Genomic DNA, 144,179 nt, shown 5'->3' on the forward strand with positions numbered 1-144,179 from the left:
GTGCTGGGGGGTGGGGGGGCAGGGGAACATGAGTTGGACATGAGTGGGGGCCTGGTGGAGGCTGCCCCTGCACTGCTGGGTGGTGGGGGTGGTGGGAGACATGAGTGGGGGCCTGGTGGAGGCTGCCCCTTACTGCTGGGGGGTGGGGGTGGGGGTGGTGGGAGACATGAGTGGGGGCCTGGTGGAGGCTGCCCCTTACTGCTGGGGGGTGGGGGTGGGGGTGGTGGGAGACATGAGTGGGGGCCTGGTGGAGGGTGCCCCTGGTGGCTGGGGGGTGGGGGTGATAGGGGACATGAGTGGGGGCCTGCTGGCAGGTGCCCCACGGTGCTGGGGGGTGGGGGTGCAGGGGAACATGAGTTGGACATGAGTGGGGGCCTGCTGGCAGGTGCCCCACGGTGCTGGGAGGTGGGGGTGCAGAGGAACATGAGTTGGACATGAGTGGGGGCCTGGTGGAGGCTGCCCCTGCACTGCTGGGGGGTGGGGTTGCAGGGGGACATGAGTGGGGGCCTGGTGGAATCTGCCCCTGGTGGCTGGGGGGTGGGGGTGGTGGTAGACATGGTGTAACACTCACCTGATTCCCACGGAGGCGCGGGTCTTGGCAGGAAGGTGTCTGTAACACGAAACGTGATGTGCAGGATTCGGTTGGCTTCTGGGGTCGAACCTCTCCGCACTGTGTGTCGGACTCGAAGGGTGAGGTTTCTGCAGGTGAAATAATATGGGGGTTAAAGGTCTGGGTTGTGAATGTCCCTATCTCTCTCCTCTCAGCCTGACTGTTGAGCCCCCCTCCCAGGTCATCGTGCTCACCTTAGATAGGTGAATGCTGGGCTCTCCATCTGCGTCTAGTGCAGGGTGCCGTTGCCAGTTCCTTCACTGGTGAAACGTTGGCCTCTTGACTTCAGAGGATGGGTACCGTCGTTGTCTGCACGACCGGTAAGTTTCTGGACACCTTTACTCTTTATAGTCTTTTTATGCGTGGCGGAGAAGCGCCTGGAATTGCGTAGGTAAGGCAAGCGCTCTTACTGTCTCTTTCTTTGTCTTTGCAGCCGACGATGCAGAATGAAGAAATCCGGAATTCGCCGCGTGCCGGTAAGTGTAACACTGCTGTTTATCTTTGCAGGTGAAGATGCAGGGTGAAGAATCCGGAATGCACAGCGTGCCGGTAAGTAGAATAATGCTGTTTATCTTTGCAGATGAAGATGCAGCGTGAAGAAGCCGGAATGCACAGCGTGCCAGTAAGTATGATAATGCTGTTTATCTTTGCAGGTGAAGATGCAGCGTGAGACACGGCCGCTGCCGATGGATCAGGTAAGTAAACACTGCGTGTTAAAGTTCGTTCTGCTAACCTGTTGTTTCTGGTCTTTTGCAGGTGCTGATGTTGATCGGGTACAGGAATGGTAAGTATAATTCTTGCAGGTTCAGGATCCAAAGAAGGAAGGCTGGAACAGACTCGGTGAGCGTTCTGCTGCAGATGCAGAATAACGCGAAGCACATTTCATCAATCGGGTGTGGTTTAAATAGCCTAGGAGTGATGAGGCGTCTCCTTCCACGGCCCCGCCTAGGTAAGAAAAGAGTTCCTGCTTCCAGAAGACTTCCAGTGCTGTATCCAGGGAGTGGAGCTGCCCCACCCAGGTAAGAAAGTAGTCCCAGTTCACCGAGGACTTCTAAGAGTCTGGTAAGTAAGCAGCATGGTCTGCCACAGGTAAGTCCACCCAAGCACCTTCACACCAATGATGAGCCCGGCGCTTCCAGTGCCGGGACCGATGCTTCTGATGAGCCTGGTGCCACCGGCGCCAGGACAGGGTCCAAAAGGTCCCTGTGGGGACCGGCTGGTGCCTAGGATCAGGGTTAGGGGCCTGCTTCCAAGGACGTTGGGCTGGTCCTGACTCCTTGGAAGCAGTGATCATGACACATGGGTGGGGGCCTGGTGGAGGCTGCCCTTGGTGGCTGGGGGGTGGGGGTGGTGGGAGACATGAGTGGGGGCCTGGTGGTATCTGCCCCTGGTGGCTGGGGGGTGGGGGTGGTGATAGACATGAGTGGGGGCCTGGTGGAGGCTGCCCCTGCACTGCTGGGGGGTGGGGTTGCAGGGGGACATGAGTGGGGGCCTGGTGGAATCTGCCCCTGGTGGCTGGGGGGTGGGGGTGGTGGTAGACATGGGTGGGGCCTGGTGGAGGCTGCCCCTGGTGGCTGGGGGGTGGGGGTGGTGGTAGACATGGGTGGGGGCCTGGTGGTGGCTGCCCCTGCACTGCTGGGGGGGTGGGGGTGGTGGGAGACATGAGTGGGGGCCTGGTGGAGGGTGCCCCTGCACTGCAGGGGGTGGGGGTAATAGGGGACATGGGTGGAGGCTGCCCCTGACTGCTGGGGGGGTGGGGGTGGTGGGAGACATGAGTGGGGGCCTGTTGGAGGCTGCCCCTGACTGCTGGGGGGTGGGGGTAATAGGGGACATGGGTGGAGGCTGCCCCTGACTGCTGGGGGGTGGGGGTGGTGGGAGACATGAGTGGGGGCCTGGTGGAAGCTGCCCCTGACTGCTGGGGGGTGGGGGTGGTGGGAGACATGAGTGGGGGCCTGGTGGAGGGTGCCCCTGCACTGCAGGGGGTGGGGGTAATAGGGGACATGAGTGGGGGCCTGGTGGAGGCTGCCCCTGGTGGCTGGGGGGTGGGGGTGGTGGGAGACATGAGTAGGGGCCTGGTGGAGGCTGCCCCTGACTGCTGGGGGGTAGGGGGTGGTGGGAGACATGGGTGGGGGCCTGGTGGAGGCTGCGCCTGACTGCTGGGGGGTAGGGGGTGGTGGGAGACATGGGTGGGGGCCTGGTGGAGGCTGCCCCTGACTGCTGGGGGGTAGGGGGTGGTGGGAGACATGGGTGGGGGCCTGGTGGAGGCTGCCCCTGACTGCGGGGGGGTAGGGGGTGGCGGGAGACATGGGTGGGGGCCTGGTGGAGGCTGCCCCTGCACTGCGGGGGGTGGGGGTAATAGGGGACATGAGTGGGGGCCCGGTGGAGGCTGCCCCTGGTGGCTGGGGGGTGGGGGTGGTGGGAGACATGAGTGGGGGCCTGGTGGAGGCTGCCTCTGACTGCTGGGGGTAGGGGGTGGTGGGAGACATGGGTGGGGGCCTGGTGGAGGGTGCCCCTGGTGGCCGGGGGTGGGGGGTGGTGGGAGACATAAGTGGGGGCCTGGTGGAGGCTGCCCCTGAATGCTGGGGGGTGGGGGTGGTGGGAGACATGAGTGGGGGCCTGGTGGAGGGTGCCCCTGCACTGCGGGGGGGTGGGGGTAATAGGGGACATGAGTGGGGGCCTGGTGGAGGCTGCCCCTGGTGGCTGGGGGGTGGGGGTGTTGGGAGACATGAGTGGGGGCCTGGTGGAGGCTGCCCCTGCACTGCTGGCGGGACATGAGTGGGGGCCTGGTGGAATCTGCCCCTGGTGGCTGGGGGGTGGGGTGGTGGTAGACATGGGTGGGGGCCTGGTGGAGGCTGCCCCTGGTGGCTGGGGGGGTGGGGGTGGCGGTAGACATGGGTGGGGGCCTGGTGGTGGCTGCCCCTGCACTGCTGGGGGTGGGGGTGGTGGGAGACATGAGTGGGGGCCTGTTGGAGGCTGCCCCTGATTGCTGGGGGGTAGGGGGTGGTGGGAGACATGGGTGGGGGCCTGGTGGAGGCTGCCCCTGACTGCTGGGGGGTAGGGGGTGGTGGGAGACATGGGTGGGGGCCTGGTGGAGGCTGCCCCTGACTGCTGGGGGGTAGAGGGTGGTGGGAGACATGGGTGGGGGCCTGGTGGAGGCTGCCCCTGCACTGCGGGGGGGGGGGGTAATAGGGGACATGAGTGGGGGCCTGGTGGAGGCTGCCCCGGGTGGCTGGGGGGTCAGGGTGGTGGGAGACTGGTGGAGGCTGCCCCTGACTGCTGGGGGGTAGGGGGTGGTGGGAGACATGGGTGGGGGCCTGGTGGAGGCTGCCCCTGACTGCTGGGGGGTAGGGGGTGGTGGGAGACATGGGTGGGGGCCTGGTGGAGGCTGCCCCTGCACTGCGGGGGGGGGTAATAGGGGACATGAGTGGGGGCCTGGTGGAGGCTGCCCCGGGTGGCTGGGGGGTCAGGGTGGTGGGAGACATGAGCGGGGGCCTGGTGGAGGCTGCCCCTGACTGCTGGGGGGTAGGGGGTGGTGGGAGACATGGGTGGGGGCCTGGTGGAGGGTGCCCCTGGTGGCTGGGGGGTGGGTGGTGGTGGGAGACATGATTGGGGGCCTGGTGGAGGCTGCCCCTGACTGCTGGGGGTTGGGGGTGGTGGGAGACATGAGTGGGGGCCTGGTGGGGGGTGCCCCTGCACTGCGGGGGGTTGGGGGTAATAGGGGACATGAGTGGGGGCCTGGTGGAGGCTGCCCCTGGTGGCTGCGGGGTGGGGGTGGTGGGAGACATGAGTGGGGGCCTGGTGGAGGGTGCCCCTGGTGGCTGGGGGTGGGGGTGGTGGGAGACATGAGTGGGAGCCTGGTAGGGCTGCCCCTGACTGCTGGGGGGTAGGGGGTGGTGGGAGACATGGGTGGGGGCCTGGTGGAGGCTGCCCCTGACTGCTGGGGGGTAGGGGGTGGTGGGAGACATGGGTGGGGGCCTGGTGGAGGCTGCCCCTGACTGCTGGGGGGTAGGTGGTGGTGGGAGACATGGGTGGGGGCCTGGTGGAGGCTGCCTCTGACTGCTGGGGGGTAGGGGTTGGTGGGAGACATGGGTGGGGGCCTGGTGGAGGCTCCCCCTGCACTGCGGGGGGGTGGGGGTAATAGAGGACATGAGTGGGGGCCTGGTGGAGGCTGCCCCTGGTGGCTGGGGGGTGGGGGTGGTGGGAGACATGAGTGGGGGCCTGGTGGAGGCTGCCCCTGACTGCTGGGGGGTAGGGGGTGGTGGGAGACATGGGTGAGGGCCTGGTGGAGAGTGCCCCTGGTGGCTGGGGGGTGGTGGGAGACATGAGTGGGGGCCTGGTGGAGGCTGCCCCTGACTGCTGGGGGGTGGGGGTGGTGGGAGACATGAGTGGGGGCCTGGTGGAGGCTGCTCCTGGTGGCTGGGGGGTGGGGGTGGTGGGAGACATGAGTGGGGGCCTGGCGGAGGCTGCCCCTGGTGGCTGGGGGGTGGGGGTGGTGGGAGACATGAGTGGGGGCCTGGTGGAGGCTGCCCCTGACTGCTGGGGGGTAGGGGTGGTGGGAGACATGGGTGGGGGCCTGGTGGAGGCTGCCCCTGACTGCTGGGGGCTAGGGGGTGCTGGGAGACATGGGTGTGGGCCTGGTGGAGGCTGCCCCTGCACTGCGGGGGGTGGGGGTAATAGGGGACATGAGTGGGGGCCTGGTGGAGGCTGCCCCTGGTGGCTGGGGATGGGGGTGGTGGGAGACATGAGTGGGGGCCTGGTGGAGGCTGCCCCTGACTGCTGGGGGGTAGGGGGTGGTGGGAGACATGGGTGGGGGCCTGGTGGAGGGTGCCCCTGGTGGCTGGGGGGTGGGGGGTGGTGGGAGACATGAGTGGGGACCTGGTGGAGGCTGCCCCTGACTGCTGGGGGGGTGGTGGGAGACATGGGTGGGGGCATGGTGGAGGGTGCCCCTGGTGGCTGGGGGGTGGGGGTGGTGGGAGACATGAGTGGGGGCCTGGTGGAGGCTGCCCCTGACTGCTGGGGGGTGGGGGTGGTGGGAGACATGAGTGGGGGCCTGGTGGAGGGTGCCCCTGCACTGCGGGGGGTGGGGGTAATAGGGGACATGAGTGGGGGCCTGGTGGAGGCTGCCCCTGGTGGCTGGGGGGTGGGGGTGATGGGAGACATGTGTTGGTGATCAGTGGTGCAAGGTGACATGTGGGTTGGCTGGTGGACATGGCCATGGTGGATGGGTTGCCTGTGGGACATGAGCAGTGGTGCAGGGTAGTACCCTGTGGTGTGGGCTGCCTGCAGGGGCCGTGGAGGGTGTAGAGTGAACACCTGTGGGGACCCCCATGGCCATATCACGTGTAGCATTCCCCCGCTACACCGAAATACACTACCCAGCCAAATCGCGTGTGAAACTTACCGCGCACCCCTGGAATCCACGTAACCAGCCAAATCGTGTGTGAAACTTCGCACGCACCCCTGAAATCCACGTACCCAGCCAAATTGCATGTTGAACTTCACGCGCACCCCTGAAATCCACGTACCCGGCCAAATCGCGTGTGAAACTTCGCGCGCACCCCTGAAATCCACGTACCCAGCCAAATTGCGTGTTGAACTTCACACGCACCCCTGAAATCCACCCACCTGGCCAAATCGCGTGTGGAACTTCCCGCGCACCCCCGAAATCCATGTACCCGGCCAAATCACGTGTGGAACTTCCCGCGCACCGCTGAAATCCACGTACCCAGCCAAATCGCGTGTGGAACTTCCCGTGCACCCCTGGAATCCACGTACCCAGCCAATTCGCGTGTGAAACTTCCCGCGCACCCCGAAATACATGCACACGTTATTTTTCAGTCAGCGGGTGTCCGTGTTTGTGGGTACCCCTTTGCACGTCATTTGTCCTGGAGGGCCACAGTATAGGACATTCATCATAGCTGTATATAGGTGCTATTTGTTGGCGGACCTTTTGGCGCACATTTTTTACAGGCGCAGGGACGCTACCGCCTGCTTTCTTGTGGCGGTCGTGTTTGTGCCTATGCGCTGGTATGACCGTGTGCTGTTTTGCCCTATTCGATTCCATGAATACGTGTTGTAGGCGAGCGTGTGGGCGTTCCGCACACTTGCACCCTGTACTTCCCCGTGACGCCCACATTTTGGCAAGTTGTTCTCCATTCCGAGTGTTACGCCCCGTGTTCCGCCTACTTTTGTTGCGTGCGCCGCGCTATGTGCGATTTTCGCTGTGGCCTGTGCGATTTTTGCTGTGACCTGGCGCACGCCGTTAGATGGCCTGTGCGCCAACGTGCGCCGCACACTTTTTTAGCGCACATCAGATGGTTTTTTCGCGCATGCCCTTCCATGAATCGATGTGCGCTGCTTTTCGTGCGATTTTCGCACTTGCACTGTGATTTTCGCAATTCCACTGCGATTCGCATGTTTTTGCCCACTTGCGCCGCGCTAATTATTCCATGAATCGGCCTGATAGTCTATTCGTGACTCACTGTCGTGGACGTATGAATAGTAGGTGTATCGTCTAACATCCGGGTGTAATGTGCGCCATACATCTGTGCCATTTCTGAAAGAAGCTGCCTCAACGTTAGTGCCATTCTATCCCCACACTATCTCTATCTGTTGTGGGGTCCAGGGCCATGTTAAAGTCCCCCACCCCATATTATGGAAGAAGCATCAAGTTTGTTAAGGGTTTCATATATATTTAAGTAGAAGTCTGGGTCGTCTATGTTAGAGCCATATGTATTCACCAATGTAACATGTTTCCCAGCCATTTCCCCCATACCAGCACGTATCTGCCCTGCCTGTCCACTTTGGGCCCCGCTACCCGGAACCCCAGGGAGGGATGTATGAGAGTGATGTCCCCCCTGGACAAAGACGAGTTATTAGTATAATACCACGTCTTCCCCCATTTGGGCATCACATTTTCGTTCACTGCACACATTGCATGAGTTTCTTGCAGCATCACGACTTGAGGGTGATGTCTAGAAACATAATTGCCAACCTTCCTGGCCTTCATTGGGTTGTTCAATCCTCTTACATTCCAAGACAGAAATGATATTTTCAGCCCCCCTGTACCGTTATTTCCATATGTATTAGTACCCGCTATGTCATTTAACGTTCCCAATATACACATTACGGGAGCAGCAATCGTAACCTCGAGACCACATATTCTTCAACCCAAACTTAAGGACAGTGCAACTTTCCCCCTTCCCCCACTTTGCTGATAGCTCAGCACAGCGAACTGTTACCTGGTATCCTGGACCCCCACTCGCATCATCTCCCCCAACTTGATGATGCTGCCCATTAACACTCAAAACTTGCCCGATGGGCTTTTTAACTGAGCTTGTGGACCTTTCCATAGGGTTGGCTAATGTTGCCAACTGGACACCCACGGAGGAGGCTCCACAGCCCGACAACAACGGATCATGTTCCAGTTCAGTTGTGCTGACTTATGAAGACATAGAGTCACTGCAGGGAAGGCGCAGACTCATCTGCCCGCCAAATCAGTTCAGTCCTCGCCAGGATTAGGTCCCGTATTTTGATCCCTCATTCGGTCTCTAGGGGGCAGCAGAATGGAGGCCTCCACACACGCCATGGCCTCGGAAGTGTTTTCAAAGAAGTGGGCTCTCCCTCCGTGTTGAATTCTCATTTTCGCTGGGAAAATTAAAGCATAAGGGACACCACAGAGCCGTAGTTGTTTTTTAACCATTTCATAGGACCTGCGCTGCGCTTGTATGGTCGCGGAGAAGTCAGGATATATATGAATTCTGTTCTCCTAGAAATGTATTGTTCCTTTTTCTCTGGATAGACGGAGTATTGTGTCCCTATGCCTGTAGTTTAGAAGGCGCGCAATGATGGTGCGGGGTGGAGCTCCCGGATTCGGAGGGGGTGCAAGCGTGCGGTGAGCTCTCTCGACGAGAAAGTCGTTCGAAAGGGATTCCGCTCCCAGCACAGATTTCAGTAGTTCTTCCACCTGTCTTTCCATGGAGCCCTTGCCAAACGATTCCGAGACCCCAACAATGCAACTGTTATTTCTGCGGGACCTAGATTCAAGATCCTCGCATTTGCTCTGGGTTTTGCGCAGTTCGGTCTGAAGCAGGGCTATATCTCGGCCATGCTGAGAAATCACATCTTCATTTGGGCTTATTCTGTTCTCTGCCTCCGAAATGCGTGCGCTTTCCTTTTCCACCCAGGCCTTCAGGGACCCGATCGTTGCCACTATATCGTCCAACTTGAGGTTTACAGCCAGGAATTCATTTTGCACAATTGTTGCCAAGCGGTCCAAAGGGTCTGCGTTTCGATTTTCGGATGTTTGTGTCGCCCCTGCAGATGCCTCCTGTGGCTGGGAGCTGGTAAAGGAATCCATTGGGCCGGTCTTTCTACCCCCTACAGCTTTCTTCTCAGTGCGCACCATTAGGCGACATTGTCACTTTTGGGGTGGGCTGTGTTCTCCCATGTATGTGTGCTGCTGGCGACCAGTATCGGATTATGTTGTATGGTGGCAGCACAGCCTGTGCCCCGCATCCAAGCTCAGGCAAACCGCAATGCAGGTGTGGGGATAGGTTCAGTCTCACCACCGATGTACACTCTCACCCCCAGGGTTTTATTTGTTAGACTTCCGCAGTATTCGTCGACCGGGGCAGGGTGTACCGCTTCAACAAAAAAAAGATCATCGGCGTCAGGCTGCGCTCCCTCCCGCAGCATCTCCCCCACCTTCAATGGTGCTGTGGCGGCAAGCTTCTTCTATAACAATATTGTAACGTTCTCCCCCACCCTCGTGAGGACCCAGATGTATCGTGTACCGAGGCACTGGTCTCTGGCGTCCCCCTCCCCAGCGGCCCACTTACTTCACCAGCAACGTCCTAGCTGGACTTAGCAGTGGGGGGGATCCGGATCAGAGGGGGGAAACTTTGCCGTCGCAGCGCACTCTCGAGCACTTGGCAGGATTTTTTCGCCCATAGCCTGGTGCAGGGAGGTCCGAGTACTTGTCTTCATACAGGCAGGAAGAGAAAGCATAGCACCGCCGCCCTCAGGCAGCGCTTGTGTATTGGCGGACTGCCCCTCCCCCACCTGGCCGACCCGCCGTTGCGAGCGCCTGGCTCGAGTAAAAGTCTCCTGGAACTCACGGGCGGTCACTCCGCAGCACTACGGCTGCTGCAGTTGCACCTGCGGATATCTCCGTCGGCCCGGGGTCCATGCGCTTCGTTTTCACAGGGTGTCTTCTACGAACCTTCCCCAGTGATATTCTGCAATTGTATGTCTGCCAATTCAGAACTAGAAGGATTTATAGATGAAAGGATTTTGATCAAGCCGGAGCTCTCCACCTAGGCGGCCATCTTAGATGTGCGCAACAGCGCCCCCCTTCGGCTGAGAGCGCATTTTTAATGGAGTGCTTGGAGGCAGTGCCCATTCGTTCAGGCAGGTTTCAGCACTCATTTTGTCCAATACTGTAGAGCTCTTGCTCAATGTGGGCAAACCAAGTGTTACACTCAACAGGCTCCCACAGGGGCGTCGGTCGGACCCAGACAGCTGCGGTCTCCACCCACGTGATGCGTAGTGCAGCGATGACTGACTGGATCTGCCCTCCTAATCTTGTCTGCTTAACCCGTAGAAATATTCTCCTGCAAGTGGAGAGATGGATTTAGCCACTTGTGGATTCAAGTGATGGCACCCCCACAGTCCTCCCCAACTAATTACCTCCGAAATGCCCTCACAGCAATCTCACCTTATATTCTTGAAAGATGAGCTCTCCATCCTGCGTGGATTTGCAGGGGCGCGTTGATTCCAGTTACTTCACTGGTTTGAAGGCTCGGGAGAGTTCCAGAGAGTATTGACTCTGAGGTTCCTGGTGAGGACCAGTAAGTATTAAGTTCATAGAGTTCAATATGTCTGATGTTCACTCTTGTTCCCCCCCTTCCTTTCTTGTCTTGCAGCTGGCTCGTGAAAAGATGCTCTTGTGGCAGCTGGTGGCGCTCAGGTAAGAGTCTGTATTACCCGGCGCTGTCCGGTAAATGTTGCACGAGGAAAACGTGTTGTTTTGTCTCTCTTTACAGATGCGGCACGTGAAAATATGGAGAGTCACAAAAGGATGCCTCCGGTGGTAAATCAGGTAAGTCTATGGTGGTAAGAATTATATTTGTTGGTTCCCTCGGCTCACCTTGTGGTTTTCTTTTGTCTCCTAGGTGCCGAAGTTCGGCGATGAAATGATGGAGGCAGCGCCAACCCAAAGGATGCTGTGAAGACTGGTGAGTATGGCGTGGCGCTGCAGCTTGAGGTGCGGCGCGTGCAGAAATGATGTTCTTTACAGGTCCGGAGAAAAGATGGATCCAGAATCAGGTGTGGAATAGAAATAAGTTAGTTTTCTAACCTTTTCCCTTTCTTTCCTCTTTGTTTTAGGAGCTCCGGATTCGAGGCGGGCGTGGCAGAAGACTGGATGCAGGCTGCAGGCACGGTGAGTGTTACGCTGCTGGATGCAGAATAACGCGAAGCGTGAGTTGCTGGTCGGGTGTGGTTTAAATAGCCTCAAAAGTAGTCCCAGGTAAGAAGTCCCTAGAACCACACCAGAGTAAAAAATAGTCCCTGTAGAAAAATAGTCCCTTTCAGGCTTCATGTTGGATTGGAGTCATTTGCAGCATAGTCTGCCTGGGGTAAGTAATGACTATGAGCCTGGCGCCTTAGGCGCCAGGACTGAACCCAGATAGCCCCTAGCCGGGACTGCTGAGGTTTTACTAAATGTCTAGATGCCTGCTCCCGGGGCTGATGGACTTGGTCCGGATGCCTGGGGGTAGGCATCATGACACCAAGGCATTGAGGTGCCCCCTTCCTGAGACAGAACGTCTTTCATGGCTTCTCTATAGATGGATAACCGTGGTGCAGTCCATAGCCTAACCTAATAGTACACAGGTTTGTACTTACACAACGAGCCCACTTCATTCCCAAATAAACGGGAACATTAGGTGCACTAGTAGACATGTCTAATATGTTTTTAAAACATCTCTTCTCTATAATGGTTAAGCTACTACAATTAGCACAACCCGTCCGCTCAGCTCCATACAGAGCTGCCTCCCAGCTTGACGTTTATATGCTTCATTGTATACCTTTAGTGCCCCATTACCATACTCTTGTAAATCATGAGATAGCCCCACTATATCTAGCCAATGTCCACTCAGACTTTGCTGTTTGGACATTCCACCTAGAGTCCTCTTTTACACTTAGGCATAGGTAGTTGTAACTGTCAAGCTGCTCCATCAATGCTCCACTGATTTCCAGCCTAATCCTAGCCTGTGTTTTGGACCCGTTTCCTCCTGAAGGCTAATACTTTCGCGTTCTGGACTTTTATCGAGCCCATTAGTGTCGCACAATTCCACAAAAGCAGCAAATTGGGATGTTAGCCCCATCGGAGTAAGGGATAGAAGTTGCATCATCTGCAAACATGAGGATGGCGTACTTCTCCGCTGCCACATTCAGTGCATCAGATGGAAACCCCGACAGTTTTTCAATGATGCGATTTATAAAAAGACAGAACAGTTTGGGGGCCAGAACACAGCCCGGGCGTAGCCCCATTTGAATCTTCACAGTACTGGTTGTGCTACTGTCTCCTTTCCACCTGCTTTCCGCTTCATTAATAGTGTATTGGTTTGGAATTATATTGTATTTATCTATCCAGGTCTGCAAACATACCAGAAACGCTTTGGCTAATATTTTCCCCCGCATGTAATAACGAGATAGGGTGGTAATTAGATGGACTATCCATATCACCCTTCTTATACTTGGGGACAATCTTTGCTTTCGTCCAAGGGGGAGGCGTGGGGCGGGAATATTTGACTCTAATACTACATTGAATAACTGGGTAATATAAGGAACCCAAATACATGCATTGAATGTCCTTACATCCCCACACTGCTTCACTGACACTTCTCTACTTCAGAATAACACAGGGGGCATCCTGAGAAAACACACCCCAGGGTGCCTAACAGCCACAGTCCTCCAGCAACAATACCTAACTGTGGGCTCATTCAATGGAATGCAATGCATTCATCTGTTCTCCAGCAGCCCCCTCACCAAAACCTTGGGCATCACAATAGCCTGTGAGGCATTAATCATACTTCAACAGTTCCATCAACCCAATCGTAATAATGGGGAGAATGCCTCCAACCCCAAGCATCACAATAGCATGTCAGCGAGACCTCAGTCAATTTATCTGGTACAGACACTTCTGTCCAAGCATTGTGTTGAGCTCATTTTATCCATTTTAGCGGGCCAGGCTCTGTGGTGGTGCAAATATACAATGAATGGTTACGCCCAGTCAAGTCTGGTAAATAGTTACATATACCACAATGAACACAACCCATCAATATCAGACCTCTGTGGGAAGTGAGACGTGAACATTAATAGCACTTTCGTCTAGTAAGGGTCGCAGAGCGGAGCGTGCCAGGTTCAAACCAAGTTGAATACTCAGGGCAGTGACATTGCTTGGTGGTACAAGGTCAAGCACAACTGTACACCCTACTGATTACAATGCATACCAGATGGAGACACTGAAGCTCTGCTAGCCAATGTATCATCGTGATCACATCCCCTAATATGAATGAAATACCATAATTTGGGCCTGGATCCTTATTGGCTGGATCAAATGAAAAGGGTTACTTTTAGAAATCATGCTAAAACAGGTGTCTAAAGAGGAGAGGGCAGACAATTGATTGCAATATGATCAATTTTAAGAAAAGACAGGGATTCCAAGATGGCCACCGTGACCACAAGACCGTGAGGAACAAACTCCCACCTGCTGTTCCCAAATAAAGGTGCAAAAAGAGACAAGTACCTCCCGCTTCAGGGCATTAAGGCTGCGTGAACCCCTGGAGAAAGGTCAGCTACCCTGACAGCAAGCAGCGGCCAAAGTTAATTGCAAAAAAAAGGAGGAGCGCAGAACGGGAAGAGAATGTCCCGTGGGTGCCAGCGTGAGGGACGAGTATGCTCGGTGCCAGGCATCAGATGGAACCGCAGTGAGACCATACCCGACGTGGGCACAACTCTGGAGAAATCCAGGAACGGCCCACTCATCACCAGCTCCCTTGTTAGGGCGCAGGACCAAGGCAGCATGAGGGAGCTCCGGTCGGAGGCCAGCAGGGCCCGGGCACTGCTGGTAGACAGACCTGAGTTTCAAGCATAATGACACACCAGGCCTCCCACAACACACGGGCTGGCGAGCAGATGCATCCTCCAGGCACCAGATAGCCCTAGGCACCTGAAAAATACAAGTAAGGAGGGGAATAGGTTCCATCTGGGAAGGAAAGGGGCCAGGGACGTCACAGAGAATATCCCTGGTGGGAGACATGAGAGCTGAGCCCAACTGGAGACAGGATCCTTGCCACATTAATATACTCCCGACCTCTTCCGATATCAGCATCTAAGCAAACATAGAGCATGCACTGCGCCTGCCATAACAACCATCACCCTGCAGTGAGCATACTCTAGAGTGGTGACATTTCCCACGGGGGAGCTCCATTCTGTGGACGGCAGGGCCTGGGCCCTGGCAGTGGGCGGACCTGGGTCTCCAGCATGGTGACACTCTGGGCCTCACACAATATACGGGTTGGCGAGCGGATGCACCCTCCGGGCACCGTGTAGTCTAAGGCAGTAGAAGACAAGAGTAAGGAGGAGAGCAAGCTCCATCTAGGAGGCATAGTGTGCCCGGGACGATACAGAGAAGATCCTTAGCACAGAGTCCAACAGTAGACAGGATTCTTGTTATTTAAATATATTCCCGGCTTCTTCTGACAGCCGCGCCTAAGCAAACACAGAGCAAGCAATGCGCCTACCATAAGAATCACTACCCTGTATCAGGCAGTGGAGAGATTGCCTCACCCCCCATTCCCCCCCAGGGGACTGAAAGCAGATTGGGACCAGTGAATACAATCTCTAGGGACCCGAGAAAATGACAGCTTGCAGCCAAAAGACAGCTGAGAGTCAGCCAGTGAAAACCGTCAAAGTGTGCAACATCGCACTGATTATTGGGGTGTGGTCCCGGAAAAGTGGGGCCTGAGAGATAAGGGCCAAGAACATCAATGCCTCAGTAAAGAGCCCTCCGTCTGCAATCCACCAGAGGGGCGGATAGCCTTTATATTATAAGAACCCTAGAAAATCCTTTTGGCCTGGAAGGCAAAGGTGCACACCCCCTGCATACTGTAAACAAACCCCTCTTCTGGGCACTGTTAAGAGCCACATCGTGAATAGCAGACAGAACGCCCCAGGATCTACAGTCCAGGAGCAGGGAAGGAGTGCCCCACTCACCAGGAGCATAGCAAATTAGGGACTAGAGTGAGACATCGGCTTCCAGTGGCAGGAGGAGTGAATCAGACCCGCCTGGGAGACGGAAGGGACAATCTAAAGGCCCCCACGGGCTGTGGCAAGAAATTAATTGGTACTGGCAACACCCCGCTAATGTCGCAGAACAAACCCAAGGAATGTAACGGGCCCTCATGGCCAAGATGTCGAAGAAACAAAATGGAAGGCTCCAGAAATTGTGGCGGAAAGAAGGCGAGACGTCGACGGAGGATGATCAGACGCAGACCGATCAACCAGGGATGGAGGAGTCCCCAGTGCAATTAAAAGGGCAAGTGGTCACGAGTGAAGTGCTCCAAAAATGCTTTAAAGCATTTAGTAACCAAATGACGGAAACGCTGCAAACACAGTTGAGCCTAATACGAACGGAACTAGGCCAATCCCTGCAGGAAATTAAAGGGGACATTGCGGAACTAGGAGACAGAGTTAACACAAATGAGAATACCATCTAAGAATTAACCGAGGATACTCGCAAGATAGACGTACGGGCAGACCAGTTAGCAGTCGCCACAGACAATCTTGAGCTCCAAACTGAGGACCTTGAGAATAGCTTGAGAAGGGCGAACATTAGGGTCAAGGGATTACCTGAAAGCGTGAACGACTGTGACCTCTGAGAGACAGTGCAAGAAGTGTTCAAAGATCTACTGGACATAGAGGCAGGAGGGAGGATTCATGTTGACAGAATTCACTGGGTGCGCCCAATAAGAGGTGAACCAGGCACCAGATCGATAGAAGTGGTGATGGCGCTGCAAAGATATGATCAAAAGGAGGTGATCCTACAAGCGGCAGGGAAAGCGACCCCTATAAAAGTCAATGGGCCTCATTCCGGGTTTGGAGCTAACCATGGAGTAATTAGCTCCATGGTTGCCTCCGAAACCGTCCCAAATCCGGCATGGTGAATGGAGTAATTACCGGTCCATTCCAGGGTTGGAGGGACCGGTAATTCCCCAGTCACCTTTTGCCCTTCCCCATTCCCATTTCTGCCCCATAGGGCTCAATGGGAATGGGGAAGGAGGTAATTACGGCACCGTGAATCACGGTACCGTAATTACCTCCGAGGTACCTTTGCGGGTCCCATACTTAACTCCTGCTAAAAGCAGGAGGTAAGGAAGGACCAGCAAAGGGAACTCTGAATACAGAGGTAAGGGATTACCGGCATCGGCACCCTTACCGGTGCCAGTAATCCCTTACCTCCAACCTCATAATGACCCCCACTGGCATCGAAATTCAGCTTTTCCAGGATCTGGCCAAAACCATGTTTGCAAATAGGAGGCAAATGGGCCCAATGGCTAGGGCACTCTGCCAAGCGAGCCCAGATTCGATATAGATGGACCTTTCCATTCAGGATGGTCTTCATGTGGGAGGCCACCAACATCATATCATCTCGCCGGAGGAAGGGCTCAAGATCCTGAACATCGAGGAAGAAGGGGGTGAGGTACAGGGTGGGCGACCCAGGAGGCCTATCCATGAACAGCTCCAAGAGAAGCCTTGGGGATGGAGGAGAGTAGGAGAGTCTAAGACAAAAAGAAAACCCCTACTTGGGCCTGAAGGTCAACGTCCAGAGTCTCCAGTTTAAACGAAAGTCCAAGAATAAAGGCACACCCAGTGATCGCAATATGGAAGGGGGTGACCCAACGAGGTGATAAACATTTATCTTGGGGGGACTAGATAATGGGGGATTGAACAGGGCAGTGGGAGGGATGGTTCCGGTACTTGGAACCGGAGGAGGGAATGGGAACTGCTCAACCAGCACTTTTGTTCTCCGGGTGTAAAACGAGAATCAGCCTCATGGCCCCCCATGGCTGAGAACATGGGAGGAGGAAGGAGTGCCGAGTTTAGCCAGAGGGGAGTGGGGACAAACGAGGCTCTAGAGGGAAGGGCATTGCTGCAAGTCAGGAGCATACAGGGCAAAAAGGGGATGGGTAGCAAACAGGGGATTCAGTTGCTCTCACTGAACGTCAGGGGGTTGAATACACCTACTAAAAGGCAGAAGGTAGAGGGTCGCTTTCAAAATGTGAACCCCGAAATAGTGACTTTCCAGGAGACCCACATCCATTTGAAAGACAAGAAGAAATGAAGATAAGAGGTCACCCCCATGTGCTGCAGGCGCATGATAAGGGTAAGACGCGAGGGGTCCTTATAGCATTCAGACACATGGCAGACCTGAGAATAAAAGGGATGAAGGGAGACAAAGAAGGCAGATTCCTTTTTGTCCAGATTCAATGGGAAGGCAACTTGCTTACAATCGCCATGGTGTACGCCCCTAATACAGGACAGGGTGGGTTCTTGCGGGGGGTGTTGGAGAAGTTGGAGCAATATATCGTGGGACTGCTCATAGTAATAGGGGACTTTAAAATGGCATGGCAGCCAAAGGCGGATAGAAGCACTGGCATGACCCCCATAAACAACAAAGCATGTGTGCCAGCATGAACTGGTTAATTTTGGTCGACGCTTGGCATGAATCGCAATGAGGCGCCAAAGGGTATACTGTTTTCTCCCACCTGCACTGAACGTTCCCAAGGATCGATTATATCTGGGTCTCTGTCAAATTGCTTGGTCAGGCATGGAATATGGAACTGGGGTCCATAACCTTGTCGGATCATGTTCCCCTGCTGCTGGAATTCCAATGGGAGAGGGGGGTCAGGGATGTGGCCGTGGCAATTCCCCCAACTTCTGCTGAGGCACGTAGTGACTATAACGAACTACGGGATACCATCCGAGAATTCCTCGAAAGAAATAAGACCCCGGCATTGCAGGAACATATAGTATGGGGTGCTTTTAAAGTAACCATACTTGGGGAACTAATAGCAAAGAAAGCATTTGTGAGACAAACAGGAAAAGGCCTTACAAAAAGACTTAGAATGACGCTTAATGGAGCTGATGGTTAGAATGGAAACAGATAAAGGGGTATCACTCAGGAAGGAATATAGGCACCTAAAAGGTCAAACAGACAGAAAGATTGTTATTATTTTTGAGACAGCAATATTATCTACAGGCAAATAAGGCTGATCGACTCTTAGCGCAACAAGTTAGGAAAAAAGAGCCGGCTAGAACGATCCTCCTGAAAGAGATACCCTGGAGAGAGAGATCACAGGCGATGAGTTTCAGGCTGCGATCCGATCCCTACCGCCAAATTAAGCCCCCGGCCCAGATGGTTTCCCTGCAATGTTTTATAACGCATTTCAAGATACCCTGGCCCTGATGATGACTCTCTTTCTGTAACTCCTTTTCCACCTCGGGCATATCTCCCAGTCCATGGAAGAGGCGAAAGTGGTTCTTTTCCCTAAACATATTAAGGACAAAACCCAGTGTGGCTCTTATCGCCCTATTGCGTTAATAAATTTAGACGCAAAGATTTTTACTAAAATGTTAGCATCTAGGTTGGACAAAATAACCCAAGGGTTGATTCATCCAGATCAGGCAAGCTTTATCAGGGGGAGACAATCGTTCGATAACATAAGGCAAATATGCCACCTGATACAAAAAACAAATAAGACCAGCCTCTCTGTGGGGGTATTGGACTTGGACGCGGAGAAGGCCTTCGACCACGTAGAGTGGTCGTTCTTGTTTCTCACTATGCAGGCTATGAGCTTCGGTCTGGGTTTCCTACGCCTGGTTAAAGCCAGCTATGGGTCACCAGTTATAAAGCTAGCCACAAACGAGCACATTTCCCAGAAGATACGGGTATCCAGGAGTACCAAACAGGGCTGCTTGCTGTCCCCAGTGCTGTATACGGTATATCTAGAACCCTTGTTAGCTAAGATTAGACAGGAGATGGGGATAAAAGGGGTTACATTTGGGGGGAAGGGCATAAGGCGATGGCCTTCACGGACAACCTATTGGTGATGCTGATGGACGTGAACTCTTCACTCCAGAGGTTAACGTCACATCTGGGGGAATTTGGCAAAGTGGTGGGTCCGAACTAATGGTCCTACAGGGGGACGGGTCCACAACCTCTGATTCACTAGATACTGGGCAATCTGTGCAATCAGATGGAAGCCTCTGATACTTGGGGATCTCGATTACGGACTCCTTAGACAATATGTACCAAGCAAATCACTCTTACCTGTTAGAATCGATAAAGATATGGCTGGAGGAGCGTGGTCCCCTTAATATCTCATGGATGGACTGGATCAATGTTATTAAAATGATAGTCCTGGCCAGAGTACTGTACTACTTTCAAGCTCTCGCCCTAGCGGTCCCTCAGAAATTTTTAAGATCCAGAATAAATTGGTGGGAAATTTTATCTAGCAAGGGAAAAGGCCACGGATTCATGGAAAGTCACGATGACTCCAATAGGGGGAGAGGGATGAGGGTCCCGAATTTCCAGACATATTACCAAGCAGCCCAGTTAAGGGTTATACAAGAATGGTTTAGCGGGAACCCAGACAAGATTTGGCAAAGGATGGATAAGGCGGTGGAGGGCAAACCGCATGATGAAGTCTTGTGGTAGCCAAAAGCGGATAGACCCCCCCAATATGTATAGAGACCAGATAACGGCTATGGTAGGTGAACATGGGATGCCGTGGTAAACAGCTCTGGTATTACAATGTATCCGTCTGTGCAGGATGGACCCCAGCCATCCCATAGGACTGGGGGTTTCCAAACAGCACTTTAAGATGAGCAGCAGCGCCCTTGAGATGGATGGCGATGCAGATTCGTACTCTAGCATCAAATCAATAATGGTAACTCAATAGTTTGGCAAAGGGAATCTGTTTAATGACAAGTACAAAAAACGGGGAGTTCAAGGAATATCAGCAATTGCTCGATCTTCCTTCTCGCATCAACTCCAATTAATTTCAGAAAAGACATAACATTTAAACCAAAAAACTCATCATCACTGACGTGTAACTCTTGAAACTTAGCATGCAACTTGATTGGTTCTAGGAAGGTAACTTTAATATAGGTACTATATCTGTATATGGTAAGGGGAAATGTCACTAAAAGTACAACGTCTTATTGGTTCTACTAAGTATAGGACCCTAGATTACACGGTCCACTGTGATTGGGTTGGCATCAACCCCACTCATACATTTTCACTTGTGCTTAATAGCCGGCCAGGTGCAGGAGTCCGTCTGCACCCCAGCTTCCCTCCAATTATTGTTACAATCAATCATCCCCTCACTGGTCATGTGTCAATTATTTCTTTGTAGTTGGCCTCGAGTCTGCTTCTTGGTCTGGAAAAGTTAAGGCGTCTGGGTATGGCATAGGTGTGAAAGTTTCATCCCTTTCTGCTTGCCTGGTCACGTGATTACGACACCGGGAAATCGGCCTTTCCTTCATGCAATTTTGTGTATTTGATTTAATTCTGCCAGTCGTCTGCCATCTGTGGCTTATCTTAACCTTCCCTGAACAGAATAGTCTGTTCTTCTTTCTCCTTAATTTTATCCACTGTTGGCCTATTCCAGCTGATATGACCTTGGCTTCTTGGCATGGTTATCTTCGTCTGAGTTTCTCTCCGTCTTTAATTCTCGATTTGTTTGCTGTGAAACTCTCCTCTTGAGACCTTTAGCAAACTTTGGTTGATTATGCTCTTGTGCGTAGTGGAAGTATACTTATATAAAGTGCTCTTTTGATGTACATATATGTATAGGTGGCGCTTGCCGCGATCTATCTCATTACTAAACATAAGCAAGCCTCACAATTTCTTGGCTTCTTGCGGGTTCTTGTATCTGTACATATTTAAACTAACTGAATATCTTCATTGTGCCTATGGCATAAACTTCTGACATCTTGACATCAATTGTTTCACTTTAGGCTCAGGATGTCGCTTATCCATGGTATTTCGTCTCTTTTGTAATCATTTTCAGGTCATTATATATTCTATATGTGTGTCAGTCCGGGTTCTCATGACGTCACCATTCGTCTTCCTTCAGTATCTTCTTAGCTTCTTCAGGTATTACATTCTGACAATTGTCATGCTATCTCACTTATCGATATGGTTTACTCAATGGGTACCTTACTGTCCAGGTTTTCTTAGGTGTCGGTACTTCAATAGGTGCTGTTATTCTGATAGGTACTGGACAGAGCCCAACTGCGGCTCTGTGCTGGGTTATTTGCTCATCATATGTTACATATTTTGTCGTGAATGTTCCTAATACTTCAAAAGGGGTGGCTGGAGTGTGAATCATGCTTGGCATTTCCTCTTCACTCCCCACTCTGGGCGATTCATCGACCACTCTCACTTCTTCCTTTGTATCCACTTTTATTTCATCCTCTGGATCCAAACATAGAGGTCTGAAGAAATGTCTCTTTGGGGTTCATATCTTTATGACTCCCTTCAAGCATCCTGCTGTTCTTACGTGCTCATATTAGTTCCATGTCATTAATTGACATTCTCCACTTGGATTACAATAGATCAATCTTCCCACATAATTTCTATGTTTCCTTCGATACCAAAACTTTGTTCCTTCTGGTGCATAAATGCTCGCTTTCACAAAGTCTCTTATTTCTTCTTTCTTCATCAGTCAGGTCCTTGGGCTTTCAGCCTGACTCGACATCAATCTTGATCTTCATCCCTATGGCCGTTTTTTGCAGATTTCTGGCACTGAGATATTATTATCTTGATAACACAGAATCCAAGCAATAGCATCACTAGCAGGGCTCCTAGGAATTTGAATGTATCTGCCACCCATTGCAGAACACATGAGAACAGTGATCCAAACCAACTGTCGTCATCAACTTCGTCAACTTCATCTATCATGTGATTCTGTAGGTTTGTTAGCATACCTATGGCTTCTGTTAAAGTTCAATTTTCATCATCGTGCGAAGGTATGAAGGTGCAACATGATTCTCCAATTTTTGAACAAACACCTCCATCCATAGCTGTGATCATGTCAAGGACATATCTGTTCTGCAGAGTCATTAGTCGAATCGCCGTTAACTCGTCCAAGATTGCATTGAATCCTTTTATGGATATGCTGATGGTCTGCAGTAACTCCCATCTGGTTATCTGCAACCATTTAGTATTTGCTCCAATTTGAATCCTTGGCATCAGAATTGTCATGAACACTGATGAGGTCAGGCTGAACAACCTGTGTTCATACGGGATCGCATGAAAGGCTTCTTCTGATTTGGCAGAAAAGTAATTCTCTCTCTTCATTCGGCTCATCAGTTCCACAGATCTCTTCTTTCTCAGGTGAGCATCTGCTTTCGGTAAACTGTCAATATTCAGATCACTTTTTGGAATCACCAATGCTGGGACATGGACATTTACTAATGTACATATACCTCCCCAATTCTTCGGTAGTCTGATATATGCTTTGCATCCACACGCCCAATAATGATCCATGATCACTGCTGTTCCATGCATCATTCCTGCAGCATCAAAGATGCGGCCACAGTTCTGATTTTCTCCCATTTTCTTGTACCACAATTTGGAATTCTCCAATGGCACTATCTGTAAGGGTCCTTCTCTGTCTTCAACCCATGTCAGCAGTCTTGCAAGTCACTGCCATAATGGCTTGCATATCCTTTGTGCATTTTCAATTCTTTCTTTGTAGGAGCCAAGGACCATCCAAGCTCTACAGATCGCCACTCCCTTCTCCCATCCGTCTGGAGCAAGCACTGTTCCCCAAATTTGCATTTGGCCTCTTTCTTTCCATCTTCGAGCTCCTTCTGTAGTTTTCCCTTGGATGTTCAGTCTTTTGTTTGTCTCTCATCTGATCTCTGCTCCTTTAACTCTAGGCTTCTCATTTCTGATCACAATGTTCTTTGTTTTTCCATTTTTTTTCGTCTTTATGCATGTCCATATTGATTATGCTATTGTCTCAGCATGTGGCTGTATTGCAGTACTCAAGCTTGACCCTTCCATCGCTGGATCAGGTGTGCTTGTCAATGCTGCCTCTGTTCGATTATTCTCTAACTCCTTTTGTTTCTTTAAAAGTTCAGCTTCCTCCATTTTTCTTTTGGCTTCACTTGGTGTGGAGCTTCTTATCGTTGGCTGTCCAAACTTCCCCCATTCTTTGGAATGTGGTTTGGCAGTTATTGACACTAGACCAGTTATCTGCACTCATCATTTGCTTATGTGTATCTTTCATTAACCCCTTCTTATTTTACTTTGCCGACCCTGTCTCCGGCGGTTCAATTTATTTGTTACCAAAAGTATGTTATTGCTAATCATATCCATCTCAAGTTCACTCATTCCTCTATCAGACCTTCTAGGGACTGGAATTACTATGTAAGGTCTGGGCACCTTTGTGGGTTTCATGCGTACATCATTAGGTGGGTGCACTGGAATCTGAACGCTTTGTGCACCAATACAAAATGCAGTTCGAATCATCAGTGACAATGATACAATAATGAACACTATGCATAGGTAAATGATTCCTCTGTAGGTCAATTTACAACACTTATTTCTGGGCCAATATGAGCGTCTCGCCTCCTGAGGGAGGACAAAATTACTAGTTTGGTTGCCCATCTCGATCATCTAAGGAAATAAGACTAACTCTTTAATACATTCTAGGTAATGTCGATATATCCGGGTTCTGCTGTTTCTGCTTGTAAGTTGCAGATACTGGAACGATTATTCTCTTTGCCTGAATAATAGATTCTCTCTTGTCTCTGGAAACAGTTCTGTTTTCCATATACGAAAATGTCAAATAAGGTAATGAATTCAGCAAGTCTTTAATTTGCGTGTTCAAAATAAACAAGCTCTCAGTCGATGCCTCTTATTTTCTTCACTCCAGACGACATGTCATTTCTTTGTCAGCATAAGCAGGTGTGAAGTCCTCTGGCAACACTTTTGTGATCTGTCCCTCGGCGGAAAGTTTAAAATCTTCTCCGGTGAGTCTGATGATAATTAGAAAGTTCGACCACCATTATAATACCATGCAGGAGCATATTCATCTGTGTACAGTTTGCTGGGTCTCTGATGAAAGTGAGGACATTAACACTGGCAGGTCTCCCCACAAGCTCTGGAAAGTCCTCAATTAGGTAAAAAAAAACACATTGCTTGCTAGTCTGCTATCATCTAGTGACATTTGTCTTGTTTCCCCTGTACTCCGGAAGCAACAGGAACTGCTTGGCAATCATGATGAGCAGCCTCCTTATTGTCTTTTCATTTTCAGGATCTTGAAGAAATTCGGTAATGTTAGTGAGCCTTCCCACTGTGGGATAATTTGACACATTCCAATGTGCCCCAATGCATCACTTTACAAATGGTGAAAGAAACAGCCCAAAATGGATGCGCTGACTCCAGTGGGTGCCAAAATTTTGAAAACTGCGTTGGGTTACAACCAGAAAAAAGCTACACACCCTGCCACACACAGTCAAGGGGGGGGGTGAAAACAGAGTTATCACGGCAGGAGGATGCCAGTGGACTCTGCAACATTCAACATGGAGCAAAGCGGAAGAATTGTGCTGAAAACCGAAAATGCCTTTTAAAATGCTAGCTTTGTAACCTTTAAAAGTGCTGTTTTGGTGCTAGATCCATTAATTTCCATTGAATCATTGAGAGTAAAAGCAACCAATCCAAGCACTCAAAGGAAGAATTGGTGCTGAATCAAATGTGTATTGGCTGCATAGGAAAATCAGATTCAAAAGAACTCAGTTTAATGTGTTTTTCCATGAAAAAAGTGCAAAATTGCCTGTTTGAAAGCATGTTTTTGTTGAAAGGCCTAATTCTTTAAGGAATGTCAAAGGATTGCTAATGTAAGAATCCACCTATAAACTGTGTTCATTTTATATGTTTTAATGAAAGATGTAGGTAAAACTTAAAGTAACCCAGTTTGGAGTTGATTAACTATTAAAAAAAAAGATTGTGCTTGACAGTCCTCAGTCTGGGAAAGGTTGACACTTCACTTCCGGCAGGAAGGCCTAATTGCTGCTGGGAGGCCTTGCATACTCATAACAAAGGACCTCCTTAGACATTCGTCTTTGCCCCAGGCAAGGACAATAGAAGGCTTGGACACTCATCCTTCCAGGAGAGGGGCAGGATGCTGGGAGAGGATTCTCATTGAACTTCAAAGGACTGGCCATTTGCTCACACTTGGGAAGTAAGAAAATAAACACCTGACATGTGATTTTGAATTTAAATTGCTTATTTTACCACAGAACTTCATGACATTTAACTTGGCAGCAAAAATAAGTAAAGGAATGTAAAGTACATACATTATAATCTGAATGTATGACAGACATGTGAAGACTTGGTAGGATTTCTTACTGCGTAAGGAACTGAAGTTGTGGAAAAGGGCTAATTGTGCAGAAACTATTAAAGCTGGAAATCTAATATTGTGTACCCATGTTCTAAGGGTGATTTCACATATATGTACCGAATTAGTAATTGTTAGGCCAAACCTTTATGATTAAAATTGCCAAAATTCCATACAAAGACAAGGCCAGGTCCGACCGACTTGGGAGTTTGATGTAAATGTAACCCACAAAATATGTAACGTATGTGTCCAATTTTATTAGAGGGCATAGGTACATAAATATGTATTTGTGGGAAATTTAAATTTTGGTTCCAATAACTATGGGAGGTTTCCACTCACATCATAAAACATGACAACCCTTTCTGTCATCCAACCAGCAAAAAGCAAGGTGGGTTGTAAGTATGCCCCTACCATAAACTGAGTGATGTCATTTGGCAGGATAAATAAGGGAATCTCACAACATACACACACTGATTCCTGACTCCATCCTGATTTCTGTGTGGCGCCCTATTCCTGAATTCTACATCTTGTTCCTGATTCCAGATTCTTTACCAAGCCAAGGCCTCAGCATTGCTGAACTCTTCTTCAGCTAGGCCCAAATCCTGAAACCATCCCAAAACTTAAGTGAAATAATTCTGATCCAGTCTGGCTTGCTGCCATTCATGCTTGCCTGCTGAAACTCACCATCCCGCTGATCTACAGTGTCCAGCAACCAGAAGGGCCAATCCAGTCCAGTGTGCAGTTGACCAGAACCACCCAGCTGACCTATCCTGCCAGAAGTGCCCTGCTGTCCGTAGACCCAATCTGGATGACCAGAAACCTTAACGGTCCAAATCCTAAATTAAAGTGGACTGTAAGTATCAATAGGAATCATAGTGAACCATAGCATATATTGCCTTGTCCTAGCCCAACCTATAACATATCCCATCTTTAACTTAAGAACCATAATATTGTCAGAACCATTTTTGCGACTCTGTCTGTGATTCTTAGTGTTAGCGCGATGATCTCATTTTTGTTTAACCAGACCAGAAGCCATTAGTGATTTTGAGTAACTAAAGTAATTCCCATAAAGAACGGGGTATACACCACGTGACGGGTTACAACGGGCCATGCATAACTGTGGAGATTCACGGGTGTCATTCTCTTTTTCTTACTCATTAAACGAGTTCAAGTAAAGTTAACCTGTCATTTTAAAACCAATTTTCTGCTTTTCTCTGATCTATTTTTCTAAAAACGCCTCTCATTCAAACATGCACAACTTCCTCAATTTAATAGATAGAGACTTAATTTCAACTCAGACTTAAACCTAAGACCTTTAGTTACATCCCTATGCAAAGAGTGTATTTGACCCGTTTTTCTTAAAAATTGCATAGTGAAATTTAGGCGGGAATTCGCATTTTTGCAAAGGTTTTACACTTGTAAATTCCAATTCAAAGTATTTCCAAACTTCCATTCTGATTCTAAGTGTGTACTGTTGCTCATATTATAGCTTATGTTTGTTAGGACCTTGTCAGTGTTGCTCACATAGAGATTTATATCAATTTAAGGATTTTTGCACACTTTTCAGTGTTTTGCTCAGCCATATTGAAATGTCATTTTATTTTTTTTCAAACTTTGTTTATTTAGGGGAACAACTCACAGCAAGACAGTTCTCATAAACAGTAGAGTATAGCATATGTATAATATCGACAATGGCATACATCTGTGGCAATAAGACAGGTATTGTCACCTAAGGCGACGGGGTAGGTGTTACATCAGCATCGGACATCAAATCACATAAATACAAATGTAGTAGCGACCATATATCTTTAGGACGACACTGTGTCGGGACTGATAAAACAAAGAGTTCCTCGTCATCGTTCACCATACATAAGTCTTTCAGGAAATTGGATCGGTTAGGCCCTGCAGTGGATTTCCAACATGTAAGAATGTAGCATTTGGCAATAATACATGAGATGTTAAATAGTCTTCTCGTGGTCTCCTTCACCTTCCCAATGTCACCAAACAGGTATTTTAGGGGGGACAGGGCAGCTGGGATCACCGTTATCTCCTCAAGGAGCTCAGCCACTTTTTGCCAGAAGTTCGCGATAATAGGGCACGACCAGTACATATGATATGCCCTAGCATTAGGAGCGCCACATTTCAAACATGTCCCTGTGCAACCCTCCACAAACTTAGCCAGTCTGGCCGGGGAGTAATGTAGCTGGTTCAGTATTTTAAATTGGATCAGTCGGTGTCCAGAGTTCATGGAGACCGATTTGGTGAGTTGACAATATCGGGCCCATCTCAAGTCATCGATCTGAGTACCCACATCCCGCTCCCAGGTTTCTCTGATAGTGTTTTGTGAGGGGGAGTGAGATTGCACCAGGGTGTATAGCGACGAGATTCTCTTACCATGACCGTCCGTCGTCACCATGGCTCTGATACACTCATGTGCCTGGGGTTCTAAAGGAAGGCCATTTGGCAGCAAAAGCGGTTCTCATACGATAGTATTGAAGACCCTTAAACTGATCCCCTCCCACCGCCCCCGTGAAATCTGCAAGTTCACAAAACGTGCCATCAGGGAACATATCTCGTAACCTGAAGAGTTTATTCCAGGTTTGCTGAAGGGCCCTGTCGAAGGTTGGGGAAACACTGGAGAAGTTCCACAGGGCTATATCTGGGTCAGAGGGGACCTCCAGGCCAATCCTTTTATAGACCCTGGACCACGCCCATCTAGTGACGTATACCGGGTCGAAAGGGCAGTTGTTACTATAGGTGGGGTTCGAAAGGACTGAACGTATATCATTAGGGTGGACTCAGGGTTGGACTGGCGGCATCGGCCCATCGGCCACTGGCCGATGACCTTTGAGGCCCTGGGGGGCCGGTTTTCATGAGGCCACCCCAGGGCCGTTTTTTTTCCCGGTAAACATTTTTAGAAAAAAAGAAAGAAAAAATAAATCACGTCAAAACTGAACTCACATCTCTTGTGGGCCGCCTGGCGTGGCCCAAGCTTGACCATTTTTTTTTTTAATTACATTGTTGATGTTGACTTGTCGCTTGCTCATGTGTGAAAGATGCAGTGTGCGGCCGTCACTAGTACTGCCGTGGGCCATGGCGTCTATCCGGTCCCGCCCCGGACCCTGAAGTAAAATCACAGACATATCTCCCAGGCCATTACAATTTGCAGAAAGTAACTGGCACACACTCTGCAGGGGGTCAGCGGGCGGGCTGCGGCGGGGCTGAGTCTGCTGTCTGCTGAGCTGTTTGCAGCATAATTATTCATCATCAAAGCATGGTAACAACACTCACACGTTGTTACCTTGCTTTGATGATTTGATTAGCATGCATCATTCATATTATGAATGCATGCATATCAATGCATCAATGGCAAGAGGGCCGGGATGCCGACGCCCGTGACTAAGGCGTGGCAGGCAGCCTCAGGCTGCAGCCACTTGACACCGGGGCTGCCGTACTCGCCTCGGGCCGGCTGGCTGCCCCGCTCCAAGTGCTAAATATTTAACACCTACTGGCTTGGCTTGGCTTGGCTGCTTCCTGTGCCCGCTGCTGGGCTGGGAACTGCCCTGGGGGTGGGCTATCCCCTGCCCCCACCAAGAAGTTCATGCCATATAATAACAAGTTGCTTTCAACTTTGCACTTTGCAAAGTTGAAATCAACTTGTGCCTGGGGGCTAGGGACGCGGCTGACGGCTGAGTAGACTCTGTGCCGCCAACGCAACGCCATGTGGACTACCACGTGACTCTCTCTCTCAGACAGAGCGAGAGGATAAAGTTGGGCCTCTTCCTGGCCCTGGCATGATTTTAGCAAGCAGCAGCCACCCACACGACACGAGTCACGTCTGTGACACCCGCCGTCCAGCACAGCAGCAGCAGGCCTTGGCCCTTGGGCAGTGTGCAGCAGTAGGACTAGGCAGCACCACTGGTAGTGGGCACACAGGGCACTACACAGACCGCAGTGTGGCTGGTAGCCAGAGCCAGGCACAGTCTCTACCGGCCCACCCGACTGCCGCCTGGCTCAGCACTTACTCCTCCACCTCTGAGTCCGAGGTGCAGTACAGCCTCTGCTCAGGTCGGCCCGTCCCCCAGGCACACAGGGAGCCAGCAACAGCAGTGGAGAAGGAGAGAGACCCCATGAGGCAGTCTGGACTGGCACTACTAGGTAAGATAATCGTGCCCCGTGATCTCTGACCCTATGTGCGTCTGCCCCCTGAAGCAATACATTGCCAGCCAGGAGCCAGCCCTTTGTTTGTAATTGTAACCCACATCTGTCCTCTGCATGTGATCTGCTCTGCACCTGACCCTCACAGTTTCTTTCCATGGGTTGGGGACATTTAAGCTCCTTTACTGCACAGTTAAGTGAACGTCCAAGGAAAATTATTCAATTAGTCAGGCTGCCATGCCACACAATCCTGCCGTTCCTGTTAATATGTCTTTCCTTATTAGATCCCCCGTGAATAGGCAGGCGGCCTGACCTACCAACATTTCCTTGAGTTTATCATAAAATAAATGTGCAATGCTGCACTGCAGACATTATCATCATCACACCCACTTAAACACGTTGCGCTAGCCTCCCGCCTCCTTCCATCCCTCCCCAGAGAGTGCCCCAATTATTCTTGCCCAGCCCAGGGTCCAGGGATCTCTGCTGCTCATCACATCAGAATGTACGGCTCCCACCCTCTGAGTCTGTCCCCACACCTCCTGGTAGGAAAGTACCGATGGATGGGCTGGGAGTTAAGAAAAGGCAAGTGGCCACCTTAATGTTGCAGAACGTGAGCCATCCAGACATCTACTCTGACCCGAGAGTCCCCCTCGTCAGCATCCAGTGGCAGTTATTAACGTAGAGCATTTTATTGTTAGAACCTGCATTTCTATATATTGTCAGGCCATGAAGGAAGTGAGCTATGCATATATGGTGAGCAAATGTAATTGGACGGGACCCATGCTTTGAACTGTAGGGTTAGTGTGTGGTGCAGAGCAGCACCGCCCTTTGCTCGGGCAGTGCGAGTGAGGCACCCAACCTGCGCTACCGAGTCAGCACATACCCCCATAAGCCCTCTGTGCCGTGCGTGCCCCGATCTTGCAAGCTCATGCCCCTTGCCAAGTTGCCAGTAGCAGTCACACTGCCTTTAAGCCACCCTATAGGCTATGTGATTGTGCAGTGCAAGGCAAGGCACATCAGGGTGATCCACTCGGATGGTGTCAACTTGATACTCTCGGATGTTTCATATGCTGCTTGTCAACTCACTGCTTCATCCCATAAAAAAGGTGCCTCTGTTATGCTGATGAGAACCCCCTGGCCCTCACCGCCACCCAGAATATAAGCAAGCGGCCGGTGCCTGCCCAACCCATCCCCTGGACTGTGACAACGCATTTTCTTAAAATATACCCCTTGTTTTAATAACAAAAGTCATAGAATTAACCAATTTCCCAACATATAACCTCTCAGCAACAGTCGCTCAACCTGCTGGGCCACCATGGTAGCCCGAAACTGCAATGTTCTATTGATCCCTTATTGCTATCCTGCCTAACAATGGCATGTCTTGCCTTGGGCTCTATATGTGAGGATGCAACATGCCACCTGGTTTTGAGCTCATCTACCCTCGGCCAGCTGCAGGAAGAACACATTTTTTTGCTGTGGTATTTAAGAAAGTGAGCCACCCCTCCAAAGTTTGTCCTGCCCAAGTGCCTGCTTATTGGAATGTCTCTCGCTGCCCCACACAGAGTAGAAAAAGGAACGTTGCCACTGCTCTTCTCTGTGAGTGATAGTGGTTAGGAGAAGGCACAGTAAACTAGGCCCAATCGATGTGTATGGAAATAGCCTGTCCTCAATAGACACTGTCATGTGCGCCATGTGACAGAAACCATGTTCACACCATTTAAGAGATTCGCTAATTCTAGCCATGTGATCCGTGTGTTATAGAAGCATCATTTGATATGCATTTGCATGCCCAACAGTTATCATGCTTCACATTGCAGGACTGTGTATTTAGTGATCTTTATTCTGCACTTCGATGCACATATTACAAGAACATTACACAGTTGCTTGCAATGCAAATGTTTGCAGCAGTGCAAAGAAATGTATGCTTGCTGGTTTAATAATGCACAGCAAATGCTAACTACCTTTATTAATAGGGACCTGGTGAGTTGTTGCTCTACTTCTGTGTACCGTTGATATGTTAGTTGGCATTTGGATAGCACGCATCTCCAACTGGTTTTGCTTCATAGCACTGTGATAAACAAATACACCATTATGAATGTGTCTTGACGCCAAGCACTTGTTTCATTACTGCAGGGCTGTCGCTGATGTTAGACATTTAAGCCACCAAATTTCCAGCGCATTGCTTTAGATCCCTGCCAGCAGAGAAGATGCAAAACCAAAGGTGAATTGTTAATTCTCTTTTTTGTACTGTCCACCCCGACTGCTGCTGTCTGAGTTTCTCTCTCAGTGGCAAGGGTGTTGCATTCCAGGAGAGTAATAGTGCCCCATTAGTGCCTGGGGTGGGGGTGGGAAAGCTGCATGCGTAATGCGTTGTATGATCTGCATTTTCTGGTACAGCACATAATGGCCTGTACTCACCCATTAATTGCACGAAACCATGCTAATGTACATTCCCACCAACGACCCGTCCCCGTCTGAAAAAAAAACCTCAATCCTGGGATCTAAGCTAGCTCTATTAAGCAGTAACATCAAACGTTGGCCGGCTAGTGTTATCTAAGCAGTCTGCTGAGAGTTAATGACTCAATTTCTGCTGTAAAAGCGCCACTGTTGTAAAATAAAATATCTTAACCAGGTGTGCCTTTAGCTACTTGATGTATAAGTAAAATGTTTGTCCTTGCAATTGTTCCTTGCTCTGAAGTCCTGCTAAAAACAAGCAATGCCAACGCCAACAGTGCTGGCTTATGTATTGGTGAGGCATTTGCCAGGCACTGACATCAAATGCCCAGGTAGTACCATTACGGCAATGCATGCCAAATGCCTATTCCATGCCAAAACTCTTGGCTTTGCCAGTGCTTATTTTAGGTCGATCCCAACCACCCTGCACACATCAATGTTCACCACTACTAGGTGAATCCAAGTCGTTGTATGCCAACATGTTATTACACTCAAATTTAATAATTCATCACATTCTCCCTGCGATAGAATTTCATATGGGCACTACAATGGCAGCCATGGGGTGGAATTCGAGCAGTGATAGCAGTTTTCAGCAAGAGTGACATGGGTGGGGCAGAACTGGGACAAGAGGCAGGCAGCATGAAAATGTGTTACAGTGGTAATGTGTTGTAATGTAACAGACACATGAACTCTCCATGAGTACCATTTTCTGTAAAGTCGTGAATTGACGCGATTCACGGATGATGGTTTGAGGGCCACTTTTTTTTAGGCGAAGGGTGGGCCACTTTTTTGTGGAGAGGGGTGGGCCACTTTTTTTGGGGTGTCCGGGCCTATTTCTTGTCCCAGTCCGACCCTGGGTGGACTGCGTGCTTTTCGAGAATAATGTGTGGGGCTCTGTCCTCGGGATCAAACCAATGCTTTACGAATTGTGCCTGTGCTGCTATGCAATACAATTCAAAATCAGGGGCCGCAATACCGCCCTGTGAGTATGGCTCCACCATTTTATCCCACCCCAACCTAGCAGTTTTACTGTTCCAAATAAAGGAAGATGCCAGTGACCTAAGTTTGACAAAAAAGGGTTTACTGGGCCAGATCGGGATGTTATTGAAGAGATACAGGAGTTTGGGTAATACTACCATTTTAAGTAGGGCCACTCGGCCGTATAGGGACAGAGGGAGATTAGCCCATAGGTGGAGCTTGGTCGAAAGGGTGAGAAGTAGTTTGCCGTGATTGTGTGAGTGCAGCAGCTGTCTATCTCTAGCCACCATTATTCCCAGGTATCTCACCAGCGTGGGGCAGGCTTAAACCCTGTGATGCAAGATAGGTCACCCGTATTAGGGGTCAAAGGAAAGATTTCAGATTTGGGGACATTGATTTTATATCCCGAGTATTCCGAGAACTTGTGTATGTCAGCCATAATGTGTTGCACATTCTCATGTGGGTCCCGGACATACAACAGCGTATTGTCTGCATACAGAGATATGATCTGAGGAGGGCCAGTCATCCTGAGTCCTCTATGCGAGTGATGTTGACAAATATATTCCGCCATTGGTTCAATAGTGAGGGCAAACAGAATGGGCGAGAATGGGCAGCCCTGCCTGGTCCCCCTGTGCAGATGGAAAGAAGGGGACAGGTTGTTATTGGTTAGGACCTTGGCGGATGGTTGAGTATATAGCAGCCGAACGCATTTAATAAAATATGGTCCAAGTCCAAACCTCTCGAGTACAAGGAAGAGGTATGTCCAGGAGACGGAATCAAAGGCCTTTTCAGCATTGAGGGCCACTACGGCCGCCTTTGCCTCCGGGTCTATCTGCGCCAGCACATTGAACAGTCGTCGAAGGTTTAAAGCTGTGGATCTAGTTGGTATGAAGCCAGCTTGATCAGGGTGGACCAGGATTGGCATGTACAGAAGGAGCCTGGTGGCCAGTACTTTAGCGAAGATTTTCGCATCGGTATTGATTAGGGAGAGGGGCCTGTAGGAGGCCATATCCTGTGCTGGTATACGTGGCTTCAGAAGGACCGTAATAACTGCCTCACGCATCGAGCCTGGAAGGACACCACAATTCATGGCCTCCTCCCATACTTTCAGTAATAGTGGGGCCAATACGCCTTCAAATTATTTGTACAGTTCGGCAGTCAGGCCATCTGAGCCAGGGGTGCGGCCACCAGACAAAGATTTAATGGCCTCGTTTAGTTCTTCAATAGTCACGGGTTGATCAAAAATGTTTCGTGTCATTTCAGTGAGTGTTGGGAGATCAAGGGAGTCTAGATATCCGAACGTGTCTTCCCTGGTTTTAACATCGTGATCAGAGTATAAAGCGGAGTAAAAATCAGCAAAAGTGGTGTTGATATCGCATTCTTTATTGACCATAACCCCAGCCGGGTTCTGGATACTAGCGATTGGATTAAGGTGCCTATCTGTTTTAAGCATGTTGGCCAGAAATCTCCCCACCCTATTGCTCTCCCCGTATCTGCGGGCCTTAGCCGGGGCAGCCATGTACAAAACCTCCCTATTGGCTAGTTCATTAAATTCCTTGAGGGAAGCGTGTATCTTAGACAGGGTTTCCTTGTTCAATGTGGCACTGTATTCCGTCTGTAGTGTATCTATTGCGACTTCAGCTACACCCAGTTCCCTCCTCACCGCTCTCAGCATACCTGTAGATTTACCCAGTATAGTACCCCGGACCCAAACCTTGAATGCCTCCCACAGGACAGCATAGGTGCTCACAGAACCCTCGTTCAACTCCAAAAACTCCTCGATTTCAGTATGTAATGCCTCGCAGATATTGGGGTCCCTAAGGATTGCAGAGGGCATCCTCCACCTTTTAGCCGGAGGTGGGTGTCACCCAGGCTGATGACCAATGTTATCGGCGAGTGGTCTGAGAGCGTGCGGGGTGTATTGCACAGTCATTGATCTCAGCGGAGAGGGACGAACTAATAAGCCAATAATCTATACGGGAGTGGGAGTCGTGAACAGATGAGTAGAAAGTGAATTTCTTCTCAAGTGGATATAACGTGCGCCATGCATCAATTATGTTGGTCTGTTCCATCATCTGTTTAACGGCAAGAGCCGCTTTGGATGGGGCCCTGGGGGACGTAGATGAGCGGTCCAAGGAGTGATCAAGGATCATATTGAAATCCCCGCCCCATATTATTTGCGCCTCTATCGATGTGGAGATCATGTCAAGGATTGCACGATAAAATAGCAGGTCATCAATATTAGGACCATATGTATTAATCAACAGGATTTGCCGTCCCGCCACCTCCCCCCATACTAACACGTATCTACCCAGACGGTCTATCTTACTAGCAAGATACCTGAAGCACAGCTTGGAGTGTATAAGCGTCAGGACTCCTCTGGATTGTGTTGAATATTCTGTGAAGTACCTATGAGGGCCCCACCGTGGAATTAATTTATTGTTGATACTCCCCATCGCATGTGTCTCTTGTATCAGAAGAATATGTGGATCATGGCGTGTAATGTATGCAGCAATTTTCCTTGCCTTGACTGGGTTGTTGAGACCCCGAATGTTCCAAGAAAGTAGTCGAATGTTCAACCCACCCTTAGCCTGCGCCCTAGCTGCCTATCAAAGGGGGCATTTGTCAAGCATGGCACCACTGTCTCAAGTTTTGGAAGAGTCTCGCTGAAGAACAGTCCCCTGCTTTTAACTTTATAAAACCCCAACCATGCCTGGCAGAGCACCAGGACAAACTCTTACCCGCTTCCCCTTCCAACCCCCACCCGCATCAACTCCAACCTGATGATGTATCCCATCAACCATAACTTGAGAAGTCTCCTGGGGGTGTGAGCTGTACTCACGTGACCAAACACCATGTGGGGGGGCTTACGGCCCTACAACAATATATGGTGGACAGGGCCACCTCGCCGTCGACGGGGTATCAAACTTATGGTAAGGCAGTGTAGAGCAAGTCCCTTCAGCCAGCACGGTCCTCCTGCTCCGGCACCCGCTGGGGCGGCAGGTTACGGTTAGCTTCCCGGTTCCCCGGGGGAAGGGGGATTGAGGCCTCGACATACAACATGGCCTCTGCAGGATTGTCGAAAAAGTGTGCGCGGCCTCCGTGTTGGATGCGTATTTTAGCCGGGATGATAAGCGCATATGGGATCTGCCGTAGTCTCAGCTGTCTCTTGACCGGTTCGTAGGATCTTCTCAGTGTCTGCACATTGGTCGAAAAGTCTGGATATATGTGTATCCTGTTTTCTTTGTAATACAGGGATCCTTTTTCTCTGGAAAGCCTCAGGATAGTGTCTCTATCTCTATAATTCAGAAGTCGGGCAATGATCGTGCGGGGCAGCACTCCAGGCTTAGGATGGGGGGCCAGGGTGCGATGGGCCCGCTCCACGAGGAAATGTTCGGAGAAAGCATCGGGGCCCAGGAGGGATTTCAGGAAGTTTTCCACATGGCGCTCCATGGAGCCCTTACCAATGGATTCGGCTATTCCGACCAGGCGGATATGGCTTCTCCTGGAGCGAGATTCCAAGTCCTCGCACTTGTTCAGGGTTTGCTGCAGGTCCCCCTTCAACTGGGCGATATCACGGCTATGTTGTGCTATCGAGTCCTCATTAACTCCAATCCTGTTCTCCGCCTCCGTAGTGCGAGCACTTTCCTTATCAACCCTAGCCTTCAAAGAGCTGATTGTGGCCCCTATGTCGTCCAGTTTGCTGTTCACCGCCAGGAATCCACTTTGGACCATCGTTGGTAGTTTTTCCACTCTCACATCCATTGGAGACTCCAGCTGGCTGCACGAGGGCACAGCGGGTGTCTCGGCAGGCCCATGGGGCTGGGAGCTGGCAAAGGAGTCCATCGGACCAGTTTTCTTGGAGCCCATACTTTTTTTCTCGCTGCAGCCCATGTGTCAACTCTGTTGGGTTGCGTTGCGTCTGCCCACGCTCTGGCACCCAGCGATAGGTAGTGGTTGGCGATCGTTGGAACTTAGGAGTGTGACGTACACCGCTTATGAGTATATAAGAGAAAGGCACCAGGGCACCCACCTTATGATGTTATCAGCAGGCTCCAGCGAGTGAACGCAACCGGCCTGCCGCCGTCGACAAGGCCCGACCCGGCGGTCAGTCAAGGATCAATCCGCGGGGCATTAGCGGCACAGGGAACAGGATGACAATTCCGTCGAAAAGAGCAATGTTCTGTCCGGGCCAGGCGTGTGGTGTATACCCAGGAGAAGGATCGAGGGCCAACAGGATATATCCACCGGAAACTCAGAAAGGTGCGGAGCGCGGCCCCTCCCCCTTCCGGACTGCGCACGAACCGGCACCCCCGGCCGTCGCATGATTTCTCCTGGAGCCGTGGGCCGCGTTCACGGTGTAAGTTTGCAGTCCGATTTCTCAGGATTAAGCCGGCGTTTCTACATGAAAATCGGTGGTGATGCTGCAGGCTCTCCACCGCCGAATGCAGGTGTTTATTGACGTGCAGGCGGCCCCGAACAGGATTAATTTATAGTAGGCTATGTTACGGACCGGAGCTCTCCCCTCAGGCGGCCATCTCCGTCGTGCGCAACAGCGCCCCCTCCTGAAATGTCATTTTAAAAGTGTACAATTTCCAAAATGCTTTTCCCTCTTGTTTGGGAAGGGGAGATTGCATTCAAACCCTGTACACTGTTCTTTATTCCTGAATACATGCTGCTTACCTACATCTTTGTAAAATTGCTTCTTTGTGAGTTGAGAAATTTGCAGGGGGAAGTCTTAACTTAAGCGCTATCTTTTCAACAAGCCAGAACTGTCTTTTTCCTGTGTTTTGTCTTCTGTGTTACTACAGGTGGAATCAACTGCATTGCCTGCTTTCTGATTTGCATTGTCACCACATTGGTGATTGCTGCCCCAGATATTAAAACATAAGTTTGATTTGAATTTTAAATAAATAAATAAATATCACCTTTACCAACCAGCCTGATTCTTGGTCCATTGTGACCTGGGAGTATTTTGAGAAGGGGTGTGATATGAGTGGTATATCACTCAGAATATTGAACCTATAGACACAGTAAATAAGTATTTCATGTGTGCATTGCATGCTAGGCTGAGGCCCGGGTATATTGCCTGATTGAAATCCTTAACACCACTAAAGACGGGTACGACCTCAATACTAACTTGAAATAGGTCAAAACGTATTTAGTGATGTCACTACTGCGTGACACCAAAAGTGAGTCCAAATGAGGCTTCTGTGTCAAAAGAGTCAGAATACTGTATTCTCTTCCAATTTATGTATTCTCGATCAAAATTTGGCATATCTTTTCTTATCAAGACTTCAGTGTGCCTCAGTCCAAAGTTCAAAGTCAACAAGATATGTTGTGGCTTATACGGACAATTATCTTCTTCACCCTGCAACTAGAATGCACAGAGTGTCCGTGTTTTTATGTCCTTATCCCCCTATTTTGCTCAGAGGAAATGTCCAAAATTAAGCCACAACTTTGCACAAAAGTTATTTGCCTTTGCTTTGCTGGTCATGCGTCCTTCATCCTCGTCATGGATTTCGTCTGCACATGCTGTGGTTCTTCCCCGTTGTCTGTAGTCTCTACGTGGTGGAGTGAGGGCAGAAGGTCTTCTCCGTTGTATGGCTTGATGTCACCCAAAAAGATCCAAGCTCTTCTTCCCTGTAACTTGACTGCAGAGGGAGTGACTTCCTCCACTCTGAAGGGACCGTTGAACATTGGCTCGTCCCACTTTTTTCTCATGCTATTTCTCATCAGGACCGTGTCCCCAGGGAACAATTGTGGTACACGTAAACCCTGAACTTGGTTTGTTTCAATATCTCCTTCTGTGTTCTGTGCTGCCCTGCACCCTTCTTGTCATCGCTGCAGCTGTCCTGAAATTACAGTAAGACAAGATGTCATGCAATTCAAGTAATTTTGCATTTCTGATCCTAACACTTCCCCTGTTGTCTGAGCATCACATCTATCTCTATCTCGGGGTGTTAGTGGTGTGTGCATCCTTCTGCCTGTCATGATTTCATGCTGCGTGAGATGGTGGTCAGAACCAGGCTGGTTTCTGAGCACATAGAGTGCCAGTGGAAGGCAGTGTAGCCATCCCTTCTTTAGAGTAAGCTTCAACTTGGCTATCCTTTCCTTTAACACGCCATTGAGCTCCTTGCATATCCCATTCCCTTGAGGATGGTATTATACCAAGCAACAAGCTGATCTATTCAAATACTGCATTAACAAAGTGAGGTCCATTGTCTGATCTCATGACCTCACATACTCCCCATCTGGGAAATACCTCCCTCACCAGGAATTTGGCCGCACGGGTAGAGTCTCTGTATGTACATGGACCTGCTTCTATCCATTTAGAGAATGGACACACCACAACAATTAGGTACCTGTACCCGTTACATACTTGAATCATATCGACATGCAAGTGCTGAAAAGGTCTATTGGGCCTTGGGATGACTCCTCTAATTACACGTAGTGTATGCCCAGCCGTGAACTGTTGGCAGATTATACAGTTCACTATAAAAAATGCAATGAGTTCTGCCAAGTTTGGTATAAACCAGTCTTCGGCAATTGTCACTGCTAGATTCTCTTTTGTCATGTGCGCTGGACTGTGTAACTGTTCCAGTGCTATTTTCAATAAGGCTATAGGCATCACCGGTTTACCAGTGCTGTCTAGTCGCCACAAGCTCTCAGAGGGGTTTAAAGAACACCCTTGTCGCTTCCAGAGGTTTTTATCTTCCTGTAGTGCCTCCCTTTGGAGTTCCTTTAACTGGGTTTTCTCCATATTTGTAACGCTCACCTGATTCCCGTAGAGGCGCCGGTCTTGACTGGGCGTATACCGTATCTTCAAAGGTGATGTGTAACACACGGCTGGTTCTTTGGGCTGGACCTCTGTGCACTGTATGTCTGACTCGAAGGGTAAAATGTCTGCAGATAGAAAATATGGGATTAAGGAACTGGGTTATTGAATGTCTCTCTCTTCTTCCCTTTCTCTTCTCCTGTAGAACCCCAAAGGTTAACGCTCTCACCTTAGGTAAGTGAACGCCGTGCTCTCCATCTGCCTCGGGGCAGGGTGCTGTAACCAGTTTCTTCACTGGATAAGGGGAGCAGGCCTCTTGACTTCAGAGGACTGCTGTCCGTCGTTTACTGCACGAACGGTAAGTTTCGAGTAATTCTAATGTCTTTAAAGTCTTTAGTAATGATGTTTCTTGTTTTGCAGGGTTCCGGCGATGGCGGATGACGGGCTGAAGTGAGTTGAAGATGGAGCCCGTGTGATGAATAGAAGCGCCTGGAAGCACGTAAGTAAGCGCTTGTTGCCTGCTTCACGATGCGCTCTAACTGTCTTTTTATTTTGCAGGTACAAGTTCGGAGCGGCTGCAGGGTGCCGGAATACCCACTGGGTTAGATGTGGAAAGGAGTAATGGCACGTGAGTATTAAAGTTCCCCAATGTCTTTAAACGCACCTTGTTTTGTCTTTCAGATGCGGGATGCAACGCCGAAGGCCTCCGGAGCGTGCGAAGAGTTGGTAAGCTTTTGTCTTTCAGATGCCGGAATGCAGTGTGAAGACCTCCGGAGCGCACGAAGAGTAGGTAAGCCTTTGTCTTTCAGATGCCGGAATGCAGCGCAAGGCGTTGGTGACAGCCGATGGACCAGGTAAGTGAAGAGCTGTCACTGAAGACCGTAATGCTAACCTGTTCTTTCTTGTCTTTATAGGTGTTGCTGAAGACTGGATTCAGGATGGTAAGCCTTTTTCCTTAGGCCCAGGATCAGATGCAGAAGACGCGATGAGCGTTCTGCTGCAGAGGATGCAGAATAACGCAAAGCAAGAGTCATCCATCGGGTGTGGTTTAAATAGCCTCCTGTAGTGCTTAGGTATCTCCTTCCACAGCCACGCCTAGGTAAGAAAAGAGTTCCTGCTTTCCAGAAGAGTTCCAGTGTTCTGAATCTAGGGAGTGGCTCCTGCCCCACCCAACAGGAAAAGTAGTTCCAAACAGAAGAGGATCAGAGGCTCAACTGGCAGGCAAGTAAGCAGCATGGTCTGCTGCAGGTAAGTCCACCCAAGCATTATGAGCCCGGCGCTTCCAGCGCTGGGACTGGGTATATTTATGAGCCTGGTGCCACTGGCGCCAGGACTGGGTCCAAAAGGTCCCAATTGGGACTGGTTGGCACTCGGAACCTGGGTTATGGATCTGCTTCCAAGGGAGTTGGGAAAACCCTGACCTTTTGGAAGCAGAGATCATGACAATATTACTGTAACCTTCAGGTTCACTTCGTGCAACAATCATTCTCTCAGGCACATCAATTATTTCCACATTCATTATTATTTAATCTTTGGTTGCCACATGCTTGGCTTCTGTGTCTGCTGCTTGATTTCCACGTGAGATAAAATCTGTCCCTTTCATATGGGTGGCGCATTTCATGTCCGCTATGCCCACTGGGAGTTGTAGTGCCTTAATTGTCAGTCTAGAAAAACTAGACACCCCTCGAACGGAAGGTAATGCATGATAATTGGTTGGCTGAAGACCAACAGCCTCATTTAAAGTGTTAAGAATATATGCTCATTAGTCATTACGTAGCTATTAGCTCAACTAGAGTGCGGCCATTTTAAGATGTCCAGAATCGCCATTTTGTTTTCTCTCTCTGCTCTCTCTAACGTTGCCACTTTGCCTCATGTAAACTGCTTTGCTGTAGATATTATTTCGCTTCAATGGTCCAAGGTTACTAAAGACATGTTGAAACATTACGCTGGAGAGCCAGACAGAAATGCCCGGTTCCCTCACTCACATATCCTTGAAGGCAAGGAGCAAGGCATTTTAATCAGTACACGGATGCCAGCGAGTCTCCTTAAAAGAATAGCAATGTACAAAACTAATATTAAAAGGTTTGAATCATGCTCTTCTTACGGCCCCCCTTTATGAGCACTGTGAGGCCCCAGGGAGCAAGCTGACCTCTAGAGCGTGAATTGAAACCAGGAGATAGTGAGGCCTGGAATGTGTCAGTCCCCTATGCGCAGCTTGTCCATGAAAACAGAAGCGCTGTGTACTCTCAAATAAAGAATGGTGTCTGTAAATTCGAGATTGCAAACTGTTACTAAATATGGTGGTCTGAGGTGTCATTCGTCACCATGGTCAATCATCGCCTCCAATTCAAAGGGAATGAATTAGGGGCGGCATCAAATTTGTCATTACTGATTATAAGATGCTTATTTTGTATATATGTAACTGATGTACAATTTTCACTCTCTTGCGTCCCCCGAGGTCTGTCAGACACACGTCGCGGGACCATTTGGCCAACTGGGACTATTTGTTTTGCAATAAACTCTAGATTTTGGGAATACAACCTCATGTCTGGTGTATCAGTTCGTGTGTGGTGATTGTGCCTTGTTTCAACATCCGAGGGTCCTTCAGAGGCCCCTTCAAGATGGCGCCCGAAAACGGGACCCTCCCCCACTTGTTCCATCGTGTATGTTGTAAAAGAAGGAAGGCGGTAAGAACGGGGGGGACGGGAGCCATCAAGCCGGGATCAAGAGGTGTTCGGGCGCCCTGCGTAGGTGATGAGATTCCTTGCTGCAGATCTGCACACAGCTGATCCCTGATCGACATCCCCGGCCAGCGAACAAGGAGGCGAGGGTCCCAAAACGAGGCCAAGCCAAGATATGCAGACACAACGTCATTGGTTGCGTCGGTATACAGACGAATTGTGTCTTGAAAAGACAAATTGACTAATTAGGTGAGTCGTGCCCCGATTCGTAAGTGATCCTGATATTGGTTGAGAGTTGATTTTGCAAAATCAAACACCCAGAGTAAGTTTGATTAGCCAAGGGTAAGATTAAAACATGCCTGGGGTGTTTTCCACCTTAGCGGGGTTTTTCCTCTGCGGCGAACAATCTTTGGAAACTGGCCAGGTCGCGTCTCCGGAGGGGAACGCCGGCTTATGATATGTATGTGAAGTATGGTGTGGGAGCAATAATGTTTTGTGAAATTTGGCATAAGCAAACCAGAAAGCAGGAAGAGCTTCAGTGGCCGAGTAATGGTAGTTTTGAGATGGATCGGATAGATAACCTGGAAAAGGTTTTGATAAGTAAGAAAGCACGCCCTGTGGCACTTCATATCCTTAGGGACTGGAGGAGGGAAGCAATGCTCCGATTTAGAAGTAGAGAGAAACATGTGCGCAGGCATAAGTCAAAAGCAGAGAAAGCTGACAAAAAGGAGGAGGAGGAGTGGAGTAATGGTTTGAGGAAGGCAAATAGACGCGACCAATTGAATATTGAAAAAATATATCCACAAAGAGAGCTACACTCATCAGACGAATTAATAAACAAAATATTAACTGAAACAAAACAAGGTCCGAGGGGAGAGACTAAAATGACTATGTCAGTAGCTGCCGCTCAACCCCCTCCCGTTGCTCAGCCCCTCCCAACCCCAGCACGGCCACAGGCTGCATCAGTAATTGCACTGCCCACTAGTCAGCCAGCCCGAGTGTTTCGCAACTATCACAGCCCCAACAGACATCTCTCACTCTCACTGCCCCCTCCGTATCTTCCGGTCAAGAGGGTGCCTCTGTCCCGACCACCCACCCATGAGCGAATTTGAACAAAGTGAATATATGAGATATGATATGATATGATATGGCATTTGTAACGCGCCCATACACAAGTGTTTCAAGGCGCGATGAGGCAGGGAGGGGGGAACAAGGGGAAGACAGACAACGATCCTACTAGGCCAGGTGTCATTCAGACCGTGCAAGTGCAGGGGGAGGGGGAAGGGAAAAGTGCAAGGGGAAGGGGAGGGGGGAAGTGCAGTACAAGTAAGTAGAATAAAGTAAATAAATAGGGCCAGCTGGTGGCAAGTGCAAGGTAAGTGCAGACAAGTGCTGGAAAAGGGGGGGGGCTGTAGGGATACAGAAACAGTCCCTCAGTGCAGGGGTTGCCAGGGAGGCAGTGCAAGAGGAGAGTGGCTGGGCCCAGGACCGAGGTCGGTGAGAGTGGCCCAGTTGCAGATTAGGTGCAGATTCAGTCGAGAATTTAGCAGGGGAGAGGGAGAGAGAAAGCAGAAGCAAAGAGGAAGATTTTGAGGTGCTTCCTGAACCGGAGATGGTTCTCCGCAAGTTTCAGGGAGGCAGGAAGGCTGTTCCAGAGGGAGGCCCCTGCCACGGCGAGAGATCTACCCCCAGCTCGTTGCTTCGAGAAGCGGCTGACCCTCAGGGAGTTGGAGATGGATGAGCGAAGGGCTCGGGAAGGAAGATATTTAGGAAGAGAGAGTTGAAGGTATTTAGGTCCCAGGCCCCAGAAGGCCTTGTGGACAATGCAGAGGGTTTTGAACTTAATCCTCGCAGCCACTGGGAACCAGTGTAGAGAATTCAGTCCTGGAGAGATACGGTCCCTGGGCTTGAGGCCAAGGACAAGTCTCGCAGTTCTGTTCTGGATGAGTTGCAGGGGGCGGAGAGTGGAGGCAGGCAGATTAAGATAGGGGCTGTTACAGTAGTCCAGCTTCGAGAGAACCAGGGCTCAGGAGACAGTGAGCTTCTGGGGTAAGGAGAGGAAGGGAAGAATACCTCTGAGGAGGTGCAGCTGGTAGTGTGACTTCTTAGAGACGTCAGATATATGAGGAGAGAAGGAGAGTGCGAAGTCGAAGATGACCCCGAGGTTTTTTGCCTTGCAGGTAAGAGCAGGAGGAGGGCCAAGCGAGGCTGGCCAGAGAGCTACAGCGAAGGAGGGAGTGGGTGTGCCGATGAGTAGAATCTCAGTCTTACTAGCATTAAGGCAGAGGTCATTGGCGGCACACCATTCCTGGATGGCAGACAGACAGTCAGAGATGAGGGAAGGAGAGGAGGAGGCCGAGGGTAGCCTGAAAATGAGTTGGGTGTCGTCCGCATAGCACTGAAAGTAGGGGAAGAGAGCGGCGATGCGGTGGGCAAGGAGTGCCAGATACTGGTTGAACAGCCAGGGAGAGAGATTAGATCCCTGGGGAACACCACAGGTGGAGAAAAAGATGTCAGAGAGGAAGAACCCAAGTTGGACCTGGGAGGGTCGATTGGAAAGGAAAGAGGTCAGCCACGCCAGAGCCTGACCAGTGATACCCAGGTTATCACGGAGACGGTTGAGCAGGATGGCATGGTTGACAGTGTCAAAGGCAGAAGAGAGATTGTGCAGAATGAGAACACACGGAGTGTTGGAGTCGAGGTTCAAGAGCAGGTCCTCACGGATGTTCAGAAGAGCAGTTTCCGTGCTTCTGGCCGCTCTGAAGCCAGATTGATGGTCATGGAGACTACCAACAGTTTCAGCATGGAGGTTAAGCTGGGAGATGGCCAGTTTCTCCAGGAGCTTGCCCAGGAAGGGAGTGATGGAGATTGGGCGATAGTTAGCCGGGCAGGAGGGGTCGGAAGAGGGTTTCTTGAGAAGAGGGTGCACAAGGGAGTGCTTGAGGGGGATGGGAAGACTCCAGAGGCGAAGGAGTGGTTGCAAAAGTCAGTCAGGGCAGGAGCCAGGGAGTCGATGTGGTCCTTGATAGTTTTGGAGGAACAGGGGTGAACCTGTTTAGACGAGACTTTCATAGATCGGACTTGTCTGGAAACCTCGTCAGCAGAAAAAAGTGGAAAGGCAGAGAAGGAGGGAGGAGGGGTGGCTGCAGAAGGGCCAGAGGAAGAGCCGGGAAGAGAGGGAGGGAGGTGATAGGAGGAGAGTGAGGACAGGATGTCCTGAGTTTTTGAGATGAAGTGAGAGGCCAGTGCAGTGCAGAGGGCCTGGGAGGGGACAGGAGAGGTAGAGACTGCAGCAGGGTTGGCAAGCTCCTTGCAGATTTTAAAGAGTTCAGCCGAGTTGTTGGATGCTGCAGAGATGCGGGCTTGGATAAGGGCTCTCTTTTTGGTGAGAACGGAGAGACGGTATTGCCTTTGGAGCAGGCGGCAGGCCAGTTTATCAGAGGATGAACATGAAGCACGCCATTTCCTCTCAGCCACCCTGCACTTGCGTTTTAGGATGACGAGATCCGAGTCATACCAGGAGTTACATTTGGCTTTGGCCTTCAGGCGGATTCTCATGACAGGGGCAAGGATATCAAGAGTATCAGATATAGCAGAGTGGAGCATGGAGAGGGCTGTGTCAGGGTGGGAGTCAGCCGAAGGGGGAGGGGGCGGCGAGAAGGTGGCAGCGAAAGCCTCAACTGACACGCGCTTCATGGGTCGGATGACCGAGAAGGTGGGTGGCAATGATGAGGGTGGCTTTGCCTGTGGGGTAGAGAGGGTGAGGTGGGAGGTTAGGAGAAAGTGATCACTCCAGGAGAGAGGAATGGAGAGAGGGACAGAGAGGGGAAGGTCAGAAGAGATCAGAGCATCAAGAGTGTGCCCTGCAGAATGAGTAGGCCGAGACGGGAGAATAGAGAGTGAGAGAGAGTCGCAGAGGTCACGAAAGAGTCCAGTGGGGGGACAGGAGGCATCAAGGTGGATGTTGAAGTCACCAAGAAAGAGGAGTTGAGTGGTTGAGGACAGGAGTGAGGAGGAGAGGTCAGCCCACTCAGAGAGGAAGGAGGAAATTTGCGTAGGAGTGACAGTGGCAGGAATCCACTCAGGGAAGATAAGGGCAACACCCCCACCTGCACGGTTGGGCCTGGGCACGGAGAAGAACTTGTAACCGTCAGGTAGGAGTGTGTCAAAGCTGGTGACAGAGCTGGCTGTGAACCATGTCTCAGTGAGACCGAGGACGTCAAGGTCCAGTTCCTCAAGAAGGCGACAGATATCAGAGGAATGCTTGATGGCAGAGCGAGAGTTAAGAGTGGTAATGTGGAGAAGGTTGCCAGCCTTGAAGGACTTCCGGGGAGGGGTACAGATCAGAGGTACGCCCTGCGGAGGTGTAGAAGAAGGAGGTGAAGAAGGAGCACGAGAGGGGGCAGGGAGGGAGGGTAGAGGCAAGGTAGCCGAGGACAGCGGAGGGGGGACAACGGGAGAGGAAAGGAAGTTGATGAGGCGAGGGAAGCGTCTATCAAAGATGTGAAGGTTGGCCTGAGGACCTTGGACCAAGACGGTCCCATTAGCGTAGACATTAATGATGGCCTTAGAGGAGCGGAAGGGGGCCAAGAGGACATCCCAACGGGTGCCACCATTAATGGGAGCAGAGGAAAAAGGAGAGAGCACAGAGACCATATGAAGGGTCCATAGGTCAGGTGAAGGCACGAAAAAGAGGATGTCAGTGAGAGGTTCCTTAGAGCAGGCACTAGTGTAGGTGTCAGCGATAGGGAGGCCTGGGTTGGAGAACAGGATGTCCTTTTTAAACTTTTTCCTACCAGATTTAGTGAGGAGAGCAGGATAGTCAATGGAGAAGCAGTTAGAGAAGATAGGCGAGATAGAGAGCACCATGGAGTAGGAGGGAGTGGGGGGGGAGACAGACGATGTGAGCGCCCGCAGACAGGAATAGAGCGGCAAGCACAGGTTTACCACAATTCAGAGCAACAACAGTAATGCGTATTAGGTACACAGAGGAGAGCCCACCTAAGTTTGAGAATCCTGCGAGGGGAGAAAAACCCTAGTTACCACATTTCAGAACAACAACAGTAATGCGTATTAGGTACACAGAGGAGAGCCCACCTAAGTTTGAGAATCCTGCGAGGGGAGAAAAACCCTAGTTTACCACATTTCAGAACAACAACAGTAATGCGTATTAGGTACACAGAGGAGAGCCCACCTAAGTTTGAGAATCCTGCGAGGGGAGAAAAACCCTAGTTTACCACATTTCAGAACAACAACAGTAATGCGTATTAGGTACACAGAGGAGAGCCCACCTAAGTTTGAAAATCCTGCGAGGGGAGAAAAACCCTAGTTTACCACATTTCAGAACAACAACAGTAATGCGTATTCGGTATACAGTGAAGAGCCCAACCTAAGTTTGAGAATCCTGCGAGGGGAGAAAAACCCTAGTTTACCACATTTCAGAACAACCACAGAAATGCGTATTTGGTACACAGTGGAGAGCCCACCTAAGTTTGAGAATCCTGCGAGGGGAGAAAAACCCTAGTTACCACATTTGAGAACAACAACAGTAATGCGTATTAGGTACGCAGAGGAGAGCCCATCTAAGTTTGAGAATCCTGCAAGGGGAGAAAAACCCTAGTTTACCACATTTCAGAACAACAACAGTAATGCGTATTAGGTACACAGAGGAGAGCCCACCTAAGTTTGAGAATCCTGCGAGGGGAGAAAAACCCTAGTTTACCACATTTCAGAACAACCACTGAAATGCGTATTAGGTACACAGTGGAGAGCCCACCTAAGTTTGAGAATCCTGCGAGGGGAGAAAAAATCCCTAGTTAACCACAACTGTTGAACACAGTGAGGTGAAGACACCAATGCGAATGTAGTGACCCAGTGTAGGTGGGGTGGGCCGGGATAAGGTGGAGATAGCGAGTGACCCGCAGCGCGATCAGCAAGGAGAGAAAGCGTGAGCTGCAAGAACAGGCGGAAATGTATATAGACGAGAATGATGGGGCATCCACGCTAGCGTCACTGTATGACTTCAGAAGGAACAATGAAAGAGAGGTATTGTTGGAATGCATGGGGGAATATTTGTCGGCACAATGGAAAAAGTTGATTGTTACCACCGAATGTTGGATTTGAATGCATTAGCCCGTTGTAGAGGGAGAGATGAAGAAATAAAAGAACATGTGAGCAGACTGTTTGAGCTTAAGAATGAACTTGATGAGGAATATTCCAAAGTACTTGCTACACCAGGGTATAGGAGGAAGGATATTGAGAGAGGTAGGAAGAAAGCGGCGGGACCTTATATGCAGAAATCTTCAGGTTAGTGGTGTATTAAAAGTATGCACACGTGAATCGTTAAAGTGGATTTCAGATCCTAGTATTCCCGCAATGGAAATACACAGAATATTTGATAAATATTCTTTAACGATGGTTGAATATCTGATAAACAGAGATATAAGTGAGGAGAAAGCCAGCCCCCCCCCCCCCGAGACAATGGCAGTATATAAAAGGGCAATGGAATGAGGGACGGGAGAAACAGCCTTATCCCTCGATCTGGGGATATTGTTGCATATGAGAGAAGGGGGAGGAACAGTGAGTGTGGCATTCCCCATAAGGAAAGTGCCCCCTACCTTTGTACCAAAGGTAGAGACCCCGCGGTAGGCACTACGCCAGCTCAGGTAACTCCAGCACATTACACAGCCCAATATGTGCACGTCCTCAGTGTTCACTATGAGTGATATAGATCTAATATCCCTGTAATTCTGCCAGCGGAGATATGGAAACGAATAAGGAAGGTAGATGATGAGACAGCCTATGGTGCCACTTGGGCAAATTTAATACAGGAGGAAAAAGATAAAGAAGTGGGTGCAAAGCCAGGGCCGAATATGATAGCATTGCCGGCACGAATAGTACAAAAATTAAAAGAATTTGTCCCAGAGAAAATAATTCAATGGGACAAATTGACTGCACGTGTTCAAGGTAAGGACGAGCTGGCTACAGATTATTTTAACAGATTCGAAGAAGTATTTACAGATTTCAGTGGGCAGGATGTAAGCACGGAAGTAGGAAAAAGGTTATTTGTTGATAAATATGTGAGAGGATTAATACTCCGGATTTAAAATTTAACAATGACATCAGAAAGTGCATGGCAAGCAAAACGCTAGGAGAAGTATTACACATAGCCCAATATTACGAGAATCGAGTAAATACTGAAAAAGAAAGAGAAGCGAAGGATAGAATGAATTTGAAAACTAGGGTGTTACTCCAGCAAGTATCGGAACACAACAGGGGAAGGGGAAATGCACAGGGCAGGAATGATTTAAACATGCATGGAGGGCCTTTGGGATTAAATCAATGTGCGTATTGCAGAGAGGAAGGACACTGGTGAGCGCAATGTCCACATCTGCAAAATAGAGGTGTGTATGGTCAGAGAAGGCAGCACAGAGGGCACCCACAAACAAATGGCCCCAAGAGAAACCACATGCAGCAGCACCAGAATAATCACGGGAATGGTGCACAGAATCAAGGCCAGGCTCCGAATCAAACTACTTTTACCCAGAGTCAAAATCAGCATGGTATACAAAATGGAAATGGAGGAAGAGGTGGGAAAATGTTTGATACTCAATCGGGTGCATATTACAATAATAGCAGTGACTACACTTCAGATGATGGGTTGTTACCGCAATAGGACAGCCCACGACAGGGGTCGGAACCAGTGTCTATTCCCGTGAATCAGAAAGGACCCTACGTAGAGATGAAAGTCGGGAATGAAGAGCATAGATTCCTTGTAGATACGGGGGCACAGAAGTGCTCGATAGACCAACACTTAGTTCCAGACATACCTCTGTCAGGGCTGGAAAATATCTCAGTAGGGTTCGCAGGTACCCCAGTAATAAATCCTGAGTCCCAATCAGTAGCAGTGACAATAGGGCCTGTTTCTGAACATTGTCCATTTCTTTTAACACAGAATTGTGGGGAGAATCTCCTGGGATTGAATTTATTGAAAAAACTAAGTACAGTTATCCACTGTAAACCAGATGGGGTATTCTTGACAATTTCTCCTCAGAATATGCCAACATCTGAATTTGTGACTAAACCTTTAACACGGGAATTGAGTAAGGTGCCAACTTGTATTGGGGCAGTGAATGACAATGATGCGGGATGCTTGAAGATAGAGCCAGTGAAAATTGTTTTAAAAGAAGGAGTAATGTTACCACGCATCCCGCAGTATAAAATTTCAACAGAAGGAGAGAAAGGATTGAAAAGTATTGTTTCTGATTTGGTGAAATTGGGAGTGATTGAAGAGATTACAGGCAGCACATGCAACAGCCCCATTCTTCCAGTGTATAAGAAAGGGGGTAATGAGGTACCGTACCGTTTCATAATTGATTTGCGTGCATTAAACAAAGTAGTAGATCCCCAATTCCCGTTAGTTCCAGATGTTGCCACAATTTTGACAATGATTCCTGCTTCATCAGAATACTTTAGTGTTATTGATTTGAAGAATGCTTTCTTCAGCATTCCAGTACACAAGGAAAGCAGATATTTGTTCGCCTTCACGTTACGAGGGCGATCATTCACATTCACACGCATTCCACAAGGCTACACTGAAAGTCCGAGTATATACAGTAGAGCATTAAAAGAACAGCTAGACATGTTAGAACTTCCGACAGGTTGTGTATTGCTCCAGTACATTGACGACCTATTAATTGCTGCTGACACCGAAGAGATTTGTAAAAAAAGGTACTGTCTTGTTGTTGACTCATCTAGCTGCGCATGGCCATAAAGCAAGCTTAAAGAAAGTTCAGTATTGTCAGAAGGAGGTAGCTTATTTGGGTTACCTAGTCTCAAAAGAAGGGAGAAGACTAAGGCCGGAGAGAATAGAGAGCATTTCTGGTATGCCTATTCCAAAGACATAGAAAGGAGTTAGAGCTATAATTGGCATGGCTTCTTATTGTCGTCAGTGGATTATGAATTTTGCATTAATTGTGAAGCCATTGGTGGAGTTGACAAAGAAGGATGTAGTGATGCCGTTGCAGTGGAATGAAGAATGTCAGAAAGCATTTGATTTGCTTAAAACTGGGCTGTGTTCTGCTCCAGTTTTGGGCACGCCAAATTATAAAAAGGTTTTTAGGTTGTTTGTGCATGAGAATGAAGGCTGCGCGTTATCTGTTTTAACGCAGGAACAAGGTGGAAGAAATAGGCCGTGCGGTTATTTTTCTTCTGCGCTGGACCCTGTAGCGCGCGCACTACCACGATGTTTGCGAGCTGTTGCAGCGGCTGCTGCATCAGTGAAACAAACAGAAGGGATGATATTGGGGCACACTTTAATTTTGATGGTGCCACATGCCATAGACGTTCTACTCAATAGAACGCAGACGCAACACCTCACCTCTGCTAGATTAACTAGATATGAAATAGTGTTGTTCGCACCCCACATTCAAATTATGAGGTGTAGCGCTTTGAATCCAGCAGAATTGATGCCAATGCCCGAGGAAGACATTGGTGGAAATGAATCACCCCCCCATGATTGTTTAATGGTTACTGAGGAAGAAACAAAAGGGAGAATTGATTTAAATGATACTCCACTAAAAGAACCAGATGGAGAACTGTTTTGTGACGGTTCTTGTTTTAAGTTACCTGACGGCACATCTACTGCTGCATATGTCATCACCACGTTAAAAGCATTGTAGAATTGTAGAGAGTAAAAGAATTCCCTACAACTCCGCCCAAGCTGCGGAAATACTTGCCTTAAAAGAGCCTGTGAGATTTCTGAAAATCTAAATGTGAACATATACACTGACAGCCAATACGCCTTTGGCGTGGTTCATAATTTGGGCCGAGAGAGGTTTTCTAACATCGCATGGGGCTAAAATCCAACATGGTCCTTTGATTGTACGATTGCTCTCTGCACTTACGTGTCCAAAGCACTTGGCGATAGTAAAGTGTGAAGCACATAAAAAAGTGACATGCAAGGTGGGAGAGCACGACAAAAGTAATGCTGAAAGAGTATTTCTCTCGCTTTGGTCTGCCCCGTGTCATATGTTCAGACAATGTTCTGCATTTTCTAGGTGCAGTAATACTGCAAATTTGCACAGGTTTACAGATTGATAAGCGATTCCATTGTTCGAGACACCCGATGTTGGCCGGTCTTATTGAACGCCACAACGGAATCTTGAAGTCCAAGATTTGCAAGATCTGTGCAGGAAGCAAGCTAAGTTGGTAGATGCATTGCTAATAGCGTTATTGTGTATGCGAATATCTGTGCAGGCGAGAACTGGGCTCTCCCCGTACGAAATTATCATGGGGAGACCGGCAAATGTTTGGTGTGCACCTCAGGCAAAAAGGCTGAGGGAAGTGGAATATCCTGTACTTAGCATTTATTGTGAGCTGCTAATGCAAAAACTGCGTTTGATTCATCAGCAGTTGCAGCAGTCGCTGCCTATCAAATACACTTGCCCAGGACAGGCATTGGATCCAGGAAACTGGGTGCTAGTGAAAAATTTTGAACGGAAAACATTGTTAGCACCCAGGTGGCATGGGCCCTACCAGATCCTCCTGACTACGCAGACGGCAATACGAGTGGATGGACGAAAGGCGTGGATACATGTCACGCACGCACGCCAAGAAAGTCCCACCACTACTTGACACTTTGGCTGATCGGGAGAACGACCAGAAAGAGACAGCGGTTCCAGAAACAATAAATATAATTGTCAGTTCTTTGCCACAGAAACTGCCTGATCCTGAAATAAAGCCTGATGAGATTGCCATAAAGGAGGAAGGGCAAAGAGTGTCCCAATGTTGTCCAGCAGATTCTGCATCACTGCTGACTGACATCAAGCGCATACCTCTGTGGCGCCCACCATCTTCCGTTGTGCCACAGCCTGCATCGTCGCCTGGGCACCCATCATCATCTGCCATTGTGCCTCAGCTGACACCAAGCTTGAGACCGGAAGTGCACCCACACTATTTGTTGATCACACGATACCGGGAGCAAATCGGTATAATCTGCGGAGCAGAAAAAAGGAGTGATCGCATCTTCATCTTTTTGTGGTTTTATCGCCTCTGTTTCCTATTCTCGGATGAAGTAGGAACCGGAAGCCTAGAGGAGAGTGGCGTGGGGTTGTGCAAGCCAGACAGCTCAACAAACGCAACTCCTCGGTGCTAAATCCATGTGTCCGGAACCCGAGCGGACAAGCGGGGCGCACATGGTACAAAGGCAACTGCTCTGAAACTCTAGAGCAATGTGTGAATGCACGGAGATCTTGCCAAGCGTCTAAGCAATCCAGGCTGATAAGAACTGGCATGGAAAGACTGTAGACATTTATCGAACGCTCTAACATTCCAAGAAGCGCATCGACAGGAGATATCCACGATGAGCACGGCAGAAGAAGAAGGACGAGAGAAGATGCTGGAACCAGCAAACGTCCCCTCCTGCACCAATGCTGATAATGAGTTAAACGCAGTACATAGAAAGGTGAAAAAAGGACATAGTCGAAAGAATTGTATGCTGGGTCTAACAATAATAATGTGTATAATTAGTATACTAGCCCCAATATTGACTGTATCAGTATTATGGTACCTGGAGGAAATGCACCCTCTAGAGGTACTCTTGCCTATTGTGAACATTTCCACGACGGAAAGCCCAGTTCATGTGATTTCCTATACCTTGTCCCCAATGGAAGAGAGACATAGGGAAGGGTATGGGAACAACACATTACTATTGATAATGAACATGACACACTCAATACTAAGAAAAAACAACTGTTGGGTTTGTGCCCACATGCCCCAGCATGGTGGTAAGGGAATAGGATGGTATGTACAGCCCCTGCCATTGACTTCTGCATGCTATGCCTCTCTGAGTGCATTATATTATGGGAAATGGAACGGAAGTGAAACTGGTCAAATAGATAAAACAAACATGAATGAATTCGCGAAAGTGTTTATGAAACCGGTGGGTTGCTCCATATTCCATAAAACACGATTAATTACACCAGCAATAATGCCACAGAATAGATTGTCTGTGCCCTATAAATCATCTGTGATCACATTTCACATGAACCCAGAAGGAAACAAGGAAACAAGGATTCGACGCCCCCTTCCTATACAGTAAATTATAATCCACGTTATCTCCCTTTTTGTTTACAGAAAAAGGGCTCTTTTCAGGTGGGGACATTCACTAGATGAAAAATATAGCATTCCTTGATAAAGAAGTGGAACCAATATATGTGGGAGATCCTGTGTACTTTATATGTGGGGAAAAAGCATATGCTTGGTTACCTAGAAATTGGGGAGGTACTTGTTATTTAGGTTTTCAATTTCCTGGGGTGTTTCTTTCAAAAACAGCAGATATAGCCAAATTGACCAGGTCACGACCTCGCCGGAATATTGAGGACAGGTTGATTGTAGAAGATATAGCGAAATCATTTATACCATTTTGGGACCAAGCAATAAAGTCTTACAATATAAGACGACTGTCCAGAATATTAGAAGAGACAATAAATGGAACAACCGACATATTATATAACATGACTCTTGAGGAAAAAGGAATTAGATTGATGTCACTACAGAATAGAATGGCCCTTGATATAATCTTAGTTGATCGCAGCAGTGTTTGCAAAATTGTGGGATCAGCGTGTTGCGTATTTTTAAGTGACTCCTACCCCACAATTTTCGAAGCGATAAGAAAATTGCATGTATTAAGCTCTGATATTCACCCCCCCTGAAGGAGGCTGGGAATTGGACATAAGCTCCTGGTTCTGGGAAGTGTTGCGGTCCTGGGGATGGAAGCTATTTGCAATCTTAGTAGCAATTCTGGGAATATTCGTGACATGTTGTTGTTGCATACATTGTCTCCCCATAGTATGCACTGAAATTAGAGAGGAATGTGTACAAATGGTAGAACGAAAAAATATTATTAGACCAAACACAATAGTAATGAATCCGAAAACATTAAAGAATTCATGGCAATCGATATTGAAAATAATAAGGAGGACAATGAGTGAATGTGAGTCAGAGTTCGAATCAGATTCCGAGTCTAATCTAAACACTTGGTCGGAAGAAGATGCAATGTATGGATGAGGCGTTTGGCATACGGCCAAGAGGAGGGTTTGTCAGTCTAGAAAAACTAGACACCCCTCGAACGGAAGGTAATGCATGATAATTGGTTGGCCGAAGACCAACCGCCTCATTTAAAGTGTTAAGAATATATGCTCATTAGTCATTACGTACCTATTAGCTCAACTAGTGTGCGGCCATTTTAAGATGACCAGAATCGCCATTTTGTTTTCTCTCTCTGCTCTCTCTAACGTTTGCCACTTTGCCTCATGTAAAACTGCTTTGCTGTAGATATTATTTTGCTTCAATGGTCCAAGGTTCCTAAAGACATGTTGAAACATTACGCTGGAGAGCCAGACAGAAATGCCCGGTTCCCTCCCACACATATCCTTGAAGGCAAGGAGCAAGGCATTTTAATCAGTACACGGATGCCAGTGAGTCTCTGTAAAAGAATCGCAATGTACAAAACTAATATTAAAAGGTTTGAATTATGCTCTTCTTACGGCCCCCCTTTCTGAGCACTGTGAGGCCCCAGGGAGCAAGCTGACCTCTAGAGCGTGAATGGAAACAAGGAGATAGTGAGGCCTGGAATGTGCCAGTCCCCTACGCGCAGCTTGCCCATGAAAACAGAAGCGCTGTGTTCTCTCAAATAAAGAATGGTGTCTGTAAATTCGAGATTGCAAACTGTTACTAAATATGGTGGTGTGAGGTGTCATATTCGTCACCATGGTCAATCATTGCCTCCAATTCAAAGGGAATGAATTAGGGGCAGCATCGAATGTGTCATTACTGATTATAAGATGCTCATTTTGTATATATGTAACTGATGTACAATTTTCGTTCTCTTGCGTCCCCTGAGGACTGTTAGACACACGTCGCGGGGCATGGGACCATTTGGCCAACTGGGACTATTTGTTTTGCAATAAACCCTAGATTTTGGGAATACAACCTTGTGTCTGAATATCAGTTCGTGTGTGGTGATTGTGCCTTGTTTCCACATCCGAGGGTCCCTCAGGGGCCCCTTCAAGCCTGTCCAATAAGGCTGCGTGTTACACTGGCATGCCATCTGCTCAGAGGTAGCCCCTCGCTTTCTAGCGCACTAGGGCTGCGTGCACTGTCGATGTCACATAGGCGGAGTCACTGTACACCGTCACTTCCTGGTCTGCGTGGTTCTCGAGTGCGATTATCAATGCCAATAATTCTGCAGCTTGTGCTGAATAAAGAGATGGTAATCGTGCACTAATGAGTGCTGGACATTCTCCATTTGCCATGTGCTTCATCATAGCGGTGCCTGTATATCTCTGCCATCATTTTGATCGATTCTCGAAGAACCATCAACACAGACGATTTCTCCTTCTGCCAATGCATTTTCGTTCACTCTGGGAATCTCATCATAAAATTCTTCATAGTTCGCGCAGTCATGGATTGGCTCTCCTTCAGTGACTGGCTCTGCTATAAACATAGCTGAGTTCACTACCTTACATCAAATTATTTTAATCGATGGATTTGATATGATCACTTCATACGCCGAAGCTCTCTGAGATGTCAATGTGCCTTTTGGTTTTTCTAGAATGGCAAATAATGCGTGCTCGACGAACAACGTCATGAACATCCCATCACAATGATTGTAGCTTTCTCCATGGTGAACGCCGCGGCAGCTAAACTTTGTTCGCACGGGAAGTGACCTCTCATTACTGGGTCCAAATTCACACTGTAGTATGCCAGGGGCTTGTACCCCAACGTGGTTCTCTGTTTGAATACTGCTGTCATAACACTGCCATTTGTGTGTGAAAACAGGTAGAATTCCTCTGCATAATTGGGAATCCCTAAAACAGGTGCCGTGCAAATGGCCTTTTTTAGTTCAACAAACCCTTCTTCCATGGTCTTGTTCCACACAATCTTTTCTTTTGTCACCTGTGCTTTCTTTAGGGCTTGTAACAAGGGCTTGGTATAGGAGCTGTAGTCAAAGACCCATGCCCTTACATAATTGCATAATCCTAGAAAAATCTGCATTTGTTTTATCGTGTGTGGCTTGCCTGTGTTTAATATAACTTCAGCCCTTTCAGGGGTAACCCTTTTCCACTCATGTGAGATTAGCTGGCCTATGTACAGCACTTCTTGTGGACAATACTGTAACTTTTCTTTGTCAACTTCATATCCTTTCTCAGACAATCCAGTCAATAGCTTAATAGAATCGTGTCTGCACATTTCCTCTGTCATGCTGCAAATTAAGATGTCATCCACATATTGCAAGACAACACTCTCTAATGCACTATTGCTTAAGTCCATCTGCAGTACTCTGTTGAAAATCGTAGGAAACTTGCAGTACCCCTGAGGTAACCTTATACTTTTCAGACACACTTGTCTGAATATGAATGATGTCAAATCTTGTGAGTCTTTGTGCAATGAGATTGAGAAAAATAGTTTTTTCAAGTCAATCACCGTAAATACTTTGCCTCAACGGGTATATTACATAGGATTGTGGGCGGGTTAGGGACTAGAAGGAACTCAGCCTCTACAATATCACTTATTGTTCTTAAATCCTGGATTAAACGCCAAGACCCTCCCTTTGATAGGGTAAACTGCAGTATTAAATGATGACGCTGACGTCACTAAAATGCCCTGCTCCATAATAGCAGAAATTGGTTTAAAAATCCCTTCATCTGCTTCCCTAGACATGGGATACTGTCGTGCGTTTGATACAATTGCTCCTGGTTTAAATTTAAGCTTTACTTATCCGACTCCTTTCAGCAAGTCTACGTCATAAGGGACTGTAGTCCACACTGAGACAGGCACCTTTGCCATGTCGTCATCAAAATATTCAGGACGTTTCTGTGCAAGCATCATCCTCTGGGGCACTTCTCTTTTGATCATTTTCACCCAATAAATGAAATTCACCTCAACTGTCGTTTCATTTACACCTGTTTGCTCTTCAAACAGATCGTCATCAGTGACATCAGTCAATCTGTATCCTTCCCCAATGGCAATTATGTGCACCATTGTCTGCCTTCATCATCATAAACATCTAACAACACCATTTTTCCTTATACTATGGTTGTTTGTATTAACAAGGGAAACATTCGTCCATTTTCCTCATGCATAGGTATTCTTGGCCTAAATAGAAACTCATATGGGCTTCTCATTGGTTTGTCTGTAAGGCCTTGTAGCCATGACATTAATAGACGCACTCCATACGCAAATATTTCTGGTTCCAATGGAACAGCTCTCATAGCCGTTTGTCCTATGTATGCTCTAATCATTTCGCATACGTTCAAATAATGCATTCCTGGAGTTGAACATACTACGCCCTGCTCCGTGAATGAGATTGTCATGTTTAACTTCGCCATTAGGTCTCGTCCCAATATATTTATTGGGGTTTGCCTTGAATACAGCATTGGCACATTCATGTCACATTCGCCTATGGAAACTGGAAGTTCTTTTGTAAAAGGAAAATGACTTGTTGCTCCGGTGAAGCCCTGAGTATTTATGGCATTGCCGGACAAAGAAAACTTGCCTTCACGTACACACGAACATGTTGCACCTGTGTCAACTAAGAAAGAATACTCTTTATCCCCTATAAGGACATCTACCCTTGGTTCCTCGTGAGGGTTTGGTGTCACTGATAGGATAGAACACATCAGGTTTCCCAGTGAGCTGTCCTAGTCCATATATAACTTTGTCCCATGTTGAGTGAAAGGACTTCCTCCATCACCAGTGTCATTTTGTATTCCAGAATTCAGTACCTGCCCTGTACTTGTTGTTTGTAACAGTTGCATCAGTGACTGTTGAGACTGTCCTTGCGAAAATTTCTCATATTCTGATATTGAAAACTTTGCTGTGCTCCCGGGGCTTGCTGCTGCACCGTGTGATTTTGTGCAACCCCATTTCTACCCTGCTGTAACAACACAGGTGGATTCACCATCCCTACTCTTGTACCTTGGTCGTTTTGCACCATGCCTTGACTTCTGCATGTGCGTGCGAGATGCCCTGTCATCCCACACGTCCAACATATTGGCAGTGGTCTGATTATTTGCCCGTTTGACATATCCTGATTGCCATTTTGCATGTTTTGAAAACATCCCTGATTACCTTGAAAACATCCCTGATTACTCTGCCATCCTCTTCCTCGAAAGCCTCTCCATCTTGGGTAAAACCCTTTATTGCCTTGATCAAACTGCTTTTTGGTATTGACCTGCTGCATGTTTGATCAGTCTGTGTTAGTGATCATTGCCCCTTCAATGGCATATTTTAACAATTTCTTCTGCACTGATTTTGTCTTTTCATCTTTTCGTGCAGCCTCTTTTTTGCGATTTTTCTCTTGCAGCAGCCTGCAACAGTGCGCTATGGTCAACTGTATTTCAGACCACGGTTTGGCCTCTATTACTACCAATTTCTTGAGCTGCGTCTGCACCTGTTCTGGCAGCCCTTGGCATAATATATAGTAAAACACGGGTATGGATTTCCCCCCAAAATTCACGAGTTTCCAGCACCCAGGCATCTTGGAAATTCTAAATGTAAAGCAAAGGATCATCCTATTCCTTCGTTTTACAGGTCATTATAGCTTCCATGTCTGAAGTATCCAGGTATAGCACTTGTAATGCTTTTCCATACTGCAGTTCTTCAATTATTAAATGGCGCGCTATCATGTGCAATATTAACTGCAGTCACTCCAGGGTAACCTGCACGTGTTCACACATCGTCAGCTCTATCACCAAGTATGGCGATTAAAAGACCCTTAATATCCCTGATAGCTAACGTGTTCCCTCCCATCATTTCTTCTAACTCATGTATCCATTTTCCGGCTCCTGATGTCAACATTGGAAGCTTATTTGTTATATTTTCTCGATCCATGTGCGGCCATGGTATATATTGTGGTCTCGTTCCTCCTTTTTCGAGTAACGGGAATTGTGACACATGGCACTCCTTTCCCTCTCTCATAATTTTTCTATCCACTGCAGGGGTAATATTCCTGCATCGCCGTCTACCTGGCAATGTCCTTAGTCTACTCAAATAGGGTGGTGGAGACAACCCCCTCTGACCGTAAAATACTCCTTAGTGTCGGTCTGATTGTGTGGCTGACTCTGATGTCTTTGGTGCAGATCCACTAGAAGCTGACCATCATATTCCCTTTCCTCTAGAGAAGCGTTTTCTGCATCTTCTCTCGTCTTCTCTTTCTTCACATTCTTCTCTTTCTGCGTCCGATATTATCTGTGCCCAATTCATGCAACTTCTCTCATCCTCCTCATTTCTGGTTAGCATCAACCTATCTAGGGACAGATCTCTATTTCTGCTACTTCGGGAGGCGTCCTCAGTGTCGTACAACTGAGTGCTCTCAAGACGCTCGTCCTCTCCTTGCCCTTGGGGTATCTGTTCTAGCCCCATTTCATCATATATTCTATCGATCGTCTCTCCGATGCTTCTGGTGTCGAGGTCATCTTGCATATTTGCCCTAGATGTGTCTCTTACTGAATCGTACTCAGGAAAGAATTCTTCTATGTCTTCCCAGTCTACTACTGGATCAGGTTTTTCACCTCTCTTTCCAGATATTCAAGATCCCATGCTCTCTGTCTTCGTTTGCGTTCCTTGTCATCATCAAATTCTCTGCACCTCCTCGCTTCCTCTCTGACCCTATCTTCTTCTTGTTTCCTTGCATCTCCTCGTTCATTTGCCCTTTGTATTTTCTCATCCCTTCGTCTTTTTATTTTTTCCTCCCATATTTTTTCTTCTTCTTCTTCTATTCTGCTTTGTTCCTGCCTGTCCTGATCATCTGCTGTTCTCTGCTTATGATCACGTTTTCTTTCTTGCTCCTCATGATATAACTGCTATCGTTTCTGTCTATCTTTTTTGTTAGTTCCTTCATCTCTCAATCGGTTTTCCTTTTCCTTCTCTTTCCTTTTTAATTCATCTGGCTCTCCCTTTTGTCTCGTGTCCTCAATGCCTTTACCATCGAGTTTCAATAAAATCTGACCTCCCATGCATGCGTTCTGTGTGAATGCCATCTCATCAGTCCTGTCCTCATCTCCTTTCCAACTCTTTCACTCTCTACCCATATCTAGAGATGTACTTGCTTGTGCTTAATCTCCTTTTTCCTTTTCAAGTCTCTCCTTGTCCTTCAGGACTTTGAAGGCAATATCTCTTTCTCTGTTTTTCTCTGGGCTTTCATCACTACTTTGCGTAGGCGACTCATATGACGGGTTGCTATATCCGGTGGCTGCTTTAAGCTCCCTTAATGGGTACAATCCTTCGTCTTTACTGGCTTTGTTTTTTTGTTTCAGGCGGGGTGGGTGGCGCAGAAGGCATTTCACCCCACCGCTATGCATATGTTAAGTATCCAATCTACCAGCTGCTCCTCCCCTTTTCCTCTTGGAACATCTTCAAAATCTCTAAACTAGCTAGGCGCTTGTCTAACTTTTTGCCAGTATACGTGGCATGCAAATATTTCATCATGTGTTGCAGGACTGTTTTAGATAGCGAGCCACCTTGGGGCCATTGCATAAACATTTTGTTTGCGGTTACTTTAACCCATTCTGCACTGTACTGCTTCATTTTAGGTGCATGTTTTGGCAACTGTTTGCACAAGTGTACCAATCGGGTAACGTCTTCCATGCTTAAACCTGTTTATCCTCTCCTTATATAACACTTTGTTATGCTTTACGTTTCACAAACAAGGTCAACAATATGAGCGAGCACCAATCGTTGCAAGCTCAAATCCTGTTTTTCCCAAAAAATGTTACTTATATTTTTTCAAACAAAAACCATCAATCCATTTCATACAACATTTAGTCTATTCAATCGCACAATTTTCATGCTATTTTCCCCCAAAATGTTCTTACCTTGTGATGTCAGAAAAAAGAAAAACACAAGACAGACAAGACAGACATGACAGACTAGACAGTCTAGACAGCCACCGGCCAGCTACATATAAATGTCATGCCATCTGCTTCCTCAGATGCATTCTGCCCCTATAGTTATTCCGACATGGAATGTAAGCCCATTTCTTTCAGTTCACCTTTAATCGATTCTGGTCTCCTTCGTCATCCTATTACTTCAGGACTTTAAATGAAGGCTTCTTCTAGCGCTCTATTAAAACCCAGGTATCTGGGCGTATACTCCTCTCTCGGTTATTCTCCAGGTATCCCTCTCTATTGCTCGGCCACCATCGAGTCAATATTTTCCCCTTATATATACATTATACACTTACTCTGTTGTTGATTTAATCCCTCCTCCCTCCGTTACCTTCCCTTTACTTGTTCTAAGGCATGCAACTTTTTGCCAAAGCATTCAGTCTTTTTCACTGACCGTTCGCAATTTTTTCCTCTCCGGATACTCGGGATCACCACTTTCATTACCGCCTCTCTGTGCCGCTCGTCTGATCAGTTGCTCGTAGAAGTGGGAAGGGATTTTTGGGGGAAAGCAAATGTTCCTTCAGACTTAAACTGCAGGGTTTTTCCTTAGACTAACCACTATCTATGGGGAGCTTCTCGTTTTACTCAGCCGGATGGCAAAGGACCCGTGATATTGCATAGGACCCAGAGTTAATTATGTCGACGGCCAATGGGTGTCTTATCTAATCGATTCTAATCGAAACCATTCATCTCTGCTACCAAGTGCGCAGGATGGACCCCAGCCGGCCCATAGGACTGGAGGTTTCCAAACAGCACTTTAAGATGAGCAGCAACACCCTTGAGATCAATGGGGATGCAGATTCGTACACTAGCATCAAATCAATAATGACAACTCAATAGTTTGGCAAAGGGAGTCCGCTTAATGACAAGTACAAAAAGTTCAATGAATATCAGCAATCGTTCGATCTTCCTTCTCGCTTCAACTCCAATTAATTTTAAAAAAGACATAACATTTATACCAAAAACTCATCATCACTGATGTGTAACTCTTAAAACTTAGCATGCAACTTGATTGGTTCTAGGAAGGTAACTTTAATATAGGTACTATATCTGTATAAGGTAACGGGGAGAGGGAATTGGATAAACAATGTTAGGTGGGGCAACTAAGCCCTTCCTTCAAAACGACTACTGTAAAGATCACTAAAAGTACAACGTCTCATTGGTTCTATTAACAATAGGACCCTAGATTACATGGTCCACTATGATTGGGTTGGCATCAACCCCACTGATACTTTTCCACTTGCGCTGAGCAGTGTGCAGAATGGCCGGGCAGGTGCAGGGAGTTTGTCTGTACCCCAGCTTCCCTCCAATTATTGTTACAATCAATCATCACCTCAGTGATCATGTGTCAATTATTTCTTTGTAGTTGGCCTCAAGTCTGCTTCTTGGTCTGGGAAAGTTAAGGTCATCTGTCTATGGCAAATGTCCATGCGTAGGTGTGAAAGTTTCATCCCTTTCTGCTTGCCTGGTCATGTGATGCCGACACTGTGAAATCAGCAATTTGCAATTTCGTGTATTTGATTTAATTCTGCCAGTCATCTGCCATCTGTGGCTTATCTTGATCTTCCCTGAACAGGATACTCTGTTCTTCTTTCTCTTTAAATTTTATCTACTGTTTGCCTATTCCAGCTGATACGTCCTTGGCTTCTTGGCATGGTTACCTTCGTCTGAGTTTCTCTCCGTCTTTAATTCTTGATTTGTTTGCTGCAAAACTCTCCTCTTGATACCTTTAGTAACCTTTGGTTGATTCTACTCTTGTGTGTAGTGGAAGTATACTTATATAAAGTGCTCTTTTGAGGTAGATATATATATAGGTGGCGCTTGCCACAATCTATCTTACTACTAAGCATAAGCAAGCCCCATGATTTCTTGGCTTCTTGCGGATTCTTGCATCTGTACACGTTTAAACTAACTGAATATCTTCATTGTGCATATGGCATAAGCTTCTGACATCTTGACATCAATGGTTTCACTTTCGGCTCAGGATGTCACCTATTCATGGTATTTCATCTCTTTTGTCATAATTGTCAGGTCATTATATCTTCTATATGTGCGTCAGTCCGGGTCTCATGACGTCACCATTCGTCTTCCTTCAGTATCTTCTTAGCTTCTTCAGGTATTACCTTCTGACAATCGTCATTCTGTCTCACTTGTCGATATGGTTTTCTCAATGAGTACCTTACTGTCCAGGTTTTCTTAGGTGTCGGTACTTCAATAGGTGCTGTTATTCTGATAGGTACTGGCTCTCTGCTGGTTTATTGGCTCATCATACATCACATATTTCGGCGTGAATGTTCCTGGTACTTCAAAAGGGGTGGCTGGAGTGCGAATCGTGCTTGGCACTTCCTCTTCACGTCCCCTTTACTCCCTTACTGCGTAATCACCAATTCACTCTGGGGTTTGAGAAAAGTGTGTTCATCAGGTGGGAAGAAGTAGACTGTCGGCGAGTGAGGGATATGATGGCAGGAGGTCATGCAAATGCAAACAATCCATACGGTTGCAGGAGGAGGATAGGCTCTGATGTGCACAGTTGAGGCACTGGTTACTAGCCAGGAGCATGAAACAATCTATAACTAGGGAACTCACACCACTGGAAAAATACTTACTGAAAAACTCTGGAGATCACCAGATAAGTAAATTGTATAAAATAGTTTCCCTACCAGTGGCCCAGACACAATGGTCCTACATGAAACAATGGGCAAACGTATTGCCCGTCCCAATCTCTGAGGAACAATGGTGGGAACTGTGGCAGAGGATCCCAAAACGAATAAGGTGGCTACAGATCTGGAAAATGTGGACTAGGGTGTTAGTACAGTGGTATTTAACTCAGGAGAAACTGCATACATTCTACCCCTAGACATCTAGTGCATGTTGGCGAAGTTGCAAGGAGGTAGGCACATGGCTACATGTTTGGTGGATACTAAAACCATTTTGAGACTCTGTTAATGGTGCAATTAAAGCTATTTATAGAGTGTGGGGAAGCTTTTCTGGGTCTGGGTGATATTGGTAATACTCTCGACTAAACCTCAGAGGAAAGCATATATGATTTTTGAGTGTAGCCGCTCTCTGCTTGATAGCGCAAAAATGGAAACAAGATGTGATCCAAACTGAACAAGAATGGATAGCAAAAATGTGTCACTACACTAGACTGTGTGACCTACACTATTCAGGGAGATTATGCCAAATTTAAGGATGATTGGCACATAGTTCTGGACTTCTTGCACAAGGACTATTGAGAATAATGGTGCCCCTAAAGAATCCGTCTGTTGGATGTTTTATAGATTTTGGCCCTGATGTATACTCACTTCTTGCTCCTATAATTTCTTCTTTTGGACTATCGTATCACTTCTATGCTGATGATACTCAGCTCTTTCTATCTTTCTCATCATTAACTCCTGATATTCATCACACTCTTTCAACATGTCTTTCTGCTATCAAATCTTGAATGGCCTCCCATTTTCTTACTTTAAATGCCAGAAAGACTGAAGTCTTATTCTTTCTGGCTAACACTCTCCCTCCACATTGCCCTCCTTCTTCTATTTCTTTTCTTCCCTCTATTATATCTATCTCTCCCACTGCGTGTAACCTTGGTCTTCACTTCGATTCAAATCTTTCCTTTGCCTACCATATTTCTCTTACATCTCACTCTGCCCTTTTCTCACCTTCCATGCTACGAAACTTCTCATCTCTTCACTAATCTTTTCTCGACTATTTTATTGTTCTGTCATGTTCTTTGTCCTTCCCTGCTCACATCTCACTCCGCATAAATCAATCTACCACGCTTCTATTCGGTCACTTTGTCTTCTTTCTTAACGGGACTCGATGTCTTCTTCTCTTGCCACTCTTGGTTGGTTGTCTTTCCATTCTCAACTTAAATTGAACTTTCTTTGTTTAGTTTTTAAATCTCTCTGTGGGCTTGCCCCTGACTATCTTGCTTCTCGTCTCTCATTCTATACTCCCTCTCACTTTTTCTGTTCTTTTCAGGCTGAATGTTCCCCGTTACCCCTGTGCTCACTTCCGCTTTTGTTCTTTTCAGCTCCTTCCTCCTCTTCATTGGAACGTGCTCCCTTTGTCTCTCCCTTCCATTACTTCTTACTCTCTGTTCTGTTGTTCTCTAAAAACTCACCTGCTTCATTGTCCTTGATTGACTGTTACCAGCAGTATCTGAATGTTGATTTGCACTACTGATTTTTATGTACCATTGTTTTTTTCTATGTAAAGCGCTTTGGACAAAGGCGCTATATAAAGTATAATAAAAATACAAAAAATACAAATACTCTATTTGAGACATTGGACGATATGCTTTGCAGCAATCCGGGGAAGGGTTTGGGGGAGGGGTGGACAGGGGCGGGAGTGGCGCGTAGGGATGGGGATTGTTAATGTTGATACATGTTCAAATGCTAATAAAAACAAATGTATTATTTTTTTAAGAAAAGACAATAAAGCTTGCTACTCCATATAGTAGGCATTAAATAATGATATCTTTATTATGGAAAGTAAGCATTCATGCAGAACACATCTCCTCAGAATAAATACCATTTGTCCAAGATCACATTTTTATGCTGTGCTGCAATTCTTCCACCCACTGATCGTTTTCCAACACACACCGTAGAAAATACTGGCACTGCAGATCACACACCCTGAAATATGATGTTTCCAAAAGTGTTGCAATTCAGTTTCTACTTTTGCTTCAAATAATAACTTTCAGGTGAACCTATCGTAAGACTGCAAACAATATCCAGCGTGTGTTGCAGCAGATGTCAACGGTACATGGAGCACGACTACACTGATAATCAGAACAGGGAGAGACGCTTGCTACCGTGGTACCGGCCTTAACTCCCGAGACAAGAAAATCCAAGTGGTTCATCACAGCCAGTGAGCCGAGGGGAGAGCCAATAAGAAACCAAACTGCGTTGAACGAAAGTCGCAAATGGCAAATTAAGGGAAGTTCAAAAACTGTTAACATTAAGGGAAAACCAGCTGCAGAGGGGTCCGGCATCACGTGGTTGCTCAATGGAGAGGCTCTGGTTGATCACATATTTGTTGAAACTACCGGTACCAGAAGACCCTAGGAGAGCCGCAAGGAAAAGGTCAAAGTGGTCATACAGGGGTCTAGCTAAACCTGAAAGTCTTTGACCTGCAAGTAATTGGAAAGCTAAGGGAGATGAATCCCGCATTGTGAGAAAAGAGAAATAACTGTGTGATTAACCAAAGTTGGCAAGAGTGAACCCGATGGAGGGATGTCCACAGTGAACTGTTTAAAAAGACAGGTAAACTTGTGAATGACACAGGTAGGATCTTTTGGGAAAAGCTGTAGTGAACCCGACAGAGGGAGGCTAACATTCGAGAGGGGTCTGAGCCCGGAAGCAGGGGACCCAGGGGTGAAAAGCTATCATCCACCATCAAAAGCTGTAGTAAAACTGACGGAGGGAGACAAACAGTCGCAAAGGGTCTGAGCCCGGAAGATGGGGATCTGTGGTGAAAAGCCATCACCATGCCAACATGTGAATGCAACTGAGAAATCTTTTCAATACAAGTCAGAGTGAACCCAGCAAAGGGAGGCTGATATTCAACCAGGGTCTGAGCCCAGAAGAGGGGGACACAGGGGTGAAGAATCATCACCCAAGTACAATCAGAAAAGAACTTTTGTTTATAATTTTGAACATACCAGGCCCTCGGAAGCAATACATCTAACCACTGAAGTCCTGATATTGCAAGGAATTTTTTGTTGATCTGAGCACGGAAGAGAGGGATCCAGGAGTGAAAATCCATCAACCAACGTACATTGGAAGGGAACTTTTTGTTTGGTAATTTTGAACACATCAGGTCATCGGAGGCAAGAGACTTTAAAAAAAAAAAGACACAACCATCAAAGGTCCCGATACCTGAGAACAAACTGTTATCTTGTGTTGGGAAAGCTCAAGAGTGTGCTGTGGCTCTGGAGTCCCGCATTGTCCCGTGCTCAAAACTGCAGAAGGGAGACTGCGGCTACCACATCCTGACTTATCATTTGTAAACACTTCTTTCTTTCTTGTGAATCCTATCCCACACTCTTTTTGTATTTAATTGTAAGATTTGGCAAAAGGGTTTTTTAGAATAGGCCCTTTTATTTGACAAGATGCCACTAGGACTGTCTTATTATTATTTGATGGTCGTAGCTTGCTCCCATCTTAGATTTAGGTTTAGATTAGGCGTGTTTCCAATCTGCATATACAGTTTAATAAACACCCTTGACCTATGATCACTTGTGTCTGTCTTTACTGTTGCCACCATGAGTTCCTTACATCACATCACACTGAAAAAGCTCAGGGAGTGTCCATGAGGTGTCCCTGGCTGTAAGGAACCCTGGTGTGGACAGCCATGTCCTAGCCGAAACACAGTTCAAGGTAAAATTATATAAACAAAAAAAACATGATCTTCAAAGGTTCTCAGCATTTTCATTTCACAGGGATGAGAGCAGTAGAATTTTGCACTTCATGTCTCAGTCCTTCATCCTGTGAAGGCATTTTATTTTTTATAGCGTGGTCCTAGTTCGAGAGCAGCATAGCGCTGTACAGGGTGTTGATAACCAGAGCTTGGTCTTGCATATTTTAACAGTAGCACATTAATTACTGTGAGTTGTGGTCTGTGCGTCCACTGGGATTTGATTTTGGTCAGGTGTAGTTGAAAAAGTCTTGAGAGATTTGCGAAACTGTAGAATTGTGGGGGCGTTCCGAAACGATACCGGGAACGTGTTCCAAAGGGTGGGTGCATGACGAGAGAAGGATTGTTTGCCGGTCCTCTCTTTCCGGACGCGTTGTGATAAAGCTGGTTGGCCGATTTGCTACATGAGGAGCATGTGTCACCAGATATGTAGAGCTTCGATGCCAGGTATGCTGGTGTGCTACTCATGACTGCTTTTTTGATGATATCAAAGTATCCTGTCTTGTAGAGGTAGACTATGTAGTTTACGTAGGATAGGGGTTGATTCTGTTGAGTCTCCACATATCCATAATAAGACGTGCTGTAGCAGCTGGGAACCCTGACAGGAGGGAATATTTTCCCATCCATGTGGACAATAAGCACCTGCACTACTGTCTTGAAGTCCCGCGCAGGGATGAAGGGCTTGATTTTGCAAAGGGTGGAGATTTGGAGCCAGGCCTTTCGGGTCATGTTGACTATGTGTTTCTGGAAGGACAGGCTGCTGTCAACGATGAAGCCTAAGGATTTTTCTGAATCCGAAAACTGCAGATCAAATCTTTCTAAGCGCATATCATTGAACCATTTTTGGACAAGTTCTTGTTTAGCGTGGAAACCAATGAGGATGAACTTGGTCTTACATGGGTTAAGTTTGAGGTAGGCAGTCGACATCCAGAACTGGGCGATGGCTAGATAATTGTGGCAATTGATGTCCGTTGGGCTTTTTACTCATGTATATATAAAAGCATGCCAATTAAATAGATCAAATACATAAATGTAGCCGAAGAGTAACTCACTTGTCTGCTTAAAGTTGATATCATCGTCATTTCGACTGATACTGCGTGTCCACTTTGACCCTGAAAGACACCGCTCATACTGTAGAGTGGTGCTTGGCAGGGGCTTGTTAAAATGAAAATGAAGAGATATCAACTGTGTACTGAATGGTGAGAAAGGGTTTGAACAACACTGTATGGTACAGTGTGTGCACTACAGTACTGTACACTTATCAAGCAAAACAGATGCATCTCCTGTCATGGAAAAAAGGGTACTGTTTTCTTATTGCAGGACAGCTCTACAAAGCACAGCATATCTCGGTTGCTTTGAGTGGGGCGGTGCACACCTTTTCACCACAGGCCCATCAGTGATAGGAAAATAAAATCAGTGATCCACGATAAAACCTAACTCGTTCTGGCTCAAGGTGGCCATAAAAAAATGGGCCGCAATTATAAATCTCAATGACACCAACTGTAGTCTCTGGATTTGGACGTGGGCTTGGGTCACCATTTTCAGAACCTGTTGGCAGGGCGCCGATTTTCTGTTCACCTGACTAAATAGTGCCTATGCCTACACGTTTGCACTGTGTAGGTGCAGATCCTGAATTGGGCTAACTATGGATATGTGTGCTGGATAGGCCTCACAAAGTCTTGAATGGCATCCCATGCTTAAAGTTAGGTCACTTTGATGATGCACACACACACACACTATATTGCTTCATTTTCACTTTCGATACATTTCACAATGCAGGTAACTATGCTACAAGCATTGCACGCGCATGAATGCCAGACACACTGACAGACACATATATGCACAGCCATAGGCATAAACACACAGTCACATACTGCATTACATTGGGGACACATATACACACGGGACACATATTTATATTAAACGTATACATAATTGTATATCAACTTATATCACATATATTTATTTCACCTTACCTGTATTGCGCATGGACGTTCATCTTCAGAATACGTTTTTCAGGTGACACAGTAGGAAGGAATGAATGATTAATCAGCACTGTGCTCTGGAAGGAACAGAACATGTGTGGTGTTCACAAACAATTCAACTTGGTTGCTTAGCAACCTGGGCGACCAGCATGCACCCCACTCACTCCTCAGTGCACTCGCCTTTTTAATTTTTGCTTTTCAGCCTACCCATCTTCAAGCATCTTCAAGCAGGACATGGACCAAAATAAGACAAATCAGATCTATTCTGAATTCCTGGGTGTGTGGCAACAGAGTACTGCAGTTTCTGGGACTCTGCACACTCTTTACTATAAAGTGAGCTCCTATACCATTGGAAGCCGAACTACCAACTGCACCTCCTCAGAGGTATTCTTCCTTTTCCTCTCCTTCCCCCCTAACTGTATCTAGAGCTCTAGTTCTCTCTAGTCTTGACTACTGTAACAGCCTCCTTTTAAATCTGCCTGCCTCTACTCTCCCTCATCTACAACTCATCCAGAACAGGACTGCGAGACTTGTCCTTGGCCTCAAGCCCAGGGATCGTATCTCTCCTGCACTGAAATCTCTCCATTGGCTTCAAGTGGCTGCAAGGATCACGTTCAAGACCCTTTGCATTGTCCACAAAGCCTGCTGGGGCCTGGGACCAACATATCTCCTGCTTTCTCTTCTGAAGTATCTACACTAGCACTTCGCTCCTCCACCTCCAACTCCCTGAGGGTCAGTCGCTTTTCCAAGCAACGTGTTGGGGGCAGATCTTTCTCTTCGGCTGGCGCCTCCCTCTGGAACTCTGCCTCTCTGAAACTAGGGCAGAACCATCTCCAATTCCGGAAGCAGCGCAAGACTTTCCTCTTTGCTTCTGCCTTCTCTCTTCCGCTATCTTGCTGATCTCCTGTCCGATACTGCACTGGTCACCTGGCTACCCTCTGAAACTACGGGCCCATGTTCCTGCCCTACCAGTTGCACACCTGCACTGCCCCCCCTGGCAACCCTGCACTTGTGGCTAACCCTGCAACCTCCTCATATTTGCACTTATCTATCACCTGTTTTCTGCACTTAACCCTTGCACTGCCACCTGCTAGCTGCACTTCTTGTTTTCATTGTCTTATCCTATGTCTTGCACTTGCTCCTCCTCCCCTTCCCCTGGAACTTATCCCCATCTCTCTCCCCTGCACTTGTGCAATCTCAATGTCACTGGGCCTAGTAAGATTGTTGTCCTGTTCCCCTCCCTCGCCTCATCGCCTTGAAACACTTGTGTATAGGCGCGATATAAATAAAATATCATGTATCATATCATGTGCTGTATTTTATTAGTACAGAGTAAGTTCTATAGGCAGGAAGTGGGATTAGTACACGCTCAAAATGCAGATATTCTTCTGAAAGCAGTGGAAAAATATGGACTAACATTCTCATCCATTTCTGCTTTATCATCATGACAAATGTGTTTTCAATCGCTGGAAAAGCTGGATGCAATGTAACGCAACACAAAAGTGAAAATGCATTAAGGTACCAGCCAGAAGGGATACAAAACATCTCTTTGAAGCCGTGTCTCACAAAGCTCTCCCTTAAGTGCACAGCTCTACTGGCTCTTAAAAATGAATGCTGTTGGAACTGCGGAACAGCTGGCCTCCCTCTGAATATGTGCATACCAATAGGCTGGCAAAGAGCAAGCTCTCTCTCGCCAGACCTACAAATTATAAAACATAAAGGGGCCCAGGTAGCCACTTAAAAACATATCATGCAAAAACACCACAAACTCACTAAACAATTTACGCACGTGCACTCAAGGAGACCAAAACAGTATATGTGCAGGAATTAGAAAGCGTTGTTGATTCTCGGGAGGATAGCTCAGAGGCAACATGCTCGCCTTGGAAGCAAGACGACACACAGGTTCGATCCCCGGGCCCACGCTTAGAGACCTCTGGGTATTAAGCGTGTTATAAATAACCTATCATATCATTCAAGAGAAAGTGGCTTTTAATACCACACATCACAAGCTTCTGCTTGACTGGTTAGATGTTGCTCCCGTGCTGGGAACCTCTCTGTACTAGGTCTTCTCTAGGAGACTGAGGGTAGCAAGTTCAGCTTGCCCCTTTTGGCTCATCAGCAGTTATGGTGGACTGACGAGTAGCCCATAGTTGCCAACAACTGCCTCAGTGTCCATCTTGTTCCTTTCCGAAGATATTAAATAGCCTAGGTTTTAAGTAGCACTCTCATGAAGATGACGTGCAAATACTGTTGTAGCCAGCAGGCCTCAGCATGACTTCTCAGCCTTCTCCAACAAACTTGATCATGTCAGTGAGTAGACTCCAACTCAAATCCAAGACTGAGGTGCTATTTCTAGGCCCATGACACCTTCTGCAAAACCAATCCCGTATTTCTGCTCTCACCACTCTAAAAACCTGGCTGTGTGCCATTTATCTGCAAACTCAAACTGAGCGTCTTTAATTACTGCAACTTAAAGTGGAACCTGACTTTTACTCCCCAACAAACTACATCAGGTAGTGCTAGGTTTGCTCAAATTTGAATTATGAAAACTCCTTCTATGCGAAGAGATCCTGTTTCCCAGCTCATTGCAAGATGCCACCAATCAGCAGATAGCCATCTCCACAAATGTGATCCCATCTTTGTTACACTGACTGCTACCTTGGCTGCCCAAGAAGAGGAGAATTCAGTTTAAGGTGTGCAGCCTGTATTTTTAATATGACTGCATAATCTGCCCACGCAACCATATTGCCAGAACATTTACCCTTACATTCCTAAAACACATTTCTGATCCTCTGAGGCACGCTCTTTGCTCCACACTTTAAGTACTAAACCAAAAGCAACAGAAGATTTGCTGCACAAGCCCACAGGATTCGGGATGTACTCTCAGTTACGATTCTCCTTCTCCGAACCTTCTTACTTTTAGGAGAGGAGTTACCATGTTTCTCTTTTTGAGAATCTCTCCTTCACAGGTTTCCTTTCTGGTCCTGATTTCAGTCTGCAGCTCACATTTGTTTTTCCTGCCCCTAGTGCAGGGAAGTCATTTGGGTGTGACCAGGCATCTCCCTTGCGACCACTGAGGTCTCCCTAGCTACCCCTTTTTTTAATGAAAGCTCCTGGTTTGTGGCCAGCTCAATGTGGCTCTTTGTTTCTAGAGTGGCTGCCTTTCTTGTTCAGGCCTCTTAAAAAAAACAGGGGGTTCCACAAGAGTAAAACTTTAGCAGTGACCCTAAATAAGAAAGAATAGAAATAACAAATAAATGTGTCTCTCTGTAATTCCATACAATAATAGCAAGACTCATTAAAGGTTTATTTCAGGCACACTTCAGGGGGTGAGTCACTGATGTTCTTAAACACCCCAAATGCACAATGCAGACAAAAACGTCCAAAAAGCATTTAGAGTAGAATAAGCATCTATTCCGGACTATGGGCCTCATCACGAGTTTGGCAGTAACCCTTAAATCCAGCAGTAACGCTATTACCGCCGGATTTAAGGGTCTGCCAAATCAGGGCTTCGGCAGATTTCTCCCCAGCTCTGAGCTGGGGGGAAATCTGCTGAAAATTCGCGCTGAAACCGCCGGCGGGAAATCCGCCGGCGGTATGAGTGCGGAAATTCCCCATTGAGCCCAATGGGGAATGGGGCATTCCCGAATGGGCTCAGTGGGGAATGGGGACTTCCATTACCGCCAAACCCGTGATCCGGCACTAATAGCACCGGGGGGTTTGGCGGTAGGACAGATAGTGCCAGCGCTATTAGCGCCAGCATTACCGCCGAACTCGTGATGAGGCCCAAAGTATTTTGCTTTTCGCAAGTTGCAGTTAAATCATGTTTTCTTCTGCTGTTGTCTGTTACAATCATCACAAGTTTCGGTCACTTGACAAATTCCTTGTGCCTAAAAGCTTGTATACAGTGTAGAAATGTTTCACCATAGCACATACAGTGGCCCTTGATTTCATTGGGCCACAATTAATGCTTTGTTGTAATGTGTCTATCTTTCCTATCTCCCTGGCATGCTGTTCAGGATGTTTGTTTGCAAGTATGAGATAATGAGTGACAGAGTATGGGATGCCGTTTGTGCGCGCTGCTTTCCCTGCACTACTCTAAATGCTTTAATACACAGTTATGAACCCTACCAATGGGTTGTATTTTGCCATCCTATGAAGCCTAAAAAGTAGATCCATGCAGGCTTGATTTGTGGCCAGTTTTGCACCAGACCTGCAGATGTGCTGGCCTGCTGTTCAATCTCAGTTACCAGTTTAATGGTATCCACTACAGAGTGTAATTTGCTTTCTGACTTTGAGAACGTTCAGACATGTAATTGCACATTATATAGCGGTAACATAGCTATAGCTGGTAAGATAGCTCAGTGGATTGAGTGCTTGCAGCTGTGATGTGTGTGTGATCTGCAGGTTGCCACTTTGAATCACGGCAAGGCCAGTTCAGCCTTTCATCCTTCCGAGATCGATAAATGAGTACCACACACAGGTTGGGTGATATTGTGTGTATTTGTGCTACATAAAGTGCTTAAGCGTAAGTGCAATATAATAAAACATCATTATCATTTGGCCTTGGACGTCTGCTTGCATTCTCAGTAATTTGGTAATATGGGTCTATACACATTACTATTAACCATGCATATGGTGATCCATTCTTGTATGAAATGTATGTCACATTATAGTGATATCTTAACCATAGTTTTCGTAGTGTACTTGGGAACAATGCTATGTGATGCCATTTCCTTTTTTTGTCAAGGGGTGAAAGGTTGTCTTCCATCGCTTCCTGCGATGTCACTGTGGAGTGGTGTCAAAGGACATCACTTCCTGTGATGTCATCGGAGGTAAAGGATCGTGAGATGTCACTTCTGCTACCCCTGGCATTTTGGTTAAATGACGTCCCTGCCCTAGTGGCAATTAAGAATGCTTTGCTATTCGTCTTACGCATTTTTAATTTATAAAAACCTGAATCAGATTATACCAAAAAACATTGATGGATGTCCGGAGGCAGTGCAGCAAACATTGCAAGTAGGTGAAGAAGTGGCCAGCTGGCAATATCCAAATCAAAGAGAGTAAGCAAAATACACGCATGCCAGTCTGCAATTCCCTAGACAAGGCACTGCAACGCCAAATGGAACTGAAGCCCTCTGAACACACTAAGGCTAGTCAGTCTAGGGAGCAACTAGTCAAATAAAAACAGCACAATAGCTTTTAAATGGATCTTAACCCAAAATGAACTACAAGAAATGCAGAAAAAACGGGTTCATTTAAGAACATACCACTTAAGGCCCTCGCCACAGTGCCCTACTTGTCCCTGAATCATACTGGTTCACCTGGTTCACCTGGTACACCGGGTCCCAGTCATGCTATGGGTGGAGAGAGACAGGAAGAGTAGTTTCACGGTCAGGAGCAGCGCAATGCCTAAACCTGAAAGAGGACAGTGGAATGTTGGGGCAGCTGCTTAGTATGTCAGCAATATATAAGAGGTTACCGCATTGTTCATAAGTAGAGAATAAGTGCATACATGTTGTGACATTGCCTAATCCGACCTCCGGTGTGTTCTGGGAGGTTGGTTCACATTCGCAAACACTCTCACGCTTTCAGCCAGGAACTCGAATAAGACATTTCTCACCGCATTGCTGTGTCGCTGCGGATAAACTCTTCTGGGCGAATCTGCATTTATATCCGCCCTGATCACGTGGCGTGGGTCTCCCGTAGCTCACGTGATTGGGGCTAGTAGGAATACACCACATTCTTCTCAAACCTTGTGCTTCTCCTCTGGCTTCTTCCACCTCAGGGTACTCCGTGCTGTCCAATGTGTGGAGGAGAGCTGACTCAACCATTTATGTTATAAACTGATTTTCCTTTGCATACATATTCCCCTTTGCACACTTTTTGTATAGGACAGGCATTAGGTTTTGTTAGTATAGGCCATTTTGATTTGACAAAAACTGACTAGGACTGTGTTTTCTTCATTATTTGATGATAGAGACTACTCCCATCATAGCTATAGGGCAAAGTAAGAGTTTTTCCAAGCCCCAAAAATTGAATAAAGGTTTTGCAATTACATCTCTTCTGTCAGTGTCATACGTGTGATACCATGCCTCCCTTGCAGCTTTAGGAAGCGGATACTACCAAAGCAAAAGAGAAGGCCAAAATAACCTTCAATACGTAAATGTGTTTGGATGAACAAAGGTCCACCGGTAAGTGACTTCACTACTCGCCACCCTTCACTCGGTTTTGATCTAGACTTGGCAGGTCTAGAGGTGGTCATCAGAGGTACAATATTACCCCTTCGGTTCGGTTTACAGATGCACAGGTGCTGCGGGTGCGGATGCAGGCCTGGTATGGGACAGGAGCTGTAACTCTTAATACGGATGAAGAACAAAGAAATCCTTTATAACACCAAGACCCTGGTGAAAATATCTTACAGAATCCAAAACCACCCATGTCCAATAGGTAAAACTTAAATAGGCAGCGCCCTACAATCCAGCCCTGTTGTAAGCCCTGATGGATTTCAACATCATCCTTTAATAAACCCCTACCATTCAATCTAACCTCGATCTTTGTGTTAGAGCAGGGTTGTCCAATTCCAGGCCTTCAGTGGATACCCCTCATTAATATTTATGAGATACATTTGCACCCAATGATTCTGAATAGATGCACATTTTTGCTCATGAATATTAATGAGGGATATCCTGAAAACCCATCAGGAGTATGGCCTTCGAGACCTGGAGCTGGATAACCCTGCATTGTGTAAAAGGATTATCAGCTTTAGCAGACTCTCTGGTAAACCCCAAGACCTTAGTTTATTCCCCCGAATAGATCTATTTGTCGGGTCACGAAATTGTCAATTCAGACTGAATAAACTGGCGCAGATCCTCAGGAGCAAACCTGATGCCTTAAGCATTACCCTAAACACCTCTTATAAGAGGTCTTTGTGAGCAAACTTCCTTCATCATGGCGCACATTTAAACAAGATAATAGATAGGCGAAGCTAAAACTCTCCTGCATGGGCAGATTGATTTATTTGATGAAGAGTGCCACGATTCCTTCTTTTATTCCAGATATTACCAATATTTATCTATTTATCCCAAACTCGTTCTTCACTGAACATAAGCAGTTTATGCAAAATTTTCTTTTGTAGTGGAAGGAATAAGTTACATAAGAACAAAGGTGAGCTGCACCTCTCTAGTTCAAATGCTAACAATTGTACTCATCAAATTGGTATTAAAGTCAATCTAGTGTGGGTGCATACCCTATAAAAAGTGCCTCTACACTGGGCGCTACTACAACTGGACCAAGGCTGAACAGCCGACGGTGAGGGTGACACCCCCTCTGTCTAGCCTTAGAAGCTAGAAAACATTCATACATTCATTCTGTAGTTATTTTTATATGATATGATAGTTTACTTATATAGCGCCTATATACAATGTGTTTCAAAGTGCTTCAAGGCAAGGGAGGGAACAAGGGAAAATACAATGTCATTCTTACAGGCCATGAACAGTAAGGATGTGAAATTAACTATCGTACTCGGCCTGACAACATTTCAGATAGTGCAAGAGCTAAGACATAGATAAGGGAGGGAGGTGGAGAGTGGGAAGGAAATGGAAACAGACAGGCGACTACCGTACTAGACCTGACGACATTTCTGGTAGAGCGGGAGAAAACAAAAGGTAAGGGAGAGGGATGCAGAAGGGAGGGGAGGAACAAAACAAGCGACTATCGTACTAAGCCCGACTACATTTCAGATAGTGCTGGATGGGGGGAATGTAATGGGGGGAGGGAAAAGACGAGGTTGCTATCATACTAGGTCCAGTAAAAATTCTGAAAGACTAAGTGCATAGAAGAAAGTAAGGAGAGGAGGGGAGGAGATAGGAAAAGAGAGAAAGGGAGAGGAGAGAACAGAGAGTAAGTAGTCAAAAAGAGTGGAGAAGCAAGAGGGGAGAGCAAATACAATTGGAGAAGTCAGTAGTAACACATAATGTTGCAAGCCAGGATGCAAGATGAACATGGGAACAGCATGATTCAGGGCCACCATGAGTACAAGATGCCAAGGAAGTCCAGCATGAGAGTTGAGAAAGGGTGATGCACTGGGAAACAATGAAGCCCATAAAAGTCAAATCCAGCATTGGCCACAAGACGGTGATGGTGAAACCAGAATGTTGAACAAAACGATCACTACGTCAAATGTAATTTATTAATGTTTTAGGAAAAGTGTGTTATTTAATCAACCAATATTCAAGCCCATTGCCAATGTGCCAATGCATTCCGGTAACTCGGGGCAGATTATCACCTCTAGCAATGCAGAAAAATGTCAACAAATAGACTCCCGTCCCAACGTTAAATAGCAGAAAAGTAAACCAACAGTCGGGCAACAGCGATCCATGAAAAGTGGGGTCATTGTGAACAATTAATTTAGAGGGTGTGACATAACATAGGTTTAGTTAATACATGTGACAGCGAGTCATCCACATGAGGTTGTATCCACCCGTCCGGGTGTATATTCAAAGTAATAAAACACAGAATCCAGCAAGTTGAATTCACATTGACCATCATCAAAATCAAATCACGTATGTGAGTTTGCGAATATGATTACACAATAGGTTATGGTTGTTGAGCAAAGCAAATCATCATATCAATCAACATATGCAGATGCATGATTGTTGTTTTTTGTGCATGAAAGGTTTCAGTAAAGAAAGTAACAAAAAGAAAAGGAGGAAGAAAAAAGATACAAAAGGAAAAGTAGTCAGTAAGCAGTCATTGTTATTTAGTATCTTAAAAGTATCCCTATCTTTAATGTTCCAAGACTATGAATACAAACACTGGAACCAACCGGCCCCTGACCTGTGCTAATGAAACTGCAAATAAAACAAGGTCAGCAACTCTGTTAGTGAGAAGTGCCCCATCAGTAAAACCACCAATCTTCCCAGTCCAAATGGAGTGAAGAAATCACCCAACACCCAATGGAGTGATGGCACACTCAATAATAGAAAAAACAGACCATCCAGTTAAAGAGTTGAAAATAAGTAAAAACCCAACCTGCCACCGTGCTGAGGTGAACATATCATCGCCTTCTAATATCAAAAATATCTCTTTGGTTTCTTTCTGCGATCGACACTGGAAGAAAACACATACAATTAGCCCTTTAATATAGAAACTGAATAATTCAGGAGCTGCCGCTCAATCACATACCTGCTCGAGAATAGTTAGCGTTAGACTGCTCTGAGTGTCTACTGCAGGTCAGCGCCATTGCACAATGTATGTCTCGAAATCATGAACTTTATTCAAGAGAAGAAACGCTAAGTCACTAAATGTAACTGATAACATCTGGCCTCTACTTGATCTTTCTGTTGCTGCCCCAAGTTACCTGAAAACAAACTGGCTCTGCGCGCCTGCAATCTATGCCGTGAATCCGGACAGGTTATTTAATGTATAATCATTTTCCTCCACATATCATGTGACCGCATGTGCGTTCTCCACGTTAACGTGATTCCACATGATCCTGAGTGTTGGGGGCTGCTCTGGGAAAGACTGAAACAAATATCAGGTATATATTGAAGTCTTGGGGAAGGGAACCCTAAGACTTGGTGAACTGCAAATGTCGGAAGCCTCAAGAACCCTTTTCTTTTGAACTGTGTTCCCTTGAACTTGGGGAAGGGAACTCCGAGGATTTGTGTAACTGCCTTGAATTTGACAAAGAATCTTGACACTTTTGTGGAACTTTCCTGAACTTCGGGAAATGGAGCTGAAAAGGAAGCTAAGAACTGGAAGAAGCTCAGAACTTTGTGTTGGTCACCATTTAGTTGATTGACATTGTTTAGCCTTAGTTGTGAGTACAAGGATAGGTTTTGGACACAGATAGACCTTTAAGTTGAACACTTTGACTCAGACTTTCCTTAGTGTTGATCAGCTAGGGAAATCCTAGTTTAGCATAGCGAAAGTTAAGCCTTCCACCATCCTGACTTTTGATTTAATAAACCATTTCTCTTTTGAACTTGTAATCTCTTGTCTGTGTCTTGCTTCACAATACCTTCACAATTGCCAGTATGCACTGTATCAAACATTTTCACCATATTAACTAATAGAATGTGAAAGTGTATAAGGTTATGAGCTCTGCATGTCTATCACCAAATGTTGGAAAGTAGGAAATAACAGTGAAGTAGATTCATAAGTACAGAGAAAGAAAAAGGCAGATTGGTGACATTCCTTGGTAGAAAATGACTTTCATAAACAATCCCATGGTGCCCTCCGCCCTTAACAACCATTGCTTTCTTCTTGTTACTAATCAGTACTTATTGTGGAATACAAACTCCCCCACTGCACCCATCTTTAAAACAATGGTGCGTTTAACCAGTCGTTCATGAATTCACACAAATAAAAAGTCCTAGAGGGATCTGTTGATAGAAAACAATGCAGGTTCAATTCTTCATTCATGCCATTAGGGACCAAAAGGGTCTAGTATGTGCACCCAAAACACCTCCCTCTGTGCTCTTCTTCATTAGATGTCAGTCAGGAATAAGGTACTTACCTGAAACTCCTGTTCTCCAGAATGGTTAGCTTTCTTAGATACACCCGCTGTTTGGAGGTTCCCCATCGTCAGGCTGGGAATCCCCAGTAACATGTATTTTTAATTTAAATCTATTTTTATTATATAATTCTATGTCGTACATCCAAACAAAAAACTGTAGTGTCAGCAGCACATACAGTCAAATAAGGAACAAGTTAATTACCTGTAACTCCTGTTCCCCAGCAATGGTATCTTTCATAGAGTCTCATTCTCATGAATATTGTCTGTTGTCAGGCTGGGAGGCTGGGAATCCTTGGTAATAATAAAGCAGTGTTGCTTTAAACTTAAAAACTGCTTGGTATTGTATAGCCTATTGCTGTCACTTTGGGTCATACTGCCCCAGCCAATGAAAGTGGTCCTCCTTAGCTCCACCCTTGTTGGCCATGTTCAGATTTAAAAGCACACCTAACATGGCAGTTTGAACCAATGATGAGCCATGGAGGGGTAGGCAGGAGGGTCGCATGTGAATCCATGAAAGATGCCAATGCTGTAGATGAGGAGTTACAGGCAAGTAACTTGTTCCTTCTCCAGCATTGGATGTTTTGGATTTGCATGCTCATGAAAACAATTATATATCAGTATATAACAACAACCAATGGGAGGTGGTACAGGTCTCAACCAAAGCAATGGGAACTCACCCCTGGAACACTCAGATCAAGCAAAAACGTTGTGAAACACTGATTGGCTTACACAGGACTCCTCCCTGGAACCCCTGTCAACACAGTAGAATTTCGTGAAGGTGTGGGTAAACCTCCACATAGCTGCCCCGCAGATGTCAAGCAGGGCAACACCAGACAGGAATACTGTAGTAGAAGCCACGGATCCAGTGGAGTACGCCATTGATCTACCTGGCAGTGGTCTGTTCGCCAGCTGATGACAATACGAGATGCAGCCAGATAGCCACCTGGAAATGGAAGCCTTTGACAGGGTTCGCCCTTGTTCAACAGGTGCAAATTTTACTAAAAGTTGCAAAGTTTTGCGAAAGCTTTCATGCGTGTAACGTAAAACTTTAAAGCACGGGCAACGTCCAGTGAATGCAATGTCAACTCACCTTTCGGCCTAAGTGAAGGGTGAGTGCGCAGCACCACCCTGGATTTATGGAAAGTCAAATACGGTGGCATTCAGGGAGAGAGCCAGCAACTGCCCCACATGCCTGGCAGATGTAAAAGCCACCAGAAAGCTTTCCATGAGAGAAACCTTGAAGGGGCTCGATGTAGAGGCTCAAAAGGCGGGCCCATGAGCTTGGAGAGAACCACATTGAGCTCCCATGCAGGAGATGGTGCTTTCACCAGCGGGAATGTCCAGAACAGACCCTTAAAGAACCCCTTAACCAGCCTATAAAACCACAGAGAAGGCTTGCCCGCTGTTCGAGTACAGAGAGAGAGATAGTCAAAAGATGGACTTTCATAGATGCATGTGCCAGCCCCACTTGTGCCAATGATAGAAGACATGGCAGTATTTGATTAGACTTCATTCGAAGAGGGACAAGCCCTTGTGAATGACACCATGTAGTCAAATGTTGCCAATTTCGGCTGTAGCAGGAAAGCATGGGCGGAGCTCTAGCCTTTGCTAGAATTTTTCTGCATTCTAAAGGCAATGTGAAATGTCCACATTCTAGGGCTGCAGGATCCAAGCCGTCAACTTCAGGAACTCTGGGTCGTGGTGCAGAATGGACCCTCCTTTTCTGGAGACTAGGTACAGAAGAATGGGCCATCTGATGCAAGCTGCTACTGACAGATGTAGACGGTCAGAATCGCAAATTTGCTGTGGCTACACCGGAGCAATGAGAATCATCTTGCATTGGCTCCGTTTGAGTGCATTGATTACTCGTAGAAGAAGCGGGATCGGGGGGAATGCGTAGAGGAACAGTCCCTTGCAGGACATGAAGAAAGTGTCCCCCAGACTCCTCCCTTGAGGGTAACTGCTGGCAAATTGGTTGCACTTGGAGTTGCCCGCTGTGGCGAAGTAGTCGATCTGTGGGAGACAGCATCTTGAGAAAAGATGAAGAACTTGATCTTGACAGAGTTCCCATTTGTGGCAGGACCGCAGTTCCCAGCTGAGGGACTCTACGATAGCATTGTGGATACCTGCAAGGTGAAAGGGAATGAGGAGCATATTCTGGGATAGTGCCCAGTGCCACAGTATCTGTGCCTCTTTGGACAGGATGGGAGAGAGTATCCCTCCTTGCTTCCCAATGTAGAATATTGTAGTAGTGTGGTCTGTGAAGATGTGAACTACCTTGCCTTGGAGCTGGGCTTGGAGCACACAGCTTAGAGCTCCAACCCATTGATATGTAGTATCTTCTCTTCCGGCTTCTGAGTTCACTGGGGTAAAACCTTCCCGTGTGTGCTCCCCAACCTTCCAGGGCATCTGTTGTCACTGTGGCCTGATGTGTTGGTGCGCCAAAGGGGGCACCTTGCATGAGGTGTAGTCAATTAGTCCACCAATGCAAAACCTGGCAAAACGCCTGGATGAGCAAGATCTTGTTGTTCCAGGAGCCCAACACCTGTTTTCACCTGGAATTCTGGACTGGTCTCATACGCAGTCTGCAGTGAGGTACTAGAGGGATGCATGAGGACATCATCCCGAGTAATGATGTGATTGCGTGAACTGTCGTTAGTTGGACCTAGGATAGCTGCTGAACCTTGTGACGTATGGCTTTAACCCTGTCTCCAGAGGGGGTATCTAGACACTTTAGCGAGTTGAGCTGTGAGCCCAAGAACAGGGCGTTCTGAGATGGTGACACGCATGACTATGGAAACTTGGTGAATGCCATTGGTGCCGACTTTAGTGCAAAAGGCCGGACCTTGAATTGGTAGTTCTTCCCCTGCACCAAAAAGCAAAGAAACTGTCTGTGTTTCCGATAGATGGGTATGCATCCTCCAAATTCAGTGATGAGAGGAAATGCCCCTGTTCCATTCCAGCACATGCTGAATCATGACCATGCAGAACCGTTGTGATTTTAGGAACTTGTTGAGTTCCCAGAGGTATAGGTCTCCACCCACCAGACTTTTCTCTCACCAGGAATCTGGAGTACACTCCAGAGACGCAGAGATGCAACAGAATGGTTTGTATGGCCCCTTTTTTTAGCAGAGACTGAACCTATTGTAGAAGTAGTGGCAGATGTTGTTCTTGCCTTAGTAATGGAGGAATGGAGGGGAATTTGTCTAGAAATTCTAGTGTGTGACCATGCTGGACGATGTTGAGCACCCATTTGTCAGTGTTGATGTTTTGCTATTGCTCGACAAACTGCGGCAGCCAGCCTCCCACTGGGGCACTGAACTGGGGGCTCGCGACCTGACGTGGGTCAGGCTTGCTTTGGGGGTTTTTGTTTCCTGGTGTAAGCACTGCATCGCCTCTGCATACCTCTATACACATGTGATCATCTTCTGTAAGACTCTTGTGAGCTGGTGCAGGATGGTTGATGATAGGCAGGCTGATAATCTCTGGAGGTCCTGGAGAATCTGCCCTTGCAGGACTGTATTCTCTGTTGCGGGGTACCAGGGACTGAGCAGTATCTGTGTCCATTTTGATGGCTAACAGTGTCTCGTCTACCTTTCCCCTCAAAAAAGTCCACCCCATCAAAAGGCATGTCAATAACCTTCAACTGTACCGCATGGTGAAAGTTTGTGTTTTTTCTGGTTCAGGTTTTTGATTATGCAGATTTTACTTGCATAGGTGTCCTCCACTTCCTCAGATTCCTCACCCACCAAGGATGCATAGAACTCTTCACCTTCAGTTTCTTCATTTCGGCCTGGTGTCGAGCATTTAGTCGATTCTCCGATGATACTGATCGATATTTCGGAATCCGCGACTTCTTGGGCCACGCTTTTAGCTTCATGCAATGGGTCTGGAATTATCCAGCCTGATAAAGATCCCACCCCCTTTCTTGCACGTTTCTTTGCTTTCCGACCCCTTTTTTTGCTTTTTTTTGATCGAGCAGCCAGGGGGATGGTAGCCGGTAGAGGAGAGGCGATTTCTACCACTGCATTATTCGCAGCATCTCGTTTCTGTTGTCTGTGTTGCTTTTTAGTCAATGGTGCTACCGTATCAACCTCCTCGGACTCCTCCGGATTTATTATGTCCGGCGGATCCGTAGGTATTGGAGCTTCCTCCATTACAGGCGGTATTAACGGTGCTGAATCCATGCTCCCAGTCGGATTCGGTGACCCCAATTGAATGATGGTGTTTGTGTGAATCCTCCCACATAACTGTAATAAAATGTTCAGCTCAAATTGGAGAGATGCCATGGAAGCCTGCAACTCCGCTATGGCTAAGCCATTGGAGTCTTTCAGCGTCCCATTGCACCCCTCACCCGTGTGGTCCAATTCTTCAGGATCAATGAAGAGGCTAGGGGAGGCAGACAGTCGTCCCAACGTTGGTTCTGCTGGTGAGATGGGTGTAAGCTGGATGGAAAGTATACCTGACAGATCCGAAATTGAGTTGCCTGTGCACTTAGGACTGGGGATCTCTCTGACCTTTTGTTGCTCCTTATGAGCCGTATTCAGGATCTGCACTTCAACCACAATTGGGGATCTTCCAACTGAGGTTAATGGTCTACTTGAAGTTGCCATTGATTTTTGGATAGATAAACATAGGTCCAATAATGAGTTGTTGTCGATATCTTCATAATTGGTAGAGTCTAAAACATCACTGCCATTGTGAGTGGGCGAAAGAGTCTCTTTTTCTAGTGCAACAATATCCGCCCCCATATTAGCTTTAGGCTTACCATTCCCAAACAATCCAGGAATAGTACCTTTTTCTGGTATACCACTATCCCCATTTACTGCTGCCTTATTCGCTAGCTTGGGGGGTTGTTTCTCCACTTTTTCCTTATTGCCTTTTCGCAGATTGTACCTAGTGTTCCCTGATTTTGTTTTAGTCATTCTCTTTACGGGCCGCACCGCCGCACGTCTGTCCACGGAGTATGCCGTAAATTACGGTAAAACTGTGATCGTGCTATGCTGGATATATATCAGCCACCGATATGTATCGTAGCCCACAGTGACTAATTGAGCGCTGATAGGGATGAAAGAGGGAGAATCGCCCTCCGCAGTCTCCCGACCCAACTGCCGCCTCTATGGGTGTGACAAGTGCGTTCCTTACCGCTCTTCCGGTGCCCCTTATGTAAATCCTGGAGGGGTTTAAGGTTCTTGTCCACCGCTGTCCACAAGTGACCACAAAGGACCACTTGTCCTCCCACTTCTCCGCGCGCGCTCCGCGCGAGAAATGATGTTAAGTAGAGTTGGTAGCTGCTCACTGCTGCAGGGCTCCACCTCCAAATTAGTGTCCAGGGAAAAAATACTCGAACGCACCACAAAGGACCACTTGTCCTCCCACTTCTCCGTCTGTGTTTTTAACCACCCCTGGTGCCTTAGGACTGCTCCGCTGGCCATCTGGCAGAAACCTGTGTCAGCAATGTCCAGAGCCACGGTGATGGCATGATCCGAGGCCGCTTCCCTCTTGTGCAGCAGAGCAAGATCCTCATCCGGTTTGTTATGAAGCAGGAAGTATAAGATAGGATCCATCTTTACCATAACTCCCTGTCGTACCAAGGAACTGGATGCCTTAACAGTGGTTGTGGCTTTGGTAATTAACCACTTAACAAAAGCGACTAGCTGCTTGCCTTCTTTGTCCGGGGAGGACAGATTGGCTGACTGTTTTCTTGCTGCAGCGGATACCACAGAGTCAGGGCCTGGCAGAGTGCGAAGACAGTTTGGAGCAGAATCTGTAACTTTATATTTTTTCTGTAGTTGGTCCTTCTTTGGAGGTGATAATGATATGATAAGGTATGTATAACGTGCCAGTGCACAAGTGTTTCTAGGTGCAGAGAAAGGATTCTTCATAATCAGCAGTTCATTCTCCCAGATATCATCAAGCATTGGGACAGGACTATCGATCACCTGGAGGCTTCCCGCCTCTGAAAAAGGAACCCCTCCTTTCATTGTTCCTATGTAACAAGATCAAAAAGCTTCACAGCTCACAGGAGCAGAGCATGGAAAGTGCTGTTTTTGTATGGAGGTGAATTTCCGGAAGGCATATCTGGCATGTCCGGAGGCTCCCCATAAGCAGGCACCAGGTCGTCATACTCATTAGTAGTATGCGTGGTCGGAGATGCTTCTGTATCTGGACCAGTATCTGTGCCTGTGAGCAGCAAACAATTGAGATGGTCTCAGAGGGTGTGGTGCCGGAGCCTCTGCCTCCTGTGAATGACTGGTAGGATGACTTCTACTTTGCCTACTTAGGCCACCATGTGCAGCTTGCGAGGATGGAGGTGCATGTGATGATGCAATTCAGTGACTAAATTTTCCAGGGTAGAAAGAATGTCTACAGACAGGCCTCTGGGTACCGTAGGCACAGCCACTGATGGCCAGGGTGCCAGCAGAATTGGGTCCGATTCTTCCTCCATTTCCTCATCTTCAGAGAATAAAGCCTCCAGAGGCACTTCATCTCCTGAGAACACACTCTTGCTTCAACTGGGCAGGAGGTCTCGCTGGCATCAGGGTGAAGAGTGGTTTGGTTTTAGTTGGCCTTGATAGGGAAGAGAGAGGTGGGGGTATCTCCTTCTGCACACTCATGCTCCTAGGAAATGAAGTGAGAACTGGTACTTCTAAGTGGACACCAGTGCTGTAGACGCCAATGGTGCAGATGCTGGTCTTGGAGGCATAGCAATCCCGGATACTGTCATAGTTGTCTTCAAAGCCATCGACAAAGCCATCGTGGACGGAGTGGTCACCGATGAGGTAGTAGAATTTCATCGAAGGATCATCGACAGGAATGCTGTTGAGGAGGTCATGGATGGATTAGCTGACGTTGATGATAGTCTCCTGTGGCACGTAGACAGGGTAGATGTCGTGGTTGTCGAAAGACCCCTAGTCTCCGAAGAGTGGGACAAGTGTTTTGTTATCACCATAGTCATGATTGTAGATGACAGCCATAGATGGGGCTATAGAATGGGCCGCTGACAAGGTCGTCGATGGGGAGGTAGTCGAATCCTGTGACTTATGTGCCTGAGAAGTGTCCTCACGAGGTATCGACCTCTTCATAGAGGGAGTGTGATCTCAAAGTAGATGAAAAAGTTGACATTTCGAGGAGCGAAACAACAAGGGCTCCCCACATGTAAATGTGCAGTTCAAATCTGAAGGTGGCCAACAGGAGTGGCGTTAAGGAGGATCACTGTCATTGGCTGAGGCAATAAGACCCAAAGTGACAGACATAGGCTATACAAGTACCAAGTAGTTAAGTTTAAGGCGAAACGGCTTTATTATTACCGGGGATTGCCAGCCTGACGACGGGGAACATGAGCATGTGAATCCATGAAAGATCCAATGCTGGAGAGTTACCACATAAAAAATATAGTTCCAGGAACATATCCCAAAAGAACAAGCTTCATCTTCATAACCTCCACTCTTCAGTCCCTTCTCCCATCCCCGCTCATCCCACCTTCCAGATACCTCTTCCCCCAATTTCCCCATATCAACAGACTATGTTGCCAACATGACTTTCCTTCTTTCTGCAGTTACACTTCTATATCCCTCCTCCCACATCTAATACTGGGAATACATTTCCCTCAAGGCGATTTCAAATCTGGAGAGGAAGTCAAGTCAAGAGGCTGGTAACAGTACTGGTATTGAACGTTGGTCGTGGGCTTCCACCAGTCTGTGGTTAATCCTGCGACCCTTGTGTCCCCTATTGCTTTATTTCTTTCTCGAGGATGCGGCGGCACAGCCCGCATTTGCATTTCAATCTGTGAAATCACCAGAGACCCAGCTGCTTTTTGGAAGGCACAGTTCATGAGCATCTAATCTAAGGACTTCCTTTCTCATACACCTGACTCATCTGCGCCCGTCTCGCTGCTAGGTCGCCTGGTAAGTTTTGTTGTGCATTATGCAGTCTCTCCTTCCCTGTCTTTCTCCCCCTTTCCAGCTCTCTGCTCTCCCCCTCCATGGTGAGACATTCCTCCCAGAGCGCTACAAGATCCTCTCTAATCCCAGGCCTAACCGGCTTGGGGGCAGAGTGGCCCTGATCTACCCTGAATGGGTCCCTGCTACTATCATACTCAATCAGACCTACTCTTCCTTCGAATGCCTCGTCTCAAGCTTGGCATCTCTCCAATCCTCTTGCTGACTCTTGTCACCATCACAATATCTGTGGAAACCCATTTATGTACTCCCACTACTCCTGGGTAATCTTTCAGAAAATATACTACGCACCTCAATGGGAGTCCCGTGAAATAATGAACCTGGACACTCCTTTCTAAACAAATATTACTTTTCAACACCCTACATGTTTGAACCACAGCTAACATTCAGGCTCAGCTCTACAGATAAATAAAGCATTTAATAAGAACCATACATAATAAAAACAATACAAACACTGGTCTGCAGGACTCCATTTTCTCTTTTTAAACAACACAAAGAATGCAGAACACATACAAATATTACAATCTAATATGTGAGAGTTAGTACTTGAGACTGATTCATCACTCCCAGTTCAACAAAAACACAACTGGGTATCTCAATTTTATGTACACATTGTATACATATGTGGTCTTCAGCAGAACATTATACAAAATTTCCATATACAACTGTAGATCATTTTTGCACCATATTTAATAATCTCTTAACAGTTTTAAAGATGTGTTCGCATCGGAACATTTTTTAGTCATATACTGCTCATGCGTGAACCTTCACACTTCTAATGTCACCACATGTCATCTCATACAATGTTTATAACAAAAGCATCGACACTACTGTGTTTCGGCCCAAAGATTTCTTGGGACTCCCTTGCATAATGGTTGGGAGCCTCCTGTATTGTGATCGGGCCTTCATCAGGACTTCAGGGATTAAGTATATTTGTGTCATCCCCTGTCCTCATCGGGTCCCTTAGTAATTCAATGCCCTGCCTATGTCCGGGGAGAGTCCCTAACAAACCCTTTATTTCTCCTGTCAGAGAGTTATCCCAATGAGCCACAAACTGTAATTGAGCTGCAAAAAAGTATAACTTGAAATCTGGGAGGGCTATCCTCTCCCTCCCCCTTCCTGATATGACTACCGGAGTGTCTTCATGGCTTTCTGACATCTACCCGTGCCCCAAAGTAATTCGCCAATCTTAACATCTAGCATTTGTTTGGGTGGAAATTAGCCTATCCTACCCCCTATGCACTTCCAAGTAAGGCAAACACCATATGAGGTGGTGTATATGAGGTGATGTAACCTAAAAGGGGAGTATAAAGTCCCACTATCAGGCAACATGTAGAGGCACTGTAGCGCTTAGAAGTAGCTGTGCGGCAATAGAAATCCATAGCCCATGACTCCATTTTGCCCAAAAGGGATTTGTGTTCTCTGTTCACTACGCCTGGAAGACAGACTGACTCTGCAGAGCCCCGTTCCCACGGAAGTCCACTTCCCCCTTGTTCCTCCAGTGCTCCAAATATTTAGTATCTTCCAAAGGAATGTGCCCTGCAAGAGCATGAGACAACACCAGGCTCCGCGCTGCGCCAATTCATCTCCACCAAACAGCCATTTGGCCTCTAACCCCCACCCAGCCAGGCCAGAGCCAGCCCCACACCAGTGACCCGACCCCCACACCTTTGCATTCCCTGATAAGCAAGCATTCCCTGATAATGGGTGACCCAACCTTCTCCGCGAGGATGAGGCCAGCTGACCCACGTGGATCCAGACCAACGGGAAATAACTAACCAATTACTGCCTGGCATCCTCTATGCAGCAGGTACATGTGTAGGGTGCCTCCAATCAGTGGCACCCATTTGTACTGTATATTATAACGTGTGTACGGTTGTTAAGCCCCTGTTTGTAACTGAAAAAGTCAGAGCGCTCGCGAGCAGCAGAGTCCTTTGCTGATATTTGTATTCTGTACAATGAAACCTTATTATCCTTGCAATGCTATCACCCGGCCTATTTCCCTAGTGGGTTGTCTTTATTCTGGAGTGTGCGTAAAAAGGGCCTTTATTTGGTGACCCTTACAACGTGATTCCATTGCTCCCGTTCTTGCGGGGCTATCCAGGTGGCCTCTCCGGAAGGGCCGGGCCCACCTACGGCAACCAGCCCCAAAAATTCATACGTTGAGTGGTCCTTGCGTGTGCCGTCTTTGCAGAATTCCCACCTGCTTGTTGAAGCGAGGAACGGCTCCAGGGAGAAGCCCAAGCCTGTTGTGGATTCCCCGTGAACGGAGGCCTTCAGAAAAACATGAACACGTGAGTACAGCCTGCAAGGGATAACGTTTGGGTAGGGATGTAGAGCAGCATGAACGCAGTGAGTGAAAGTGAAAGCATATTTTGACATTCATTTTATTTTTTAAGATATATTAAGTATAAGGAAAAAGGAATATGGGAGCCTCCCTGAGTGAGGGAAGATGGTGGCACCACTTTGAACTTTCCCAACCAGTGCAAGAGAGGAATACAAGAGGAAATCTAGGAGCTCCATATAATTAGAGAGCTCCGGAAGAGTAGTGGTTGTTGTTTTAGCTTTGGCAAAACAGAAAGGTGATGGTTGGAAGGTTTTGAATTAATCATAACCACGGGCAAAGCTCTGGGCAACTCTCCAGACCATCGTTTTTCAGCCTGCCAAGCCATTACAGAAGGAGAAAAACCATATGCAAATCAGGCTTGGTCCTACCCCAAAAGGGGCAGTGCAGCCCGAACTGCTAGGTCACATCCCTTCTGCACGAGACCACAAGCATCCCCAGACATGTTTCAGCCTTGTTGGGCGTCATCAGTGAGGAGTAGCTTGGGTCTCTAGGCCCGGCAGACTCGGGACCCACGTCTGGGCATACCCGTCCCACTCGGGGTGACTTTGGCAAAACAGAAAGGTGATGGTTGGAAGGTTTTGAATTAATCATAACCACGGGCAAAGCTCTGGGCAACTCTCCAGACCATCGTTTTTCAGCCTGCCAAGCCATTACAGAAGGAGAAAAACCATATGCAAATCAGGCTTGGTCCTACCCCAAAAGGGGCAGTGCAGCCCGAACTGCTAGGTCACATCCCTTCTGCACGAGACCACAAGCATCCCCAGACATGTTTCAGCCTTGTTGGGCGTCATCAGTGAGGAGTAGCTTGGGTCTCTAGGCCCGGCAGACTCGGGACCCACGTCTGGGCATACCCGTCCCACTCGGGGTGACTTTGGCAAAACAGAAAGGTGATGGTTGGAAGGTTTTGAATTAATCATAACCACGGGCAAAGCTCTGGGCAACTCTCCAGACCATCGTTTTTCAGCCTGCCAAGCCATTACAGAAGGAGAAAAACCATATGCAAATCAGGCTTGGTCCTACCCCAAAAGGGGCAGTGCAGCCCGAACTGCTAGGTCACATCCCTTCTGCACGAGACCACAAGCATCCCCAGACATGTTTCAGCCTTGTTGGGCGTCATCAGTGAGGAGTAGCTTGGGTCTCTAGGCCCGGCAGACTCGGGACCCACGTCTGGGCATACCCGTCCCACTCGGGGTGACTTTGGCAAAACAGAAAGGTGATGGTTGGAAGGTTTTGAATTAATCATAACCACGGGCAAAGCTCTGGGCAACTCTCCAGACCATCGTTTTTCAGCCTGCCAAGCCATTACAGAAGGAGAAAAACCATATGCAAATCAGGCTTGGTCCTACCCCAAAAGGGGCAGTGCAGCCCGAACTGCTAGGTCACATCCCTTCTGCACGAGACCACAAGCATCCCCAGACATGTTTCAGCCTTGTTGGGCGTCATCAGTGAGGAGTAGCTTGGGTCTCTAGGCCCGGCAGACTCGGGACCCACGTCTGGGCATACCCGTCCCACTCGGGGTGACTTTGGCAAAACAGAAAGGTGATGGTTGGAAGGTTTTGAATTAATCATAACCACGGGCAAAGCTCTGGGCAACTTTCCAGACCATCGTTTTTCAGCCTGCCAAGCCATTACAGAAGGAGAAAAACCATATGCAAATCAGGCTTGGTCCTACCCCAAAAGGGGCAGTGCAGCCCGAACTGCTAGGTCACATCCCTTCTGCACGAGACCACAAGCATCCCCAGACATGTTTCAGCCTTGTTGGGCGTCATCAGTGAGGAGTAGCTTGGGTCTCTAGGCCCGGCAGACTCGGGACCCACGTCTGGGCATACCCGTCCCACTCGGGGTGACTTTGGCAAAACAGAAAGGTGATGGTTGGAAGGTTTTGAATTAATCATAACCACGGGCAAAGCTCTGGGCAACTCTCCAGACCATCGTTTTTCAGCCTGCCAAGCCATTACAGAAGGAGAAAAACCATATGCAAATCAGGCTTGGTCCTACCCCAAAAGGGGCAGTGCAGCCCGAACTGCTAGGTCACATCCCTTCTGCACGAGACCACAAGCATCCCCAGACATGTTTCAGCCTTGTTGGGCGTCATCAGTGAGGAGTAGCTTGGGTCTCTAGGCCCGGCAGACTCGGGACCCACGTCTGGGCATACCCGTCCCACTCGGGGTGACTTTGGCAAAACAGAAAGGTGATGGTTGGAAGGTTTTGAATTAATCATAACCACGGGCAAAGCTCTGTCTGGGGTTTCTGTTGGTACTCTTGTTCAGAGGAGAATTGCCTCGCATTTCGGTGCTGGACTGCCCCAGGGCAGGACAAAGACTGATATGTTTGGGATATTTCTTCTCTGTGAAAAGATAGTGAGCTAAAGACTCTGGGTAAGTCTCTCGTAACCAGGACTAATGTCTGGCAGAGAGACTCCCAGGACCCCCCTTGTTAAATCTGCATATTTAAGTAACTTTGGTTTTCACCCTAAGTTACTAGGGGAATCCAGACGTGGACCCCTTGCTCACTATTCTTAGAGAGGCACAGATCCACCCTACTGATGAGGTCCAACCAGACCGAAACACGTGTCTGGGGTTTCTGTTGGTACTCTTGTTCAGAGGAGAATTGCCTCGCATTTCGGTGCTGGACTGCCCCAGGGCAGGACAAAGACTGATATGTTTGGGATATTTCTTCTCTGTGAAAAGATAGTGAGCTAAAGACTCTGGGTAAGTCTCTCGTAACCAGGACTAATGTCTGGCAGAGAGACTCCCAGGACCCCCCTTGTTAAATCTGCATATTTAAGTAACTTTGGGTTTCACCCTAAGTTACTAGGGGAATCCAGACGTGGACCCCTTGCTCACTATTCTTAGAGAGGCACAGATCCACCCTACTGATGAGGTCCAACCAGACCGAAACACGTGTCTGGGGTTTCTGTTGGTACTCTTGTTCAGAGGAGAATTGCCTCGCATTTCGGTGCTGGACTGCCCCAGGGCAGGACAAAGACTGATATGTTTGGGATATTTCTTCTCTGTGAAAAGATAGTGAGCTAAAGACTCTGGGTAAGTCTCTCGTAACCAGGACTAATGTCTGGCAGAGAGACTCCCAGGACCCCCCTTGTTAAATCTGCATATTTAAGTAACTTTGGGTTTCACCCTAAGTTACTAGGGGAATCCAGACGTGGACCCCTTGCTCACTATTCTTAGAGAGGCACAGATCCACCCTACTGATGAGGTCCAACCAGACCGAAACACGTGTCTGGGGTTTCTGTTGGTACTCTTGTTCAGAGGAGAATTGCCTCGCATTTCGGTGCTGGACTGCCCCAGGGCAGGACAAAGACTGATATGTTTGGGATATTTCTTCTCTGTGAAAAGATAGTGAGCTAAAGACTCTGGGTAAGTCTCTCGTAACCAGGACTAATGTCTGGCAGAGAGACTCCCAGGACCCCCCTTGTTAAATCTGCATATTTAAGTAACTTTGGGTTTCACCCTAAGTTACTAGGGGAATCCAGACGTGGACCCCTTGCTCACTATTCTTAGAGAGGCACAGATCCACCCTACTGATGAGGTCCAACCAGACCGAAACACGTGTCTGGGGTTTCTGTTGGTACTCTTGTTCAGAGGAGAATTGCCTCGCATTTCGGTGCTGGACTGCCCCAGGGCAGGACAAAGACTGATATGTTTGGGATATTTCTTCTCTGTGAAAAGATAGTGAGCTAAAGACTCTGGGTAAGTCTCTCGTAACCAGGACTAATGTCTGGCAGAGAGACTCCCAGGACCCCCCTTGTTAAATCTGCATATTTAAGTAACTTTGGGTTTCACCCTAAGTTACTAGGGGAATCCAGACGTGGACCCCTTGCTCACTATTCTTAGAGAGGCACAGATCCACCCTACTGATGAGGTCCAACCAGACCGAAACACGTGTCTGGGGTTTCTGTTGGTACTCTTGTTCAGAGGAGAATTGCCTCGCATTTCGGTGCTGGACTGCCCCAGGGCAGGACAAAGACTGATATGTTTGGGATATTTCTTCTCTGTGAAAAGATAGTGAGCTAAAGACTCTGGGTAAGTCTCTCGTAACCAGGACTAATGTCTGGCAGAGAGACTCCCAGGACCCCCCTTGTTAAATCTGCATGTTGTTTTAGCTTGTCATTTTAGTTTTTTTAGTGTATTTTTAGATGTACAGAGGAGGCCCAGGAGGGGTGAGTTTTGGTGTGTGTGAGCCCATCAGGGGAGCATTTAGGGAGTGAATGTGGATGCTCTAGGGGAGAAATGCTCCAGGGGGGTAAAAAAGTAAAATTGATGTCTTTTGTTATGAGCATTTTGACAGAATGGACTGATAGTACTGAAACGGTTATAGTAAATATTTTTTAAGTAATCTTGGCCGTATCACATTTATTGGGTTAGTTTGTGTGATAACTGTACAAGCACATTTTTCGACACACAATACTGACTGGTCATAGCCATGGGGACCTACACAACCCTACACCATATATATATATACAAAGCCCTGCCCTTGTACTGTGAGAAAAGGAAGTACCACCACCACCAATGGGTGACTGAGACTAAATTAGCAGGAATGCCCTACTCCTGGCCAGAGTGGGAGTCTTTTTGACAGGGGCGCTTTGGACCATATGTCCCCGTAGTTAACTGCAAAATATAAGGATAGACCATTACAGAATAGAAGGGAGATATTGGACCTCTGGAGAATGTTTGAAGAAACAGAGGCCCCAGAGGGGAATGGGGCGACACTGGACAATAGTAAGAAAATGGAGACTGGGAAGAGTGGGGAGACAAAGAAGAAGATGTATCTGCTCGCTACACGGCCAGCAGAAGGACTATGTGTACAGGGGTACGATGGTGGCCGGTCCAAGCACCGCCCTGCTACAACCGTATATTGCACCCCCTGAGCTGTCTACCCGTAGAAGGGTAAGCGCCAGAGACCTCGAGGTGGCGTTGGCCAACACAAGTACAGAATTGGTAAGGTTGAGAGCAGCCTGTGAAACAACACGGGTGGCAGAGGTTCCGATGTTGTCCCAAGTAATTGTCATGATCTCTGCTTCCAAAAGGTCAGGGTTTTCCCAACTCCCTTGGAAGCAGATCCATAACCCAGGTTCCGAGTGCCAACCAGTCCCATCAGTCCCAATTGGGACCTTTTGGACCCAGTCCTGGCGCCAGTGGCACCAGGCTCATAAATATGCCCAGTCCCAGCGCTGGAAGCGCCGGGCTCATAATGCTTGGGTGGACTTACCTGCAGCAGACCATGCTGCCTACTTGCCTGCCAGTTGAGCCTCTGATCCTCTTCTGTTTGGAACTACTTTTCCTGTTGGGTGGGGCAGGAGCCACTCCCTAGATTCAGAACACTGGAACTCTTCTGGAAAGCAGAAACTCTTTTCTTACCTAGGCGTGGCTGTGGAAGGAGACACCTAAGCACTACAGGGGGCTATTTAAACCACACCCGATGGATGAATCTTGCTTTGCGTTATTCTGCATCCTCTGCAGCAGAACGCTCATCGTGTCTTCTGCATCTGATCCTGGGCCTAAGGAAAAAGGCTTACCATCCTGAATCCAGTCTTCAGCAACACCTATAAAGACAAGAAAGAACAGGTTAGCATTACGGTCTTCAGTGACAGCTCTTCACTTACCTGGTCCATCGGCTGTCACCAACGCCTCGCGCTGCATTCCGGCATCTGAAAGACAAAGGCTTACCTACTCTTCGTGCGCTCCGGAGGTCTTCACACTGCATTCCGGCATCTGAAAGACAAAAGCTTACCAACTCTCTGCACGCTCCGGAGGCCTTCGGCGCTGCATCCCGCATCTGAAAGACAAAACAAGGTGCGTTTAAAGACATTGGGGAACTTTAATACTCACGTGCCATTACTCCTTTCCTCATCTAACCAAGTGGGTATTCCGGCACCCTGCAGCCGCTCCGAACTTGTACCTGCAAAATAAAAAGACAGTTAGAGCGCATCGTGAAGCAGGCAACAAGCGCTTACTTACGTGCTTCCAGGCGCTTCTATTCATCACACGGGCTCCATCTTCAACTCACTTCAGCCCGTCATCCGCCATCGCCGGAACCCTGCAAAACAAGAAACATCATTACTAAAGACTTTAAAGACATTAGAATTACTCGAAACTTACCGTTCGTGCAGTAAACGACGGACAGCAGTCCTCTGAAGTCAAGAGGCCTGCTCCCCTTATCCAGTGAAGAAACTGGTTACAGCACCCTGCCCCGAGGCAGATGGAGAGCACGGCGTTCACTTACCTAAGGTGAGAGCGTTAACCTTTGGGGTTCTACAGGAGAAGAGAAAGGGAAGAAGAGAGAGACATTCAATAACCCAGTTCCTTAATCCCATATTTTCTATCTGCAGACATCTTACCCTTCGAGTCAGACATACAGTGCACAGAGGTCCAGCCCAAAGAGCCAGCCGTGTGTTACACATCACCTTTGAAGATACGGTATACGCCCAGTCAAGACCGGCGCCTCTACGGGAATCAGGTGAGCGTTACAGTAATGCCCCCAAAGATGCCCGGGGATAAATGGAAGTCGGGGGACTTCTTGTTCATGATTGACAGTGCACCGATAAGAACTGTTCATGTGGAACGAAGCTAGAAACAGACACCCTGGGGTATTAAAATGTGGGGTCCCAATGAGGGGATGAGGAGTATTGGAGCGACTTTGATGACGCAGAAGAGGACACAGAGGAAGGGGCTGAGCAGGCACCGACAACTACACCGAGAGTGGAAAGCCTGTGGGATGGAAGATTAAGGGAAAGGTTTGGTAGGATAGCATTAGCAAAGAAGAAGGAAAGTGTTGTCAAGGGTGGGAAAGGAAAGGTGAAATTACAAATGCCCTTAATACATAAGGTGTGCAGGGTGACCCCATTATCTCCCTTGGGTGCAAATGGACAAAAGGAATCTCCTTAGGGCCCTCCCCCAACTCACCACATGAGCGGGGAAATGGATTTATGCCTTTGAGAAACACACCGCAGGGGTGCCCCTAGTCATAGGGGATATTAAGAGCTTGCTAGTAGCTGTAGTGGGAGATCAGGCAGAGACCATGTGGGTTAAAGCGGGGTACCCGGGAGTAACGCTGAGCAATGATGGGGCATCATTCAACAAGATTAGAGCAAGAGTATGGGATGCACTGTGCCGAATGTTCCCAGATACACCAGACTTACAATCAATAATGCACAATAGGGGATGAGGAAGACGCTGCACAGTACATTCAGAGGGGTCACGAGATTTGGAGAGCAGAAACAGGCAGCACCTGGGCTCAATCCATATCCTTGTTTTACTTTATTGTAAAAAGAGGACTGCCGAAGGAGGTGCAGAAGGCACTCGATAAGATAGCTGGGGTGGAAGCAAAGGGATGGCCCGATATTCAAAGTATCATAGTGCACTATTGTAGGAGGATGAAAGAGCATGAGAAAGAAACTATCCAGAGGAGGCAGGCAGAGGAAGCAAACTAGTTCAAATTGATTAATGCCAGATCCCTTATGGCACATGCAGTTGATATGGCTGATCTTATCATATCACATGACCTTGATTTCATCGCCATCACAGAAGCTTGGCTCCATGCTTCCTCAGGTCAGCTACTCTCGTTAGCTATTCCCACAGGCTATACCATCATTAGAGGCGATCACAATACCAGTCAAACCAAAGGAGGTGGCATTGCCATCATACATAAAAACTCTATCAACTTCCACATTTCCCCTGCGCATCAAATCACATCAGCGGAGGTAATTACAGCTAAATTAGCTCTCACCCCGAATCAGACTATTACATTCCACCTTATCTACAGGCCCCCTGTGTCCATATCCACTTTTGCCGAAGACCTATCCCACATTCTTGCTGATAACACTAAAACTAAATCTCAAATCATCGCATTAGGAGACTTCAACTTGGGTCTCCAAGACACTAATGATGCCTATGATATCAATAACTTGCTATCTAATTTAGGCTTCATGCAACATATCAACGAGCCTACACACTCCAAGGGCAGAATCCTGGACTGGATAGCTGACCTAAATTGTGCAATCAATGTGGAATCTAACCAACCATGTGCTTGGACAGAACACCATCTAATCACCTTCAGTATCCCTGCCAGAATTATCCGGACCATTCTAGACATTGCACCTACGATCTCCACAAGAAATAAGCGAGACATAACTTGTGAAAAACTACTCCCACTAATCCTCCCAGTTCTCAATGAACACACTTCCTCGTGCACTGATCCAATTGTCCTGGGAGACACGTTCAATCAGACTATGCTGAAAGTCCTTGACCAAATTGCTCCCACTAAATCTACTAAGCCTAAACCACAGGCTCACCTCAACTCTTGGTTTACACCACAGCTGAGAATTTTATGCAAAGAAAAATGGAATCTAGAAGTGCGCTGGAAAAGTAATCCCACTGAAACAAATAAAGCAAGTATAGCCCTAGTCACTCTGAACTACAAAGAGACCATACACTTCAGGCTAAAAATGACACCTATAACAAGCGTATTGAACAAGCTAAATCAAATACTAAAGAGTTATTCAGAATACTAAAAGAATTGGAATCCCCTGTCACCCCACCTGACACCTGTACCAAAGACAGTACATGGTGCGCCAATATTCAAAGGGCGCTCCTTGGGAAAATAGCTACTCTCCAAACTAAAATCAATGACAAAAAACCTGTCTGCAGATTGACCCGCAACCTAAAACTCCTCTGAACAGAAACAACACCAATTTCAACTCGCTGAAACCATTCAGCTTCTCACCCCTCTCCATCACTGAAGTGGAAAATATCATTAACCATCTCAAACCCTCCAACTGCCAGGGTACCTATGCCCTGCTCTTATTATTAAGGAGGCTTCGCATAATTTATCTCCTTTCATTACCACTCTCACAAATTCCTCATTTAGCTCTGGGATTGTCCCCGACAACCTGAAGGACGCCTGGGTCATCCCGCTCCTTAAAAAAACATCATTGGATGCAAACATGCCAACCAATTACAGGCCCATCACTACGGTGCTATTTTTGCTAACAATTCTTGATCGAGCTGCCTATTTACAGATCCAAGATTACTTGGAAACCAACAAACTCCAGGGACTGAGGAAATTTGGGTTCTGTTCGCATCACGGTACTGAAACCGCCCTTATTGATCTTAAAACACAGATTGAAGACCTAAAAGATAAGGGTAAACTGGCCCTACTACTCCTACTAGATCTATCTGCGGTGTTCAACCTTGTAAATCACCAAATCCTTTGTCAACACCTTAAACCAGCTGCCCACTTTTCTAACAAAGCAACGGCCTGGATCAGCTCATTCCTGGATAACAGATCCATGAGGGTTTTCTCTCCTTCTGTGGCCGCGGAACCTTCACCAGTCACCTGCGGGTTACCACAAGGATCGTGTGTTTCCCCTACACAACGTGTTTACGAAGCCACTATTCGATATCCTGGATTATCTGGGTGTCAACTACACCAATTATGCGGATGACACCCAGATACTCATCCCCATTACAGGTGATCATATAACTGGTACTCTTGCCGTTAACTCCATCTACCAAGTCATCCAAGCCTGGATGGCGCAACATGAACTTTGTCTGAATGACAAAAAGACAGAGCTTCTCATCCTAGACTCTCACCAAAGACTTAACAAACTAGACCCCTCGTTTAAATCTTTCATCATTGATGGCAATATCATTAAAGTCACAAAGGATACCAAAACGTTAGGTATCTATATTGACTCCACCCTCACTCTTGCCAGATAAGCTAACGCAGTATCCTGCGCTGCAGCATACACATGTAAGCTCATCACAGCATGCTGTCCTTTCTTATCACCAGCCAACTGTACCACACTAGCCAGGACACTGGTTATGTCCAACATTGACTATTGCAACGCCCTCTATCTTGGTACCAACCTTTGCAATATCAATAAATTACATATCATCCAAAACAATGCCATTAGAGCTGCATTAAATACCCCCAGGAACCAACACATTTGTGACACCAGACAGAGCATCTGATGGCTCTCAGTAACACAAAGAATCTCTCTAAAAGTACCCGCTCTAACTCATAAATGCCTCGCCAACCAAGCGCCCAGCTATCTGGCCAGTAGATTCTCTATACATACTACTAACAGACCCCTCAGAAGTGCCCAGACCAACTGCCTCTCCATACCCCATTTCAACCTTCAGAGATCTGGTGGAATCAGTTTCCCAGTCATGGTGGCGAAACTTTGGAACTCGCTGCCCAACCCACTTAGAGCAGAACCCTCCTTCCTGGCATTCAAGAGCAAGGCCAACACCTGGCTGTCTGCCCAAGACCTGCCCTTGATTCAGACCGCTCGCTAACGACTTCTCTTGCTCCTGCCTACGACTTAACTCTGTGTGTAAATATGTAATTAGCTACCCTTATAATCTGAATCTGTATATAATTCTGTAAATGCTCTCTTGTTTCTTGTACTGATTATTATCCTGCTTTGCCATGTTTATACTTTGTTGTAACCTAAGTGATGCGCCCGGAAGCCCATGGGCCTGGTGCGCTATATAAATAAATAAAATACAAATGCAAAATAAACTAGTGAAGGTAGCAGCGATATCGACAGTGCCACCCCAGAACAGATGGGCGAGGAAGGGTGTGCCTCCGTTGCAACACAAGCGAGGATGGCAGCAGCATGGGCAGACAACGGACAAGGTCAGTGGGGAGGGCCACAACGAGGATGAGGTGGGTCCCAAGGGCAAAGAGGAGGAGGATTTAGTGGACAAGGACCAAGGGATGGTGGGCCAGGGCAGTGCTGGTCTTGCGGGAGGTGGGTACACTATTAGAAAATGTCACAGCAGACAGGGAGGGAATAATAATTACAATCAACAACCCTATGGGTATCCCCACCCAGGTAGCCCACAAGGGCCTGTTCAGGGAACGTCCTTAATTCTGTATGAAATCCATCAAGCATATATGCAGTTGCCCTTACTGCCCACCGCACTAGCAACAAACTATGCAACCACACCAGCCCTGCCCAAACCAACAAGCCACAGAAAGTAGTCACCCGTGTTCAACTGCGCCCAATGGAGCACCAGCCCCATATCAGGGAGCAACAGTGGTAGCAGGGAACCCTTTCTCGTTCCCGGAGACAGACACCTACCCCAACTAGGACAGCCCACGGAGAGCATTTGCGTGTCCAGTACTGTCAATGACCTTACATCCAGAAAAGGAACTAGGGGTGGGGGCAGAGATAGGAAACAAGCAATTAATCTTTATGGTGGACTCAGGGGCAGAGAAGTCATGTAATAGTGAAGGAACCTTCCCACTATCAGGAAAGACTTGCGACACACAGGGATTCTCTGGGGCTGTTTTAACGGTACCATACACAAAGGATTTAGATGGCAAGGTGGGATGGAAGGTCGTTTGAGCGCCCCTCCTCTACTCCGAGAGTTCCCCCCATCAACTTGCTGGGTAGGGATGTGCTTAGCAAACTGAACATGGCAATATCCTTCACAGACAGGGGGATTGTCTGTGCCACCCCTGGCATGTGCGCCCTCCGAGCGATGCTGGCAATACATACTGTGGCCAGAGAGATGGTAGTGAGGGGCATCCCTGCCAACCCAGACATGTTTGTTTATGGTATCAGAGTACTTCCCCGAGCTGTCCCCCAAATTACCAGGAATGGAGAGTACCTGCAGACTTCAGTTTCTGACCTGTGGCACTCCCTGAAATGGTTGCTTGCACTATCCTGTCATTAGATTTGGAGGGCTTGCTTTTGTCTGCTAAAAGGATTGTAGTACTAGAAACTGACCCCCACGGATGCCAATGGCAGATTTTTTTGTGTATTGACCGCAATGTACCCCTACGAGAAGTGACAGGTGACGACCTATTTGAGGATGGAAACAATGATGGAAAAATAGTCCTCGGAATTTGTATACCTTGTGACATAATGGTGCAATACAGAAAAGTTGCGATTGTAAGTGGACCACCCCCATTCAGTGAAATTGATTTGCAAAATGTCCCTACACATTTGTGCACCACAAACCCGCACAATGTAGATATTTTAAAAGAGATAACACCTGTAAAGATAACACTAAAACCAGGAGCCATACTCCCGCATGTCAAGCAATACCCCCTGTCCAGAGAGGCAGAAGAAGGGATTCAGGAAACACTGCAGGCCCTGTTACAGCAAGGGATTATAGTGCCCTCCACCTCAGCATGTAATACAGCTATACACCCGATTAAAAAGGCAACGGGGGGAGTTGGAGGATTATTCAGGATGTAAGACGGCTTAATGACATTGTACAGAAAGAGTTTCCACTTGTTCCTAACCCGGCATCCATTTTGTGCAGCATTCTCAAAGAGGCTACCTATTTCAACAGTGTTTGACTTGTAGAATGTGCTTTTCTATGTGCCCTTCCATCCAGACTCACAGTACCTTACAACATTCACCCTGGGAGAAAAGCGCTATGAACACCTCTGCTTGCCCCTGGGGTACTGTGAAAGCCCCAGTATTTTTAACAGCATACTGTATGAAGATCTAGGGAACATTCAGGTGCCCAGCATGATCATTCAATACATAGATGACCTACTGGTTTGCAGTGACAGCATACAGAGCTGTCAAAAGGACTCCATTGCACTACTACATTTGCTAGCAAGGAAAGGATACTAAGTGGACAGGAAAAAGATCCAGTACTTCTTACTAGAAATGCTCTGCTTAAGGCAACTCATCTCCAAGGTTTGTAAGAGGATAATTCCAGATAGGGCAGCCACAGTGCTCGCCACTCCCAAACCACTCACAGTGAAAGACATGCAAACATTCTTAGGATTATGCAATTACTCCAGAGCAGGGATCTCAAATTATGCAGCATATACACGAATACTCCTACAGGGCTTCAGGGAGGCCCAAAAGGAGGGCAACACAATTCAGTGGACAATAGAAATGATGACCCATTTTAACATTCTAAAAGAAGTGATTTCAACAGCTCCTATTCTTGCCATCCCTGATTACACACAGGCATTTTACATTTTCTCTCACTCAAATGGCACACTCATGACAGCAGTACTCACACAAAAAGGCTCCATGGGCCACAAACCACTTGCGTACTACAGTGGCATGCTCGATTCTGTCAAGCAGGGACAGTTCGCTTGCGAACAAGCCCTCGCTGCAGCAGCCTTTGCCACTGAAAAAAGCTCCACAATTGTCATTGGATGCTCGGTAACCCTCTATGTCAAGCATTAACTCTTTGCGACATTAGATCGCTACAAATCCACACTCACCACACAAAAAGCATCGGCATATGAAATAATATTGTCCAGCCCCCATATCCATGTAGTGCGGTGCAGAATAGTAAAGCCTGCTATGTTTCTCACCGAGCCTTGCACGGCTGAAGATATAAAACAGCATGATTGCGCATCATATGAAGGGGAAGGTGATGATATTCCAAAAGCCAAGGACAGCCCCTTAGAGGAAGGAGAAGTACTTTCCGTTGATGCGTCAGCATCTATTGGCCAGTACACAGGTGAAAAACATGTTGGGGTGGCAGTAGTGTGACTAGAAGAGGGAGAATATGAAACACTGGTCATGAAAAGATTACCCAGGCATTATTCTTCACAAGCAGCAGAACTTGTCACACTCATAGAAGCCTTGCAGGCCACTTACTCGCACTCTGCCTATGTCACCACTACAGTACATGCAGGTCTATCGTTCTGGAGAAGGAGGGGGTTCAGAAGAGCAGATGGCTCATAGTACAACACACTACCTTACTTAACGCATTGATTTCTGCCCTTGCAGAGCCCTCTGTGGTGGCAGTCATTAAGTGCGTAGCACACACCACAATACAGATGAAATATCACTGGGGAACGCATCCACCGATGTGGCAGCTAAGGAGGCAGCATACCGCTCAATACCAGTATCGGAAGAATATGTCATAACCACATCCAACATGGAGCAACACACAGATGCATATACAGCCCTCCCTATAGCACAAATCCTCGAACTATAGCGCAGGGCAGCCGCAGAAGAACGGGTTCTACGGCTTAAACATGGGTGCATGCAATCCCCCACCAATCTCTCATGGAGGCTGCAGGCCACAGGAAGAGTAGTGATGCCAATGGAGCTGCTGTCCGCGGCCTTTGAACAGTTGCATTTCCCATCCCACAGCTCTAAACAACACATTGCAGCAGACCTTCTGGAGGATTGGTTTATTCCAAATGTACAGGAGCACCTGGCAAAGATGGTGGTCCAATGTACAATGTGTCAAGTTTTTAGCATAGGAATGACACTGAGAACTCTGAGAGGGACATTGCCCCGCCCTGTATGTCCCTTCTGTGAGCTGCACATTGAGTATGCAGACATGGGAGAAAGGTGCAGTTGGGGACGATATCTAATTGTGGTGGTGTGTCCATTTTGTCGATGGGTCGAGACTGGCCCATGTGCCCACCCAGATGACATGTGTGCTGCAAAACCTCTTGTCAGAGAAGTTTTCCCCCGTTGGGGGGTGTGTGATGTCCTACATTCAGACAATGGGACACATTTTTTCAATTAACTCTTCAAGGAGGTGACTACTCTGTTGGGGATTAAACGATTAAAAACAGTGGCCCTCATTACAACTCTGGCGGTGGCCGTGCCGTTAAAAATGGCATGGCTGCGACCGGAGTTGCATTTTTTCTGGCACCCGTGAATGGGCAAGAACCGGGTCATGCCGAGGTAGGCGGACCCGGTAATTGCCCATTTTTGGGTGCCGGAATCAAGGGCCTCCCCATCCCCATTCTGCCCCATAGGGCTGAATGGGGATGGGGATGTCAGTCAGATGCACCGGCACATTCAGAGTTGTGCTTGTGCATCCGACGTGCTCTGCTCGCAGGTGCCGTTACACCCGCCAGGAAAAATCTGGTGGGTGAAATGGTTCCCACGACAGAGCTCGTAGTATGGCGGTCCGGGAAGTACGGTACCGGCATGCTTCCGGTACCATACTTCCCAGACTGTAATGCTCGTAATGAGGGCCAGTATGTGCTCCATTTACCTCCCACAAGCAAACGAGATGGTGGAGAAAATCAATGACCTCCTTAAAAGCAGACTTTCCAAACGATGTAACTCCCTGAAAAAGAATTGGGTATACTGCCTGCCCCTAGCCCTGTTCCTTTTACGCACAGAGCCCAGCATGGACCACCACCTGTCCCCCCACAACATAGTTACTGGGCAACACATGCACATGCAAACACCCTTATCCCCAGTATGAACCGCATCAGATGCTCACAGAACAGCTATGATTTTGGGAGAGGAATTCAAACAGTACCTAACCCAGCTCACATGGGTGATCAGATGCATTGCAAAACAAATTGCACCACCCCAAACAGAGGAAAGGGAGACTACGACTACCCCACTGGCAGACACAACCCCCATCCAACCATTGTTGCCTGAGGAGTTGGTCTATGTCACCCGGATTCCATGGGCCCTACTTAGTGGTGTTTTTCACCCGACTTGCAGTAAAGGTGAAGGGGCTGAGATATTGAATACACCTCTCTGATGTTCGTAGGACACTGTCGGATGCCACTCAAAAGGTCCGGACAGAAATCAACAACACTACCTCAAAACAGTAGCTGTTTGCTGACCATATTTGTGCATGTGAAGAATAATCGCAGGACATGCATTGCTTCTAGAGCACGAGCTAGGTAAACTAAATCTCTCTCTCTCTCTTCGCCCATCTCCCACCCTCCCCGTTTTTCCCAATTTCCACAGGTGCAATGATGATGGAGATGGTACCACTGAGAGATTCTTCAAATGTAGATAGTAGTAGAAGTAAAATTAGTATTACTAGGGCCTACCGCTATGACTGTGGCCTTCATTTTACAACGATGTTGTTCACAATATGTATGTTTGTATTGGGCATTTATTGGGGGGCATATTTTATCTGGGCTGACAATCTAAAAGAAGGGGGCGGGGAAGCTTAAATGGACTTGGAACGGGAGCAAATGGACCTGGAATGGGAGTACACCCTTGAACCTTATAATACTAGATTTGAATGAAACAAAAATGCTCTCAAATGTTACTGCATCTCTCTTAAATGTAACTACAATGCCACCCAGTTCTATTTTTATGTTCTCTACAAAAGTTAAAATCAACTCTACCCCCTTCCCTGATTTGAATGAAAGGATGAATACGAGTATGTCAGCAGCAATCACTGAGTTTTTCATAATGCCAACAAAAGATACAGGTTATAATGATAATCTTGTGAATAGTAGCAGCTCCCAAACCACATTATGCAATAGTAAAATGTTCAAACTACTAATGCCAAGGGTAAAACAAACCCCATGCAATGCTAACATTACTAGAGAGACAATAGCAGTGAGGAAAAGACTCACATTGCATAGTGACAGAAAGAGGAGGCAAGCACGAAAACATAAATATGATGCCTACCATGGTTTAAGACTAGGGGCCTGATCACGACTTTGGCGTTAACCCTTAAATCCGGAGGTAGGGCTATTACCGTCGGATTTAAGGGTCTGCCAAATCATGACTTCGGCGGATTTCGCCCCAGCTCTGAGCTAGGGAGAAATCCGCTGAAAATTCGCGCTATTACGTAAGAGCGCAAATTTTGCCCATTGAGCCCAATGGGGAATGGGGCATTCCAGAATGGGCTCAATGGGGAATGGAGAATTACATTACCGCCCGAACTCGTGATCCGGCGCTATTAGCGCCGGGGAGTTCGGCGGTAGGGCTAGTACCGCTGGCCGTAATACCGGCGGCGTTACCGCCAAAGTCGTGATCAGGCCCTAGATGTGGTAGTAGACATTCACCACCCCGAACACTCAAACAGTTGGTACTCCGATATGGTTGCAATGGAAAGGCAAACAACTAATGGGAGCTTCTATGTCTGCTCCTTAATACCACATGCTTCTGGGGCACCCAAGGTCTTAGTACCACAAGAAGAACCCATGATAAACTACGTCATTAGATTCACCTTGCACCATGTAGGAACAAAGACACTTTCCAGGCATGGAACATCCATCTAGAACTCATTGATCCTGATCCCTGTAGTGCAAAATGAGTTCCAGCAACCCTGTCTCAAACAATCAAATTTGTGATTGGAGGAGCAAAATATGTCAATAACGAATGGCAAGACACAATACATGCCTGCAGTGCTGAAGGACTCCTGGGGTTGTCTGAGAACATTGTAATACTTGTGGAGCAGACATGTGAGAAAACATGGACAGAACATATCACAAAGCTTACTTGGATTGCGACCCTCGAGAAACCAGTGAAGGCGCACCCACAGAAATCATACGAACCTTGCTTTTACAATGAAGGAACAGTGGCTGTTGGGTCTAACAAACAATGCAATTGAACTGTCATAGTGCCCGACCTCAAGAAAAGCACAGCTGTACTGATGGACTATTACTGGATCTGTGGCAAGCAAGCGTACTTGCACCTCCTGCCTTCTTGGAGGGGTTAGTGTTCGCTAGCAACGCTGCATTCTGCCCTGCTGGTCGTGCCAGAGGAGCAGCTAAAGGGGGGATTCCTGCTCAAAACTCCCACTGTGCCCCCCACCTGCTCTGGAATTCGCTGCCACACAACCTAAGAGCTGACCAACCATACTTACACTTTAGAAAACACCTCATCAGTCACCTTAACTCCAATAACCCTTGTTTGTAGCTGCACTTTCTATACCTAGGTATAGATAGTGATACCTTGCTCGCGACCTCGCCCTCGCCTCTAACAGCCCTTACAGCACACATCTGTACACTTTCCTCCTGTATAGATATTGACCTTTTATGTATGAAGATTTGTATACATTTCCATACCTCCTATTCCTGTAATCCTGTAATCCTGAATATTTTTTTCTCAGGAGTACCCGCCTCTAACAGCCCTGTACATATTTGTATATCTGTATATTTACCCTTGCATAGATATTGACTTTGTATGTATGAAGATTTGTACATTTCTTATTCTGTAATTTTGGTTATCTCTATCACTACCTCAATGTGTATATTTCTGCAACATTGTAAGCTTTGAATTATCTTCTGCCCGCGCCCTGTTGCCCCTGGGTAAGGTGCGCCATATAAATAAATAAACAAACAAACAAACAAACAAACAAACAAACAAACTAACCAATTACTGCCTGGCATCCCTATGGAGCAGGCTCATGTGTAAGGTACCTCCAATCAGTGGCACCCATTTGTACTGTATATTATGACGCGTGGGGTTTTTAAGCCCCTGTTTGTAACTGAAAAATTCAGAGTGCTCTCGAGCAGCAGATACCTTTGCTGATATTTGTATTCTGTACAATTAAACCTTGTTATCCTTGCAACGCTATCTCCCGGCCTCTTTCCCTAGCAGGTTGTCTTTTTTCTGGAGTGTGAGTTAAAAAGGACTTGCTTTCACATCTTAAAAAATGTCTTTTTGATTGAGTATGGAATGTTGATAAAGAAATAAAGCAATCTGGGGAGGACTACCATTTTGCATATCCTTCAGAATCAACGACAATGGCAGAGACTTCCAAAAACTCACTGCATCCCAAATCCCAGTCAATGTTCTGCCCGTATTATACACAAGAGTCTCCTTAACGTCATGAATACCCAAATATTTAAAGGATTCAATTTCCCATTTTAAAAATCAATCAGGGAGTGCATACTTATATCTATTATGTAGGCCCATCAGAGATAACAAAACAGATTTGTTCTTATTAATCAGGAATCCTGTTAACATTCTGAAGTTGTCCACAATTTTGATAATAATCGGGATATTATCCAGTGGATTGATCACGTGCAATAAAACATCATCCACATATAAGGATATACTATGTATAAGGATATACTAAGTACCAGTATTCCAGTTTCCAATATATATTCCCTGAAGTATCCAGCCAGGGGCTCCAGCAGCATTGTGAACAGAATCAGGGACACCAGACAACCCTGTCTAGTACCCCTTTCCAAAATCCATCTGGTAGACACCCTGCTCCCCGTTTTAACCCTTGCCATTAAACCCTCATATAACAATCTAAGACATTGCAACATACCAAATCCGAAGCCAAATGCTTCCAAAACCTTAAAAAGCCAGGTCCATTCAAGCGAATCAAAAGCCTTAAGCTCATCTAATGAGGCTAATGCAAGTTCTTCCCTTAACAGCTTCACTAAATCCATGACATGATGTAGTCATCAGAAATTGACATGTTTGGCTCCCCCAGAAATCTACATTGGCCCGGGTGCACAAGTCCCGGCACCACCTTGGACAGCCTCATCGCAAGGACCTTCCCTAGGATCTTTGCGTCCACATTTATCAATGAGATGGACCAATATGAGTCACAATGATTTGTGTCCTTCTTAGCCTTCAATAGAACCGGATTCAGTGCTTTGCGCATTGATTCCGGGGAGTCCCCCTATCAAAAGCCCAATCATAAACCGTCTTTAGTTTAGGCACCAGGAGCTCTGAGAATGTAAGATAAAATTAATTTGCTATCCCACTGCTCCCTGGTGGCTTGTTTCTCTGTATGGACCTCATAGCGCACAACATTTTGGTCTCCACTATTGGTGCTTCAAGCCCATCCAGAGAAACACCCAATAGTCTAGGTAACTGCACCAAATCCAGCATGTCTGAGGTCTCTGATTCCGAGTGCGTACACTCACTGGTATACAGTACTCTTGAAATACCCCATTAATCCCTTCTTGCAATGCAATTAAGTCACCCCTTTGGTCACAGATCTGCGTTATCATTGACTGTAAAACATTCCTGCTGAAGCGGCCACACCAGCAAAAAACATGCTTTATCCCCCTTCACGCGAACATGGACCAGGTTTTCGCTATATTCGAACTTGAATAGAGCCGCTTACAGCTCCTGATGATTCTGAAACGCAAGCGAAAAATCCTCCCCCACCCACAATCCCTTTGCCAGTTACCCCTCCATTTGCTTAACCTTCCATTCTACTTGAGTGAAGGAACCATTCAGCGTTTTCCTCTCCCCCACCGATTTTGAAATGCAGTTTCCATTCATGGTCACTTTAAAAGCTTCCTATATCACCACTAGATCTTAAACTGAGCCATCATTCCTAGCAAAAAATTGAGATATCTCTTCACTCAGTATACTCTGAAATGCTGTATCCTCCAAAGCCTTTGCTTTTCATTTCCAAAGCGGTACAACCGGTCTCCCTTTGACCATTGAAAACCGTAACCAGTGGAGTGATCCGGTAGAATTCTCCCTAGATATTCTGCGTCTGTGAACCAGTGAAAGTAGTCCCTCCCCACAAAAATATAACTCAGTCTGGAAAAAGAACCATGAACATGTGAATAAAAGGAATAACCGTCTTCCACTTCATGGAACCCCCTCCACAATTCAACCAGATTCAGTGATGCAGATGCCATCTGTTTAAATGGGCCCGCCTTTCCCCACTATTCATGCCCGGGTTTAGAAGGCAATTCAAATTCAACCCCCCCAAATAAAAATATTGGACCTATAACCTCCAGCCATTTTCAACACCAAAAGAAAGTAGACCTTATTGTCTAAATTTGACCCCCACCTTTATCTAACCACATCTCTCTCACTGTCAGATCTTGCCGCTTCCACCTCTACAACATCCGTAAAAATTCGCCCTTTCCTAACCTTTCGTGCCACTAAACTCCTAATCTCCTCCCTCATCTTCTCCAGACTCTTCTACTGCTCCACTTTTTTCCTCGGACTCCCCCCTGAAATCAATCTACCACTCTGCCATCCACTCCCTCTGCCTTCTCTCACCTCACGACTCCATCTCCTCTTCTCTTAACTCTTTAGGATGGCTCCCATTTCACTCCCTGCTCAAATTCAACTTCCTCTGCATAGTTTTCAAAGCCATCTATTGTCTTGCTGCTCCCTACCTATCCTCCATTCTTAATTTCAATACTCCTTCTCGTTCTCTCCGCTCTGCAGACCACTTCCTTCTCTCTTCTCCTCCTTCACCCTTTGCCCTTTCCCACTTCCGCTCCTTCCAATTTCTCACTCCTTTCCATTGGAACAGCCTCCTTCTCCCCATCCGCTCTATTACCTCCTACCCTTCATTTCGCACTTCCCTAAAATCCTATCTCTTCCACTCACCCCATGAGCTTCTTTTTCTTTCTTTTCTCCATTGAAGCCACCCCCACTTTCACCTCCTATCCTCCCCACCTCTCTCGCCCTGGACCCTCTCCATTTGCAATTAATCTCATAAATAATGTAAATTGTTCCTTGTTCTGTTTTCTGGTTAGGTTTAATGACATGTATTGCTTGTTGTATTTTCTTGTTCCTCGTGTAAAGTGCCTTGGATTAAAGCGCTATATAAATTAAAATAAATACAAATACATTTGGCACAGAAGACTGTTCCAACCTACCAACCAGTATCAGCGTCAGACCTTCTGAATCCGCCAACTTTCTTCTCTATAACTATCGGAACCTCCTGTGCTATCGATGTCAAAACCCCTCACGCATTGGAGGTGTATGAAGATCTAAACACAATGAAGATTACCCCTGCTAATAGCGCAGGGAGCTCTTGATTTTTTTAAAACTTCAAGTCCCATCATTCTCTGTAGTTCTAGTCTCTAGTCTCTGTGCCTTAGCCCTTCCTGTTCCTGTGTTCCTCCTCTTCTTTGACTGCTTTAAACTGAAATCCTCTGTAACATTAACTTGCCAACAGGCACAACAACTTCGCCTTTCCTGCTTTCAGCGGATTCGATCTCTTGCTTCGGAACTTGCAATCTGATCGGAACAATCCAACCTCTTTGAATAGAATTCACCCGTTCTTTTGGTCTTCTCCTACTGTCAGAAAGTAAACAATAGAGATATATTAGGGCTGAGAATACACACCCTATACTGGGAAGAAACGGTCATCATGGTTACTCACAATTCACATTTCCTTCATTACAATACTTTTCCCATTTTCTGTGTATCTGGGTGGGGAATTTAATGCTCGCCTCCTTGTCTTTAATAGAATCAAGAGCTCCCTGCGCTATTAGCAGGGGGAATCTTCATTCTATGTCAAGACGGAGGCGAGCATTAAGCTTGTTCAAAGCTTCTTGCTACTGCTCCTGCTATCGTGTTGATTGGTCTAAAATAAAACGTCCTAAATGTTTTATCACTAGCCCAATCTGCTGCTTTCATGATATATTGTAAGGCTGCACCTTGCCCCAATGCCTTTGACGCCATCGCTCCTCTGACTGAGTGTGCTCCAAATGTAGATAAATCAATACCCGCCAGGCCCATGATATCTCTGACCCATCTCGCTATCGTAGCTGATGCTACGCCTTTGTGTGGTTTTCTGCACGCTATAAGTAGTTGGGTTGTTCCTACTGGTCTCATTTCCGCTATCCTACTCTCGTACTCTTTAATACATGAGGCCACGCACCATTTCGGATAGTCCTGCATGTATGGGCATGTGATTGTAGATAAGTCTGTTTTAGTTCTCTTTGCCGGATAAAAAGTTACTCCTTCCGGTCCATATGTCTTTATATCTATCTCCAGTGCCTTCACGTCTGCCACTCTCCTGCATGATACCATACACAGTAACATGGCTAGTTTCCTTGATAGCTGTTCTAGCGATAGGTATCTATTGCTAGGCCAGTCTGTTAGCAGTTTCAGCACCACCGATACGTCCCATAATACTTTGTACTTAGGTTGAGGTGGCTTCCTAAATCTTATTCCTTTCAGGAGACTAATCACTGCTATGTTCTCTCCCACTGGTGTACCATCAAGTGGTATATGACCTGCTGAAATCGCAGATCTGTAGACTCCTATGGTTCTATATGATTTGCCATCCTGCAGAAGTTCTGCCAGAAAATTCAGTATTTCGACAAAAGGTGCAGAAACAGGATGAAAATATCTCCTTCTGCACCATGACGACCACTTATTCCAAGCTGCGTCGTAGCTCCTTCTGGTTGAGGGAGCCCATGACTCGGCGATGAGACTTGCAGCCTGCGCCAAAATGCCTGGGAGGTTCCAGCGTCTCCTGCTATCCTGCACGCCATCAATGGCAGCGTCCCCCTCACTCTCAGAGGGTGAAATGACCCAACTGGGTCCGTGAGCATGTTCACTCCTTGTGGTAACATTCTCGGATAGTCTACTAACATTTCTATGAGTGCTGGGAACCAAACTTGTGATTTCCATATTGGAGCTATTAGTATCAGATTCGCCGCCTCTCTGCGAGCTTTCGCTAGAACTCTGCTCAGTATTAGGAAAGGTGGGAAGGCGTGTAGAATCTGTTCTCTCCAGTCTTGCAGGAAGACATCTACTCCAGCTGCTGCTGGGTCTAATCTCCAACTGAAGAACCTCTTCTTCTGTGCGTTCAGTCTGGACGCAAACAGATCTGTACGAACCGGCCCCCAACGTTCTTCCAGCTGTCGGGAAACTTCCCGGTCCAGCTTCCAGACGCTGGATTCCGAGAGGTACCTGGAGTTCCAGTCTGCTATCACATTCTGTGATCCTGGCAGGTATTCTGCTACTACCGAAATCCCTGATTCTAGGCAGGAGTGCCAGAAATCCTTGGGTATCTCCGCCAGAAGTTTGGATCTCGTTCCTCCTAGATGATTGATATATTTCACTGCTGAAATGTTGTCCATTTTCAACAGAATACAGGAGTTCACTTTCCCTTTCGTAAATGCCTTGATCGCAAATGACCCGGCTAGTAATTCTAGACAGTTGATGTGAAATTTGAGTTCTTCCGAACTCCACTTCCCTCCTGTCTGAAGGTCTCCGCAACGGGCTTCCCAGCCTGCTCTGCTGGCGTCCGAATCTATAATCAGGTCTGGATGATCGCCGAAAATGGCTCTCCCGTTCCATGCTTCCATGTTTGCTCGCCACCACTCCAGTTCTGTTCTGGCTTCCTGGTCGATGTGGACTAGCTGCTGATATTGCAGACCCTGTTGAAGGTGTCTTATCTTTAGTCTCTGGAGGGCTCGATAGTGTAGGGGCCCTGGGAATATTGCTTGTATGGAGGCTGCTAGGAGGCCCACCACTCGAGCTATTGTGCGTAGAGATATGACTGCTCTGCTGAGACATGTTCTTATCTCCCTTTTTATGTCTCTTATTTTTCTGTTTGGAAGTTCTAGTGTAGCTGATCTGGTGTCTATAACGAAACCTAGAAATTCTATTCTCTTGGCTGGTTCCATTTCCGATTTTTCTCGGTTCACTAGGAATCCCAACGACGTCAGGAGATTCACTACCCAGCTGGTCTGGTAGCGGAGCGTCACCCTGCAGCTGGCCATCAGAAGGATATCGTCCAGGTATATAATCATACAAATCCCCTTCTCCCTGATCGCTGCTGCTACTGGTTTCATAATTTTTGTGAAAGCCCATGGCGCTGACGCCAGGCCAAACGGCATGGTAGTAAATTGCCATAATTGCTCGCCCGAGTAGAATGCTAGGAATTGACGGAAATCTTTTCGAACTGGTATTGTTAAATAAGCATCTTTGAGGTCTATCCTCACTAACCAATCGTCTTGTTTGAGTGTGTCTCTGAGATGGTGAGTTCCTTCCATTTTGAAATGGTTGTACTTACCCATCTGTTCATGTCTTTTAGGTTTATTACGGGTCTCACTTTGTCCTTTCGATGGACTAAGAACATGTTGCTCACAAATTTGGGAGGGGTCACGCAAGGCTCTATCGCCTGCTTTTCCGCTAACTGCTGTAGTTCTGCGTGCAAAAGATCTATCTCTTTTCGTGTTTTTGTTAGAGGACGTGGCGCCTGACTTTGAGTGGGAGTCTCTATAAAATCTATGTGCATGCCTTTTGCCGTCTGCAACACCCAGGCATGCCAGTTCTCCCAGAATATTGCTGTTCTCCCCCCAACTGGTGGATAATTTAGACTCTCACCTGTGGGGAAATTGTGTCCTCTCCCTTGTCCTCTGCTACGTCTTCCTCTCGGGAAGCGACCCCTGGGTGGGAAGAATGCGCCTGGCTGTCTGTTTTCCCAGTAATTACTTCTGTTTCCTTGAGGCCTCCTGAATGCTTGGTACGACCGGCCGCTCGGCCTCTAGACCGACCGGTCCCTCCAAAAATTTGTGCCGGGAAAATCTTTTTCATGGATGCTTGGGCCTTTTCTAGAGAGGTGTATGTTTCAACAAACCTCCCCATTTCTTTGCCGAAGGTTTCACCGAATAGAAGGCCCTGCTCGGCTTCGCCTGCCTCATTCATAGGATGACAGGTCTCCTAACTTCTGATCAATTTTAAGCAGAAGCCCTTTCCTGCGCTCAGAAGAAATTGCGCAGTTCACATTGCCTAAGAGGCATACTGCTCTCTGGGCCCAGTTTGCCAGGACTCCTGGGTCCACTTCTTCTCCCGTGTCCTTCACACGTTCGCCCAGATCCATGATCTTCGCTAATGGTCCTGCAATGTCAAGAAGCTTCTCCTGACAGCTTTTCCAAGAGCAATCAATGCCTTTTCTTGGGTCCTTGTTCGCTTTTGAGACAAATGACAACATGTTCGGATCGAGCTCCGGAGCCTCTGCTACCTTCCCTGGTAACTCCGGTTTTGGGCACTCTGCCCTCATCCTCTGCCTGACTTCTTTTTCTAAGGCCTTTCGCAATCTCTGTGTCATGTATTTCATGTATTTCGCCACTCTTGGCCACAGTACCCATTCTGATGATCTTGGGTTTCTGATATCCTCGGGGTTAAACATATCGGGGGTCTCATCCTCCTCTAAATTGTTGAGCTTTCTGAGCCTCTTCCTCGGCGGAGGTTGGCTGCTCTTGTCCCCTTCGTTGTCTGCCTCTTCTTGTGAAGAGGTAGGGGATTCTGGGATTTTCTCTTCGGGGAAACCTCCCTCTATGTTGCCCATATTATCATCCCCTGGGTAGGGGGTCTCGAGGCTTGGCACCTCTATTTTCTTTATGAACGCTTCTCTTAGCTTACTAAAAGCGTCTAAAGCCTCCGGGGCCTCAGTATTTGCCCCCTCAGTTTGGCCCGGGGGGTCAGAAGAGTCCTTGCTCTTCCGGGCCTTGTTACACCCCTTGGGGTCCTTTGCAGCGACCCTGGTGGACGTGCTGTCTTTGGTGCATTTACCTTGAGTACTCAGGTATAATTCTATGGTATGTGGCCTGTCTTGCAGGGGTCTCACACCATGCGCTACTGCCTCTGTGAGCGAGTCTCCCAGCACTTCTTTAAAGCTGTAGGCTAATGTCATGATCTCTGCTTCCAAAAGGTCAGGACTTACCCAACTCCCTTGGAAGCAGACCCATAACCCAGGTTCCGAGTGCCAATTGGGACCTTTTGGACCCTGTCCTGGCGCCAGTGGCACCAGGCTCATAAATATGCCCAGTCCCAGCGCTGGAAGCGCCGGGCTCATAATGTTTGGGTGGACTTACCTGCAGCAGACCATGCTGCTTACTTACCTGCCAGTTGAGCCTCTAATCCTCTTCTGTTTGGGACTACTTTTCCTGTTGGGTGGGGCAGGAGCCACTCCCTAGATTCAGAACACTGGAACTCTTCTGGAAAGCAGGAACTCTTTTCTTACCTAGGCGAGGCTGTGGAAGGAGACACCTAAGCACTACAGGAGGCTATTTAAACCACACCCGATGGATGAATCTTGCTTTGCGTTATTCTGCATCCTCTGCAGCAGAACGCTCATCGTGTCTTCTGCATCTGATCCTGGGCCTAAGGGAAAAAGGCTTACCTTCCTGAATCCAGTCTTCAGCAACACCTATAAAGACAAGAAAGAACAGGTTAGCATTACGGTCTTCAGTGACAGCGCTTCTCTTACCTGGTCCATCGGCTGTCACCAACGCCTCGCGCTGCATTCCGGCATCTGAAAGACAAAGGCTTACCTACTCTTCGCGTGCTCCGGAGGTCTTCGCACTGCATTCCGGCATCTGAAAGACAAAAGCTTACCAACTCTTCGCACGCTCCGGAGGCCTTCGGCGCTGCATCCCGCATCTGAAAGACAAAAGAAGGTGCGTTTAAAGACATTGGGTAACTTTATTACTCACGTGCCATTACTCCTTCCCACGCCGAACCCAGTGGGTATTCCGGCACCCTTCAGCAGCTCCGAACTTGTACCTGCAAGATAAAAGGACAGTTAGTGCGCATTGTGAAGCAGGCAACAAGCGCTTACTTACGTGCTTCCAGGCGCTCCTATTCCTCACACGGGTTCCATCCTCAACTCACTTCAGCCCGTCATCCGCCATCGCCGGAACCCTGTAAAACAAGAGACATCATTACAAAAGACTTTTAAAGACATTTGAAATACTCGGAACTTACCGTTCGTGCAGTAAACGACGGACAGCAGCCCTCTGAGGTCAAGAGGCCTGCACCCTTATCCAGTGAAGAAACTGGGTACGGCACCCTGCCCCGAGGCAGATGGAGAGCTCGGCGTTCACTTACCTAAGGTGAGAGCGTTAACCTTTGGGGTTCTACAGGAGAGGAGAAGGGGAAGAAGAGAGAGACACCCAATAACCCCAGTTCATTAATCCCATATTTTCTATCTGCAGACATCTTACTCTTCGAGTCAGACATACAGTGCACAGAGGTCCAGCCCAAAGAGCCAACCGTGTGTTACACGTCACCTTTGAAGATACGGTATTCGCCCAGTCAAGACCGGCGCCTCTGCGGGAATCAGGTGAGCCTTACAGCTAAATCCTCCGGATAGGTTGCCTCTTGCTCCTCATCACTCTACTCAAAGTTAGACATTATTGTGCTGTTTAGGTGCCTTTCAAATACCTATCCAGGTGTAGGGGCAGGTCCACTGCTCCAGTCTATGAGGCTGCACCTGTCTGCCCTTTTTCCTGCTGTGCAGGGTTCTTCAGAGCTAGGCTCTATGTGTTATGCGTGAAAGTATATGCTTTGAAGCTATATTCGAGTGAAATCTCTTCACGTTAAATCACTGAGCTTATTAATGCTCCGAAGCACGCAACAGTGAAATCCCTTCAAACCAGAATCTCTCCGTGTCGTGTGCTTTGCTCCTCCTCCCCAAGGGTGGGGGGGCTCTCTGAGCTGAGCGCTCGCGCTCTTATTGGCTCACACGCTTGTAAGCAGCGCTCCACCCTCACAAAGGAGGGGGCTCTCCCTCTCTGGGAGCGCAAGCTTCCGTGCGTGCTCACGCTCCGCTCCGCCCCCACAAGGGTGGGGGCTAACTAACTCCTTAGCGCGAGTGGGAAGGGAAGGCTTCCCGCTCACGCCGCTTGCTCCGCCCCTCCAAGGGTGGGCGCTGCTCGCCCTCGGTCACGCTAAGGAGCGCTGTGGGCTTAAATGAGGAGATTGGCAGGCCCCTGATGTGTCGGGTAATGCGGCACGGGGCCGCCGATTCTCCTCAGTAAATACCAAAACTGTTACGCCGCACGCTGCACTGTGCTCCCGCTGGGTCCCACTATAACTCCCATAACATTATCTCATTATAAGCATTAAACACTGCACGATCCCACTTCATATAAATATACAATTCACACAGCTCTGAAATAGCGTGTTACTTATCTGGAGAGCAGGAAAAGAAGAGGAGGAACACAGGAACAGGAAGGTCTAAGGCACAGAGACTAGAACTACAGAGAATGATGGGACTTGAAGTTTTTTGAAGAAAAAAAAAATAATATTTTCACGAAATATGATGTATTTGTTGAAACTGCTGGAGAGTGAATGAAAGAGAAGAGAAAGCTTAATGCTTAATGCTCGCCTCCGTCTTGACATTGAATTCTTCCCCACTTAAGTCTCAAAACTCAAAACTTCCCTATCTGGCCCCCGTAAGTGCGCTTCCTGCAATAGTGCCACATGTATCCGATTGCGTTTCTGAAATTTCTGCACCTTCATTCTCTTCTCACTTTTTTTCCCAAACCATGGACATTCCGCGTTCCTATTTTCATCCGAACACAACCCATGTTTCAAACATGACCTCGTTCATGTCACCAGGCATATGTTATTAAGCATGTGTGGTCCAATCTCCACCTTACGTCCTCCTGCTGCAACCTCACAATAGCAAATGACATACATTACTCACACTGATCATATTTCTGGTGCTTGTATCTGCTTAGATTCACATGCTGTGCATATACTCTGACATATAGTGGTAATTGCATCTTTTTCCCGAAGATCAAAAAGGGACATAACACTATCCCTACTGTGATGTGTAGTGTACCCATGATCCCTCGCGTGTTAAGGTCCCCCGGTTGTTTTTGTTCTGCAATGAGGGGTCCTAATAAAAATGCGTGAGTGAGTACAGAAGAAAAGAAGGTGTAAGATCTCTATGTTCCTTCAACTACAAGAGAGGAGGAAAGGGGGGCTCATGTGAATCCAAGCAGATAAAAGCACAAGAAATACGATTATGATGAGTAATGTATGTCTTCTGATGCTTGTGAATCTCCTTAGAATCACATGCTGTGCTTAGACCAGTGAGCAGTACAGAAGAAGAGGAAGTAGAAAGGTGGTGGGAAGTTTGAAGGAACAGCAGCAAAAAGATGTCTTAACACCGCCTGGCCCACCTGAGTATCAGTCTTAGAATGTGTTTCTAAGCATTAATGTGTTGTGAACAGAATTTCAGGTAGCCACTTTGCAAATAGAATCTAGAGGAATATTTGCAATGAAAGCTATAGTAGCCCCTGTGCCTAGAGTAGAATATGCTCTAGGTGTAAAAGGCAAGGCTCTCCTGTCACAGCAACGTATTTGGATACATTTAATGATCTATTTAGAGATTGCTGACTTAGAGACAACTGGCAACAGAGACAAAGAATTGACCTGTCTTTTGAAGTGGTTTTGCCTTATTGAGGTAATCCATCACTGCTCTCCTAACATGTAGTGTATGGAGGCTTCTTTCAGCTGAGCCAGTAGGATTCTGAAAGAGAGTTGGAAGTTCAATGGACTGGTTTACGTGGAACTTGGAAATGAATGTAGGTACAAATCTTGGATGTGTGCACAAAACCACTTTGTCCTCATGAATATTAACAAATGTGTTTTGAACTGAGAGCACCTGCAGTTCACTAACTCTCCTCCTGAAAGTAATAGCCACCAGAAAAGCAGTCTTATAGATGAGAGCCTTAAGTCTAGCTTTGTGCACTGGCTCAAAAGGAGGGCCCATATGTTTAGTAAGGACAACATTCAAGACCCATCCGGTAGGTGAATTAGAAATAGGTGGGTGAAGTATTTCACCCCTTCCATGAAAGCCGGGAGTACCGGGACTTTCCACCACGAAATCTTGCTCCGAGAGGTGGTGTAAGCCGAGAGGGCAGTAAGGGGGACCTTCGGTGAGTTAAAAACTAGTCCTGAGTCTAAGAGGTGAGTTAAAGGACTATGAGGCTCATTACAGTAAAAATGACATTTTGGATTAGTGAGCAAGAGGCTAAGTGCCAGTGAAGTAACCTTGTGTGCAAACAACCTGTGCAGGTCTGGCTGAAGCTAATCCAATGGGGGAGCAAGAGGAGAGAGAGAAAGCAAGGAAGTGAGCACATTTCATTTTGACTAATTTTCTTTTGCAAAGTTGATGAACTGAGAAGTAATACCTACAGGCTATGAGAAAGATTTACTTTTGTATGGAGGAGTGGGGAGATTTCCAGGAGTCAGTCTAAAGAAGAGCAAATGAAGGCCATAGACTGGGGTCTCACCCCCAAAGTAAATGTGTTTCTTTTGTTTATATTTGAGAATGTCACAACAAAAGACTATGGAGAAAAGCATTGTATGCTGTTGTGGTTCAGTCTGTTTACCCATGTCCAGGGTAGGACAGTAGTGCAAATGATTTTCATATTGTCTTACATAGAGCCATTACCAACTTGGATGAAAGGAAATGGCTTATGTTGCTATGTTGATGATAATAATGTAATTCTTATATAGCTATACACGCCCATAGGTCTCGGAGCCCTGAAATACCAGAAGACTTTATTATCCCACATAGAGGTACTCAATTTATCAACCTCAGAAAGAGGAAATGCTGAGTTGACCCTGCCGGGATTCAAACCTGCCACAGCCGGCTGCACACAGATCTCAGGGGCAAGCGCTTAGCTCACTATGCTATCTGACCACCATTATGACACTGATGACGGAACAAAAGACAGACAGTGGAGATTACCTTGTTGGGAGAAGATATACATTTCAAAGGATGCTTCAAATTCAAGACCGGCGATTGGTTAGGAAACCCAAATGTGCTTACAATTATTGGGTGGCAAGTACCTCATTCAAAAGTATCATGCTAAAGCACACCCATGATGCAATAGCAGGACACAGGGGATTTCAAAAGATTATCGAAATACTCTTCCATTGTCTAATTAGAAAGTGTGTTGAAGGCCTTCCAGCCATAAATCTTAAGGCTTAGACAGCTGCATCTTTGTTGAATAACCAGATCTTTTATCATTTCAACTTTCCTCAAAGGATTGAGTCCACCCGTGGAAGTCATTTTACTTCTGAGGTGATGACAATGATGAGGGATTTCTTAGACGTAAAAAGGAAACTCTAAGTCGCCTATCACCCTGTATCTAGTGGGATAGTGGAGAGATATAATAATAAAACTGAGAGTCCTTAACGGTTTGGTGGTCAACTCAGGGCTCAATTAGGAATTGGGATTAGCCGTAGCTTGAATGTTTCTGAGATCTACTCCTTGAGTTACCAGGATGCTGCAATTTGAACTAATAAATCGGAGAAAAATAGGAGTTGCCTGAGAACATCTCCTATTCCGGACTAAGGAACAACTAAAAATAATCAAAGGCTCTACTACCCATGAATATGTCAAGAATCTTCAAAGCATATGAAAATATCTACCTCCCCGATTTTGGGTTCACTGCATCCTAACTATCAACCTTATTTGTCAGCCAGTGGGCTCTTGGAACTCCTTTTTAACCTAGATATCCTCTTTCACTCCATTCCTATAGAAGTCCCTGGAGTTCTAATAGGGGACGTCCTACTTTCTGACTTTCTTACATCACGCCACAATCTATCAGTGCAATCTCGGGCAACTTTCTGAACTAGGTCTTCCTCTCCTCCATGCTCGTCTCTTATAAGCAGGGCAAATTAACAGAGGAATGAACAGTAGAAGATGTTGCAAGCAAACTTAGAAACACTTTCCTGGACCAAGAATGGTATGGGGTAATGCCCATCACATTTGAAGATTTACCAGGAAATGATCTCGAATCTCATTCCACCTGTAACTAGAAAGGGAAAGACATTTAAAGTATTGACTGGCAACACCATGAACAAAGAGTGTTTGGCCTAGTGTGTTTTGGAAATGAACATAGAACATCTGTGGGAGATTCAAAGTGGAAAGAACACTAACCTCAGATAGATCAGATAGAGTTTATCTAGAAAATCTACAAACAAGTGATTAAAAGAAAAGAAATCATGACAGAAAGATTGATAAATCGCTAGAGTGTGGCAAAGGGAACAATGTTTTTGCCATCTATCAGCCGATGAATGGGGACTGAAATGCCACAGACATTAGTAAAAATATCTGAACATGAATAAATAACTTCCTTCAGGGCTATTAACACTATTAAATGCAATACTGTGTTGTAATCTTATTTTTCAACAGATACCTCTTACTGCACACTGGTTTTATAGTAATACATTTGTAAATGCTGTGCTATTACTCAATGTCTTTTCTTAATTTTTGAGGAGCACAAAATAGAAGACCATAAGGTTAGGCTTTCTTTTTCAAGTCGACAGATGTTTCAGCTCTTTGCTCGTGATACACTGCACCCACATGTTCATAATGTAGGATTACAGAGCCATCTTTAGGACATTTTTGATACCAATGTGATTTTTTATATTTTAGGTCATGTTACAGTGGGGTTATCATCTGATTGATCCTGTTTTAGAATCAGCTATATGTCCTGAAGATGGCTCTGTTATCCTACATCGTGAACTCGTGGGTACAGATTATCACTAGCAAAGAGCCGAAACACGTGTCGACTTGAGAAAGAAAGCCTAACCTTATGGTCTGCTGTTTTGTGCTCCTCAAAAATTAGTGTTTTTGCATGTCTTAGTATTGTGCTATATTGTCAAAAAGTAGTATGCAAAACCACAGTATACTCACCCCCAGTCACAAATGTATGCGTTAAAGGTTTAATTATTAAACAGTGATGTGTAATGACCAATTGTTTCTTATATATTGTTAATGTTGATTTTTTCATATTGTTTGGTTTAGCTGATTTCTACGGATTGTGTTGTACACTTAATATGAATTTTTCTTAAATAAATGAGTGACATAAGACTTGTGGTCTTCACTCTCTCTGTAGATGGATGCACTAGAAGCAGCAAACAGCAGCAAAATTTAGACGGTATGAGCAAATTGTCTTCGCTCCTATACTAAGGGACGGGTAACCATTCTCCTATAGACAGATATATGAACATCTGAACAGGCCAAATGTAAATGACTGTGGGAAAAGTATTTAGACCCAACACAATCACAGCAGAAATCTTTATTGAGATGAAAGAATGGAGGCTACCTTTATTGGCTAGATGTTTTCACTTGTTTGTAACAGAGCACAGCTTCCGAAGCAGAAGTCATCAGAGCACTTTGGTCTTCAGAGATAAAAGGTTCCTGATTAATGAGCCCAATTAGTTTAATTGACAGAATTAAAAATACTTTCCGGAAGCGTATGTGACAAGCTTATGAACCGGTTCCATACAAGGCGCATTTTACATCCAACAGAGGGTGGCATTTGGACTGGTCTTTCAATTGTACACCAAAGTCTTGCACATAATCGAAGATGTTACCAAAAGTGAAAGCTCAAAAATGTACGCAGCATTTCTGGATTTCCCTTCCAGATGTGATTGAATCAAATGTTGAAGGACAAGTGATTAAGTTGGAGAAATAAGCTTAAAGAAACAGCTCCTTTGCATTATAGGGACGCTTTAATCAAAGAGCAAGGCTCAACTCTGCTCTCTTTTTTTTGTGAATAACATGCATCAAGACGTCTTGGCAGCATTACCGTCTGTCCCGAAGATTGGAGACTTGAAAGTCCTGCGGCTCCTTTGTGCAGACGAATATTATTGGAAAAACAAAAAACACACTCTAAAAACAAATGGTCTTCTCCTGAAGCAAAGTAAATATAAAAAGACTATGTTCATGTTTTCATCCGCAACAAGAGACTTAAACTAGTAATTTACCTTCCCCTAGTTCTGTGTGATGCTAGCCGCAAATACATTATGTGCACAATAACAACCCCATTGCCATTGCGATTCCACGCTTTGTAAAGCAGCAAAGAAACCAGGATATCCAACAAGTGGATAATATCTTCCAAAACGAAAGCAGGAAGCATGTCAGTGTATAATGCTGAACTCTGGGTAGCAGATGCAAGAATCGTCATGCTTGGCATATTTGGGTAGACATTTTGGAAAAGCATCCTTTTGCCACCAAGCTTTCCAATACACCGCCTCACACACCCTCCTTTGATTGCAGAAATTAATGCATTATTGAAAAAGCTAAGTCAGAACCAAAGATATGCAGAGCAAATGGAGCATCATCTACATCTAATCATTTAATTGACATGACATGGATTGTACGCGCTGAGGCACCAAATAAAAAAAAGATGTTGAAGAACCTGGAAACAATAATTCAGAATATGTAGGTCTATTAGACCTCATTCTTACGAGGAAGTTCCAAATTTCGTCAGGAAACAAAGAATCACAGTCTTAATTTGAAACTCAAACACTAAGAGCTAATAGAGAGAAATATTATGGAGAGTATTCATCAAAACTGGAAATACCTATTTATTACTACAATTGAACCACACCCATATCTGGTCACTTTGACCAACCACGAGGAGCAAAGGTTGAATGCATTTTGCGGGAGCCAACACCCTCCCTCAAATCTGATAGAATAGGAGGAAACTTCAGAATCAAATCTCTCTGTGTTCCACAGGCTTGGTTGAAAACCTCCAACATTTTATTCTTTTATGTCCAAAATACCTTAAGATACGGCCAGAAAAAGGACTTCTTTCATTAAGTAAATATGAGATGTCTGACATAAACAGTGCTATACTTATACTAGAAGACCTCAATACAACAATAACAAGAATTACTGCAACCTACCTGGTGGGAGCATGGAAAGAGAAACAGGGCATATAAAGGAGAACAAATACATCGCTGAAGCAGACCTGAAGAACTTGAACTGAATATTTAAAACAACCACGTTCTTTTCTGCATCATTTATTTCCTTTCTTTCTTTTTATTGCAAAGGTCAAATGATTACACGAAAGGCGTGGAAGGCTGAAAGTGCTAACACAGTTTTAGCTCTCCTTCTCTTGCCTCTTCTTATCCCTCCATTGTCCCCATATTGAGCACGTTATCCTCCACTTTAATATCACTGTCACATTCATCTCTGCCCCTTTTTTCATTCGCACAAATTCAAGCCCAACACCTGACACCCTACCCATCTGAAGTCAGGTCTTCTCTTCTCACTCTCCCTCCTACTCAGGCTCCTTCTATCAAACAGTCCCTCTCCAAGCTCAACATAACTCTCCACTCACCCTTTGATCACCCCCCTCCTTGACTCCTTCAAGCCCTATACCAAACTCTGGATGACACTTGCAAATCTGCCTCCTAAAGATGGTCCTGCAGCACCATCTTCATAGGTGGGCCAAGGACCAGACCTCACCCCTTCTCTTTACTTATAAGAATGTCCTCTTCCTTCACTACAGCCTTTGACTCTGCTGTATATATCATCCTATTTCACCAATCTAATCACTACTCTTATAACCTGAAACTCTCTTTCACACTGCAAGCCTTGCTGGCCTAGGATACGCTTTCCTCTAACGACTTTGCCCATTACTTCTCATCTAAGATAGTGATAATTCACAACACGTTTACCATGCTTCTTTGCCTCCATCGATCGGTCCGCGACCTGTGCTCATTACGCTCTCCCTCTTAACTGTTCTTCCACTGAACTGTTCTTCCTTATTACTCCAAAATCCTTGAATTACTTGTATTTAACAGTCTCCATCTAGCTTGACACCAATGGGCTTTGTGACTCTCTTCAAACAGGTTTACGCAGCCCTTACCCAAGTCTCCAACATTGAATTCTGGCACACCCCTCCACCACTTTCACAGTGGACCACTCCCTCCTTTCAGCAAAGTCTTGCACATCATGGAAACAAGGACAATGCTCTAGACTAGACTTACCACCCTTCCCTGTTGGCAGCCAAGCCCCCAACCCTTTATTTTTCTCCTTCTATACCTACTCCCTCAGACAACTGATTCCTTTTGGATTCTCCGTCCACAACTTTGTAGATGACGCACACATCTTTTTCCCTCTTACTCCTGAGCTCTCTTTATGCATCTCTGCCTGCCGCTGCATGATCCAACTGGATGACTCTTCATTGTCTTATGTTTAACTCCTTCAAGTCTAAAATGATTTCCTTCCTGCTCCCCTCAAAGGTTCATAAGCATGGGGTGCTTTTTGACAGAAATTTCCACCTTCATGACTAAACTTTTACCTCTACGCCAATTATCAGAAAAATGTGTCATCTCTTCAAAAGCAACTCTGCCAGGACCATCAAATTACCCTCGTCTTTAGCTGCATGGACTACTTTGCCAGGCCCCACTCTACTCATTCTCACCCCTTAACAACGTTTTTAACTCTGCCACTAATACATCATGTATGCCCACTATAATGTTCCAACTCCTCTGCCAAATCAAAACACCACCAGTATGCTGGGTGGCTTTCTATGAAATACTGGACCCTCTACAAATTCCTACTACTATTCTTCAAATCTATGCATGACCGACCCTGCACCTCACTACTATTATCGCTGGCTACTCTCCGGCGCATTTCCTCTGCTCCACTCATCTTACTAATCACTCTGTTTCCAGACCACCCCGCACTTCCTCCCACCTTTGCTTATTCTCCCTTCTTGCCCTGCTTCACTGGAATTCCTAGCCTTTGAGTTAAAAACTCACCTACCACCCCATTCAATTAATCTGTGCCAAAGTTCCACCTCGACGACCACCCGTTCCTGCATTATTCCCCAACTCACAAAACACCTGGTTACTAATTCCAATGTAAATAGTCCTATGGAAATACCCAGTAAACTTGTACTATTGTCTGTGATGGGTGTTCAGTCTCCAGTTAATATACCATGTAATCCTCATCATTCACTGGTCAACGGCTCATTACGTGTCCCACATAGATACTGCACCTGATTTAGGATTGCATATGACTGCTGATTTGTAAGTCTTTCTGGTCACAACATGTACTTCAAGAAATGGGATATGGGATTGAATCGGAGGTGGCTGAGCTCTGGTATCAGTTCGGCTTGATTCTTGTGCGTAGCATTGCTCCTGCGTGTTACGTGAGGTGAATTGTGACGCAAGGTCCCTTCCTCTAACCTCAACGAGGACTGACGAGGACACCGCGGAGGCTGCATGCATGAAAGGTGGCTAGGCACGTCTTCGTTGCCCACAGGCGTCCTACCAGCTGCCCTCCGGCTACCGTAAGTGCAGCATTACAGGTGAAGAAGGCGCAGTGCGATCACTTGCTGGAAGGTGTGAGGGTCGCCCTCTTGCAACGCAATCCTGCAGGGGGTTTGAGAGCAGTATACAGTAGTATACTGGGTAGTGATTACCCTAAGGACCCCTGCTCTGGCAAGCCCATGCAGCCATCATTTCTATTAGTTTAACGTGCATATGGGTGTTACAGGAGACTGCGGGGGGTGTAATCCCCTTTGATCCTGTGAGCCCGGGCATTTACGATTGATGTTCCAGTGTGTATACAGGTGCTATAGGAGGCTGTGGGGGTGTATATTACCCTTTGAGCTTGTGAAATCTATAAACTCACACTCTTGAGTGCGGGTCATTTCTGGTCTAGAAAGCTCTAACATACTTGGGTAGGGTGGATACGCCCCTACTGAGAGTCTATTTCCGGAACAGTGTGTTTGAGTCCACATTAAATAACATCCTGTGAGCACTAGGCCTCCTAAAGCTCACAGCGCCAAAATGACATATAATTTGAGAAAAGGCAAGACAAATAAACAGAATGTGTATATTAATGAAGGGGAGACATTGAAATCACCTCTTAATGCTAGAGGTACTATACCAGCATTGTTTCAAAAGACTTTACCTATACGTCCCATCGAGCCTACTGTGGAGACAATCCCCCTAACACATAATGGGAGTCACCCTCTGGATATTACTAATTTTGATGACATAGACAATCATTTGTTACTTGATGTGTGTCTGTCTATACAGAGATCGATGATCCCTCCCTCCAGCAATGCTATGTTAACTAATAGCAAGATGGCAACGCCCCCGAAAGCAGTTATTATTATTACTGAGGCGCAGGTTCTTCAGTCGGCCAATAGTTCCACCATTACTCTGAGTACGGGCCGCCTGTCTGAATCCCCTAACCTGCAGATTGAGACCGAGGACGCGGGGGACCAGAATACTGTGCATACCAATGATTTATCTGGGTTGAATGCTGCTGCAATTGCAGACATACAGGTGTCCCTATTCTCTCTACAATTTGCGTTAAAAATTCTGCTGAAATTGTGTGGGAGAATCCATGTGAATACAGTTTTGAAGCTGAATTTACCAGACCCGGGTCTGGTAAATGAAACAGAGCATGAAGAAGGGGAGGAACAGGAAGCTCCGACGGTTCCAGCGAGCATTGAGGTGGTTGAACCCCCCTTCTGAAGAGCAAAGACTGCATCTAACTAAGAAACAGTGTAGAATGGCAAAGAGAGCTGCTCTAAGTGATGTGCCGATGGAGGTGGCATCTCTGCTACCCAATACAGCCAAACCACAACAAAAGTCCAGAAAGGCTAAGAAAAGGGCGCTCAAGGCCAAGAAACACCAAAAAAGGGTCCAGGGACGCTGACAAGCTGGATCCTATCGGATAAATGAAAGGAAATATCAATGGTTGGTGATGTTAGTCAAGACTCTATTCTCACAGATAATCACACTACTATTGATAATCAATTTTCCACCCCGCAAAGGACGACCGCGGATACGGAAAGTACTGTGATAGCAATAGAGGAAAATAGAGAAGAACACAAGATTTGTATTGTGAAGCACCTCAAACAGAAAACTGATGGCAAATGGTTATCACGCGGGGCAGTGCTGGCTAAGTTACATTTAATCCCGCAATTGAGAGTTATTCGGTCTGAGGACTTCTCTTTTGTGGAGCCCCTGCGTACTACCAACCCTAATGTGACCGCACTCCATTGTAAGGTTCTGGCTTCTGCATAACTGATACTAAAACACAGATGCAATCTGATGCGGAGGGGCTTGGAGTGGATGTTAATCCTGAAGACGTAGACCCTTTGATCAATGATAAATATAAGACTTTAAAGTTTAATAATAAGTCTAAGCCCTCACTCATTACTGGGAAACAAGTACAAATGAGTGATACACAGAACACTCTTATGTGGTTAGCAGAGGCTTTGCCCCTGGCTTTGAATAAACCCTGAATTTGCTCATTATTATCTTGGAACACCAGGGGCTTTAAACATTTCATTTCAGCGAATGGGCCATTATCCTTTATTTATGTTGCAAGAAACCTTGTTACTTACCCCCATTATAATGGACGGTTATAAGTTATATCACACTCCTGAAAAGAAAGGCCGGGTTGCAAGACCTTATGGAGGACTAATGATCGGGGTTGGGAAATCAATAGTATCCCGAGAAATACCCACCAAATTAAAGGATAATGTCAATGCGGTGGAGGTGGTCATACCAACTAATAACAGCTGGTTGAATTGTTGCCAGTCAATGTTTATAATCCATATGATGCGTCAGCTAGAGAACAAATTCAAGACTGCCTACATGATCTGTTGAGTAGTTGGAAGAGTGAACGGAATAGTAATTTTATCATCTTGGCGGGTGATTTCAATTGTTTAATTAAAGGGGGAAGGGGTACTAGTAACAATAAGTCCCTATACCTGCTTCCGCTTATGCAGCATAATCAGAGTGATGAGGAGGGAAGGAACTGGCTTTGTTTTTTGAATAGCTGGGAGCTAGAATGTATTAATGGGCGAACAATGAGTGATTGCCCTGGGAAGTATACCTGGCGAGCTGGTGATGCACGCCACACTCTGGACTATGTTTTTACTAGTGCTGAAGTAACATCTATGATTAAAGATTTAAAGATTTTGGACAACGAATGGAGTGACCATCAAGGTCTGAGCCTAACTCTTAATAGCATTTTTGACTTACCCCGGAGAAACCCTACTAGCAATGTGCTTGTTAACCATGCTGCCACACGATTAGTGTGGTCTGAAAAAAACATCATAAGAGCTTGTCATGATAGTGGGGTTTGGGACAAATGGTATTATGACCTGTTTATTACCATGTCACCTGAGGACCTGGAAGGGTGGATATATTCCTTTACAGGTAAATATGCCACTAAAAAGTCTTTACCCGTCATAAGAGACAAAGGTCCAACTTCGACTTATGATAAATTGAAAAGAGATGCTAAACGCATACTCAGAGGGGAAATACGTAAAATAAAAAGCACTACTAAATCCCTCATTTCAGCACATAGTAAGATAAGAGAATTAAAAAATCGATATAGGTTGTGGTCTAAACATTGGAAAAGATCTAAAAAACTAGCGTGCTGGCAAAAGACTGTTAAAGTTATCTGCTCCAGAAATACTCGTAACATCTGGGCGCTATTGGGGGAGGCAAGAGGGAGTAGGGTAACCCCGCAAATTAAGCCCATAGACGCTGAGGAATGGGTAGGTTTTCTTGAGAGGCGAAATGGGAATCTGGGTGAAACTGTTGAAGTATCCCCTATTGTAAAACTAGCCCCCCCCCCCATTTCTAGTATGTTTGGAGGAACTAGTAGACAGAATATCCCAACTTAAAGCTTCCCCTGCCCCGGGACCGAATGGTCTTTCTAATTTGGTTATGAAGAACAACCCGGCCTTTTTGGATGAACCCATTAAAAATTCTTTTTGAAAGGTACTTGAAGAGGGGAGAATTCCTGAGACCTGGCAGAAAGCAATCTTAGTACCGGTCTTTAAAAAAGGGAATAGATCCGATCCAGGAAATTACCGTCTACTATCCATGTTGGACTGTTCGGGTAAACTATTTGCCTCTTTACTTTTACAGAGGCTACAGATCTAGGTCGATGATTCAGGTATTCTGGACTGATTTCAAAGAGGTTTCAGAGCCGGTTACTTGACTTTCCATAATCTGTTAATTATGAACAACCTCAGAGTCAAAGCCTTGTCACCTAATAATCCCCCACTATATGCATTATATATCGACTTTAAGGCGGCCTTTGACACCGTCAATAGGGAGAAACTGTGTAGGAAGTTGGAGGGAATGGGGTGCCCTGAGGGGCTGCTCCATTACCCACAGCTCCTTCATTGTAACACCACAGTACAGTTGAGGCTGGACGGAAGTGGAACCACCACCCTAGCAATAAAACAACTTAGGGGAGCGAAGCAGGAATGTGTTACTGCACCAACACTATATAATCTGTTTGTGTCTGACATTCCTGAGTACATTTGTGATGTACATAATTTCCCCCCCGAAACATGGAACTCAGCATTGCATAGTAATGGCCTATGCAGATGATGTGGTCATTTTTGACCACACATTTAGCAGAGTACTGCAATCGGCTGAGACGCTCTGGGAATATGTAGAATTAAATGAACTGGCAATAAATCATACTAAAAGGGAACTGATTCTTTACTCTCATGGCAAGGTCAGCCGCCCTTAAATGAATATTAGAGGTGTGGAAATTCATTATACCCACTCATATAAATATCTGGCAGTGGAAATTGATTCAAACAGAAATTATCACTCTTTTGTGAAAAATCGCAGAATAAAAGCAGCGCAACTAACTGCTATGATTTGTCAGTTTTCCCGCAATCAGAGTGGTTACTCTATCTGGGCGGCCCGTCAATTACACATTCAATGTCTGGTCCCAATGGTGATATATGGTCTGGAGGCCTTGATTAATATCAATCTGAGGGTAAGTTTTGGCGAAGGCTTTTGGGTCTCCCGCAAGGTATACTGATGGCAATTCTGAGATTGGAGTTGGGCTTGTCTTCCTTGAAATCCTTGGTCTTAAAGAATCGAGTGGAACTCTATATTAAAACATATATGAACACTTCCAATCTTTTTATTGGTGTCTGTGAAAGAGGATATGAGTATGAACAAACACTCTAAATTTTTGGCAGAAATGACCACACTATTTGAGACTATAGGATGGATTCCTAATTGGGAAGACAGCGCAGAACATCTGAAATACCTTCTGGGAGAGCGAATAAAGTTATGGGACTGGCAAAACAACTTTGCACATCTAGAAAGCCTAAGTAGTTATGGATTTATATCACATATACTTTATACATACAAAAGGGCTCAAGGGTACTTAAATGTATGCCCATCAGATAATTTAAGGTGTTTTATATTGCTTATGTGCATTAACCATCTGCCAGTGTTAACAGTTATCGGCCCTGAAAGAGCTATACCTAAAACTGAGCTCTTCTGCCGGATTTGTAAGAACAAAGCAGTACCTGAAACCGCTAGACATGTTCTTATGCTGTGCCCCAGGTTGAGTTTATTCTATATTAAGCATTATAGTAGCTATGTTCATAACCTGGACTACATTAAGGAAGGCGAGTTCTGGTACATGTGTATAAATACATTAAATGCAAGCCTCCATCTGGCACTATATAGATTGTGGTATATGGTCAAGAGACGACTGAAGGACTCCTACCTCTCCATTTAACAAAGGCTGACGAAGGGATAACTTGAGCTTGGCGTCTATTAATCTTTACGGCTGGGGGTGGAACCCAGTTTATTACTTTTTAGTGAAAGACTGAGTATTTTGAGTTCAGAATTTATGATTGATGGATAGTTTATATTTTATAATTTATATTTTTTCTTCTTATTGTTTGTTTAATTATGTATATTTGTGTTTATTTGAGGATAGTGATTTGGTTGCTTACTCTATATAAGACTAAGTAATATGCGGTACTGCATGAGTTTGCTTGAAACTTCTGATGATTAATTTGATGTTCTAGATATATATTTAATTGTTTAAATTGTTCAATTATGTTTAAAGTTTTTGTTTATAATACTGTATCACATTAAATTAAACTTCAAGAAAAAGAAATAAAAACATGGTTCAAGTATTTCTAGAAGAATCTTGATAAGTCTGACTTGTGCATGAATACTTATGAACTTAAGACAAAGGGCATGATGTGGACACCATGGTATATGTCTTTAACTTACAAAGGAACCATTCGAATGGAGGAAGTTTCTTCTTTTTTGGAAAGGAGCCTTGACATTACAGACAATATTTCTTGTAGCATATATAATTCAAATCCAGAAAGGGGAACATACCGAAGAATACTGGGTTCATAACTACGAGCTGAGAAGCAGTTTGTTTGTTTTATTGATTTATAATTTCAGTCATTTCAAAATTATGAAACAATCTGAACAATATACTTCAGGTGGCCCCCAATTAGTGTCAGGTTAGATATCTGAAGGAAGAATAACTCAGGGTCCTTTCAGAAACATAAGGAAGCATGCTTATATGAATATCTGAGCCATACTGTTAAATGTAAAAAATTGGACTAGAACCGGCAGTCAGAAATTTTAAACATCTGTGCCAATGCCATATTGTGAGAAACCAGAGGCTTCTCCCTCTCAGGTGGCTAGGGCACAGCCATTGCCTTTGGATCCAGACCCTAGGGTGGACCAGTGCAGGAGGAGCACCTGGGTGAGGGGTCGTCAGGGAGTGGGGGTGAGACAGTCGATGGTGAGATGCACCCCCCTTTTCTGTTCATCTACCCCATCTTATTTTGTAGGATTTTCCGAAGTCCCAACTCCCCGACTTTTTACACAAACACTGGGCCAAGGAAGAGGGTGACAGGGTAACCAGACTAACTCTCTCAGATTGAACTGGACATGTCCTGTTAATCGGGACAGGCAGTCAGGCACTTTACACTAAGTGCATAAACCAGTTAGCTCTCCTCACACAAATAAAAGTCAACATCTAAAGGCACACACTGAGCAAGGTGGAACACTATTATGAGCAGAACTTCTGGCAAGAAGACAGACCTATTGGAGTAGAGTAACAGACCATGGGATGAGAGTAGCAGGCCGAAAACCCCAAGGGTTCCCCTACTGGAGATCATTGCCTCCGACAGGCCGTGAAACACGCATGGAGAAGGGCCAGATCCCACAAGTGAAGATTGCATTGTGTTTCAAGGACACCAGCGATGCTCCCGGATGAACGGCATAGTTGGGGAAGCAAGGCCAAACCTGTGGTACTAGCCTTGACTCATGAAGTGGAAATAACAAATCAATTAAGAAACACACACCACCAGTGAGTTGGCAAGCGACCTGAGAGACCGGTGTGTGTTAAAGCGAATGAAGTGGCAACATTATATCAAAAGTGAAGGATGCACGTGTGTGGATGACACGCGAGGAAAGGCAGACCTGTGAATGAACTTTGAAGTAAAAGGCAGCTGTAAGATCAGCGAAACTAAATAATGGAGTGGTACGGCCAAAAAAAGTAGGCCAGTCAAAAGTCTTTGTGAAAGGTACATTGTTTGAAGCAAACATGAATTAAGCGAGAGTAAATGTGAACTTTCAGTCCAAGTGGTCCTGCAGTGGTCTGTAAAAAGAACCACGCACATTTGCAAGTCGACAGAGACCAGAAGAACAAGAAGCTTGGGGAAGGGAGACCCCTTGCAAGTTTGTGTTGCACTGTGATGTATGAGGTCTGAGCCCGGCAGAGGGGGACCTTTATAAAACTTTACATTGGAATACATTTTTGAAAGTCAAGAATGAGATGTTAATGTGGAAGGCCAGAAGGGCCTCAATCCACGGTTTGGAACTGCTTAGAGTGTTAGAAACCGAGTCAGCGTGTGTCATCTTGTTTACAAGGACAACCTTACTCTGTGAGGTTTAACATTAGTAGGATAGCTGCTTCAACTATCTTTATTCTTTTGAAGACTGATTTTTCCTTTGCATACATTTCTCCTTTTCTACACATTTTTGTACAAGAGATAGGGCAGGCATTAGGTTTTGTTTACATAGCTCATTTTGATTTGACAGACTCCACTAGGACTGTTTTTTTTTATCGTTTGATGGTCAAGACTACTTCCATCTTAGTTATAGGGCAAAATAGGAGTTCCTCCAACCATAAAATTTTCAATAAAGGTTTTACAAATTGTATCCATTTTGTCAGTGTCATACTTGTGATACTATGCCTTCCCTACAATATACTAAGCAATTATTTGTACCCCCTCTCTAAATAGCATAACTAACCTAGTTGTTCCAGCCTAGTGAGAACAATCCTGGATGCAACTAAAGAGATGGTGCCCACCACCAAAGGTGAACCAAGGATTTATCAAGAAGAAGCAGGACTATGGAGAAGAAAAGAAGACAAGACACTAGAAGAGAAGACAGTACAGACTTAAAACAGTTTGATTCAAATAGGAACATTTTATGTACCATTGGACTGCTGCACTCTCCTAGTCCATAGTTCCCTTTCCTCCGTACTTTTGGGACATTCCATCCTTGGGATGGGAGCATTGTTTTATGCAATTATGCTTGACTGTACAACACCAGTCCGGGTAAGCATATCTAACAATTCTCTTTCTATCGAATAGAGAGTATTAAATAGAGCGAAAACATCCGGCCAATACGATGAGTGTTTAACTCACTCGGCCAGTGTTTTTATTTCCACAGAACTCTGCCCTTCCAACTATCCAGGGAAACAGGCTTAACAGCAATTTATTACGTTGGAAACCTATAACGAAAGAGATAAAAGGGAATTACACCCTTACCCGACGGATATTCCTACACACACAGTTGTGCATGTGTATTGCAAGTAAGCTCTCTTTCAACCTATATTGAAAGAGTTTGAATAACTTAAAATTGTAAATTACATTATCTACACCTTAAAAATGTATCTCAGACACGAGACAACCAAGTACTGGAGATTAATGGATAATCTTGTTTTAATTACAGACCGCTGTTGCCTACACTTCTATGTCCCTTAGAACTCATTAATGACAAGAATCTCAGAAGACCTGTATTAGAAATGATTAATTCATTTAGATGAATGACTCAAGCCAAATCAATCAAGTAAGTGGGCATATGGCCACGTACCTATATGTATAAATTGCAACCATAGACTCTAGACACTAATCTATGGTTGCTTCCATTTGTATCAACAGAAAGCGAAAGCATGAAGAAACGTATACTCCTTGCCACCTATATCGATTATTAACTAATCCAATAGGTAAGTGTGAGCATATATGAAGGTTTAAGACTGAGTAATGATTAATACTTTTCATGAAGTAAGTATTCTTTTCACATAACAACAATAGACTATTAATTAATACAAGTTCATTTGTATCTCTATATACAGGCGGCCATAAAATCTGAACAGGAGTTATTGACACCATTTAGTCAAGTACTCCTACTATAAAAAAAGAATAACTGCCATTGAACATTCCCCTGAAGAATTTCCTAAAACTAATGAGAAGGAAACATGTTGGGATAACATTGGCCTAAAATAATCTTGTTAGGCCATTCATTTTTAACACTGAGCAAATAATTGATTAATTCTTTGATCTACCACATGTAATGTTTTATATGCATTTGTATATTCACTGTGATTGTATTTTCTTTTGGTAACTTGTTTATCCTATGTTGACACTTTTTCTGTTTAACAAATATGGTTCTTATAAAGGTTTTCGAACAGGTTAATTATATAAACAACCTGCAGTTTTAATTTTTCATTTCCAAAACCAATCCCTTTTTCACTCAAAACGAGCTTTACCCACTTGATTCTTATTAATAAAAGTGCTATTTGAAGTTTACTAATATTAAAAAGAAGCGGGTATTGAATACTTTTTCCCCCTTTACACTTAGATTGTATGCTTCTTTGTAAAAGAGATTAAACACACCCGGTCCCCATGTAATTGCTTTATAATAAATGTAAGCGCCCATGCGAAGTGGCCTTGGAAGTGGCCTGTTGTGCCTGGAGCGCTGTCTGACCATTTCACGAAGATCTAGTACTTCATCTTTAAAGCTGCAAGAAATAACATTGGACTTATTGGTGACTATATTGACATATGGACAAGCATACTATCACCCATTATAGGTGTCAAATTAGTTATATAAGACGCTAAAACACTATTTTTCACTACATTGATTTAGGCCGAGCCCTAAGAGTTGGTGAACGCCATAAGAACAGCTGTGCATGTGCCCATGCGAAGTGGCCTTGGAAGTGGCCTGTTGTGCCTGTTTGGGCTTGTGGGGTTAAACTAGGCACTGTAACGTGGAAACACAAAACTCTGTAGCCAGCGAGTTTTTACTTGAAAGTGTGCTCTATGGATATTCAACTGTCATCTGCTAGCGTTCAAAACGAATGAACCATAGCCGCTTTGGTGTTACGTGTAAAGAAAGCCATGAGTGCGAATAAATCTGGTAAGCTAAAACAAAACCCAGCAGCTGCGCCTGCGCCTCACATGGCTACGCGAATGAGCGTTGCACGCGCAGCTGCCGTGACTCTTCCAGGGTCATCTGATATAGACGAAGATCTTTTGGAATGCGCACAAATGTGCTCAGTAGAGCAAAAATTAGCTAGTGCTATACAAATAGAGGAAACAAACGAACAACTAACAGAAAGTTCACAATCACTGTTTGTTGAAGGAAACGTGGATGGAGCCAATCAATGTGTCGATAATATGAACTCTGTAGAAAAAGATACGAATGCAAGCTACTTTTACACTGATACTCCTCCAATTTTCAGCACTGGAACATTTAGAGTGTAACGAGGTAAACGAGTTAAATAATATATGTGGGAAACCCAGCTGTAATGCCTTGCCCTGCAACACTGAAATACACACTAAGATGCTGATAGAATTAAAAACACACTCGCGACTACTCAATTAATTAGTGATGGCAATGATAGCCTTGCCCGAGTTATGTAGGAAAGTAGTTGAAGAACTACGTTCTGAATTTGTGAACAGTGTGACAGTTCAAGAGAAAAATATTGATGAAAAAACAGACAGTAGACTGGCTTCCGCTGTATGTATGGAGAATGAGATTGGATGCTCAGCCGGTAGAGTGGATGCTCTAATTACCCAGAAACTGAACCAAATGATCCAACTGCTAACATTAGTAAGCAGGATGTTGTAACAATAATAAGTGATGAAGACAACACTTTATTTGTTGAATAAATATCCAAAAAAAAGAAAAATATGAAGAAACAGGTTCGAGCTGCAAAGGTTGTTAATACATCTTCACGTAAGTTCATGCGAACCATAGATATTCGAGATGCCTTGGCAGATAGACAGACTGAAGTGGGGGGCCATAAAATTAGTGTTACCACCAGTCAAAACGGTGTAGCCTCCAACAAATTGTGCAGACTAACGGAAGCCAGTATTATAGTAGAAAAAAGTAGTGTAGTACAACCTGATTACACTGAAGGAACAACAATGCTGTCAGAAGCACTGAAGAACAAGGAAACTTCTGCAAGGATCGACAGCAATTTGCGTGCACTTGAAAGAGGAGTGATGGATATTTTTGACATCTTCAAGAATCCTGACGCTCCATCTCGACCCAACACGCCAAATCTTATAGACTCTACGCAAGTTGTAGTAACGAATGAATTAAATAGACCTATTGAAACGTTTCCCAATGTGAGTAATAAACCTGATGGGGCATCTGTGTGTGCTAAAGGTTCAGCGAGTGAACCCCAGATGACCCAATCTGGTGTCATGGTTGATAAAAGTTCAAGGAGTGATGCTAAATATGAACAAAAAAATATGGTAATAGACAATCATTTAACTAGAGAAGCAGTCAGTCTACTCATAGAGAATGTTCTGAATCAAAAACGTAACGATGCAAAACAGATGTTACCTTTTATTTCCGGGTTGACATATGGTAAATCAGACCTTGACGATAGTGAAAATAAACAGATGGAACGCAATAAAAAGCATAATGAGAAAAGTGTTCAAGATCATTCAGTGTACGGTACTTTAAATTGTAACCAAATGCAAAGTGATGGGAAAGTGAATAATCATACACCTGACCATAATATCTGGGTCAAAGATGGTAAGACGATGGCCCCAGTGAATCTTAGACGTCCAGCCTTTCCCAATGGGCCTAGCCTTGTGATGTATTATGTCTTTGACGAAGGCGGTCCACAGGCTCTAAACAGGCAGTACATATTAAACTTATTTAGTGATATTAAGGAATTGACTTGATAGCATCTGCTGATATACAGCTTGTTGACTACATTCACAATGAAAGGTTTGATTAGGTCAGGTTGATAATAGCCTGGTATCCCCTGTCACTCCTGTTTATTGTTGTTGATAATAGTCTCACCATTAGTAAGGTCCCTGATCTTGAAGGAGGCTGATGCGCTGCAGAAAAGAGGCTATGAAGTAATACAATATCAAGAATTAACATGTAACATCTAGTAAGACTGAAGGAAGCAAACAGAATACAGTAAGCCATGGTATGAAAGGAAGTGGGCCCCAAGACAATGCTGGCCAAGAAGCAGGGGCGTTGTCTGTGACAGAGGCAAGGTCCCATATGACGGACATGCAGGAGTGGCGGTGGCTCGCGTTATCTCTGAGAGAGTCAAAAGAGAAATTAAAATCTGTGAAGGAACCTCTTTAGCAAGAAAATATCATAAAGCCTTATCTCCTGGAATACCAGAGGATGTGCACATCTAGTCGCAAACATTCAAATTGTGAAATTATTGGAACACCATGATTTTGTGTTATTGTAAGAGACATGGGCTATGGGTAATCTGTTGTGGGATGGGTATGGTGTTATTAATTTGCATGCGAAAAAAGGTACAATTGGTCGCCCTAGTGGTGGACTTGCCTTGGACTATCATTCAGAAACTAATATCACAATGGTATCTGAACATTTGATATCGGATTGTGCAATGATTGGAACTTTTAAATTAACAACAGATATGCAGCAAATTGATATAATGCTGATGAATATTTATTGGAATACGGCATCGCACAATAACGAACAGCTCGTAAATCTGTTTGAGTTGCTACATTTTAGGATTAGTGTGTGGCTGGATGAATATCCAAGCGGGTCACTGTTGTTATCCCGAGACCTGAATGCGGATTATAACATGGCAAAAATAGATGCATCATGGATCCTTGTTACAACTGGCTCTGACTGTGTACCAGCCTCTAATAAAGCGTATAGAGGAAGTTTATGGCTTGAATTAATGGAAATCTGGGGTATGCAGCCCAAGTTTAATACTACTCCTACTTGGTATGCTAGAGGTCTTAATTCGATTTTGGACTATATATTTGTGAGCAGTCAAGATGTGGTGTGTAACATAACAGAGCATAGACTTGATGAAAGCGATCATGCTATGATATCAACTGACTTTCCCTGGACTAAACAAAAGATAGGTGAGGCTTATTGTGATGAGAGAGTGGAGGTGAGATCATCAGACACTAGAGCCAAGTGGACTCTGCATAACCTTGTGAAACTTAACACCTTGTTGTTGCACGACTACATGTCAAATTCATTAGAAAGGAACATTGAAATGTATTCTGGGGAGAGTTTCAAGGACTACGTCATTGTAATGTTACAATGCACAAATGTCATGAAACCTTTCCATCAAGATCCTATGAAAAGCTGCACTCGTACATTTGATAATGAAGTGAAATGTAGAACGGTGCAATTGAGAAAAGAAGTGCGCTGTTTAAAGAAGGCAAACAACGAATCTGAGGATATTATAAAAAAATAAAGCATTGTAAACAAACCTATACAAATTGAGTAGTATCGCATTGCGCAAACATGGTGCAAAAAGATGGAGAGTTAATGCTATCCGCAATGCATGGAGGAAATTACCCGAAATGTCTGGTCCATTATTAATAGTACAGAAGTAACACAGACACAGTTAACAACGAATCCAATAGCTGCAATAGTGTTGCTGAAACACTGAGAATTTATACAGGTGTCCGGACGAAAATATATCAGTACAATATAACAGCAATTTAGGGTGGTCACTGAATATTTCAGTTAGCAACATATTAAGTCTGATACGGAAAGCTAAGGCATCAACTACTCCAGGTCCAAATAATTTGTCATAAGATACACTGAAATATAATGCAGTAATGTGGGCTGGTTTATTGAATTGTATGTTTGGTGGCATTATAGGTGAGAAAACGATTCGGAATCATGGAAAATGTCACATGTCTTACTCATTTTCAAGAAAGGAAATCGCCTTTGCCCGTTGAATTATCGCCCGATCACGATGACCAATGTGGAATCCAAAATCTTTGAAGCAATTATACTAGAGGAGTTGAACAAATGGATAGATGATAACAGTATACTGGACCTGAGAAAAATTGGTTTTAAGCGTGCAATGGGAACGGATGTGGGAGGGCTGATCGTATCAAACCTACAGAGTAAGGCAAGAGTGAAAGGAAAGCAATCACTATACATTGCTTCCATGGATTTAACTATGGCATTTGACATGGTAGACAGTAATACACTATGGAAGACCCTATTAGACCTAGGGATTGATAAAGGGTTACTTGAGCTGATTATAATGTTATATTCAGATACAGTGATGAGGGTACGCCTTAATAATAGAGGTTTATTATCTGATGTGATTCATACACACAATGGTTTGCGGCAGGGATGCACGTTAGCGGCAACTCTCTTCAATTTATATGTATCTCAAGCAGGAAAGGTATTGAATATATGAGCGGTCTAACATCACTGAAGATAAGTGGTACAAAAGTAAAATGGGTTGTTTATGTGGCTGACTTTTTGTTGTTTTATGGAACCAAGGTAGGTTTACAAAGATTGATAGTCTCATTTGAGGAATTCATTAAAGAAAGCAAACTGTTGATAAACCCTGAGTAAAACCGTGATATTTCACAGTGGTCCAAAATTGATCAAACAAGTATCACTCACGTGGTTGTGTGGAGGTTTGAAGATAAAAAAAATCAAACAGTATTGAGATATCTGGGTTATTCACATGTCAGTGCACATACACTTGGTTTCATCAAAAGCAATCTTAAGGCAAAGGCATCTGCAATCGCAAACCAAATGAAAGCAATTGAAACGAAATACAGGAGATTTACATTAACACCTTGTATTTTATTCTATCGTAAGAAAGCTATCCCGCGCTTGTACTATGGACTTGAGTTTTGTCCAGATGAATTAGTGCCATACTTGAAGAAAATCGAAGCATGCGTATGGCGAAAGTTATTGTGCCACATTCCAAAATGTATAAGAATGGAAATGAAACGATATGAATTTGGATTGCCATCACTAAAAAGTATAATGTTATGGAATAAGTTATCGCTATTGAGGAAATGTCATGTGTCTGAAAAAACGATGTACTATTACTTGGGGAATGATCTTGAAGGGTCGTTTATGGTTGCTCTCAAAAGAGTATGTGACAAAAACGTACAGGACCTTGGGTTATCTGTGGAGACTGTTATAAAAAATCCTGGTAAGGTTAAAGAACTTATAAAAGCATTTGACTGGATGGAGAATAACGCTGTGATTTTAAATTCAACTTTGTACTCACAAGTCATATCATTCAAGTGGAAACCGGTACCACAGAAATATATAGAAAAATATCCTTCCAGAGTTTTTAGGAATGCAACAATGAGATTTATGTTTAATGTACTGCATACACATGAGATTTTGAACATACAAGCTAAAAATGATGAAGAAAAGAAATTCTGTAGGCATTGTAAGACAATTGGAGTGAAGGAATCACTCATTCATCTACTATTGATTTGCCCAAACCTTATGACGCAGAGGATTGAATATTTTTCATTGTTTGTGAATGATATTGCCCATGTGAATAGAGATAATCTATGGTACGAGATGCTTCATGGTAACTCAATAGCAATGAAAATACGAGTTAATGAATATCTGAGGATTATAGGTGATCTTGTATGAAAAGGCAATGTTTACCCATGAACAATTTATGGGAACTGAGATAATATTTTGGCGGAACGGTAAAGAGGTGGTTCTACCCTGATGGACATTGAAAAGCTTATATGATAATGGTC

This window comes from Ambystoma mexicanum, chromosome 2q (assembly GCF_040938575.1).
Source record: "Ambystoma mexicanum isolate Mex_15411 chromosome 2q, UKY_AmexF1_1, whole genome shotgun sequence".
In the NCBI taxonomy this organism is placed as follows: Eukaryota; Metazoa; Chordata; class Amphibia; order Caudata; family Ambystomatidae; genus Ambystoma; species Ambystoma mexicanum.